This window comes from Muscardinus avellanarius (assembly GCF_963383645.1).
Source record: "Muscardinus avellanarius genome assembly, chromosome: X".
In the NCBI taxonomy this organism is placed as follows: domain Eukaryota; kingdom Metazoa; phylum Chordata; class Mammalia; order Rodentia; family Gliridae; genus Muscardinus; species Muscardinus avellanarius.
This window is the reverse complement of record NC_137792.1, coordinates 113,960,564-114,088,281: the sequence shown is the minus strand read 5'-3', so window position 1 is coordinate 114,088,281 and position 127,718 is coordinate 113,960,564. Positions and strand designations below refer to the sequence as shown.

Here is a 127,718-nt window from a genome sequence, read left to right as displayed (position 1 = left end):
GAGGGCTTCCAGGATGCCAGTCATTTCCTGTATCTTATTCTGGATGGTCGAAGGTAACCGAGCATCTAATTTGCCTAGGACAAGGCTATACCCAGGTGCAAGACATTCAACGCTAAACCCAGGACAGTTTTGGGACAACTGGAAGGGTTGGTTATACTAAGAGCTTTATGGGTGTGTTCATTTTGTGAAAACGTACTGAGCTGTATATTTATGACTCGGGCAGTTTTCTGAGTTCATGTTATAAAATACTGTGCCTTAAACTGGCCCAGATCAGATGTGGTTAGCGCAGAATACTGTGGAACTGTTTCAGCTGTTTGCAGTGACCTAGACTTCTGTTCACTGGGTGAGGCTCCATGATCATATTCCTTGGCCTTATTATAGGGCTGGGCTTTATAGTAAACTAGACCTCTCAGATATTTTTCACCTGGACCACTCTTTAGACATGGTTCTTCTTTCCTTTATACAAATAATTTTTCTCTCTCTCTCTGTGTGTGTGTGTGTGTGTGTGTGTGTGTGTGTGTGTGTGTTACAGGACACCAAGCCCAGGGGCGCACTGCCACCAAGTTACATCCCAAGTCCTTTCTATTCTTCTTTTATTTATTTCTTTTATTCTTTCTCTTTTCTTTTCTTTTTTATTCTTTTTTGGCAGTACTGGAGATGGAACCCAGGGGCATTCTACCTCTGAGGTATACCCCCAGCTCTATTTCTTTCTTTTTTTTTTTTGTGGTACTAAGGATGGAAGCCAGGAATATACTACCTTTGAGCTACACCCCCAGCCCTACTGGTTATTCTTTTTTTTTTTAAACAGAGTCTCACTGAGTTGCAAAGGGCCTCAGTAAGTAGCTGAGACTGGCCTCAAACCGTGATCCCCCGATCTTAGCCTCCTTAGTGCTGGGATTACAAGCATTAACCACCACGCTCAGGCTCCCAGCCCCATTTTCTTTATTTTTGAAACAGGGTCTCACTAGGTTGCAAAGGGCCTCAATAAGTAGCTGAGGCTGTCTGTGAACTGTGATCCTCCTTTCTCAGCCTCCCAAGTGTCTATTTTTCATTTTGAGACAGGTTCTCACTAAACTGCCTCCTGAGTCTCAGGGATTACCGGTGTGTGCCACCACACCTGGCTATACAAGTAATTTCTAAAGTTAGAGAAAGGACTATAGTTTTTTTCCCCTGTTGAAGTTCATCCCTACTTCTGGTTCCATTATATTTTATTGAAGTGTATCCTTGGGTTTGGGGCATTTATTATCTTAGTCTAGAATTCCCATGATCTTTTTTTTGTGTGTGTGTATGGTGCCAGGGATAGAACCCAGGGGCATTCTACACTCCCAGCCCAATTTTTTATTCTTTGTTTTGAAATAGGGTCTCACTAAGTTACAGAGGGCCTCACAAGTAGTTGAGGCTGTCCACGAACCTGGGATCCTCCTGTCTCAGCCTCACAAGTACTGAGACCACAAGCGTACACTACCACGCCTGGCTTTCCCATAATCTTTTACATGCTAAAAAAAAAGGCATTAATTGTCTCGTTATCACCAGTCTTGTTTTTCTTTCTTCTTTGGGAGGGTACTGGAAGTTGAATCCAGGGGTGCTCTACTGAGCTACACAGCAGCCCTCTTTAATTGTGAACAGGGTCTCACTAAGTTCCTAAGACCGACCTCAAACTTGTGATTCTCCCATCTCAGTCTCCCAGGTGCTGGGATTACAGGTGTGCATCACTGTGCCTGGCCCACCATTTCTTTTTCTGAGTAGCCTGCTGTAGTTTGGATTTTTGCCTTCCAAAGGTCTATGTGGTGAAGGCTTGAGCCCCAGCCCATGGCACTACTGGAAAGAAGCAGAACCTTTCAGAGGCAGGGCCTAAACGGGCCAATATATGGAAGGCTGCAGCAGGAGGATCAAAGTTTAAGGTCAGCTTCAACAACTTAGCAAGACCCTGTTTCAAAATAAAAAACAGCTGGCAGTGGTGGTGGTGCACACTTGTAAGCCCGGAACTTGGGAGGCTGAAACAGGAAGATCACAGTTCGAAGTTAGCCTCAACAATTTAGCGAGGCCCTCTGCAACTTAGTAAGACCCAGTTTCCAAAAATAAAAATAAAATAAATTGAGTTAGGGGTATAACTTGGAGGTAGAATGCTTCTGGGTTCAATCCCCAGTACCAATAAAATAAAATAAATAAAAATTTAAAAGGGCTGGGGGTATAGCTTGAAGGTAGACTGTCCCTGCATCAATCCCTAGTACCAAGAAAAGTGGTGGAGCCTAGTGAGAGGGTGTTCAGGTTGTTCAAGGAGGTAGTGGTGGCCCCATACCTTCCTCTTTGTTTCACTTTCAGCCGGGAGATAAGTAGTGGAATAACTGTGCTCCTGCCATGATGTGTCCCCACAACAAAGAAATAGGGCCAACTAGTCATGGACTAAGCCTCTGAACCTGTGAGCCCAAATATCCTATCCTCTCTCTCTCTCTCTCTCTCTCTCTCTCTCTCTCTCTCTCTCTCTCGATGCTGGGGATTGAATCCAGGGATGATCTATCACTGGGCTATATACCCCTAGCACTTTCCCATGTTTAATTTTGAACCAGGTTCTTGATAAATTAATGAGCACTGTCATCGAACCTGAAAACCTCCTGTCTCAGCTGCACAAGTCCTGGGATTACAGGCATGTGCCACCTCCCCTAGCTAATCTTTCCTCTTTTTTTGTAGTACTGGGGATTGAACCCAGGGCATTCTACCTCCAAGCTACACTCTCAGTCCTTTTTTACTTTGAAACAAGTCTTGCTAAGTTACTGAGGCTGGCCCTGAACCCATGATCCTCATATCTCAGCCTCCCAAGCACTGGGATTACATGTGTCTACCACCACACCTGGTACTTTCCTCTTTATAAGTTGATTTACCTCCAGCTATAAGTAATGGAACGCTGACTAACATTTAGCCTATTCATTGACCTGCCAACAAAATCCTATATGATTAGCATGGTTCTACTGTTATAACTTCCAATGACTTTAGTCATAGCGCTGGGAAAATATGTGTACTGATTAAGGAGATACTTTAGTTTCCTAAGTGTGATGATGAGAATAACATGTCACTCACACATTTCTGAACTGAGTAAACTGAGCCAGTCATTCTTGCTGCTGGGAGTATTAATTACAGACAGCTTACAGCTAAATCCCTTCCCCAAAATTGCTCTCTGTTGAAGGGAGCTATTAGGTCTAAGTTTATGCCCCGTTTTCCTGGTGCATCTGTAATGGTTTGGATTTAGAATGTCCCCCTTACTGGGCGTGGTGGCATACACTTGTAATCCCAGTACTCAGGAGGCTGAAACAGGAAGATCACAGGTTCAAAGCCAGACTCGGCAACATAGTGAGGCTCTCAGCAACTGGTGAGACCCTGTTTCCCAGTTAAAAAAATAAATAAAATCAAGTTGGTAGGGAGTGTAGCTTGCAGGTGGAAATCCTCTGGGTTCAATTCCCAGTATTAAAAAATTAAAACTAGAATGTCCCCCTAGCCTTCACAGAAACCAGGCAACCCTGTTGAAGATGCGGCTTGGTTGCCAAGGAGGGGTCCCTGGGGGTGGATTATATATGGGTCCTCTTCCCTCTGCTCTCGCTGGTGTTCTCTCTCTCTCTCTCTCTCTCTCTCTCTCTCTCTCTCTCCCCCCCAAGATGTGAGAGCAAAGCCCTTCCTCTTTCCCTCTCTCTGCTTCCCACCACCATGCCCTGAGGTCTGCAGACCCAGCCTGACATGAGCTGAATCTCTGAAATCTCCAAAAACTGTGAGCAAATACATCTTCCTTCCTCTAAATCATGTGGTCAGTTGTTTTGGATTACAGCCGTAAGATTGCTGACTGAGACAACATCTATTAAATGGTGATTGCTAATGTAGTCACAAAGGCTTCTGTGCTTCATTTCAGTGCCTTTCTTTCTTTCTTTCTTTCTTTCTTTCTTTCTTTCTTTCTTTCTTTCTTTCTATACTGAAAATTGAACCCAGGGGCCTTCTATCTCCAAGCTACACCTCCAGCCCTGTTTCTGTTTTTTATTCTTTATTTTGAAATAGAGTCTCACTAAGTTGTGAAGGGCCTAAGTAGCTGAGGCTGGCTAAAAACCTATGATCCTCCAGTCTCAGCCTCCCAAGTACTGGGATTACAAGTGTATGCCACCATGCCCAGTTCATTTCAGGACATTTCTCAAGTACCACCTCTCCCACAAACTGTCTGCAGGATCTGCTGACACCTCTATTGCAACTTCTACCTCTCCATCCAATCATGATTTCCTCACTCATTCATAACTTTGGTAAGGCATGGTGGTGCACACCTACAACCCCAGTACGTGTTGGAACACTAAAATGGGAGGATCGCAATCCAAGGCAAGCCTCAACAACTTAGTGAGACTCTCAACAACTTAGCAGGACTTTGTTTCAAAATAAAATAATAAAAAGGGCTGGGTATGTAGGTAGAATGCCCCTGGGTTCAACTCCAATACCAAAGAAAAAGATTTTTTTTTTGGTCTGGTGGTACTGGGGATGGAGCCCTCCTACCTCCAGGCTACACTCCCAGACCTATTTTTTATATTTTTATTTGCAAATAGGGTCTCTTAAGCCAGTGAGGCTGGCTTCAAACCTGCGTGATCCTCCTCTCTCCGCCTCCCAAGTGCAGGGATTACAAGCGTGTGCCACCATGCCCAGCAGAATTTTTATTTTGAATTTAGTTCTTAATAAAAAATCTTTTCTTTTTCAGTCCTGGAGATGGAACCCATGGGCATTGTTCTTCCGAGCTACACCCCCAGCCCTATTTTTTTAATCTTTTTATTTTTTATTTTTATTTTTATTTATTTTATTTTATTTTTTTGTGGTACTGAGGATGGAACCCTTTTACCTCCAGGCTACACTCCCAGATGTATTTTATGTTTTTTAAAATTTGGAAATAGGTCTCTTAAGCCAGCACAGCTGGCTTCAAACCTGCGCGATCCTCCTGTCTCCACCTCCCAAGCGCGGGGATTACAAGCGTGCGCCACCACGCCCGGCAGTCTTTTTATTTTTTGAAGCAGGGTCTCACTGATTTGCAAAGGGCTTCACTAAGTAGCTGAGGCTGTCCCCCAACAGCGATCCCTGATCCCTGATCTCAGCCTCCCGAATGCACCACCACACCCGGCCATAAAAATATTTTATAGTTCACCAATATGATAAAACCAATTTGTCGATCAATAGACAAAAATTTCATATATAAAATTCCTTTAGTTCTCTAAACTCTTTGAAGTGCCTCAGTGTAGGTGATAAGATATATGGTCCCCCCCAGGCTATGGGATCTTTCCTCTGTGGCTTTATCCCCACCTACCCTTGAGTTCAGCAGTATCTATAATCCAGATCCACCTGCATACGTAAACAGCCTTCCGCAAATGTCAAACTGTCCATCCTTTACCACATTCAAGTAGGACACCAAGGGCAGGGAGGGAGGAAGTGCAGAGAAATAAACAGCCTTTGAATTTGTTCCCTGGGAGACCTCTTTTGGCCAATTAATTCATTAACAACCCTCTAGAGTTGCCTCCGAAATATATTGATATCTCTAAGGACGTGTGAAGAAAGCAATGAAAAAAAGAACACACAAAAATGCCAATATAGCTAGGCATGGTGATACAACACGTATAATCCCAGTACTTGGGAGATCTATACGGGAAGATCACAGGTTCACGACCAGCTTCAGCAACTTAGTGTGACCCTGTTTCTAAACAAAACATAAAATAGGGCTAGGGCTGTAGCTCAGGTAGAATGCCCCCAGGTTCCATCCCCAGGGTCACAAACAAACAAACAAACAAACAAACAAAAGTGCACTCCTACAGCAACACATGCAGAGGGAAAGAGGGAGGGAGGGAGGGAGGGAGGGAGGGAGAGAGAGAGAGAGAGAGAGAGAGAAAGAGAGAGATATCAATCGAAGAAACAGCAAATACAACTCTGAATAAAGAGAAGCCCAAAATTATAAAGGCAAGAAGGCAAAGCCTAGCCGGGCATGGTGGTGCACGCTTGCAATCCCAGCATTTGGGAGGCTGAGATAGGAGGATAGGGCGTGGTTCTCAGACAGCCTCAGCTACTTAGTGAGGTCCTCTGTAACTCAGGGAGACCTGTTTCAAAAGAAAGAATAAAAAATAGGGCAGAGAGTGTAGCTCAGAGGTAGAATGCCCCTGGGTTCCACCGCCAGTACCGCAAAAAAATATAAATAAATAAATAAATAAATAAATAAATAAATAAAATAAGGTAAAGCCTGTTTGAACCCTCGACTTCACTATTCTTAGAGAGAAGAGCTTATGGTCACATGGTACCACTTCAATCCCTTCTACATTGGGGTCGATAGCATCAGTCTGCCGTGTAGGGAAGATCATTTTACCCTTATTTACTAAGACATAGAACTCTCAAATTTGTGTGTGTGTGTGTGTGTGTGTGTGTGTGTGTGTGTGTGTGTGGTACTGGGGTTCCTGGAAACCCTTCTACCTCCGGACTACACTCCCAGAACTATTTTTATACTTTTTAAAATTTGGAAACAGGGTCTCTTAAGCCAGCACAGCTGGCTTCGAACCTGCAGGATCCTCCTGTCTCCGCCTCCCAAGCGCGGGGATTACAAGCGTGCCCACCATGCCCGGCTAACTCTCAAGTTTTAATGAGGCACATGGCTGTCCAAGAGACTGCATGTCCCCATCTTCCTTATAGCCAGAAGCAGCCATGTGATCAAGTTCTGGAAATCCTCTGGGAGACATTTCCATATTGTAATTCTAACAAGAAAGTTCATACAGCTGGGTATGGTGTTTTATGCTTGTAATCCCAGCATTCAGGAGGCTGAGACTTGAGAATTGTGGTTGGAGGACAGCCTCAGCTACTTAGCAAGGCCCTTTGCAACTCAGTGAGACCCTGTTTCAAAAATTAAAAAAAAAGAGCCGGGCGTGATGGCCCATGCTTGTAATCCCCGCACTTGGGAGGCTGAGACAGGAGGATCACACAGGTTCGAAGCCAGCCTCAGCTACTTAGTGAGGCTCTCAGCAACTTAGTGACACCCTATTTCCAAATAAAGTATAAATAAATAGGTCTGGGAGTATAGCACGGAGATAGAAAAGCACTTGGGTTCCACCCCCAGTACCACAAAAAAAAATTTTTTTAAGAATAAAAAATAGGGCTGGGGGTGTAGCTCGGAGGTAAATGCCCCTGGGTTCCATCCCCAGTACTGTAAAAAAAAATCCAAAATAAAATTTATACATCTTTCCGACCTTTTACCCTGTCATCCTGGCTGGGAGATGGCAAAAGCTAGGTCAGCCATCTTACCATCTTTACCAACCCTGGACCACTCACCTCTGTAACTGTTAACATGGCAAATAAAAAATCGACTTCTTTTTTGTTGAAACAACTCGTGTAAAATCTTGGATCTCTTTGTCACAGTACCTGACCTCTCCTTAGGAAAATCATACTGAGCTGTACTGGGGAATCGATGCCAGGGGTGCTCGACCACTGAACTACACCCAAGTGGCTTTTTTATTTTTATTTTGAAACAGGGTCTCACTAAGTTTCCCAGGCTAGCCTCGAACCTGCGATCCTCCTGCCTCCGCTTCCCAAGTAGTGGAATTACAGGCGTGTGCTACCGTACCTAGATTAGCTCAGCATATTTTGGCCGTTGTCTGGGTACCAAGCCTGCAGACGGTGGAGGGAGACAGTCTACCGAGTGGTACAGAACGCTGCACACCATGAGCACAAGACTCGCACCTCGAATTCCACAGAGCGACGAAGCAAGGTCTGCTTTGCCATTTGGGAATGTCTCCATGATTTTCTTTATTTGTGATCATTTAACCTTTCTTTTGTACTGAGGAGTGAGACCAGGGACATTCTACATCCGAGCTACACTCTCATCCATTTTTATTATTAATATCATTTTTTAATTTTGTAACAAGGTCTCACTAAAGTTGCTGAGGTGGGCCTCAGTGAGACTGTCATCAACCTAGTGAGACCTTATTTCAAGTAAAAATAAAGTGTTCAGTGTGTAGCTTGGAGGTAGAATGTCCCTGGGCTCAATTCCCAGTAACACACACACACACACACACACACACACACACACACACATGCTGTGACAGATTTTTGGTCAAGTTGTTTTCATTTATAAAGTACTGATTTGCTGGGCATGGTGGAGCACCCTTGGAATCCCATAATTTGGGAGGCTGAAACACGAGGATCACAGTTTGAGGGCAGCCTCAGCTACTTAGTGAGGCCCTTTGCAACTCAGTGAGACCCTGTTTCAAAACAAAGAATAAAAAATTGGACCGGGGGGTGTAGCTCAGAGGTAGAATGTCCCTGGGTTCCATCCCCAGTACCGCAAAAAGAAAGTAATGATTTTAAAAATTAATGACTCAAGCCGGGCCTGGTGGCGCATGCGTGTCATCCCGATCCTTGAGAAGCTGAGGTAGGAGGATCACAGGTTAAAGGCCAGTCTGGACAACTTGGCAAGACTCTCATCAACGTAGTGAGAACTTGCTTCTAACCAAAGGTGCTGGGGTGTATCTCAGAGACGGAATGCCACTGGGTTCAATTCTCAGTATAAAAAAAAAAACAGAAACAAAACTATGTATGTACACAACGGAATTGTACTCAGCCATAAAGAAGAACAAAATTACATTGTTTGCCGGGAAATGGATGGAACTGGAGAATATTATGCTAAGTGAGATTAGTCAGTCACAAAAAGTAAAAAAAAAAAAAAAACAACCTCAGATGCTCTCCCTAGTATGTGGAAGCGAGTGAGAAAAAAGGTCACAGGAGGAGCTCTTGATGAAAGAGGAGAAACCGCAGATGAGCAAATAAGGCGAACTAACAGAAGGGGAAGGGAGGGGAAAGAGGGAGATTCCCTAATGTACATGATGTAAATTCACAGACATATCAAAGTCAATCACTAAGACAAACGTGAGAAGGAGGGAGGGGGAGGGAATGGGGTGGGAAGTGGGGAAGGGCTAATTGGGTGATGTGTGCATGTATGCCTCCGCCATTTTGTACTCCATTAAGAGGTATGACTACAGCGCACCCCATACGAAGAAAATAAGTACATATTTTCATTTTATTCGTTTTTTGGGGTACTGGTGTTTGAAACCAGGGGTGCTCAACTGCTGAGCTACACCTTCAGCCCTTTTTAATTTTTTGTTTTGAAACAGTCTTGCTAGGTTGCTAAGGGTCTTGCTGGCCTCAAATTTATTATCCTTTTCTCAGACTCCCAAGTTCTAGGATTATAGGCATGGTGGTGCACACCCAGCTTATGAGAGTTTTTATTGCAAAATAATGCATGCTTACCACACATTCAGACTATAAAACTGAGTAAGCCAGGTGTGGTGGTACAAACTTGTAAATTCCAGTAATCGGGAGGCTGAAACAGGAGGATTGCAGTTTTATGGCTAGATTCAGCTACTTAAGTGAGGCCCTCTGCAACTTAGTGAGACCCTGTTTCCAAATAAAAAATAAAATCTGGCTGGGGGTGTAGCTCAGAGGTAGAATGGCCCTCACTTGTAATCCCAGGACTTGGGAGGTTGAGATAGGAGGATGAAGGCCAGCCTCGGCAAGTAGTGAGACTCTCATCAACCTAAGGAGACCCTGTTTCAAAATAAAAAATCCGGCTGGAGGTATATCTCAGAATGCCCCTGGGATCAATCCCTGGTAACACACACACACACACACACACACACACACACACACACACTCATCATAGAAATTTTAGAAAAAACAAAAAGTAAAATGAAGAAAATTGGCCCCAAGTCCCACCTTACAAAGACTGCCCTATCATTAACATATTCGTGTATTTCTGGTACTTAGGGATTTAAATTTTTTGTTGTCATCTAACCATCCCCATACATATACACATGCACATACACACAAATAACACATAATATCTGAGAAAAATGGAAATACAGATATATTAATGGAAAACAATGTAAACCGACTATTGGTTTAAATTCAACAGCCAATGATAATCACTTTTTTTTTTTTTTGCGGTACTGGGATGGAACCCAAGGGCATTCTACCTCCAAGCTATAGCTCAGCCCTATTTTTTATTCTTTATTTTGAAACAGGGTTTCACTGAGTTGCAGAGGGCCTCACGAAGTAGCTGGGGCTGGCCACGAACCTGTGATCCTCCAGTCTCAGACTCCCAAGTGCTGGGATTACAAGTGTGTACCACGTCCGGCTCAATAATCAGTTTGTGTGTGTGTGTGGTACTGGGGATGGAACGCAGAGGCATTCTATCTCTAAGCTACACTGCCAGTCCTATTTTTTTAATTTTTTTTTTTTTTTTTTTGTGGTACTGGGGTTCCTGGAAGCCCTTCTACCTCCGGGCTACACTCCTAGACCTATTTTTACATTTTTATTTGGAAACAGGGTCTCACTAAGTTGCTGAGAGCCTCACTAAGTACCTGAGGCTGGCTTTGAACCTGCGCAATCCTCCTGTCTCTGCCTCTCAAGCGCGGGGATTACAAGTGTGGGCCACCGCGCCCGGCTTTAAATTTCTATTTGGAAACAGAGTCTCTTTAAGTTGATGAGAGTCTCACTACTTTCTGAGGCTGTCCTAGAACCTGCGATCTTCCTGTCTCAGCCTCCCAAGTACTGGAATTCCAGGCTCGTGCCACCACACCTGGCTCCTGATAATCACTGTTAATGTTGTGGTGTGAGTCCTTATAGGTTTGTGCCCTTACATCTAGACATATAAATGCATATATGTGAATAAATAATCATCCCAACCATAGTTTTCTAATTTACTTTATGCAGTATATAATACTTTGTGACATTTCCATTTGAGTAAATATATAAATTTATATTGTCATAAATGAGGCCTAATACCAGGCATGGTGGTGCACACTTGTAATCCCAGAATTCGGGAGGCTGAGACCGGAGAATTGCAGGTTCAAGGCCAGCCTCAGCTACTTAGTGAGGCCCTGTTTCAAAATAAAGTATAAGAAATAGTAGCCAGGCGTGGTGGCGCACGCTTGTAATCCCCACACTTGGGAGGCTGAGACAGGAGGATCACACGGGTTCGAAGCCAGCCTCAGCTACTTAGTGAGGCTCTCAGCAACTTAGTGAGACCCTGTTTCCAAATAAAATATAAAATGGGTCTGAGAGTATAGCCCGGAGGTAGAAAGCCTCTGGGTTCCACCCCCAGTACCACACACACACACACACACACACACACACACACACACGGCAGGGGTGTAGCTCGGAGGTCAAATGCCACTGGGTTTCATCCCCAGACCCACAAAAACATGAGGCTTATATAGCATTCTACTTTATAATTTATGTTTATCAGGGAACTATTGCTAAACATTATTACGGTTTCCAAGTTTTTGCTATTATAAACACTTCAAAAATAGCGTTGTAAGTCAGGTGTGTGGTGCATGCCTGTAATCTTAGTACTTGAGAGGCTGAGACATAAGGATTAGAAATTCAAGGCCAGCTTCAGCAAGACACGCAGCAACTTACTGCACATGTGTAATCCCAATCACTTGGGAGGCTGAGACAGGAGGATCGCAGGTTCGTGGCCAGCCTCAGCTACATAGGCCCTACGCAACTTAGTGAGACCCTGTTTCAAAATAATTAAAAATAGGACTGAGGGTATAGATCCCTGGGGTTCAAGGCACAGTACCAAAAATAATAATAATGAGTCAGGTGCGGTGGCGCACGCTTGTAATCCCAGTGCTTGGGAGACTGAGATTGGAGTGATCGCCCACCAGCTTGGGAAAGCCAGCAGCCACCCCAAACTGGAAAAGACACGGCACATATTGTCCCCGAGAGCCACTCGAGGCGACACAGCACTGTCGACTCCTTGACTTTGGACTCTGGTCTGTAGAACGGTGAGAGAATGCATTTATGTTATTTGAACCAACCATGCTCGCAGTAATTTGTTGGAAGAGCTCCGGGAAACTGTCACAAGGTTGTGATTCACATTGCCACAAGGTGGCAGTGGTGCGCAGGGGCTGGCTAGGAAATCGGTTCTGCTACTCCGCACTCTGCCGCTCCGCTTCAGATGGTTCGGTTCCTTTCCTCCGGAAGACCCACTGAACCAGAATCTTCTTGCTACTCCGGAAACGCTGTATGCTTGGGCTTTGCACATCTGCAGGTGTGTGTGTGTGTGTGTGTGTGTGTGTGTGTGTGTGTGTGTGTGGTACTGGGATGGAACCCAGGGGCTTTCTACCCTCGTGTTACCCTCCCAGACCTTTTTTGTGTGTGTGTGGTACTGGGGTTCCTGGAAACCTTCTTCCTCCGGGCTGCACTCCCAGACCTATTTTTTTATATTTTTATTTTATTTGGAAACAGGGTCTCTTAAGCCAGAGAGGCTGGCTTCGAACCTGTGCGATCCTCCTGTCTCTGCCTCCCAAGCGTGGGGATTACAAGCGTGCGCCACCACGCCCGGCGTCCCAGACCTATTTTATATTTTATTTGGAAACAGGGTCCCACTAAGTTGCTGAGAGCCTCACTAAGTAGCTGAGGCTGGCTTCGAACCTGCGCAATCCTCCTGTCTCAGCCTCCCAATACTGGGATTACAAGCATGCGCCACCGCGCTCGCTGCAGGTAGTTTTCATTTTAGAAATGAGAGTGGGCCAGGTGTGGTGGCGCATGCTTGTAATCCCCGCGCTTGGGAGGCGGAGACAGGAGGATCGCGCAGGTTCGTCGAAGCCAGACTCTCTGGTTTAAGAGACCCTGTTTCCAAATAATATATATATATATATATATATATATATATATATATATATATATATATATATATATATATATATATATATATATATCTGGGAATGTAGCCCGGAGGAAGAAGGTTTCCAGGAACCCAAGTACCACCAAAAAAAAAAAAAAAAAGTAGCTGAGGCTGTCCGCAAACTGCGATCCTCCTGTCTCAGCCTCCCCAATGCTAGGATTACAAGCCTACGCCACCAAGCCCGGCTTCATTTCTTTTTCTTTTTTTTTTCTTTTGTTTTTTTTTTTTTTTGAGACAGAGTCTTGTTGTAGTGGTCATGCTGGCCTCGAACTTGTGATCTGCCTGCCTCATCTTCCCAAGGATCTGGGACTACAGGTGTACATCACTGTGGCCAGCTGAAAATCTTTTAATATTCTACAAAGCTTTCCGTACTATCAAAATTGTGACCTTAGCTGGGTGTGGTGGTGCACACCTGTAATCCCAGTATTTGGGAGGCTGAGGCAAGAGGATTAAAATTTCAAGGCTGGGCATGTGGAACATGTTTATAATCCCAACACCTGGGAAGCTGAGACAGGAGGATCGCAGGTTTGAGGACAGCCTCAGCAAGTAGTGGGACTCATCAACCTAGCAAGACCCTGTTTCAAAATAAAAATAAAATAAAATATGGCTGAGGGTATAGCTGGGAGGTAGAATGCCCCTGGGTTCAATCCCCAGCAACAACAACAACAACAACAACAACAACAACACACACACACACACACACACACACACACACACACACACACACACACTTTAGAATAACACCAGCACTGTTTTATCTATGATGATGATGTTATTTCTTTTCACACCAACCACAATTTCCCTTCTTTTCTTAGATCACCTCAGAGACTGGAAAGATCATTTTGTTCCAGGAAACAATCATAGCTTTACTGGGTTAGTTGATAATTTGGGGAAATCCCCACTTTTTTCCTATTTGCAGATTGAAGCTATGAGGGGGCAGTGTTGCTATTCCCGTGGTAAGAGTTACAAGGAAGGCCACCTTCCTGGGCGTGTGGCCATAGTACTGCCACACAGGATCCCACCAGCAGGAAGTCCACACACTTGCTTTATTGCTCTGCCATCTCTGTCTTGAAACCCTGAGTCATTTTTGAACAATTGTCCCTGAATTTACATTTCCCACTGGGCCCGTCCTGCAATTTATGTAGCTCATCCAGAGGACTCAGAAGAATGCACTGTTCGTCTGCTTTCCTAGAACATGCAGGGAAAATAGAGCCTCTGTTTCTGGCACAATTGTCTCATCCTTTCAAACACCAAACCAGCTCAAGTAATTATTTACCTTTCTGGCCAAGAACTAGACACAGAGGCACCTGCTCCCGTATACCTTGTATACCTTCTTATTAGGATACAGCCACCACCCTCCTCATAGCTTTGCCCCCTGCTGTCACACACTGTAGTTTCCAGGAATCCTAGACTGCCCTTGATCAGCAGGTTGCCCAGTGATCATAGTCTTTTTCTATTAATTATGTTACATACATTATGTGTGTTATGTTATGTTAGATATGTTAGTTCTATCATATTTTGGTTTATGTTTCATTTCTCCATCCACAGGGAGTGGGGTTTTTTGTTTGTTTGTTTGTTTCTTTGTTTTTGGTGGTACTGGGGGTGGAACCCAGGGGCTTTTTTTTTATCTCCGGGCTATACTCCCATACTTATTTTTATGCTATATTTGGAAACAGGGTCTCACTAAGTTGCTGAGAGCCTCACTAAGTAGCTGAGGCTGGCTTCGAACCTGTGTGATCCTCCTGTCTCAGCCTCCCAAGTGCGGGGATTACAAGCGTGCGCCACCACGCCCGGCTTAGAGAGTATGTTCTTATACCTTCAAAGATGGTTTGAATACAACCTTTCTTCTCCTCTGGTAGGGAAAGCGTTTCTTGAGCACCTGGGGCAGGGCAGGAAGGCAATTAAAACAACTAGAGAAGTGAAAATTAGCCAAGACCCAGAAAGGAACAGAGCTCTATAGTTTCCTTCAGCAGTGGCCCCCCAAGACCCACACCAGCCCCAGGCAGGTGAGAGAATTTCAAGAGGAATGCTTGTGTCCAATTTCAGCAGGGCCCTTAGACTCCAGGGATCCTGTTTAGACAGCACACAGCCAAGTGGTCATCCGTGTGGACCGAGGACTGGAGAAACGGACCCACTTTTCTCCTATGTAAGAATAGTAGAGGCTTGCCAGGCATGGTGGTGCACTTGGGAGGCTGAGACAGGAGAGTCACAGGTTCGAGGTTAGCCTGTGCAACTTAACAAGACCCTGTTTCAAAACTAAAAACTAAAATAGGGCTGAGGGTGTAGCTCAGAGGTAGAATGGCCCTGAATTTAATCCCCGGTGCCATAAAAATAAAGAAATAGAAAATTAAAAGGAGCTAGGTGCCAGTGACACACATCTGTCATCCCAGTACTTGGGAGGCTGACACAGGAGGATCACAGGTTCAAGACCAACCTCAGCAAGTTAGCAAGAACCTGTTTCAAAATTAAAAAATAAACAAAATAGGGCCGGAGCATCCAGCTCTGAGGTAGAATGCCTTTGCGTTCAATCCCCAGTACCAAAATAAAATAAAATGGGAGGAGAATGTAGCACAGAGGTAGAACACCCCTGAGTTCAATCCTAAGTACTACACACACAAGAAAGAAATATTTGAGGCTAATAGGGTTGGGGTGGGGAATCCAATAGTGATATTAAATTTCCCCCAGTCTAGCAAAAACAGGAGCTCAAAATCGTAGTTTGACTTAAAGAAAATTAAGAATTGTGATAGTTCTTACAAGTCACATGTAGCGTTTGCAAATTACTTCTGGAGGCAGTGTGACCCACAAGCGCCAGGTAATAAGCCCCAGTTTCCCCAACAAATGGCCTTGGATTTTGTCACTAACAAGAATCCTGCCCAAAGCCGAGCGTGGTGGTGCACACTTGTAATCCCAACATCCTGGAGGCCGAGACAGGAGGATCCGGGTTCACGGCTAGCCTCAGCTACTGAGTGAGGCCCTTTGCAACTCAGTAAGACCCTGTTTCAGAATAAAGGATTAAAAAATAGGGCAGGAGGTGTAGCCTGGAGGAAGAATGCCCCTGGGTTCCATCCCTAGTACCACACACCAAGAAAGAAAGAAAGAAAGAGAAGAAAAAAGAATCCTGCCCAAAACATGCCCACCTCTCTTTATACAGGAGAGCCATTTGTGTTACAGAGAAGGGTGGCGAGGGCCCATTGACATAGATCTCTGACTACCTCAGTTGGGAAAAATTCTGCCCTTCAGAACCTTTTCCTTAACAAACTTCTTCCAGAATTTTAGGGATAAGAGGAGCCAATATGCTCTCCTGGTCCCCTCAAATTTCAGTCTGATGTTCCAAGCCCTCCCCTTTATAAAATAGATGTTCCTTCCAGATACCTAGTTCCCTAATGTGAGAAGTTCTTCCATCAGTCCCCTTTACTCTTCCAGTGGCCTGATAGACATTTTCCCAATGGTCCTGGGACTTACGGTCATGAGTGACCCGTGTCTGTCTCCCTGGAGACCCGATACACTGAGACACATGTCTCCTACGCGCCACTTGATCTCAGGCAACGGTATACAGTTGAATTCAAGGCTAGAAGACTTGCGGTCACTGGCTCACAATGAGCTGGGCATTATCCTTCTCCACACTTCTGTTGCCCAAGGCATTTCTAATCCGAGCCCAGAAGAGTGGCCTCTCATGAGCACTGTCTGGCCATGTAATAAACGTCTGCCTGTTCACAAGTTTCCTGAGTCGATGATAACTGGATAGCTTATAGTTTGGGATGTCTTCCAAAAAGACCAGGATGATGACATCCTCGTGCTCGTAGAACATCTTGATGCTGGCCAGCTGGACTTCAAGTCGACACCACTCACTACGCAGGTAGTGGTTGCTGACCACACACAAAGTTTTCCGGCTGCTGTTGATGGCATGCTGGATGTTCTCAAAGATGTCCACACCCGGCTCAAAGTCCCGGTGGTGGAGACAGAGCTTAAAGACGTGCGGGCCGCCACCTTCTAGGGCTGGAACTAACTCTTCATAGACCCACTGCTCATCAGTAGCCGTGAAAGAGACGAATGCATCATAGATGAATTCCTTCTCCTCCCTGGGCCATTTAGCTAGGTACCACGCTCTAAGTATGTAGAGCCCATACCACAGAGATGAAATCATCTTGGTGCTGAACCAGGAGAACACCATGGTTAGGAGGACCAGACTGAAGGAACAAAGGAAGTAGACCTTTCCCAGGTCAAAATTACACATAGCATCATCAAAATCTATCAACAAACTCTGGCTGTCTGGCTGCTGACAGGGGTAGCTCCGGAGGTAGGGGACATGGACATGTGCTGTGTTTATGGACCAATTCTTGAACCACATATTGTCACAGTTGCACTGAAGTCGATTCCCATAGAGATCAAAGTACATCAAAGACTTCAGGTTCTCCAAATGGCTCTGATTAATGACTTTCAGGTTGTTGAATCGTAAAGAGAAGACCCGCAGGCTTTCTAAGCCAGAGAACATGCCGGGGGTCAGTGACTCTAAGTTGTTGTTTTCCAGGCGCAGCATTTTTAGGCTTTTGAGTTTTTGGAATAAGGAAGTATTTAAATAGAGACTTCGGTCTCCAGCTTTCGTTCCTGAGATATCCAACTTGGTGAGGTTCATCAGGGGGTCAAACTGCAGGTGGTCCAGGAATATCGAGGGATTTTTCCCCAGGAGTAACTCCTGCAAGCCATTCAGCCCGTAGAAGAAGTTGGTTGGAACGACCTGAATCCCATGTTTTTGACCTTCTAGGTTGAGTTTCTTCAAGGCCTGGAGGTTCATAAATGGAGGAAATGGCAGGGCCCTAGTCGTTTCGTATGTAATTTGGTTAAAAGCAAGATTCAAATCTTCCAGCTTTCCAAGGCCCAAGAAAATGTCTGCATGCAAATGTGACAAGCTATTGTACATCAGATCAAGGTAAGATAGGGAAGCCAGGCCAGCAAATGTATTCTTCTCCAAGATTTCCAGGCGGTTCCGGGAGAGAACTAGAACTCGGAGCTCTTTCAGAAGTTGAAAGGTTCTGCCCTTCAGAGTCCGAATATTGTTGTTTCCAAGATCTAAGCTCTCCAAATTTGGAAACGGAGCAAAGGAGTATCTATCGATTGCTACTATCCAGCAGCCAGCCAAGTTGAGCTCCTTCAATGCATACAGCCCACTGAAGGCTAGATTATTGAGTTCTGTGATGGGGTTCCAAGAGAGAAAGAGGGACTGCAGGCACTTCAAGGGCGAAAATGCAAAATCTGGAAAGCGTTTCAACTTGTTGTGGCTCAGATCGAGGGCTGTCAAGTTCTGGAGAGAACTCCAGGTCCTGTTGTTGACGAAGGAGAGTTGGCACTTGTTTAGATGCAGTCTTTGGAGGCTGGGCATAGTGACAAACTCGCTGTCATTGAGGTAAACCAAACCACTATTCTGGCTCAAATCAAGGGACAAAAGCCTGGTACAGTTGGCAAGGGACTTTATGCCCCCTGCGTCCATGGCGTATCTCTGCAAAACCAAAGCCTCTAGTCTGGGTAAGTTTCTGAGAAGGTGACACACTTTACTAACATGGAAGTAACCGCCTCTAAGCTCCCAGTGGCTGAGGTCCATCTCTCTTAGATTCTGCAGGGGTTTGGCTGGAAGCAGCTCCACTCTCACCTGTGTTCTGCTCAGATTCAGTCTCCTCAGTTGGGGCAGAGTTTCCAGACCCACATTCAGGATGACTTGATGGCTGTTCTGAGAGACATCCAAAGTGGTCAGATTAGGCAGTGACAAAGCAGAGACGTTTATCTTCATTAGTTTGTTATTCCGGAGGCTCAGATGGGTCAGGGAGGCCAATGACCTGGGGCTTCCTTCCAAGGAGATGATGCGGTTAGTCGAAAGATCCAGGTGTTCCAGGCACGGGAGAGGCTGCACCGCTTCGATCACGTTGGAGAAACTGGTGATAAAGTTTCGAGAGAGGCTCAGGTGTTTCAATTTCACAAGAGGTACAAAGGCGTTTTTGTGAATATGGGTAATACGGTTGTAGCTCAGAAGCAAGGTCTCCAAGTTGGACAGGCCCTCGAAAGAGTTATTCACACTTTCAATCTTATTTTCTACTAAATTCAGAAAGGTCAGATTTCTCAGTCCCCTGAAGGCACCAGCCTCGATGTTCCAAATGAAATTCCACTCGAGTCGCAAGTCCACCAGAGCAGACAAATTAGCGAAACCATCGGGAGAAAGGACCTGAATTTGGTTGTGTGTCAGGTTCAGGTGGGTAGTGTATCCAGGGATGTCACTAATGGCTTCCGTTAAGTTGGTGATCTTCTTCCGAATGCAGAACACGTGGCGAGTGTCCAGTTCATACTGCGTGCATTTCTGGAACCCATAGGCCTCTGCCAAAGGCAGCAGAGAAAGCCCCATTAAAATGAGCCAAAGCTTTTGGGAGGGCAGGAGGCTCACCGAGCTTGTCGCGTGGGTCCCTGGCTTCAGAGTGACGGCAGATAAAGAAATCCCTTCACAGGAATGGGATGCTTGTGTTCGAAGGAACAGGCTTTCCATTTTAATTTAGCTGCAAAGAAAAAAGAACTTTAAAAAAATCTTTTTTTGTGTGACCAGGTGCCGCGCCTTCTTCCCAGTCTAAAATTGAGCAAGGCTCATTTTGGCAGAAAAGCCGCACGGCAGACATTCCCAGGAACGGGCGCGCGGCGTCTCCTTCTGGGGAACAGTATTAGGCATGGGGATTTGGGGATTTCTTGAAATTGGCCTTGTTACCAAAAAGGAACTTGAGACTTATGTTATGAATAGCCCCATATTGTTTAAAATAATTTAAGATTTACCCCCTGAAGCTTTAACTGTTATGTATGGGTTGCACTTCAATTTTTAAATGACCGACCTAACAAAAACATTTTATAAAGACTCAGACAATCACAATCAAAACAAGCCTTAAAGGCAACTGATCCTCCCCAGGCTTTTTTTTTCAAGCAAATATTAACAATAAACCTAAAACAAAGCCAAGTCAAGTTGTTCCCACCGTCGTGAGTTCTGGGCGGCCAGCATATGTTATCAGAGGGAGGCTATGGTAGCGTGCCTCCTGACCCCCCACGAACCCTACCCCCTTGGCATTACACTGGGTACGTGGACAGCAGCCGAATAGATGGGTACCAGGCACAGCCTTGGAACATGGGAAAGTTTAAGACATTCCTCTCCTCAGTAGTGCCTATTAATTTAAAAAACAACGATGTATATCAATCAGACAATTAATGCTTATTATAGAATATTGTTATGATATTGCATTCGTAGTTAATAATAAACTTCTGATCTTTTGCTTGGTTTCTTGTAAGAGGAAATGTTCCCTTAAGAAAAGAAACTGGCCGTCTGCCACCTTGCCTTGATGTATTACTTCTGTGTATATGGACTGATATATTAATTCTGAAAAAAAAATTGTAAGAGTAGAATATAACCAAAAAAGAAAGTATAAAACGCTTGCCAAAACCAAAAATAAAGAGAGCAGCTTCACTCTCCATTGAGTCTGTGGTGCCGTTTCTCTGCTGAACTTCGCCGACTTCTCACCCCACTGCTCGCGGACCCCCGACTCCTGCTAGGGCTGGACCCCGGCGACCGGGTGTAGTGGCTTGTAATCCCGGCATTCGGGAGGCTGAGACAGGAGGATCTCGGTTCGCAGACGGCCTCAGCTACTTAGTGAAGCCCTTTGCAACTCAGTGAGACCCTGCTTCAAAAGAAAGAATAAAAATAGGGCTGGAGGTGTAGCTTGTAGGTAGAATGCCCCTGGGATCCATCCCCAGTACCAAAAAAATATTTGCTTTTATTGGTACATTGGAGTCACACATCATAATGTAAGATAATGTTGACAGAGACATCCGTGCACACAGCACTTGGTGCCCCTGCCTCCCAGTCTCCCCGCTTCCCCAGAGTACAGGGACCAGCGCTGGTATATTCACATAGGAACACATTGCCAATGGGAGTCATTCCTTCAGTGAACCTCACTCTTTCCCCTCCCCTCCCCTAGACCACATCCCTGGCTCCCCTGAGGTTTCTCCTCCATTGGCCGGAGTCCCCCTGGTATCCCAATTACGCCCTACGCTTGCGCATATTAGAGAAAACAGATGATCCTTCACTTTCGGTGACTGGCTAAAATCACTTAACATAACGTTCTCCAAGCCCTTCCAAATGATCGCAAATGACAGAATTCTGTTCTTTATTGCTGAGTAGGATCCCATCGTGTAGCTCTCCCTTCTCTCCCTTCATTTTCTAATGTATTCAACTTTCGACGGACACCTAGATTGGTTCCATCATTTGGAAGAGAACATTTTTAGTATAAATTCCTCTGTCCTGCCGGGCGTGGCGGCGCACGCTCATCATCCCAGCCTTCGGGAGGCTGAGACCGGAGGATCGCGGTTCGCGGACAGCCTCGGCTACTTAGTGAGGCCCTCTGCAACTCAGTGAGACGCGGTTTCAAAATAAAGAGTAAAAAAATAGGGTAGGGGGTGTAGCTCAGAGGTCAAATGTCCCTGGGTTCCATCCCCAGACCCGCAAAAAACCCCTATTTATATAACTAACTTATAAATCATTTAAAAAAAAAAACCTCAATATGGCCTCAGGAAATCAAGTTAAACCCAGAAAGGTAAAGCACAAAAAGGTTATGTCATAAATATCATAATGGTAAGGTTACAGTTTACTTTATTCAAAGCTTCTATTTCCTGGAATTTAGTGTGTGTTAGAAGCCAAGTCTGGTGGCACACACCTGTAATCCCAGTACTTGGGAGGCTGAGATAGAAGGATTGCAGGTTTCGGGCCAGCCTCGGCTACTTAGTGTGGTTCTCAGCAACTCAGTGTGACCCTGTTTCAAAATAAAGAGTAAAAAAATAGGGCGGGGGTGGAGCCCGGAGGTCGGATGCCCCTGGGCTCCACCCCCAGACCCGCAAAAAAAAAAAAAAAAAAAACATCCTCTGTCCTTGTAAATATTCCATATCTGCTTCAAGGAAACTAAAAACTCTGTACCAAAGTGAACTTCCCAAACCCCATTTCCAAAGCCTCCTTGGAGCATCAGCAAGGCTACTGTTGTTTTGCCTGTACCCCAAATTGTCAGCACGTGGAGGCCAAGAAGGCGATTATGGGCTTGATTTAACTTTGGCAACTTAAGAAGTTTCCCCCGCTGGGCACAGCAGCGCGCCTGCAATCCCAGTACTTGGAAGGCTGAGATGAGAGGATCAACGGCTCAAGGCCAGCACACGGTGACTGAGACACTTTTTAATCATGGTTTTTTTTTCTAGTTCTACTTTTCTTTTTTTTATTGGTGCAATGGATTCATACATCATATTGGTATAAAGAAAATACTTTTGTAGACACACATGCACACATCGCCCAGTCAGCCCCTACCCGATCCCCACCCCGTTCCCTCCCCATCCCTCCTTCCCATGCTTGGCTTAGTGGTTGACATCTAGTTTTATAGCAATTTATCCAATATTAACGATGATGATCTCACAAAACAGTTTCATTTGTCTGATACCAAGCTTTTGATGACTAAAAGATAATCATGTTTTTTTTTTAAAGGCCTCAGAGTATAACTCAATGGTAGAACACCCCTGGATTCAATCTCTAGTATCACCATCACCAAAAAAATGTTTCCCCAACCCTCCCCTCCTCTCATGCTCTAAAATAAAACATCTCCCTTGATATTTGAGAGGATACCTGAAATTCCACCACTGCAGATGCATTTGGGGGAGTCTACAGATAGACTTCATTCAAGTTAAAAGTTAATTAAGTCACACTAGGTGTGGCGGTGCATGTGTGTAATCTGGTACTTTGGAGGCTAAGACCAGAGGATCGCAGGTTCACGGCCAGCCTCAGCAATCGAGTGAGCCCCTCAGCAATTTAGCAAGACTCTATTTCAAAATAAAACATAAAAAGGGTTGGGGTAGAATGCCCTTACGGTCAATCTCCAGTGCCCTACCCCCTACCCGAAATCAAGAAAATCAAGGGGAAAAGAGAGGAAGAAGAGGGAAAGACGTAGAAATAAATATGTCTTGCTAAGTGTGGGGTGGTGTGGGGAACTTGGTGGAACCGGATGCCACAGCCAGCTTAGTAAACAGCAGCGTGACCACGAGATCTACCCCTTTTCTATAGGAAATTGTGTGTGTGTGTGTGTGTGTGTGTGTGTGTGTGTGTGTGTGGTGCTGGGGTTCCTGGAAACCCTTCTACCTCCGGGCTACACTCCCAGACCTATTTTATATTTTATTTGGAAACAGGGTCTCTTACGCCAGCGCGGCTGGCTTCGAACCTGCGCGATCCTCCTGTCTCCGCCTCCCAAGCGAGGGGATTACTAGCGTGCACCACCACACCCGGCAAGAAATTGTATTTATTTTATTCTGTGGTGCTGGGGATTGAACCCACGGACATTCTACCTATGAGTTTCACTCCCCCAGCCCTATTTTATTTTTGTTTTTGGAGAAGTCTCACTAAGTTGCTGAGGCTGGCCTTGAACCTGCCATCCTCCTGTCTCAGCCTCCCAAGTATTGGGATTACAGGCATGTGCCACCACGCCTGGCTGGAAATGTTAAATAAAGGAAATAGCCATCGAGTGGTTCTCCATGTAACACCTAAGTCATCTACACATCCAAATTTCCTCCTCTACCATGGAACAGAAAGGACACGAGCTTAAGGGTAGAGTTTCCTGGAGATTTCTTTACCTGAAGCTGCTGGTGGGGCTACAATCGCACCAGAGCCCCAGCCAGGGCCAGAACAGGAGGCAGATACTTAGAGGGCAGAGAAGAAGAGTTGTTACAGGGCTTCCGATTGAACCTAGCACACTGCATGGGGCATAGCTCAGAGTTAGAACATCCCTGGGTTCAATCCCCAGCACCATCTAACCTATGTAACCATCTAACCCTATGTAAGTCAAACGCCTTCTAGTATGTCTTGATTTTTTTCCCCAGAAAATACAGTTAAGCAGGTCATGGTGGCATGAGGATTGCAGGTTCACCCCCAGCCCTATTTTTTATTCTTTATTTTGAAACGAGGTCTCACTAAGTTGCAGAGGGTCCCACTAAGTAGCTGAGGCTGTCCGCGAACCTGCGATCCTCCTGTCTCAGCCTCCCAAGCACTAGTGAGACCTTCCATAACTTAGTGAGACCTTGTTTCAAAATAAAGAATAAAAATATAGGGCTGGGGCTATAGCTCTGAAGTAGAATGCCCCTGTGTTCAATCACCAGAACTGCAAAAAAATAAATAAATAAATACAGTCAATGCTGGGTGTGGTGGCGCACACTTGTAGTCCTGATGAAGTAGAATAGGAGAAATCAGATTTTAGGTGGAGAGGAGATATATTGGGAAGAAAAGGCAAATATGGTTTTAAAATCTGAAATCGTAGCCGGGTGTGGTGGCACACGCTTGTAATCCCAGCATTCGGGAGGCTGAGACGGGAGGATCGCGGTTGTGGCCAGCCTCAGCTACTTAGTGAGGCCCTTTGCAACTCAGTGAGACCCTGTTTCAAAATAAAGAATAAAAAATAGGGCTGGGGGTGTTGCTCGGAAGTAGAATGCCCTTGGGTTCCATCCCCTGTACCGCAAAAAATAAAAATAAAAAAAAATAATAATAAAATCTGAAATCTTAGCTGGGCATGGTGGCGCATGCTTGTAATCCCAGCATTTGGGAGACTGAGACTGGAGGACTGTGGTTCGCGGCCAGCCTCAGCTACTTAGTGAGGTCCTTTGCAACTCAGTGAGACCCTGTTTCAAAACAAAGAAAAAATAGGGCTGGAGGTGTCGCTTGGAGGTTGAGTGCCCCTGGGTTCCATCCCCAGTACCGCAAAAATAAATAAATAAGTAAAAATAAAAATAAAATCTGAAATCTTAGCCAGATGTAGTGGCGCACGCTTGTAATCCCAGTATTTGGGAGGCTGAGACAGGAGGATCGCACAGGTTCGAAGCCAGCCTCAGCCACTTAGTGAGACTCTGAGCAACTTAGTGAGACCCTGTCTCCAAATAAAATATAAAAAAATAGGTCTGAGAATATAGCACGGAAGAGGAAAGCTCTCGGGCTCCACCCCAAGTTAAAAAAAAAAAGCTGAAATCTTCAGATTCAGATTAATAACAGAGCTTGGTTATTCTTAAAAAAAAAAAAAGCCAGGCCCATACATTTAAATTATAGTGGGCTGGCTCAGGAAATCCTGAGGCTATTAAATCTGAGAAAGCCTCACCTTTTGTCAAAGTTTCACTTGCCTCCAGAAGGATCCCCAGAAAAGTTACACTTTCGTTAAAGAGCCCTGCACCCAGCAGCCCTAACTTCCTGTCTCCACTCCTGAGGAGTCCTGTCCATAAAAGGAATCCCTACTTTTTTGTGAACCAGAAAGCTTCTAAGAGAAGAGGGCACCATCCTTTTCCCCCTGTGCCCCTTAACCAGCCCCTTTCTTTCTTTCTTTCTTTCCTTCCTTCCTTCCTTCCTTCCTTCCTTCCTTCCTTCCTTCCTTGTACTGGAGATGGGATCCAGGTGCTTTCTAGCTCCGGGCTGTACTCCCAGACCTATTTTATTTAGAAACAGGGTCTCAGTAAGTTGCTGAGAGCCTCACTAAGCAGCTGAGGCTGCCTTCGAACCCGCGCGATCCTCCTGTCTCCACCTCCCAAGCGCGGGGATTACAAGTGTGCGCCACCACGCCCGTCTCTAACCATCCCCTTTCTAGGTACCCTATAAGGAGGGACTGTAGAAGATCCCAGGGCTGCTCTCATGTTCTTCAAGGTGGCCTGCATTTTCCCGGAACCTGTCTCCTTACTTTGCTTGAATTAAAACTCTGCCTTTGCCGGGCGTGGTGGCGCAGGCTTGTAATCCCCGCGCTTGGGAGGCAGAGACAGGAGGATCGCGCAGGTTCGAAGCCAGCCGCGCGCGCTGGCTTAGGAGACCCTGTTTCCAAATAAAAATGTAAAAATAGGTCTGGGAGTGTAGCCCGGAGGTAGAAGGGCTTCCAGGAACCCCAGTACCACCAAAAAAAAGTAGTTAGAAGCAGGCATGGTGGAACACGCTTGTAATCCCAGCACTTGGGAGGCTGAGACAGGAGGATTGGAGGTTCACTGCCAGCCTCAGCTACTTAGTGAGGCTCTCCTCAACTTAGTGAGACCCTGTTTCAAAATAAAGAATAAAAATAGGGCTGAGGGTGTAGCTCAGAGGTAGAATGACCCTGGATTCTCTCCCCCAGTACCACAAAAAAGTGATGAAGGATAGAAGAAATAAGTAGGTAGAAAGGAGACAGAGAGAAAGGAAATGTAAAATATAACTTTAATAGCCAGGCATGGTGGCGCACGCTTGTAATCCCCGCGCTTGGGAGGCTGAGACAGGAGGATTGCACAGGTTCGAAGCCAGCCTCAGCTACTCAGTGAGGCTCTCAGCAACTTAGTGAGACCCTGTTTCCAAATAAAAAAATATAAAACGGATCTGGGGGTACAGCCCGGAAATAGAAAGCCTTTGGGTTCCACCCCTAGTACCACCATGTAATTTAATATAAGAATCTGGAGTTGAAGTGTTTCAGCCACTACTCCACAAACCAATTCTCCTTCCCAGGCCTGACTCTCCCAAGTTCCTGGGAAATCTGTAGATCCTAGAGTTAACTAAAAGAAACTCTAATTGCCCTGTGCATTGCTAACAAGACCTGTAGGATATTTTGAGAAACCTATAATGTAGGACACTCTCCAGCTTATCTGTCCATCAGCTAATGAGGACCTCAATCATCCCGAGGAGCCCAAGGTCGACCAGGAGCCTCCTCGGAGACTACCAGACTGAGATTATGCTCATACACTTCCTCTCGCCACCCCTCAGGAAAGTCCCCTATCAGAAAAGTGCTCTGCACTCCCCAGTGCGCCTTCCTCCTCCTGAGGTGGCCCACACTCGCTCTTGAATGAATTGCTTCCCTTTTCCCCAAATTAACCTCTGTCCATTGTCTCTGACTGGCGCATGCTCAAGATCTTTTCCATCACGTTAGCCAAGGGCTCTGCAGATCCTGAGTTCCTGAGCTGAGGACTCATCCATACAAAAAGGAGACAAACAGGGAAGAGGAGGAAGATTGTAGCTTTAAATATAAAATGTCCATGAGGATCTTTATCTTTACAGGGTCTGTTTTTCCTTAGGCAAACATCCCCCAAAGGTCCTCACTTTTATTTTTGTTATTATTATTATTATTATTATTATTAATTATTATTATTATTTTGGTGGCACTGGGGTTCCTGGAAGTCCTTCTACCTCCGGGCTACCCTCCCAGACCTATTTTATATTTTTTAATTTGGAAACAGGGTCTCTTAAGCCAGCGCGGCTGGCTTCGAACCTGCGCGATCCTCCTGTCTCCGCCTCTCAAGCGCGGGGATTACAAGCGTGCGCCACCACGCCCGGCTAGGTCCTCACCTTTAATCCTACCAAAAGTCCATAAGATGTTTGGCAAAGGATCTATAAGGAAGGTCTGGCCCTTGGTCATCCAGCCGCTGCCCATTGATTGGGTGTCAGGAACTGGAGGATTCTGAGCCGGGCATGGTGGCTCACGCTTGTAATCCCAGCATTTGGGAGGCTGAGATATGAGGATGGCAGGTTGTGGCCAGCCTCAGCTACTTAGTGAGGCCCTCTGCAACTCAGTGAGACCCTGTTTCAAAATAAAGAATAAAAAATAGGGCTGGGGTGTAGCTCGGAGGTAGAATGCCCCTGGGTTCCATCCCCAGTTGCTTTCTTTCATTTTTATTTTATTTTATTTATTTATTTTTTGGTGGTACTGGGGTTCTTGGAAACCCTTCTACCTCCAGGCTACACTCCCAGACCTATTTCTTTTTATATATTTTTATTTGGAAACAGGGCCTCTTAAGCCAGCGCAGCTGGCTTCGAACCTGCACGATCCTCCTGTCTCTGTCTCCCAAGCGCAGGGATTACAAGCGGGCACCACTACACCCGCCCCCCGCCCCAGTTCCTTTTTTTTTTTTTATAAAAACAAAAAAGGAACCAGAGGATTTGGGGAAATCCAGCATTCCATCCCTCCTGTGCGCCCCTACCCACCCCCCATGGTGGTCTTCTATAAAAAGAGAACTGTACACACTTGTAATCCCAGTACTTGGGAGGCTGAGACAGGAGTGTTACGGGTTCGCGGACAGCCTCAGCTTCTTAGTGAGGCCCTCCACAACTCAGTGAGACCCTGTTTCCAAATAAAAAATAAAAAATAGGGCTGGGGGTGTAGCTCCAAGGTTGAATGCCCCAGGGTTCCACCACAGTTCCATACACAAACAAAAAAAAGTTTAAAAAAGAACTCACGCCGGGCGTGGTGGAGCACGCCTGTAATCCCCGCGCTTGGGAGGCGGAGACAGGAGGATCGCGCAGGTTCGAAGCCAGCCGCGCTGGCTTAAGAGACCCTGTTTCCAAATAAAAATGTAAAAATAGGTCTGGGAGTGCAGCCCGGAGGTAGAAGGGCTTCCAGGAACCCCAGTACCACCAAAAAAATAAAATAAAATAAAATTTGTTGGGAACCTAGAATAGAGTCAATGTTGGAATGACGGCTCTTCATTAAAAAATAATAATAATAACATTTTAAAGAATAAAATAAGCCGGGCGTGGTGGCGCACGCTTGTAATCCCTGCGCTTGGGAGGCAGAGACAGGAGGATCGCGCAGGTTCGAAGCCAGCCGCGCGCGCTGGCTTAGGAGACCCTGTTTCCAAATAAAAATGTAAAAATAGGTCTGGGAGTGTAGCCCGGAGGTAGAAGGGCTTCCAGGAAGCCCAGTACCACCAAGATAAATAAATAAATAACTGTAAAGACCCCAGAGGTGCTCTCTCCCTTTTGAGCTGAATCAGTTCTCCCTTGAACGTTTATCTCGAACTTTCCTAAATAAGCCTCTGTCTTTGCCTCTGACTGGCACAAATTTGAAGCCAAGGACCCCAGAGAGGTGAGAAATCCACCTGTCGCCCCCACCGCTGCCCTCGACAGTTCTCATCCAGATCTCCCAGACTTTACTCAGCCATTTGAAGTCACCGCCTTTGAGTTGGCTCCCCACGGCCCACACTGGGGATTGAAGCTAGGAGCATTCTACCTCCGAGCTACACCTCCAACCGCATTTCTTTTCTTTTTTCCCTTTCTTTTCCTTTTATTTTTCCTTTCTTCCTTCCTTTTTTGTGGTACTAGGGATTGAACCCAGGGGCATTCTACCTCCGAGCTACACCCCAACTCTATTTTGTATTTGTTGAAACAGGGTTGCACTAAATTTCTGAGGGCCTTGGTAAGTTGCCGAGGCTGGCCACAGACCTACGATCCTCCTGTCTCAGCCTCCCAAGTACCACCATGCTCAGCTCTTTTCTACCTTTTCTTTTGAAAGAGAGTCTCACTGCATTGCTGAGGTTGGCCTTGAACCTGCAATCCTGTGGTCTCAGGCTGGACGTGGGGGCATGCCTGTAATCCCAGTACTTGACAGGCTAAGACAGGAGGATCACAGGTTCTCGGCCAGCCTCAGCAGCTTAGTGAGGCCCTCCGCAACTTAGTAAGATCCTGTTTCAAAAGAAAAAATAGAGCTAAGCGTGGTGGCGCACGCTTGTAATCCCAGCATTGGGGAGGCTGAGATCGGAGAATCGTGGTTCGTGGACAGCCTCATCTACTTAGTGAGGCCCTCCCCAACTTAGTCAGACCCGGTTTCAAAATAAAGAATAAAAAATAGGGCAGGGGGTGTAGCTCAGAGGTTGAATACCCCTGGGTTCTATCGCCAGACCCGCAAAAAAAAAAAAAAAAGAAAAGTAAAGTAAAAAAGAAAAAAGATAAAGAAAATAGAGCTGAGCGTGTAGCTTGGAGATATAAGACCCAGAGGCTCCCTCTCTACAACCACACACACAAAAAAAGTATTTTCAGCCGGGCGTGGTGGCTCACACTTGTAATCCCCGCTCTTGGGAGGCTGAGACAGGAGGATCACACAGGTTTGAAGCCCCAGCCTCAGCTGCTTAGTGAGGCTGTCAGCAACTTAGTGAGACCCTGTTTCCAAATGAAATATAAAAAAAATCTGGGAGTATAGTAGCCCAGAGGTAGAAAGCCTCTGGGTTCCACCCCCAGTACCACCAAAAAAAAAAGTATTTTCATGATCTGGCAGTTCCTAGCATTGGTACCTACCTCTCGGCACCATTCTGGGAAACCAAGGACCTCTTCCCACATCCGTGTGTTACTGGATGCAGTGAAGAATGAAAACACAACATACCTGTGAGAAGGGCTCGGCACGGACTCCTGCTCCTGACCTTTCTTTAGACTGTGATAAGCACTTGTTGTCTTGGAAATCTTCAGAACCTCGGGATGACTGCCCTCAGCTCTCAGGACGGGTTGCTCCAAGGCCACCGATTCGCTAGGCTTCCTGCTGAAGTAGCTTCAAGTTAAACCCTAGACTTTAGCTTCCCCTTTCTGCTCTCATCTTCTTTTGCAGGCATAGGAGGAAGTTTTTCTGAAATTTCAAAATCTTGCTTTGTGGATGTTGCAAAAGCAAATAGAAATTTCTGCCTGTCCACAGACAAACATTTCCTCAACAAGACCCCAAAGGCACAACAAATTAAAAGGAGAATCAATACATGGGATTGCATGAAACTGAAGAGCTTCTGTTCAGCAAAGGAAACTATCAAGAACCTCAATCGAGAGCCAACAGAATGGGAGAAGATTTTTGCCACCTACACCACCGATAGAGGACTAATATCTAGAATATACAGAGAACTCAAGAAACTCAACACTAAGAAAACAAAGCATCCAATAACAAAATGGGCAAATGAACTAAATAGACACTTCACAAAAGAAGAAATTCAAATGGCCAATAAATGCATGAAAAAATGCTCAACATCACTGGCAATCAGAGAGATGCAAATCAAAACTACCCTGAGATTTCACCTAACTCCAACTAGAATGGCCATCATTCAAAACACAAACAACAACAGATGCTGGTGAGGATGTGGAGAAGTGGGAACTCTAGGACATTGTTGGTGGGATTGCAAATTAGTGCAACCACTCTGGAAAACAGTATGGAGAATCCTCAGAAGAATGGGAACAAATCTTCCATTTGATCCAGCAATACCACTGTTGGGTATCTACCCAAAAGAAAAGAAACCAAACTACCAAACTAATGCATGTGTATCTATGTTCATAGCTGCACAATTCACCATAGCCAAACTATGGAACCAGCCAAGATGTCCATCAACAGATGAATGGATTACAAAACTGTGGGATATATACATAATGGAATTTTACTCAGCCATCAAAAAAACTCAATTACATCATTTTCAGGGAAATGGATGGAACTGGAGGACATTATGCTAAGTGAGATTAGTCAGGCACAAAAAATAAGAAATCAGATGCTTTCCCTAATATGTGAGAGTTAGGGAGAAATGGGTCATAGGAGGAACTCTTGGAAGAGGATCAGTAACTTTTAACTCTGTTTACATTGTCTTTGGATATACAATTTTTTTTTATTTTTTAGGGAGTTTATTTACTCTTTTGTTGCCTGTGCCATTGAAACCATATCCAAGAAATCACTTCCAATTTCAATGTTGTGAGGTTTTATGACCCAGATTTTCTTCTAAAAGCTTATAGTATTAAGATTTATATTTAGGTCTTTTATCTATTTTGAGTTAATATTTGTATATGTGTTAGGTAAGGGTCCAATTTTATTCTTTTTCATTTATTATTATTTTTCAACAATATTTAGTTAAAAGACTAGTATTTCCTCCACCAAAAGTTCATGGAAACCTTGTCAAAAATAACTTGACAATGTATGGAAGAATTTATCTCTAGGCTTTTATTTAGCCCCAATGGTTTATATATCTGCCTTTAGAACAGTACTACACTGTTTCAATTATTGTAGCTTTATATGGTTTGAAATCAGAAAATATACATCTTCTAGCTTTGTTCTTCTTTGAGACTGTTTTGGGTATCTAGAGTCCATATTCCATATCAGGATAGATTTTTTCTGAAAAATAAATAAATAAATGTATGATAGTTTCACCTAAAAAAAAAGAAAAAAATATTCTCTGGTAAGAAAGAAAGCAAAAAGAAATATTGAAATGTTATCTTTAAGTCATCAAAAGTTTGGTACCAGACAAATGAAACTGTTATGTGAGATTATCAATGTTAATATTGTATAAATTGCTATAATACTAGATGTCAACCAGTAAGCCAAGCGTGGGAAGGAGGGATGGGGAGGGAATGGGGTGGGGATCGTGGTAGGGGCTAACTGGGCGAGATGTGCATGTATGTCTACAAAAGTATTTTCTTTATACCACTATGATGTATGAATACATTGCACCAATAAAAAATAAATTAAAAAAAAATTTCTGCCTGTCATCGTAAATCCCTGCAGATTTCTTGCTCCCCAGTAGCTCTCGGGGTCACAGCGTTGGCTCAAGCCCATGTGGGCAGCGTGGAAGTTCATACAAGTGTCGGGTGTAGCAGAGAGCAGCCTGTCTCCTTTTTCCTTCTTGGAACTGGTGTGTTTCTTTTTCATCAAGGTCTTGAGGTCAAATAAAGAAAACTAATGGAAAGGAGACATACAGAGCCGGGCACGGTGGCCCATGTTTGTAATCTCAGTACTTGGGAGGCTGAGACAGGAGGGTCGCACCTTCACGGCCAGCCTCAGCACCTTAGTGAGACCTTGTTTCAAAATAAAAAATAAAGGGCGTGGTGGCGCACGCTTGTAATCCCAGCATTCGGGAGGCTGAGACAGGAGGATCGCGGTTCGCGGACAGCCTCAGCTACTTAGTGAGGCCCTCTGCAACTCAGTGAGACCCGGTTTCAGAATAAAGAATAAAAGCCAGGCGTGGTGGCGCACACTTGTAATCCCCGCGCTTGGGAGGCGGAGACAGGAGGATCGCGCAGGTTCAAAGCCAGCCGCGTTGGCATAAGAGACCCTGTTTCAAAAAAATAGGTCTGGGAGTGTAGCCCAGAGGTAGAAGGGCTTCCAGGAACCCCAGTACCACCACCACCAAAAAAAATAATAATAATAAAATAAAAAAAATAAAGAATAAAAAACAAATAGGGCAGGGGGTGTAGCTCGGAGGTCGAATGCCCCTGGGTTCCACCCCCAGACCCGCAAAAAAATAAATAAATAAAAATAAAAATAAAATAAAAAATAAAAGGGGTGGAGGTATAGCTCAGAGGTAGAATGCCTCTGGGTTCCATCCCTTTGAACAGGCATCCAGTTTGCGGTAGAATGAAGTCAAAGGGGAAGGACACAGAGTCAGTGCCCAGGTCACAAGGCTGAAGCACAGCTGGGCCTGTCACCGGAAGGACGTGAAAACCACTTATAGGGCCAGCCCTGAGATGTTTCTAGGCAGGTGTGTGTGGGGGGGGGGTGCTAAGGATTGAACCCAGGGGCATTTTACCTCTGAGCTATATCTTTAGCCCTGTTTTATTTTAATTTTGAAACAGGGTCTCACTAGGTTGATGACAGTCTCACTACTTCCTGAGGCTGTCCTCGAACTTGTGATCCTCCTGTCTCAGCCTCCGAAGTACTGGGATTACAAGTATGTGCCACCATATCCGGCTTCTAGCAAGGTTTTAAGGATTAAACCTTAGAGGCTAAAGCCGGGCGTGGTGGTGCACACTTGTAATCTCCGCGTTTGGGAGGCTGAGACAGGAGGATCGCACAGGTTCGAAGCCAGCCTCAGCTACTTAGTGAGGCTCTCAGCAACTTAGTGAGACCCTGTTTCCAAATAAAAGAGAAAATAGGTCTGGGAGTATAGCCCGGAGGCTATACTCCCAGTACCACCCCCAATACCACCAAAAAATAAAAATTAAACCTTGGAGGCTCGGTAAGGTGGTGTACAACTGTAATCCCATTATTTAGGAGGCCAAGAGGTGGATTGCAGGTTTGAGGCCAGCCTCAGAAATTTAGAGAGATCCTGTTTCAAAATAACAAAACTAAAATGGTCTGGGAATGTAGCTTGAACATAGAATACACCTGGGTTCAATCCTTAATACTACAAAAAAAAAAGAAAAAATCACACTAATGAGGAATGAGCTGATATTGATTGCTAATAAGGGTAGTATTAGTTGCTAATAAGAATAAGCTAGCCAGGCATGGTGGCACACACCTGTTATTCCAGGACTTGGGAGCCTGAGACGGGAGGATGGCAGGTTCAAGGACGGCCTCAAGAAGTAGTGGACTCTCAACAACCTAACAAGACACTGCTTCCAAATAAGAAATAAGTCAGGATTGGAGTAGAACCTCCAATCTCTCTCTCTCTCTCTCTCTCTCTCTCTCTCTCTCTCTCTCTCTCTCACACACACACACACACACACACACACACGAATAAGATATTAAGCTATACATAGGAAAAACAATAAAATTATTTTTTGATGTTCTAGGCTGTCAGCCAAAAGCTCCAGCCAAGGCTGACTTTGCCTGCTAAAAGATGGCTGTTAGCTGAGGAGGTTGTCATAGAAACTAAGATGCAGAATACTGAAAGCCAAAAATTATGGACACCTGCACTTAGAAGAAAAATGTTATGTAGACCTCACAAATTTTTAGACAAATCAAAAGATGAAAGGGCTTCATCATCATAAGCAATCAGAGAGATGCAAATCAAAGCTACCCTGAATTTTCATCTAACTCCAATTAGAATGGCAGTCATTAAAAGTACAAAAATCAAGCCGGGCATGGTGGCGCACGCTTGTAATCCCAGCATTTGGGAGGCTGAGACAGGAGGATCACGGTTCGCGGACAGCCTCAGCTACTTAGTGAGGCCCTCTGCAACTCAGTGAGACTCGGTTTCAAAATAAAGAATAAAAAATAGGGTTGGGGTTAGAACTCGGAGTTAAAATGCCCCTGGGTTCCATCCCCAGTACCACCAAAAAAAAAAAAATTGTTAGGACTAAATGGCGATATAATAATTGTTATCTCTGTTAACCTTTTATACTTGTAGGTAACAGGAAAACACCATTGAACATACTGATAAAAATGTTCACACCTAAGCTGGGAGTGGTGATGTATGCTTGTAATTCCACCATTTGGGAGGCTGAGACAGGAGGATCGTGGTTAACAGGCTACTTCAGCTACGTAGTGAGGCCCTGTGCAACTTAGTGAGACCCTGTTTCAAAAATAAAGAATTAAAAAATAGGGCTGGGCCAGACATGGTGGCGCACACTTATAGTCCCAGTACTTGAGAAGCTGAGCCAGGAGGATCGCACAGGTTTGAAACCAGCCTCAGCTACTTAGGCTCTTAGCAATCTAGTGAGACCCTGTTTCGAAATAAGGTATAAAATAGGTCGGGCATGTAGCCCGAGGTAGAAAGCCCCTGGATTCCATCCCCAGCACCACAAAAAAAAAAAAATAGGGCTGGGGGTGTAGCTTGGAGGTAGAATGCCCCTGGGTTCCATCACCAGTACTGCAAAAAAAAAATTACAACAGATGCTGGCACGGATGTGGAAAAGTGGAAACTCAAATACATTGCTGGTGGAAATGCAAATTAGTGCAACCACTTTAGGAAAACAGAATGGAGGATTCTTTTTTTTTTTTGGTGGTACTGAAGGCGGAACCCAGGAGCTTTCTACCTCCAGGCTATACTCCCAGACCTATTTTTTATATTTTATTTAGAAACAGGGTCTCACTAAGTTGCTGAGAGCCTCACTAAGTAGCTGAGGCTGGCTTCAAACCTGTGCGATCCTCCTGTCTCAGCCTCCCAAGCGCGGGGATTACAAGCGTGCGCCACCATGCCCGGCAATGGAGGATTCTTAGAAGAATGGGAACGAACTTACCATATGATCCAGCAATACCACATCTGGATATCTACCCCAAAGAATGGAAACCAAACTACCAAACTAGTGCATGCGTATCTGTGTTCATAGCTGCACAATTCACCATTGCCAAACTATGGAAGCAGCCAAGATGTCCATCAACAGATGAGTGGATTACAAAACTGGGATATGTACACAATGGAATTTTACTCAGCCATGAAGAACAAAATTATGTCGTTTGCAGGAAACGATAGAACTGGAGAACATTACGCTAAGTGAGATTAGTCAGTCACAAAAAGTAAGAAATTGGGTGGTCTCCCAGAAGCTACGGAGGAAAAGGAGCACAGGAGGAGCTCTAGATGAAGAGGGAGAAACCATAGATGAGCAAATAAGAGGACCTGAGGGGACAGGAGGAGGGAAGAGGGAAGCTCCCTAATGTATAGGATGTACATTCACAGACATATCAAAGTCAATCGCTAGCCAAACATGAGAAGGAGGGAGGAGGAGGGAATGGGGCGGGAATTGGGAAAGGGCTAATTGGGTGATGTGTGCATGTATGCCTCCGCCATCCTGTACTCCATTAAGATGCATGACTGCAGTGTTACCATGCAGCCCCTGACCTTGCTAACCTAGTGACACGTTTGGATCAGTGATATTCATTCGTTCATTCATTTATTATTATTTATTCATTGTGGCACTGGGGGTTGAGCAGAGGGGCTTTCTACCTCTGTGCTACACCGCCAGCCCTATTTTAATTTGAAACAGGGTCTCACTAAGTTGATAAGCATCTCACTAGTTACTGAGACTGGCTGCGAACCTGCCGTCCTCCTCTCTCAGCCCCCCCCCAAGGACTGGGATTACAAGAAGCCCTGCTTCTTCTAGTATTCTTGTCATTTCTAGCCCCAGATGCTGAACACTCTGGCCAAATAATACCTGATCTGGGCTTCACGCCTTGCACCTTTTACCCTTTTACACTTTACATTACTTGACTTCTTGTTTTGTGTGTGTGGTGCTTGGGATAGAACCCGGGGACATTCTACCTCCAAACTACACCCCCAGCCCTATTTTCTTTCTTTTCTCTTTCTTTCTTTCTTTCTTTCTTTCTTTCTTTCTTTCTTTCTTCTTTCTTTCTTTCTTTCTTTCTTTCTTTCTTTCTTTCTTTCTTTCTTTCTTTCTTGTGGTACTGGGGTTCCTCCTGGAAGCCCTTCTACTTCCGGGCCACATTCCCAGATCTATTTTATTTTATTTTATATTTTATATTTTTTATTTGGAAACAGGGTCTTTTAAGCCAGCTAAGGCTGGCTTCAAACCCTGTCTCAGCCTCCCAAGTGCAGGGATTACAAGCATGTGCCACCACGCCCAGCATTTATTCTTTATTTTGAAACAGGGTTTCACTGAGTTATAGAGAGCCTCACTAAGTAGTAGCTGAGGCTGGCTGCAAACCTGGATCCTCCTGTCTCAGCCTCCCGAATGCTGGGATTGCAAGCGTGTGCCACCATGTCCAGCTCCTATTTTATATTTTGTTTTTGGTTTTTGGTGGTGCTAGGGTTCCTGGAAGCCCTCCTACCTCCGGGCTACACTCCCAGACCTACTTTATACTTTTTATTTGGAAACAGAGTCTCAAGCCAGCACAGCTGGCTTCGAACCTGTGTGATCCTCCTGTCTCCGCCTCCCAAGAGTGGGGATTACAAGAGTGCGCCACCACGCCTGGCATCCTATTTTATATTTTGGAACAGGGTCTTGCTAAGTGGCCATGTGCTGCTGGCCTCATAACTGTGAGCCTCCTGGCACAGCTTCCCGAGTCCTGGCATTACAGGTGCGCCACCGCACTTGGCTAGCACCTTTCATATTTCGATCCACATTATAAAGCACCAGGGGACTCTATTAACAGAAGGTTCTCACTGAGTTATGGCCGGGAATCTGCATTTCTTACAAGCTCCCGGATGGCGCCAGTGCTGGTAGCCGGGGTGGGGCGTCACTGTGCAAGTAGCAAGGCCTTGTGGCATTTCTGAGTGTGATCTCAGACGGCAGAGTTTCAAAGCATGATCAGCTGAGAAAGGGAAGCTGGCTTGACTGAATAAGGAATCATTTCTTTTGAATAGAGGAAGCTACTTGAAACCAGCCCTTTGCCCAACCGCTGGGGTCTTAAGCCTAAGAATGCAGCCAGCTGTGCCTCAGAGCAGGAGGAGTTGAGTTGGACTTGCACAGACATAAAGAACAACAATGAAATAACAATGAAATTAGAAAATCAGGCAGCTCCCAGCCAATAACCCGCCTATACAGTCAGGTAGTCACGATAGCTTGTCTTTCCCTAGGCTCAAGCCAAAACGTCATCATCAACAAACACCCCACAAACTCCCAATACCATGGCCGCCACTTACCGCGGTGTTTTGGGAACAGCACTTCCATTATTGTTAAATGTCACAATTCTACAAGTATTATTTTCCTCATTTTTCACATGAAGAACCTGAGGTTCAGCCAGGTGCAGTAACTCGCCCATGGTCACTACCGTAGGCAGAATAATGGCTCCCAAGCCAGGCGTGGTGGCGCACGCTTGTCATCCCAGTATTCAGGAGGCTGAGACCTGGAGGATCGCGGTTCGCGGACAACCTCAGCTACTTAGTGAGGCCCTCTGCAACTCAGTGAGACCCTGTTTCAAAATAAAGAATAAAAAATAGGGCTGGGGATGTAGCTCAGAGGTAGAATGCTCCTGGGTTCCATCCCCAGTAACACACACACGCACCCTCACAGGAATGAATGAATAATGCTCCCAAAGTTGCCCATGTCCTAATTACCCAAAACCATTAGCAATGTTACCCTTCATGCAAAAAGAACTTAGCATTCGGGAGGCTGAGACCAAAGGATCGCGGTTCGCGGCCAGCCTCAGCTATGTAGTGAGGCCCTCTGCAACTTAGTGAGACCCTGTTTCAAAATAAAGAATAATAATAAAAAAAATAGGGCAGGGGGTGTAGCTCGGAGGTTGAATGCCCCTGAGTTCTATCCCCAGACCCTCCCCACAAAAACAAGGTGTATGACTATAATACACTAATAAAAAATAAAATACGACTGAGAGTATAGCTTGGAGGTGGAACACCCCTGGGTTCAATACCCAGTAGTGTCTCTCTCTCTAACACACACAAACACCCATACACACACACACTCAACAACAAAAACCCCACAAAACCCCACACTGTATCGGTTTTCCCCAAAGCAAGAAAAGCTCTTGTTGTACTTTAGCTCATTTGGGATAGACAGTCTATCAAGAATGCATTAGGGCCGGGCGTGGTGGCGCACGCTTGTAATCCCCGCGCTTGGGAGGCTGAGACAGGAGGATCGCACAGGTTCAAAGCCAGCCTCAGCTACTGAATGAGGCTCTCAGCAACTTAGCGACACACCCTGTTTCTAAGTAAAGTATAAAATAGGAGCCAGACGTGGTGGCACATGCTTGGAATCCCAGCATTTGGGAGGCTGAGACCTGGAGGATAGTGGTTCGCGGACAACCTCAGCTACTTAGTGAGGCCCTCTGCAACTCAGTGAGACCTGGTTTCAAAATAAAGAATAAAAAATAGGGCAGGAGGTGTAGCTCGGAGGTCGAATCTCCCTGGGTTCCACCCCCAGATCCGCAAATAAATAAATAAATAAATAAATAAAGTATAAAATAGGTCAGGGAGTATAGCTCGGAGGTAGAAAGCCCCTGGGTTCCACCCTTAAAACCACACACACACACAAAATGCATTAAGGAGCTGGGTGTGGTCGTGCATGCTTGTAATCCTAGTACTTGGGAGGCTGAGACAGGAGGATCATGAGTTGGCAGCAATTCTCAGCTACTTGGTAGACCCTGTTTCAAGATAAAGAATAAAAATCGGATAGGGGTATAGCTCGGAGGTCGAATGCCCCTGGGTTACATCCCCAGTACTGCAAAAAAATTGAAAAACAAGGCTGGGCGTGGAGGCTCATACCCGTAATCCCAGTACTTGGGAGGCTGAAACTGGAGGATCTGGCTGGTCTAAGGCCAGCCTCTGTGACTTAGGGATATTTGGTTTCAAAATTAAAAATAAAAAGCGCTGGGGATGTAGCTCAGATGTAGAACGCTGCTGGCTTCCATCTTCAACACCACACACACACACACACACACACACACACACCCCAAGGGTAATTTGGAACTCCTGGTAGAGGAGATTGGATGATTGAACAGAAGAGACACTGACAAAATTTGTTTTTACAACACTATAATTATAAAGTTGAAGGCACATCCTCGGCAGAAATATAATCAAGTACATGCTTATGGAAAAATAAACTGCTATCTTGGCTACAGGAGCTGAGCGCTGTGCCTCCCGCACTAGCGGTCAACAAGGTTCAGCGCAACACTCCTTTAAAACAGAAGGTCGAGGCGCCTGGTTTTGGCTACAAAAGGCATTTTTTGACAGTGTCATTAAATGGAGCTCTTTTGACTGAAGTCTACGAATTCCTACTCCGTGTTTTATTTAGTTTCCTCACACCAGATTCCAGGACTAAAGAAAGTTAGGGAATAATTTGGCGTGAATCTGTATTGTAAAATATTTGGTAAAGTGTTTTTTAAATAGAACAAATAAACGAACAAAAAAAAACCTTAAAGGGAGTGATACCAGAAATGTTTTTATTCTTTTTTTAAAATAACCAGTAACCAGATGCCTCACCCAGAGAAAATAACAAAATAGAGTCAAATAAATATTAAGAAAAATCATTTGAAAGCAGGATACACAAATAATGGAAAAAACCTTGTAACAAACATTTTTGATTGTAAGCTATGTACAGAAAAGATACGCGCACCTGAATTTGGGAAATATTTCGCTACAGTATTATTTTAAGCATTCTGTGTATCTGAAGAAACGATGTTTTAAAAAGTTAAAACACGATATAAAATCATTTGTTCACAAAACATCAGATTTGACATTCTAAAATGCTGGTACTAAACTAGGAAAAATAACATTTCTATTTCTACAACTGACGACAAACCTTTTATTTTTTAAACTACAACGCAAACCACTTGAGCTGTGTTTTAATCTTTGAAATTCCAAAGGCATCTTTGGATATTGAAGTTAATGGTGCCCCAGAGTTGAGCGTGCACCAGCACTGGATATCAAAGTGTCCCTGTCCTCCTCAGGCTGAAGGCATGGTTGTTGAGTGAATACAGAAAAGTGATAAATAAAATAGGCAAAAAAGAACTTCGAAACAGTCCAATCGAGAATTGCAATGTAAAGCCATTTTTTTGGATAGTAATATGGGTGTATGTATAGGTGGGTGTGCGTATGTTTTTGTCTATGTATGTGAATAAACACGCATGGGTTCATACTTATAAGATCCGTTCTCACTAGTAGTCGCTTGAAGCTAACTGCGGGCACCCCTCTCCCCTGCAAACACAGCTTCTGTCTGAAACTGAAGGGAGCTCCAGATGGCAGAGACTTGTGACAGAGAATTCGAATGCAGCTGCAGACATTGAAAGCAGGGTGTTTTCAAAACAGCGTGCTTTCTGTTTTGATTATTCCTGTGCAATGGCTGCGACACTCACTGTCATATGACATACACGTGGGACGCTGGAGATCACACACACACACACACACACACACACACACACACACACACACACACACACACACACGGAGTAACTAACTGTGTAGCTGAGGAGAGTCAGGGAGAGAGCGCGCAGGATGCTTCTTTTCTCCACTTGGCTGCAGGGCAGGAGCATCTGTTATACATGTAGCACATCCGCTGCTTCTTGTAGAAGAAATGAGTCATGTTATCATGGGCCACTGGACTGAAAATGGGAAATGAATCTTAGCCGCAAGCTGTAAGCATCGAAGATGGCAGAGGCACGGGTCCCACAGAGACCCGAGGCGCACGAACGCCTTCACACTTGATCTAAAGCGAGCCGGCCTTCCTGTTCCTAGCACCTTCCTCAAAAGTCTCAGTTTTCTCTTCAAGATAGATGAGATCTGGAAAGACAGCATGAGACAGTGTCGTAAACAGTGTGAGTGTGTGTGTGTGTGTGTGTGTGTATAAAAGAGAAAAAGGGAAGATGAACCCATCACCCATCCTCTACTGATTTTAGACTCTGCTCTATAAAAAGGATTTTTTTTTCCTATTTAGCACTGACATTGAAGGGAGAAAAGACCCAACATTTCCTGGACACGCATCCTAGGTGTTCGGTATCGTGCTGGCGATGGAAGCAGAACGCTGGGGATGTACTTATGAGTTCTTTTCACTGACATAGTCTGCATCTGACGTCTACCTTGCACTTAACAGGGAGATTGAAACAGTCATACAAGTACCAGATTGCGGACCCATGTGTATTAGTTCCCATGCACCCGAAGGAGAAGTTTCATGCAGCAATGGGAAAGAGTCATATTTGCCAGCCATACTAAGTAGGCAAATGCAAATAGTACTGGGAATTGAACCCAAGGGCATTCTCCAAGCTATACCCCAACTCTTTTTTATTTTTTGTTTGGAAACGGGGTCTCGCTTAGTGGCTGAGAGTGTTACAACGTGGCTCAGACTGCCCTTGACCCTGCGATCCTCCTGTCTCAGCCTCCCAAGTACTGAGAGTACAGGCGTGTGCCACCACGCCCGCCTCAATGCAACTGTTTTATTTATTTTTTATTTATTTATTTATTTATTTATTTATTTTTGGTGGTACTGGGGATGGAACTCAGGAGCCTTCTACCTCTGGGCTACACTCCCAGACCTATTTTATATTTTATTTGGAAACAGGGCCTCTTAAGCCAGCTGAAGCTGGCTTCGAACCCGCGCGATCCTCCTGTCTCCGCCTCCCAAGCGCGGGGATGACAAGCGTGCGCCACCGCGCCCGGCTCAATGGAACTGTTTTAAACAAGAGAAAAGAATATATTTGGCTAAAAGGTATCGTGACTTAGGAAAACTCTAATTTCCGCATTGCAATTTAGCTCTAATTTTTGGTAAAAGCTGCTTTGTGTAATAGCATTACTCTTTTTGGTATTAGGAACTGAATTCAGGGGTATTCTACCTCTGAGCTGTACCCCAAGCCCTATTTTTTATTTGAAAACAGGGTCTCACTAAGTTGCTGAGGGCCTTGCAACATTGCTGAGGCTGGCCTTGAACCTGTCATCCTCATGTCTCAGTCTCCCAAGTACTGGAATTACAGACATATGCCACCATGTCCGGCTAATTGCACTATTTTATGGCATTTTGACAGGTTATCTGAAATACTAAATGATAATTAAAATCTTTTAAATATATATATCCGCCACGTGATTTCATTCTCATCAAAAAGATCAATTTGGTACATCAGGCAATATTTTTAGGACCTATGTTAAAGATAATAGTGTTAATCTTTGAAAACCTTTTGAATGGAAACCTCTCAAGCTGCGAAGTCTCCAGCTTGTCAGTGATGGACAGACTATACTAAGAGCTATACGCAGGCGTGAACGGAAAGCCAGTACAGAGCGAGGGAGGCTGCAGGAAGAATCTGACATATTTTTATGGTAATCTAAAGATAGGAGGCAGGGAACCTTACAGTAGAGTTAAAAATAAAATGGAAGACGAAATTAAAAACTGTCAGTTATTTTGATCAATAAAACCCCACGTACACTTAGCTCACTGGAAAGCAGATAATGATAGAAGCCATCCTGCAGGAGCTACAGAAGCCAGTGCAAGGATAAGAATGTGGGGAGCAGAAGGAAAGGGCGTACAATAAATAAGGCACGTCTATTTTCAAACAGTTTCAACTGTTTCCCTTGTAAAACTAGATGCTTTGAAAGTCACTGCTCCAGTCGGGTGTGGTAGTGCACACCTGTAATCCCAGTACTTGGGAGGCTGAGACAGGAGGATCTTGGATTTGAGGCCAGCTCACTAAGCAACTTAGTGAGGTTCTCAGAAGCTTCACAAGACCCTTTTTCCAAATAAAAAATAAAATGAAGCTGGGGGTGGAGCTCAGAGGTAGAATGAGCCTGGGTTTAATCTCCAGAACCACACACACACACACACACACACACACACACACACACACACGCACACACAAAATAGAAAGTCATAGCTTCCCAGCCAGGCAGGGATATAGATTCAAGAATCTTCTCAAGGGCACGCAGTCAAAATCTTCAGCTTTCTTGGGGTGCTAGAACTGAAGGCACGCAGGGCCTCACGCATGCCAGACAACTGCTCTAATCCTCACATACACCCCCAGCCCTTTTATTTTGGTGTGTGTCATACTGGGGACTGAACCCAGAAATGCTTTACTCCTGAGCTACACCCCCGGCCCTTTGGGAATGTTCAAAGTCTCACTGAGCTGCAGAGGGCCTCGGCAGGCTGCTGAAGCCTCAAGCTGCAACCTTCCTGTCACGGTCTCCCGCACACCGGGATTGGAGGAGTGCACCACTGTGTCCAACTTTGAGGTTTTTTTTTTAAATTATCTTTTCCTTTTTTATTTGTCAAATAAAAAATATCTATCATTTTAGCAGCAATTTGGCAACGTCTAATTGTAGGGCTTGTTGTGACCCTCACTGTTCTACCTTATCTGTCACTCGTGAAAACTTTAAAATGCTACACAAACATTTGAAGTAAAGCTGAGTTCCGAGCTCATGTTCTGAAAACGACTGTTGTTTTTTTTTTTTTTTGCCATTAGACAAATGCAACTCAAACCGAATCCCTCACACGAGAGCATGGGGCCAACACGCCATCCTTGCATGGCGGTTTGAAGAGCTGAGGCGCCGTCACGACGCCGGTGTGAGTGCCTAACGATTCCATCGGGCGCCGCTCTCCGTGGCCTTTCACAACGTGGTGATCTCATCGTCTTCCCTGAAGTCTCCTACCAGGAGGGAGTGCTTGTCAGGCTCTCCGATGGCAGCACTGTTTAGGGAACGTCTGTCAGACAGCAGCGAGTTAATGGACGCTCTGCTGTAGTTCACGATCCGGTCCAGCAAGCCCAGTTTAGGAGAATTCCGTGCCCTGTCATCTATTCCAACATGAACGCTGATTTCGGAAGGACTCTTCTGTCCTATCTGGCTCCGGGCACGCAGTTCATAACTTTCATACGTTGGTTTCCTATAACTAGACACATGCAAAAGGACACTAGTTTAAGATAACCAAATGTGAAATAAGGTGCTTGTTACTTGTACAAAAGAAAGAAGGTGAGTTAGCCGTGATGGCGCATTCCTGGAATACCAGTATTTGGGAGGCCGAGACAGGAGGATGACAGGTTTGAGGCCAGCCTTAGCAGTTTGGTGAGACCCTGTTTCAAAACAAACAAAACAAAACTCCAAAACAGCCGGGCGTGGTGGCGCACGCTTGTAATCCCCGCGCTTGGGAGGCTGAGACAGGAGGCTCGCGCAGGTTCGAAGCCAGCCTCAGCTACTGAGTGAGGCATCAGCAATTTAGTGAGACCCTGTTTCCAAATAAAATATAAAATGGGTCTGGGAGTGTAACACGAAGGTAGAAAGCCTCTGGGTTCCACCCCAAGTACCACCAAAAAAAAAAAAAAAGGAAGAAAGGAAGGAGGTTGGCTTGCTATGAAATGTACAACAGTGGTCACTGCTGAGAAAGTGTCTTGAAATGGATGGAGTGCAGTGACCCCACGAGAGTCAGCAGACTAGAGATTTTACCCAACGTGAGGCTAGTGGCCGCTCTGCGTAAACTACATGACGTGACAATTACAGTGCTAAATTAACCACTAGGCCCCCAAAATTAATATTTTATATTTGTAAGAATGGCTTGAGCTACTTTTTTTGGTGGTACTGGGGTTCCTGGAAGCCCTTCTACCTCCAGGCTACACTCCTAGACCTATTTTATATTTTATTTGGAAACAGGGTCTCTTAAGCCAGCACGGCTGGCTTCGAACCTGCGCGATCCTCCTGTCTCCGCCTCCCAAGTGCGGGGATTACAAGCGTGTGCCACCACGCCCGGCTTGAGCTCTTACTGATCAAAACAATAATAACATCTACTAAGATTGATCATGGATAAAGTGTTCATATATCACTATTTTATTTCTTTGCCCCGGGGATTGAGCCGAGGGGTATTCTACCTCTAAGTTACACCCTCAGCCCATTTTAGTTATGAAACAGAGTCGCCCTAACCTGTGATCCTCCTGTCTCAGCTTCCCAAGTGCTGGGGTTCCTGGCGCATGTCACTCTGCTCGGCAATAATAGGAAACGGCTATAAAATAGCAGAGGGAACCAGCCATCGTACTTACAGTTTAAGCAAAAGAGAAGAAAGTACCACGGAGACAGATGAAGCGGCCATGGCGGCAGATCCCATCCAGGGTTGCAAGACCAAACCAATGGGCATAAAAACGCCTAGGAAACAATTCTGGATTAGAGGCAGCGGTACTGAACAGAGTATCCGTGTGCTTCCAGCACACACATACAAGTCATTTATGTGCTAATGCGTCAGCCCTTCATCTTCTTGGTGGTGGACATTTACTTGGCTGCCAAGTCTTCGGTAATAGAGTGTTGCTGTGAGCAGCCTCATACCTGTCTCCCTCTGCTCGTGTTTGAGAGTTTCTCCAGGGGCCATCCCTCGGAGCGAAACTGCTAGGTCCTAAGAACGCCCGGCACACCTTTGCTTTGGTGGCTGTCCTTCAGTCCATCTCCGTAGTGCTAGGACCAGTACGCGATCCCACCGTGACAGAGAGTCCGTGTTCTACACTCATCCACGTTTCATTTCAATTCATTCTTTCTTATTTGTTTAATCTATTTATTTGTATTTACTTATCATTTTGCAATACTGAGGATTGAACCCAGGGGCATTCTACCTCCGAGCTCCACCCCCAGCCCTAATTTTTTTTTTTTTGGTGGTACTGGGGTTCTTGGAAGCCCTCCAAACTCCAGGCTACACTACCAGACCTATTTTATACTTTTTTATTTGGAGACAAGGTCTCTTACGCCAGCGTGGCTGGCTTTGAACCTGTGCGATCCTCCTGTCTCCGCCTCCCAAGCGCGGGGATTACAAGCGTGCGCCACCACGCCCAGTTCCTTTTCCTTCCTTCCTTCCTTCCTTCCTTCCTTCCTTCCTTCCTTCTTTCCAGGTCTGGGGATAGAACCCAGGGGCATTCGACCTCTGCGCTACCACCCCTGTCCTATTTTTTTTTATTCTTTATTTTGAAACCAGGTCTCACTGAGTTGCAGGGGGCCTCACTTAGTAGCTGAGGCTGTCCGCGAACCGCGATCCTCCGGTCTGAGTCTCCTGAATGCTGGCATTACAAGCGTGCGCCACCACGCCCGGCCCGATTCTTTATTTTGTATTTGGGGGTCTTACTAAGTTGCAGAGGGAGGGCCTCACTAAGTAGCTGAGGCTGGCTGTGAACCCACAATCCGCCTGTCTCAGCCTCCCAAGTGCGGGGATTACAAGTGTGCGCCACCACGCCCGGCATAAGTTAAGACCCTGTTTTAAAAATTAAAAAATCGAGGCCGGGCACGGTGGAGCACGCTTGTAATCCCAGCTTTTGGGAGGCTCAGATCGGAGGAACGCGGTTCGCGGACACCCTCAGCTACTTACTGAGACCCTCTGCAACTCAGTGAGACCCTGTTTCAAAATAAAGAATAAAAAATAGGGCAGAAGGCATAGCTCAGAAGTCGAATTCCCTGGGTTCCATCCAAGACCCACAAAAATAAATAAATAAATAAATAAATAAATAAATAAATAAAAATAAAAAATTGGGCCAGTTTGGAGATAGAATGCCCCTAAGGTTCAATTCTCAGCAACACACACACACAAAATATCTGTGTGTGTGAGTATATAGAGAAAGAGATAAAAGTCATATGGCAAAATATTCTGCTGAAAGTAGGTGAAGGATACATAGATTTTCACTGTACCCATTTTCTTTTCTTTTTTCTTTTTCTTTCTTTTTTTTTTTGCAGGTTGCAGAGGGATTAGACCTCTGAGCTACACCCTCTACCCTATTTTTTAAATTCTTTCTTTTGAAACAGGGTCTCACTGAGTTGCAGAGGGCCTCACTAAGTAGCTGAGGCTGTCCGCGAACTGTGATCCTCCTGTCTCAGCCTCCCAAATGCTGGGATTACAAGCATGCGCCACCATGCCCAGCTTACCCATTTTCAATATTTACATAGGACTGACACCTTGCAAAATAAAAAGTTGGAGGGAAAAAGAAAAGGAGCTGGGCACGGTAGTACATGGTCATAATCCCGGTACTTGGGAGGCTGAGACAGGAGGCTGGCAGGTTCAAAGCCAGCCTCAGCAACTCAGGGAGGCTTTCCGCAACTTAGTGAGACCCTGCTTCCAAATAAAAAATAAAAATAGGTTTGGGGGTGTAGCCTGGAGATAGAAGGCCCTCGGGTTCCATTGCCAGTATGAAAGAAAGAAAGAAAGAGAGAGAGAGAGAGAGAGAGAGAGAGAGAGAAAGGAAGGAAGGAAGGAAGGAAGGAGGAAGGAGGAAGGAGGGAGGAGGGAGGAGGGAGGAAAGGAAGGAAGGGAACTTGTCAAAATGCTCATACATTTGTAGGCTCTAGTAATCACTACTCAAGTGAAGTCTCGCGTTTAACATTACTTCTCACTGCATCAGCGGATCGTATACAAAAACTAAGCTCAAACGAGTACTACTAGGTCTCAGGCTTCCATTGTGATCGGCCTCTGATGACGTCAGTGGCAAAAGTAATTGTTGAGAGTCACATACCAGCAGCTATGGGGATTCCAACCAGATTATAAATGAGCGCGAAGACAAAATTTATTCGAATCCTCTTGACTGTCTTTCTTGATAAGTCAATACTCGCCACCACATCCAGAAGATCATTCTGAGAACAGAGACATTTGTGATATTAGTGAGAAAGTCTAACTTTTCTATTTGATGCTGTGTGTACTGAAGCTTATGGGTACCATGGGGCAATGGGTGGACTACCTACAGCTCTTCGCCAAAACTTTGAGCCAGCCTCGAGAGATGTTCCCGGAGATTCTTCTCAAGGTTCTGAAGACACTTTTAGGGTCTATGTGCTGGCACAAGGATTAAACCTCATTAAAATAAGCTCCACAAATACTTGCTGGAAATAGTTCTATTTTAAATATATTCCTAAATCTTTTTCTATTTTTTTTGTGGCACCGGACACTGAACCCAGAGGCATTCTACCTCTGACTACACCCCCAGCCATGTTTTATTTTTATTTGGAAACAGGGTCTTACTAGGTTGTTGAGGGTCTCAGTACTTTCTGAAACTGTCATCGAACCTGCGATCCTCCTGTCTCGGTCTCCCAAGAACTGGGATTTACAGGCATGCACCAGCACGCCCGGCTCTAAACCTTTTCTTTTTTTGTGTGTATGATACTGGGGGTTGGAACCCAGGGACTTTTCTACCTCCGGGCTATACTCCCAGACCTATTTTCTATGTTATTTGGAAACAGGGTGTCACTAAGTTGCTGAAAGCCTCACTCAGTAGCTGAGGCTGGCTTCGAACCTGCGCGATCCTCCTGTCTCAGCCTCCCAAGTGCGGGGATTACAAGCGTGCGCCACCACGCCCGGCCTAAACCTTTTTCTTCCCATGAGAAGGTTGTAATTCCCATTTGCATTGCTGCACTAGGAAGGGCAGTAGGTTACTAGGAAGGCTGCCCGTACTCCCACCCCAAACTGTGTTGAGAGACAGGAAGGCGGGAGCTGGGGCGGAATGGTGCTCAGTCCACTCTGCGACGTGACCACTGACTCACCCTGATCAGAACCACGTCGGCTGCTTCAATGGCCACATCTGTGCCTGTGCCAATGGCGATTCCAACACTTGCCATCGCCAGGGCCGGGGAGTCATTGATGCCGTCTCCTACCATCGCCACGCGTCTGCCTTCCTCCTGCAGCTGTTTCACCTTGGCAACTTTGTGGGAAGGCAGAACTTCAGCAAACACCTTAGTGATGCCAACCTGCACGACAAAAGGGAACTCAGTCTGCTCCAGGAAATATGACTGACAACGGCCTGAAGACTGAACGATGAGGCCGGGCGTGGAGGCGCATGCCTGCAATCCCCGCGCTTGGGAGGCTGAGACCGGAGGATCGCGGTTGGCGGCCAGCCTCAGCTACTTAGTGAGGCCCTGTGCAACTCAGTGAGACCCTGTTTCAAAATGAAAAGATAAGTAATAGGGCTGGGGTGGAGCTCGGAGGTAGAATGCCCCTGGGTTCCATCCCCAGTACCTCAAAAAAAAGTAAAGGGGTCTTTTAATATCCAGTAACGTCCTTTTTATTTGTTTATTTATTATTTTCTTTTTTTGCGGGTTTGAGAATGTAACCAGGGGCATTTGACCTTCAAGCTACATCCCCTGCCATATTTTTTATTCTTTATTTTGAAACAGGGTCTCACTGAGTTGCAGAGGGCCTCACTAAGTACCTGAGAGAGAGGGAGAGACAGACAGACAGACAGAGAATCCACAGTTCTCAAACCAATTACCTGAGAAGCAATAGATCTGGCTGTTTTGCTGTTGTCTCCAGTCATGAGGACCACTTCCAAGCCCATGGATTTCAGAGTGTGGACAGCCAGTTCCGCTTCAGGCTTCACCGTGTCCGCGATGGCGATCAAGCCGCACAGCTCATCTAACGCACGAGAAGGGAAGACGTGCGTTTGGAACATGGGACAAGCAGAAGAGTATTCATGTGTAATATTTCAGAAAGAAATGAGTTTTGTTAGGCTGCTAGGACTAGGCTTAATTCGAGACATCTCTGAGTCCACACACACTTTCTACCACAAACCCTCTAACAAAATTCCGTATTGGGTTATGCAAATTTCACAGAATAAGGCAGGGGTAATTAATGAAGGTGGCAATAGCAAAATAAAAAGGAGGAGCCGGGCGTGGTGGCGCACGCTTGTAATCCCAGTACTTGGGAGGCTGAGACGGGAGGATCGCAGGTTGGCGGCCAGCCTCAGCCACTTAGTGAGGCCCTCTGTAACTTAGTGAGATCCTGTTTCCAAATAAAGAATAAAAAAATAGGGCTGGGGGTATAGGTCAGAGGTAGATTGACCCTGGGTTCAATCCCCAGTACTTCAAAATAAATAAATAAATAAATAAATAAATAAATAAATAAATAAATAAATAAATAAATGCCAGGGGTGGTGGCGCATGCTTGTAATCCCAGCATTCGGGAGGCTGAGACCGGAGGATCGCGGTTTGCGGACAGCCTCAGGTACTTAGTGAGGCCCTCTGCAACTCAGTGAGACCCTGTTTCAAAATAAAGAATAAAAAATATGGCAGGGGATGTAGCTTGAAGGTCAAATGCCCCTGGTTACATTCTCAAACCCGCAAAAAAAGAAAATAATAAATAAACAAACAAATAAAAAGGACGTTACTGGATATTAAAAGACCCCTTTACTTTTTTTTGAGGTACTGGGGATGGGACCCAGGGGCATTCGACCTCCGAGCTACACCTCCTGCCCTATTTTTTATTCTTTATTTTGAAATGGGGTCTCACTGAATTGCAGAGGGCCTCACTAAGTAGCTGAGGCTGTCTGCGAATGTCTAGCCTCCTGTCTCAGCCTCCCGAATGCTGGGATTACAAGCTTCTTTAGATAGGTATTTGCTAATAGCCACATTTTTTTAGCTAATTCAAAGGCAAATGAAGGTAAAAAGTAATACTTATTTTCCTTTTAAGGTGAAAGGGGGTGAATAAAGATAAAACTGGTATTTTGTGTATGGAAACGGTTACTATAAAATATTTACTTCATTCTGTTTATAAAACAAAACTAAAATTGTGTTCTCTAGCCTGGCATGGTGGCTCACACTCCTAATCCCAGCATTTAGGAGGCTGAGATGGGAGGATCGTGGTTCGCGGACAGCCTCAGCTACTTAGGCCCTTTGCAACTCAGTGAGACCCTGCTTCAAAAAATAAAAAGATAAAACATAGGCCTGGGGATATAGCTCGGAGAAACAATGCCCCGGGGTTCCATCCCCAGTACTGCAACAACAACAAAAAAAAAATGTGTTCTCTGCTTCTAAAAAGCCATAGTAGCCGGGCGCGGTGGCGCACGCTTGTAATCCCCGCGCTTGGGAGGCTGAGACAGGAGGATCGCGCAGGTTCGAAGCCAGCCTCAGCTACTTAGTGAGGCTCTCAGCAACTTAGTGAGACCCTGTTTCCAAATAAAATATAAAATAGGTCTGGGAGTGTAGCCTGGAGGTAGAAAGCTCTGGGTTCCATCCCCAGTACCACACACACACACAAAAATAAATAAATAAATAAATAAATAAAAATAAAAAGCCATAGTAAGATGCAGGTTTCGTACTCCGCAAGCATTACAAATGTGGAATAAGTAATCTCACAACTAGAACTTTACCCTAAGAAATAATTTAACAAATGAAAGCACCTAAAACCTCGAGGGCGTTTACTACAGTGTGGTTTACAGCAATGAAATCTTAGGAATACTGTACATTTTCAACAACGGGGAGTGATTAATTAGAGTAGTAAGTTTGATAAGTTATGCAGCATTAATCTAAAATTCTAGGGCTAGGGGTGTGGCTCAGGAAGAGTACCTGCCTAGCATGCACAGGCCCTGGGTCCAATCCTCAGCACTGCACAAATAAATAAAAAATAAAAGTATATATATATATATATATATTAACAATGGACAATATTTTATCAAGTAAAATAAGGCATAATGAAATGGTATGTACCAAAGGCATTTTAAATTTGTATCCACCTTTACTGAGGTGAAGTTTACATACAATAAACTGTGCCCATCAAAAAACAGTATGTGCCGGGCGCGGTGGAGCACGCTTGTGATCCCAGTACTCAGGAGGCTCAGACACGAAGCTCACAGTACGGACACAAGCAAGGAGTGAGAATGTCATCAACCTAGCAAGACCCTGTTTCTTCTTCTTCTTCTTCTTTTTTTGTGTGTGTGGTACTGGGGTTCCTGGAAGCCCTTCTACCTCCGGGCTACACTCCCAGACCTATTTTATATTTTTTTATTTGGAAACAGGGTCTCTTAAACCAGCGCGGCTGGCTTCGAACCTGCGCGATCCTCCTGTCTCTGCCTCCCAAGCCCAGGGATTACAAGCGTGCGCCACCACGCCCGGCAAGACCCTGTTTCTTTTTTCTTTTTTCTTTTTTTTTGGTGGTACTGGGGTTCCTGGAAGCCCTTTTACCTTGGGCTACACTCCCAGACCTATTTTTATATATTTTTTTGGAAACAAGGTCTCTTAAGCCAGCGCGGCAGGCTTCGAACCTGCGCGATCCTCCTGTCTCCGCCTCCCAAGCGCGGGGATTACAAGCGTGCGCCACCGCGCCCAGCAAGACCCTGTTTCTAAAGAAGAAATAAAATCAGCTGAGGTGTAGCTTGAAGCAAGAATGCCTCTGGGTTCAATCATCAGACACACACACACACACACACACACACACACACACACACACACACAGAATGGCCCTGGGTTCAATCACCATTTATATCAACAAAATCAGGAATGAAATTAAAACTGATACTGTCTTAAAATGATGGGATTATGAATGTTATTTTACTTTGGTATTATTTTACTCTTATGTTCTTTTATTTAATGTGTGTGTGTGTGTGTGTGTGTGTGTGTGTGTGTGGTACTTGGGATGGAACCCAGGTTGCCTCCTACCTCAGGGATACACATCCAGCCCTATTTTATTTTTTATTTGGAAACAGGGTCTTGCTAAGTCACTGAGAGCTTCACTAAGTTTCTGAGGCTGGTTTCAAACCTGCGATCCTCCTATGTCAACCTCCCAAGTCCTGGGATTACCTGTGTGTTTCACCACGCCTGGCTGTTTTTAGCTATTTTTTTAAATGACATGATTAGCTTTTATTTAAAGCAGGCTAGGGAATAAAATAACAAAGATAGAAAAATGCTAGAAATTTTTAAAGGTTTTTTTTTTTTTTGCCTTCTTGTAATGCTGGGAATCAACCCCAGAGCCCCAGTTCAGGCATTTTAATTAATCAGTAACAATCATATGTTACTAACATTCTCACGTTGTGAATAACCCTCATTGCTCAGAAGGATCTCCAAGACACACAGAAAACCGTAACTGGGATGGCATCCGTGAGTGGCAGCTGCTTAGGGCGAGACTTACCATCAACTGCCACCAGTATAGCGGTCCGACCTTTCCTTTCGTGTTCAATCATGGAATCGTCCACGTCGTTGTTAATGACGAGGCCGTTTCTAATCATCCACTCCCGGTTACCAATGATGACTTTGTACTGCTGAGAATTAAGAGCATCTGAAAGTAAGGACAGAGATAACGTCCGTGAGCTCGCGTGATCTTCGGAACCAGAACTTGAAGCACGTCCTCCTGCCAGCCTCGCGCACGCGGCAGCGCGTGTCTGGTAGAACACGAGCCTCAGCGGCCACTTGCAAATGCTCCAGGAATACACTTCGCTCTTTATGTTTCAGGGTCTCTACATCTGTGCTGCCTTTTCCTCAAATGTTCTTACCCCCACGCTTGGGAAAGCAAACCCTATCACATTCTTGTAATTTATTTTGCGGCTCTGGGGATGGAACCCAGGGGCATCCTATCTCCGAGCTACATCCCAACCCAATTTTTTATTCTTTATTTTGAAACCGGGTCTCACCGAGTTGCAGAGGGCCTCACTAAGTAGCCGAGGCTGTCCGCGAACCGCGATCCTCCGGTCTCAGCCTCCCGAATGCTGGGATTACAAGGGCCGCCGCGCCCGGCTTATCACATTCAAATATTACTTTCTCGATGAGGCTTGCCCTTTGACCTTCCATAGCAACTCACTTAAATTCAGCATACTTATTGTGTACCCATGGCTGAATGTGGCTGGACATGAACGTGACCATTTTTATTTATTTATTTATTTATTTATTTATTTTTGGTGGTACTGGGGGTGGAACTCAGAGGCTTTCTACCTCCAGGCTATACTCCCAGACCTTTTTTATATTTTATTTGGAAACAGGGTCTCACTGAGTTGCTGAGAGCTTCACTAAGTAGCTGAGGCTGGCTTCGAACCCGTGCGATCCTCCTGTCTCAGCCTCCCAAGCAAGGGAATTACAAGTGTGCGCCACCATGCCCGGCCTGAACGTGACCATTTTAAACGTGTGACTAATAACTTTAAGTGCGCTCTCGTGCTGTCTGGCACGTCCACTCCGCTCCCCCAGCTCACACACCCTCCATTTCTTCTAGATGGTGAGTTCACACCACCTCCGCTCTGTCTCTAGCTTCTCTCCCGCTTTGTTTTTATTTTTTTTCCAGAAATGAAGGAGAAGCGACCAGAAGGGCACGTGCACAGCCTCTCGTTGCCACGACTGCCCGGCGCCCCGTGCCTCCCGTGTCCGCGGACGCCTCCTGTCATTCCACCCTGATCCTGCTCCTACGTGTGCACCGCATCGCCCGCCGCTCCCTACCCAGAAACCCTCTCCACGACTCTCCCTCGCCTTTCCTGCAGAATCCACTTTTCTACCTCTGCCGCACATAATCTTTTTACTAACCCTCGCTCTTCTTTACCTCTCTAGCTACCCCATCTCTCTGCTGCTGTACACAACAAAAATTCTTAAAAGTGTTGTCTCTATTGGCTGTTAGCAATTCAACTATTTCCATTCTCTGGCAAACTCACTGTAGCATAGCTTTTGCCTCTACGATTCCAATTAACTATCCACACAGTACCCCGGACCTTTACTTCTTTTGTGTGTGGTACTGGGGATGGACCCCTTCTACCTCCAGGCTACACTCCCAGACCTATTTTATATTTCATTTGGAAACAGGGTCTCTTAAACCAGCTGAGGCTGGCTTCGAACCTGCGCGATCCTCCTGTCTCCGCCTCCCAAGCGCGGAAATTACAAGCGTGCGCCAGCACGCCCGGCTCTCCCTGGCCTCTACATGGGGCTTTGGGCTTCAGTCCTTAGCCCTTCCGTGCTGACAATCTTAGCCAGTTTCAAGGTGTTAAATATAGCCATATCAGCATACCAGATCTGTCCAAGAAAACAACTTTCTATGATGGTGGAAATGTTCTAAATCTGCTTTGTTTTGTTTTGTTTTGTTTTATACAAGAAGCTGAACCCAGCGGTATTCTACCTCTCAGCTACACCTCATCCCTATTTTATTTGTTTTATTTTGGAAGGGAGTCTTGTTAAATTGCTGCGATTAACCTCAAATTTGCAATCCTCCTCTCTCAGACTCCTAAGAACCGGGATTATAAGTGTGCATAAACACACCTGACTTTTACTCTGTTATTTTATTTATTTATTTATTTATTTATTTATTTATTTATTTATTTATTTATTTATTTATGGTGTTGAGGATTGAACCCAGGAAAATTCTACCTCTGAAATCCACCCCCAACCCTATTTTTTATTCTTTATTTTGAAACAGGGTCTCACTGAGTTGCAAAGGGCCTCACTAAGTAGCTGAGGCTGTCTGCGAATTGCAATCCTCCTGTCTCAGCCTTGCACATGCTGGGATTACCAGCATGAGCCACCACACCAGGCTTTCTACTATGTTTTTTTTGTTGTTGTTGTTGGTACTGGGGGTGGCACCCAGAGGCTTTTCTACCTCCGGGCTATACTCCCAGACCTATTTTCTATTTTATTTGGAAACAGGGTCTCACTGAGTTGCTGAGAGCCTCACTCAGTAGCTGAGGCTGGTTTTGAACCCGTGCGATCCTCCTGTCTCAGCCTCCCAAGCGCGGGGATTACAGGTGTGCGCCACCACGCCTGGCTTCTACTCTATTTTTCTTTCATTTTATTTTATTTTCAGGATGGAGAATTAAACCCAGGGGGCACTGTACCACTAACTATGCCCCTACCTCAGACCTTTTTATTTTTCATTTGAAACAGGGTTTTTAACGGGCTCTTCTTTTAAGGGGTTCTTTTTTTTTTGTCTTTTTGGAACCGGGGATTGAACCCAAAGCGCCACACCTGCAAACCAGGCGCTTTGCCACTGAGCTACATCCGGCCCCCGAAACAGGGCTTTGCGAAATTGCTGAGGCTGGACTCAAATCTGTTACTCTCCTGTCTCAGCCTCCCAAGTACTAGGATTACAGGGATGTATTACCATGCCTGGCTTATCTGCTCTGTTTAATACAGTAGCCACTAACACATACCTGTAGCCACTGAGCACTGAGACAGGGCTAGTGATCGAAGAGCTGAATTTTAAATGAATTTTTAACTCATCTAAATTTAAATAGTCTCATTTACTGGTGGCTGCTGTACTCAACACCACAGATGTATAAGCAAACGATTCCCAAATCTGCATCTTCAACTCGGCTTGCTCCCGGATCTCCAGACTCCCATGGCCAACCTTCTATTTGATATTTCCATTCGTGCGACATTTCCACTTGAACATCTAATAGGTACCCGGGCCGGGCGTGGTGGCGCGCGCTTGTCATCCCCGCGCTTGGGAGGCGGAGACAGGAGGATCGCGCAGGTTCGGAGCCAGCCGCGCTGGCTTAGGAGACCCTGTTTCCAAATAAAATATAAAATAGGTCTGGGAGTGTAGCCCGGAGATAGAAGGGCTTCCAGGAACCCCAGTACCACCAAAAATTAAAAAAAATAGGTACCCAGATTTTATATGTATAAAACAGAACTCCTACTTTTGTCTGCAGTACTGCCGCTCTCGTGGCGGCTCTGTTTCCTTTTATGGCATGGTCTCCACTGAACGTATACTTTCTACTCATTGTTCTGTTTTCCCACCCAGAATGCTGAGCTCCAGGAGTCAGAAGTTTGTTGATGGGCTCACTGCTGGTTGTGTCGTGTGTATGCGTGTTTGGAGGGCTGACCCCGGGCCTTGCACACGTGATACATGAGCTCTACTGTTGAACTAACCCTCTCTCCTCGTTCTTTTGTGCCTTGACCAGTGTGTGACACACAGCAGATACTCAATAAGTCACTGGAGCCGGGCGCGGTGGCGCACGCTTGTCATCCCCGCGCTTGGGAGGCGGAGACAGGAGGATCGCGCAGGTTCGGAGTCAGCCGCGCTGGCTTAGGAGACCCTGTTTCAAAAACCTAAAATAGGTCTGGGAGTGTGGCCCAGAGGTAGAAGGGCTTCCAGGAACCCCAGCACCACCAAAAAAAAAGTCACTGGATGATTTCCTAGGTGTCAGTGTACTTGATACTAGAAGTCCACAGGCAAAATAATAAAGTCATGGAGTAGTAGAAACAGCTAGTAAATAAATATCAGGTAGTGTGTCTAGTTCGACAACAAAGATTAAATACAATTTTGGGCCGACCACTGTGGTACATGCCTGTGATCTCAGCACTTGGGTGGCTGAGACAGGAGGATCGCGGGTTCGAGGCCAGCCTCAGCAGCAGACCAAGACTCTCAGTAACCATGGGGAGCTCTGTCCCAAAAAACCGCGACAAAAACTAGCCAGATGTGCTGGCGTCTGCTTGTCATCCCAGCACTTGGGAGGCTGAGACAGGAGAAACACAGGCTTAAGGACAACCTCAGCATGTAGTGACACCCTCATCAACCTCGTGAGATCCTGTTTCAAAATAAAAATAAAATCGGGCTAGGGGTAGAGCATGGAGGTAGAATGCCCTGGCTACAATTCCCAGTACCACGAACATACAAAATAAAATAAAATACAAAGGGCTGGGTATGTAGCTAAGAGTTAGAATACCGCTGGGTTCAACCCCCAGTATTACAAAAAAGAAAAGTAGAGTTATGATTTAAGAAGGAGATGGGAGCCGGGCGTGGTGGCGCACGCCTGTAATCCTAGCATTCAGGAGGCTGAGACCGGAGGATCGCGGTTCGCGGACAGCCTCAGCTACTTAGTGAGATCCGGTTTCAAAATAAAGAATAAAAAATAGGGAAGGGGGTGTAGCTCAGAGGTCGAATGCCCCTGGGTTCCATCCCCAGACCTGCAAAAAAAAAAAAAAAAAAAAAAAGAAAGAAGAAGAAGAAGATGGGCCTGGGGGTGCACACCTGTAATGTCAATAGTTAAGAACCTGGGACAGGAAGATTGTAGGTTCAAGGCCAGCCTCAGCAACTGAGCAAGACTCTGCTTCAAAATAAAGAGAACAAGCTGGGCATGGTGGCGCGTGCTTGTAATCACAGCACTTGGGAGGCTGAGACAGGAGGATTGCAGGTCTGAGGCCAGCCTCAGGAATTCAGTGAAGGTCTCTGCAACTTAAGCCCTGTTTCCAAAAGAAAAAAATAAAATGGGCCTATGGGTGTAGCTCGGAGGTAGAATGCCCCTGGGTTCCATCCCTAGTTCTGCAAAAAAAATTAAAATAAATAAATTAAAATACATAAATAAAATAAAAAATAAAGGGAACAGAAAGGGGGTAGGGTATAGCTTATAGAGAGAATACCCCTGGGTTCAACCCCTAGTAGCACAGAAAAGAAAGGCTCTTTATCTCTGGGCAGTGACTGTCAGTGAAGGTGTCACAGAACAGGGATGGGAGCCTGGTTGCAAAACAGAAGTGTAAGTTGAGGGGCAAGCAGAATTTGTATATAAAGATATTACATAGAGGAAATGGTCACGAAACACTGTAATAAGCAGGAAATAACACACTGTGCAGAGGAAACCACAAAAGTTAAGTACGGATGGAACATGAAGTACACATGGACCAGAGGAAAAGAGAGACAAGAGATGACGGGGGCGGGACATCCATCACAGCCAACAGATGTGGGGCCAGGTGTGGAGAAGAGAAAGAACCATGGAGGAGCCCCCTTCACCGAGGTCCGTCTAAGAACCACGGAGGAGCCCCCTTCACCGAGGTCCGTGAATGGCCTCGAGGACTTATGTGAACTCCTAAAGCACATTCTGAGAAGCACGTCCGCAGCTTTTGGTACATTCCTCCAAGACACCCAGCAGACACAGGTTAGAATCCACTGGGTTACAGGCCTCAGTCCCGACGTGATCGGGTTTGACGTCAGCAAATTCACTCAGGCACCGCGGGCGGGAAGCGCTGAGCTCGCAGGTGGGTAGATCGTGGGGGGGGGGGGGCAGTGCGAAGCGCGGGAGACTGCGCCCGGGATGCAGATTTGAGTGGAAGCTGAAGCCTACAGATGGTAGAATAAGGGACGGGCGTGGACAAGATTGTACGGAGAGAGTATATAAAGTGAGGGGAAAGAGAACAACTCACACCCAGAGGATATCCTATAGCTGAGAGCTCAGGAAAGAGGAATTAAAGGAGGATGGGAAGAAACAGCCAAAGGAGTGAGAGAAGAACGTAGAGAAAGCCCCGTTACAGAATCAGAGGAAGGAGCCGGGCGTGGTGGCGCACGCTTGTAATCCCAGCTTTTGCGAGGCTGAGACAGGAGGATCGCAGTTTGAGGACAGCCTCAGTGACTAGTTAGTGAGGCCCTCTGCAACTTAGTGTTTCAAAATAAAGATAAAAACCGCCGGGCGTGGTGGCGCACGCTTGTAATCCCCGCGCTTGGGAGGCGGAGACAGGAGGATCGCGCTGGTTCGGAGCCAGCCTCGCTGGTTTAAGAGACCCTGTTTCCAAAAATAAAAAGAAAACAGGTCTGGGAGTATAGCCCAGAGAAGGGCTTCCAGGAACCCCAGTACCACCAAAATAAAATAAAATAAAATAAAAATAAAGATAAAAAATAGAGCTGGGGGTGTAGCCCGGAGGCAGAATATCCCTGGGTTCCGTTCCCAGTACCCCCCCCCCCCCACACACACACGCAAGAATCAAAGGAAGAAAGAGTGTACAGTTTTTGTGTGGTACTGGGAATTGAACCCAGGGTGTTTTACCTCTGAGCTACATCCCCAGCCCTTTTTTAAATTTTGAAACAGGGTTTTGCTAAGTTGCTGAAGACCTTACTCTGTTGCCGAGGCTAGCCGCGAACCTGCGTCCTTGTGTTTCAGCCTCTCAGACGCAGGCGTGCGCCGCAAGCGGTTTAGGTGGAAGCATCCTGAAATGTCTTGGGACGTCGTACAGGGTGCAAACTGAAGACGGACCGCTGGAGACAGCAGGGAGGCCCACGCCACGGGGATGTAGAAGGGGCAGTGTCAGTAGTGCGCATGGTCCAGAAATCAGACCGCAATGAACCACGGCGTGACTCTGCACTGAGTCGCTGAATTCAATGAACCTAGACACTTTTTCTCAAAGGTTAGGGATAAAGAGAATAAAGGCAGTAGTGGAGATGGGAACGTAGTGCTTTTGTTAGGAGAAAAGCTTATATGTTTAGGAGGAGACCCTATTACAGAGGAAACGGGAAGAGCTAGGCACAGTGGCTCACGCCTGCAATCCCAGCACTTGGGAGGCTGAGGCAGGAGAATCATAGGTTCCAGGCCAGTGCGAGGCAACTTAAGAGAGATCCTGTTTCCAAAGAAAAGCTTAGCCGGGCATGGTGGCCCACACTCGTAATCCTAATACTCAGGAGGCTAAGACAGAAGGATGACGGTTTCGCGGCCAACCTCAGCTACTGAGGCTCTTTGCAACTCAGTGAGACCCTGTTTCAAAATAAAGAACAAAAAATAGAGCCGGGCGTGGTGGCGCAGGCTTGTAATCCCAGCATTCGGGAGGCTGAGACCGGACGATCGCGGTTGGCAAACAGCCTCCGCTACTTGGTGAGGCCCTCTGCAACTTAGTGAGACCCTGTTTCAAAATAAAGAATAAAAAAGAGGGCAGGGGTTTTGTAGCTCGGAGGTCAAATGCCCCTGGGTTCCATCCCCAGACCTGAAAAAAAATAAAGAATAAAAAATAGGACTGGGGCCAGGCGTGGTGGAGCACGTTTGTAATCCCAGCATTCAGGAGGCTGAGACCTGGAGGATCACGGTTCGTGGACAGCCTCAGCTACTTGGTGAGGCTCTCTGCAACTCAGTGAGACCCCGCTTCAAAATAAAAAATAAAAAATAGGGCAGGGGGTGTAGCTCGGAGGTCAAATTCCCCTGGGTTCCATCCCCAGACCTGCAAAAAAAAAAAAAAAAAAAATAGGACTGGGGGTATAGCTCAGAGGTAGAATGCACCTGGGTTCCATCTCTAGTAACACACACACACACACACACACACACACACACTAAATAAATAAATAAATAAATAAATAAATAAATAAATAAAGCTCAGAGGTAGAACCTGTCTGGGCTCAATCCCCAGTACCACCAAAATGTCAGAAGAAAGGGTGAGAAGGCGAGCTGACCGCTGCAGAGGGAAGGCAGTATGAGAGAGGAAGGCAACGTCCCGGGGATTAAGAGAGGGTGGGGTCGAGAGCAAACAGCAAGATTTCTTGGGCTAGATAAGGGGTCGCTCTTCCCATTAAAAAGGAATAATACTGGACCCCCTGAACTGGAAAGAGTGCACGCCTGGGAGCCAGCACTTTCTACCTGAGGAAGGTGACGAGGTGATGTGGCGGGGTCGGGGCGGGGGGCGGATCAGGGGATCCTGTGAAAGGTACCAAGCGCCGGGAGCGGCCGGGCGTTGGCGGAGGCCGGACCACTGACGACCAGGCGCGGAGTATCCCGAGTCGAGCGATCAGAGGCCCGTGGTACCCCGGTCTGAGAGAATGAAACCACGATGCCAGGTTTTGCCTCTTACATAACATTTCAGGGTTCAGAGGTTAGCCATCGGTTCACAACTACCCCGTAATTGGTACTACAAAGAAAATTCGCTTACTTGAGAGCTGGGCATCAATAATCATGGAAGACGAAGTTGATGACTGTTCGTTACTTGCATGAATTTGAACCAGGGACGCATTTTTAATATTATTTTCCTCTATCTTCCAGTTATTCTTATGGAGCAAGCCTTCGATATTGGTGACTTTACAGCTAATACCACAGCCTGGTACAACCTGGAAATCTAGGCAGGTGCCCAAGGTTTCAGAGTCCAGCTCCTAACAAACAGAAACAGAAGAATTTCCTCCGCTGTTCTAGTCATCCAAGACCATCTCTTAGCAAGAGCATCCCTGACTCCTGGGGAATTCTAAATAATTGGAATAAAAGCGTTACTTTTCATTGCCACTTAACTAAGGTGGATTTTGTAAGAGTAAAGGAACAGAGTGCGGAATATGACATTGAAGGTTGGCAGAGAGTGTCAGAACCCTCTGCGTTGAATCTTACTTTCAAAAATTGATTAAAAAAAAAAAACTGGGAGGGTTACTGACATGCTCTGGCCTTTCCAGGATAGAATTACAAGTTAAATTTTTAATTCATAATCGAGTCGATTTTTGTTTGTCTATTTTTAGTACTGGGGACTGAATCCAGAGGCGTTCTATCTCTAAGTCACATCCCTAGCCCTTTTTTTAATTTTGAAACAGGATCTCGCTAAGTTGCCCAGGCTGGTCTCAAACCTGCAATCCTCCTGTCTCAGCCTCCCAAGTACTGAGATTACAGGCGTGTGCCACCATGCCTTGCTTTAAGTTTTTTTATTTGGTACAGGGCAAAGGCTAACAAAAGCCAGCTCCTTTAGTACCCATGGTGCTACTTAGTCTGATTCTGTGAACTCAGTAAGACAAAGAATTCTGGGGGCCATCACTGTTTCCTGCCTCTTTCTTGCCAACCTCTGGGTTATTTGATTTGGGTGTAAAGAAGCCAAGGTCAGTAAAAGTTAATAAGCATAAAGGAGAGAAGAAACAAAGAAATGGCAACACCAAGAGGAGAAACCGCCACATTTTTAAGTGCAAAATGAATGAGAGATAATTAAGGAAGAACTTACACAAGTCAATGAGACAAAGACAAGCAGCCCTATGGAAAAACAGGCAAAGGAGACAGGCAGACAGGTTTGGGAGAAACAGGTCCGAAGGGCCAGGAGACACGTAAAGAGATGCTCGACCTCACTTCTGATAAAGCCAATGTGAAGCAAACTATCAACAAATATTTTTCGCAATAAATTGTAAAAAAAAATGTGCTGCCAATAACTGGGCAGGTGGGCACTCATAACCTTGGGCGCAGGTGTCAGCTACAACCTCTCGTGTGGACGTTGGTAATATACACTAAAATGTAATTGCAAGTATCCTCTGATCCAGCGATTGCATCGCCAGACCTTTAGATGACAGACTTCAGATGTATGACTGGGATGTCCAATCATACGCCAGAATACAACGGTCATTAAAAAACTCAACGTGGCAGATCTGCATGTGCTGAAGTGGAAAATTCACTGAGCAAAATAAAAAGTAAGGTGCCAGAGTCTGGTCATTATGTGGCCCTTTTAAGCAAAGCTTCTAAAAAGACAGATACAACTCTACTGGTATAAGCATTAAAATGGTAAAGACGGCACACGCAGTAGCGTATTTGCAGAGGCCCTGAGGCAGGAGGGTCGCTTACGCCCAGGAGTTCAGGTCTAGCCTGTGCAACAGGGCGATCCTATTACCTCTTAAAAGAAAGATTGGTTAACAGATGCACACCTTTGTGGCTATACCCCAGATTATTAAATCATATATTTTAAGAGGATGAACCTTAGACGAGCGTGGTGGCGCACGCTTGTAATCTCAGCATTCGGGAGGCTGAGACTGGAGGATTGTGGTCACGGGCACCCTAAGCTACGTAGTGAGGCCCTCTGCAACTTAGTGAGACCCTGTCTCAAAATAAAGAATAAATAATAGGGCTGGGGGTGTAGCTTGGAGGTTGAATGCCCCTGGGTTCATCCCCAGACCCGCAAAAAAAAAAAAAAAAAAAAAAAAAAAAAACCACAAAAAACGATGAACCTTGCCAGGCATGGTGGCACACACTTGTAATCTCAGTACTTAGGAGGCTGAGACAGGAGGATCGCAGGTTCGAGGCCATGTACAGCAACTTAACAAGACCCTCAGCAACCTAGCATGGATCTGTTTCAAAATAAAAAACAGAAAGGGCTAAGCTGTGTGGTAGAATGCCCCTGGGTTCAATCTTCACTACCAAAAAGAGGATAAACTTTATTGTATATGCATTTATCTCAATAAAGTTGTCATTAAAAAGGGCCAGTAGCAGGTTAACGGTTGTTAAATATCGGAGAGAGGAATTATGGAAGGGCAGGGAGCAAGGTTTTCACTCTTCATTATGTAATTCTCTGAACTATGAAAATTTCCACCGCAAAATCTGAATTTCTTCTATTTAAGTTGTTATGTCCAAAGGAATTATCTGTGCAGTGGGATTATATTTAATTCCTATTTTTTATCTCTGGACTTGTCTGTGGGGAGGCATTAAATCATTGAGAAGATACAAGTTTCTTTAGTCTCATGCCGACTTCGTCCGTAAAGTATCATCCAGCACCAGTGTGAATTTGGCCTATGCCATTCCTATAGATGACTATGTTCATGGAAACGAGGAAAAGCCGTACCTGCTTGCAGTATTTGGTTACAGCTGCTCCTAGAGGGTGCTCACTGTGACTCTCGGCAGTTCCCACGATGGCCAGCATCTTGCTGCGTGATATCCCGTTACTTTCCACTAGAATCTTTACTTGATTCACCACTGGGGTTCCATGGGTGATGGTTCCAGTCTTGTCAAACACCACTACCTTCACCTGCAACACAATGAAAATACAATTCGCAGCCCTTAACAGCGTCTTTCCAGAAATGAGCAGAAAGATCTACGTCGGCAAACAGATTCCTATTTGATTTCCTAATAAAATGGCCTCTGACTTAATTTGACTTCCAAAACTGACTGTCTTTGGGAGAACAAAAGAATAAGACAAGAAATACTGCAGCCAGGCGTGGTGGCTCATGCCTGTAAATCCAGTACTTGGGAGGCTGAGACAGGAGAATCACAGGTTCAAGGTCAGCAACTTAGCGAGACTGTTTCCAAGTAAAAAAATGAAATAATGCTGGGGGTGTAGCTTGGAGGTAGAATGGCCCTGAGTTCAATCCCCAGTACACAAAACAAAACAAAACAAAATAAAAAAATCCCAACCAATCAACCAACCAAACAACAACAACAACAAAATACAGGGTTAGTGACCAGGTTTGGGGAGGAAGTGGGTTTTTGGTGGTACTGGGGGTGGAACCCAGGGGCTTTCTACCTCCGGGCTATACTCCCAGACCTACTTTATATCTTATTTGGAAACAGGGTCTCACTAAGTTGCTGAGAGCCTCACTAAGTAGCTGAGGCTGGCTTCGAACCTGTGTGATCCTCGTGTCTCAGCCTCCCAAGTGCGGGGATTACAAGTGCGTGCCACCATGCCCGGCTAGTGACCAGGTTTGGTAGCACACACAATCTTGGTACTTGGGAGGCTGATACAGGAAGATCATAGGTTCAAGACCAGACTCAGCAAGTAGTGAGACTCCCATCAACCTAGTGAAACCCTGTTTCTAAATAAAAATCAAATAGGGCTGGGAGTATAGCTCAGAGGTAGAATGCCCCTGGGTTCAATTCAAGAGAGGGAAGGAGGGAGGGAGAGAGAGACAGAGGGACTGACTGACTCTAGTTGGAAGTCATAGCCCTCCCCTGCAAATGATCAACTATTTAATCCTGCTACCTATCTGTGAGTGTACACTAAATAATCAGAGCTCAATGCTAAGGGTTGACTGTTAAAAGGCAGTTCAGAGATGCCTCTGCTGCCTCAGGGGACTCAAAAAGGCTTTCAATACTAATGAATTCTGGATCCACTTGGGGAAGCCGGTGGAAGGCAGCTGATTATGAGAGGAGTTAAGTCGTTAAGGTGAAGTGAAGCCGGCTGTGGGCGCACGCTTGCGATCCTAGCATTTGGGAGGTTGAGACGGGAGGATCGCGGTTCGCAGACAGCCTCAGCTACTTTAGCGAGGCTCTTTGCAACTCAGTGAGACCCTGTTTCAAAATAAAGGATAAAAAATAGGGCTGGGGGTGTTGCTCAGAGGTAGAATGCCCCTGGGTTCCATCCCCAGTACTACAAAATAATAAAAAGTTGGAGTGAGTACCAGATAAGATCAGCTGGGTTGCTTTGGCTTGATTGGGTCCTGGTTAGAAACTTGGGCTTAGCGGGCGCGGTGGCGCACACTTGTAATCCCCGCGCTTGGGAGGCTGAGACAGGAGGATCGCGCAGGTTCGAAGCCAGCCTCAGCTACTGAGTGAGGCTCTCAGCAACTTAGTGAGACCCTGTTTCCAAATAAAGTATAAAATAGGTCTGGGAGTATAGCCCGGAGGTAGAAAGCCCTGGGCTCCACCCCCAGTGCTATTAAAAATCAAAATGACTGCCTGTATGCAGTGGCTAGGTGAGCGTCCAGATTCGTCCTAAGCGATGCCTTCTATGTAGTACATGCGTCTGCCCATGCTTTATGTCCTCATTCTAGCAGTATTTGGTTTTAGTCGAATTCAAGTAGGCTTATTTGAGACTGTTATCGGAGTCCTAATATGAGAGAGAACAGGGATAGGATTATATTCCTAGCCAGGTGCGATGACACAGACCTGACATCCCAGTATTTTGGAGGCAGAGACGGGAGGATCACAGGTTTGAAACCAGTCTCAGCAATTTAGGCCTTTAGCAACTTAGTAAGACTCAAAATTTCAAAATAAAATAAATCAATGAATAAAAAGGAGCCCGGCGTGATGGCGCACGCTTGTAAGCCCAGCATTTGGGAGGCGGAGACAGGGGGATCACGGTTCGCAGCCAGCGGCAGCTACTTAGCCAGGCCCTTTGCAACTCAGTGAGACCCTGTTTCAAAATAAAGACTAAAAAATAGGGCTGTGGTGTAGATCAGATGTAGAATGCCCCTGGGGTTCCATCCCCAATACTGCAAAAAATAAAGAAAAAAATAAAAATAAAAAGGGCTGGGCGTGTAGCTTAGAGGTGGAATGACCCCGATTAGTCGTGTGTGTGTGTGTGTGTGTGTGTGTGTGTGTGTGTGTGTGTCTCACACTATATTCCTGAAATCATAGCTGAAAACTGCCAGCTGGTGGCAGCAAAGGCAAAGAAACCTCCCTGTAATTGGCAGCGCCATTTCCTGCTGGAGAAGCTAAACACGGATGGAGTCGGACTTGGGCGAATTTTCCCAGATAAGTATCCACTGTATCTTCCTGCCCTGAAGGCCGGTGCAGACTGAGCTGGCTGGGGCTCCGGCTGACCCACAGCAGGGTCTGCTCTCACAGACTAGGCCCGGAGGGCGTTTAGCGGCTGGTCTCCAACACCAAACTGGAGCAGAGGGAAAATAAAACTTCTCAGCCGTCAACCCTCAAGGGAGGCTCAGCTTCTGAACCGTGAGGAAACAAGGCAGGACTCTGGGCAGTGTCCCTTTGTGCGGCGCCTTACCTTATGGGCCATCTCCAGGGGCTCCCCGCCTTTAATAAGTATGCCATTCTGAGCACCGACGCCCGTCCCCACCATCACGGCAGTTGGGGTGGCCAGGCCCAGGGAACAGGGACACGCGATGCACAGAACCGTGATAGAGGCTTGGAACGCAAAGCGGATTATCGTTTCTGGCCGGGAGATACTTCTATTGTAGCCCTTGAGAAGAAAGAAGAAATGATGGCTGTTGATTTCGAGCTATATGAAACAAAAGAAACACCCAGGGCTGTTCTACCCCTGAGCGATACGTATTCCTAGCCCTTTATTTTTATTTTGGAATGGAGTCCTTACCTAGCACTGGCCTTGAACCTGTGATCCTCCTGTCTTGGACTGCCAAGTACTAGGATTATGGGTTTGCACTACTGTGCCAGGCTCTGAACTCCATTTAAATAAAACCTTAAGCCGGGCATGGTGGCGCACGCTTGTAATCCCAGCATTTGGGAGGCTGAGATCAGAGGATCGTGGTTCGTGGCCAGCCTCAGCTACTTAGTGAGGCCCTGTGCAACTTAGTGAGACCTTGTTTCTTTCTTTTTTTTTTTTTGTGTGTGTGTGTGTGTGTGTGTGTGTGTGTGTGTGTGTGTGCTACTGGGGTTCCTGGAAGCCCTTCTACCTCCGGGCTACACTCCCAGACCTATTTTATACTTTATGTTTGAAAACAGGGTCTCAAGACAGAGCTGCTGGCTTCGAACCTGCGTGATCCTCCTGTCTCAGCCTCCCAAGCACGGGGTTACAATCGTGCGTCACCAAGCCCGGCAGTCAAAAACATTTTAAAAAGGTTAAAAAATAGGACTGGGGGTGTAGTTCGGAGGTAGAATGCCTCTGGGTTCCATCCCTAGTACTGCAAAAAAGTTAATTAATTAAAAATAAAATAAGACTTTCAGAATAAGAATGGATGCAAAATGCTAGGTTTTTAGTAAATTCTCAAATACTTAAATATTCATCTAAAAGTGATAGCTCTATATAGAAACTAAGTTGGAAGGGATATATATTATGTTATATTTAATATATATTATGCTTTAATTTATGCTAATTACAATACTGCAAAATAAGTATTATTATTTTTGGTGGTTTTGGGGGTTGGAATCCAGAGGCTTTCTACCTCCGGGCTATACTCCCAGATCTTTTTTATATTTTATTTGGAAACAGGGTTTCACTAAGTTGCTGAGAGCCTCACTAAGTAGCTGAGGCTGGCTTCGAACCCGTGCGATCCTCCTGTCTCAGCCTCCCAAGCGCTGGGATTACAAGCGTGCGCCACCACGCCCGGCTTTAAAATAGGTATTATCTATCAAAAATGGGTAAGAAAACTGAAGATAAGTGACTTAAAGTTTATATTTCACCTTTCTTTTTTGTATACTGGGATTGAATCTAGGGGCGTTATACCTCTGAACTATACCTCTAGCCATTTTATTTTTAAGTTTGAAACAGGGTCTTGCTAAATTGCCACGGCTGTCCTTGAAACTGCGATCCTCTTGTCTTGGCCTCCAAAGTACAGGAATCGCAGATGTGCATCACTGTGCTGGCTAAAGTTCGTATTTCTTGTTTGAGGCACGGCACGGGTCTGCTTCTCCATTTTACCACACCACGCTTTTGAGATCATCAGAGAAAGAAAGGATGCAAGTGCTATCCTGTTGTTTCTTTGAGTTGCTTTTAGTTTTTGATACTAGGGATGAAACCCAGAGGCATTCTACCGTCCAGCTAAATCCCCAGCCTGATTTTATTTCTTATAGGGTCAGCTGGGTGTGGTGGTGCAGGCTTGTAATCCCAGCATGTGGGAGGCTGAGACAGGAGGATCGCGGTTCACAGACAGCCTCAACCACTGAGGGAGGTCCTTTGCAACTCGGTGAGACCCTGTTTCAAAATTAAATAATAGCCGGCCGTGGTGGCGCACGCTTGAAATCCCCACGCCGGACACAGGAGGATCGTGCAGGTTCGAAGCCAGCCTTGCTGGCTTAAGAGACCTGTTTCAAAAAAAAAAAAAATATATATATATATGGAGTGTGGCCCGGAGGTAGAAGGGTTGCATCCCCAGTACCACCCCAGTACCACCAAAATAAATAAATAAATAAATAAATTAATTAATATAAAATAGGGCTGGGGGTGTAGCTCAGAGATAGAATGCTCCTGGGTTCCATCCCCAGTACTGCTAAATAAATAAATAAATAAATAAATAAGAAAGAAAGAAAAGTAAAAAAAAAGAAAATAGTGTCTCACTAGGTTGATGAGTCCCACTACTTGCTGAGGTTGTCCTCGAACCTGTGATCCTCCTGTCTCGGCCTCTCAAGTACTGGGTTACACGCATGCACCACCACGCCCGGCTACCAAAATGCTTTTCTTAAAACTCTCTCACACCCTTGAAGACACAGTAGTTCCCACTTACCTGCAGTTTCATTTACCTACAATTAACTACAGTCTAAAAAATAGTAAATGGAAAATTCCATATATAAAAAATTGGTAAGTTTTCAAGTGCCTGCCAATCTCTGCCACACTTGGAATATGAACCATCCCAGAGTCTGACAATAAAAATGCTGTAACTGCCGGGCGCGGTGGCGCACCTCATAATCCCCGCGCTTGGGAGGCGGAGACAGGAGGATCACGCTGGTTCAGAGTCAGCCTCGCTGGCTTAAGAGACCCTGATTCTAAATAAATAAAATATATAAAATAGGTCTGGGAGTGTAGCCCGGAGATAGAAGGGCTTCCAGGAACCCCAGTACCACCACCAAAAAAAAAAAAAAAAGCTGTAATATACCACCTACCCATCAGTTTTTCAGTCATCAGAACTGTTGAGATACTGCAGGGCTCGTGTTCAAGTCACCCTTATTTTACTTAAAAATGTTCCTAAAGCCGGGCGTGGTGGCGCACACTTGTAATCCCAGCATTTGGGAGGCTGAGACTGGAGGATCGCAGGTTCACGGACAGCCTCGGCTACTTAGTGAGGCCCTCTGCAACTCAGTGAGACCCTGTTTCAAAATAAAAAGAATAAAAAATAGGGCAGGGGGTGGAGCTCGGAGGTCGAATGTCCCTGGGCTCCGTCCTCAGTTCCTAAAGTGATGCTGGCCATTTGAATATGACAAGATGCCACGACGGCTTTCTTTACGTGGAAACGTGAAAGCTCTTAACAGTCAGGGGGGGGAAATCTCTGCTCAGCTTTCAAAGAGCAATGATATGAACAAATTTTCTCTTGGTGAAACCATGAGGGAAGAAAAGGCAATTCATTCTACATTGCTGTCATACCTCAAACTGCAAAAGTTACAGCCTAGGGTCTGAGAGTGCGTAATAAAGATGGAAAAGCCACTGCATCGGCGGGTGTATTTTAGGGGGAAAACACAGCTCGTATGGTGTTGGGTACTTCCAATGAGGGTCCCGGAACACATCCCCGGAGAGGAGGCGCTGCCGTCCCGCCAGCAGGCACTGACCCCAGGGCCTCACCGTGCTAGGCCAGGCCTGTACCACTGAGCCATGCCCCAGCCTCTACTGGTAATTTTGTGTTATTTCCTCTTCTGCAAAAGATTCACAGACTGATGTGCCTGTTATAAAGAGTTGTTGCAAGTCACTTACAGGGAAGTAGGTTTCCACAATTTCAAAGTTCAGAAATCCGATTATGATCCATACCAAGAGGGTCGTGATGGAAACGAAAACAATGAAAGGAACAAAGTAGCCGCTGAGTTTGTCTGCAAACTGCTGGATAGGAGCCTGGAATGAAAGATAAATATAACAATACTACCAGAAAGTCTCCTTTTTTTTTTTTTTTGCAGTACTGGGGACTGAACCCAGGGGCATTCTACCACTGAGCTGCACCCCTAGCACAATTTTATTTTGAAACAGGGTCTCACCAAGCTGCTGAGGCAGGCCTTGAACCTGCGATCCTCCTGACTCAGCCTCCCAAGTACTGGGATTACAGGCCGGTGCCGCCACGCCCAGCTCAGTCTCTTTTTTTGATTTTGAATATAGAGTATATTTGGTAATTGGCACAGATAAATATTTAATAAACTATATTAAGACAAGTAAAATTAAAGGAGAATATAAGATCTATTTTTTTTTTGTGGTACTGGGGGTGAGACCCAGGGGCTTTCTATCTCCGGGCTATACTCCCAGACCTATTTTATATTTTATCTGGAAACAGGGTCTCACTAAGTTGCTGAGAGCCTCACTAAGTAGCTGAGGCTGGCTTCGAACCTGCGCGATCCTCCTGTCTCAGCCTCCCAAGCGCGAGGATGACAAGCATGCGCCACCACGCCCGGCTCAGAATATAAAATCTAGATCAAGGTTTGTACTGAGGAGGCTTTAAACCAAATACTTTCTGCTTCTCCTGGGAGGTTATGTTACCTTTGATGTTTGTGCCTCCTCCACCAATTTGACAATTTGAGAAAGGGTTGTGTCGGCTCCAACGTGGGTTGCTTGGAAAAGTATAGACCCGTTCTGGTTAATGGAACCGGCGATGACTGTGCTGCCGGGTTTTTTAGCCACAGGCATTGCCTCCCCTGTAGGAAGAGCAGAAAGAGATTCAGGGAGCACAGATGATCACTATCTCCAGACCCACCAGGATTTTTGTGTGTGTGTGATACTGGGGATGGAACCCAGGGGCTTTCTACATCCGGGCTACACTCCAAGACCTATATTTTAATATACTTCATGTGAAAACAGGGTCTCACTAAGTTGCTGAGAGCCTCACTCAGTAGCTGAGGCTGGCTTCGAACCTGCGTGATCCTCCTGGCTCAGCCTCCCAAGCGCGGGGATTACAAGCGTGCGCCACCACCCCTGGCTATGACCTCCCATTATTTGTTAACTCTCAAGAAGGTTCTTATTCTATGAAACAGAATTTGGACAAATGCCTACGTGAAGGTAGCCTTCTGTTTATTCCTTACGTCAGTTCTAGATCAAACCAAGGAAGACATGTGTGAACGGCAAATGCGAGTATGTTAGGTCTTGTTGACAGATGTTTCCGGAGCTTCGCCCAATCCCTGATCACTGCTTCTCAAGCACCATTCAAAATGCAGATCTGAGCCGGGCGTGGTGGCGCACGCTTGTAATCCCCGCGCTTGGGAGGCAGAGACAGGAGGATCGCGCAGGTTCGAAGCCAGCCGCGCGGGCTGGCTTAGGAGACCCTGTTTCCAAATAAAAATGTAAAAATAGGTCTGGGAGTGTAGTCCGGAGATAGAAGGGCTTCCAGGAACCCCAGTACCACCAAAAAAAAAAAAAAAATGCAGATCTGAGTCTTGCTCTGTAGTGGTGAGTGGTGTGAAAGGGACAGGGCGCTGCCACTATAGTGGGCCAGGGTCAGGGATACTAGATGGTACCCCAAAACCGAGACTATTCCCATACAAAACGGTAAAGCCTCCCTACGTGTGTGTGTGTGTGTGTGTGTGTGTGTGTGTGTGTGTGTGTTACCAGGAGTGGAACCCATGGGCTTTCTATCTCCGGGTTATACTCCCAGACCTATTTTATATTTTATCTGGAAACAGGGTCTCACTAAGTTGCTGAGAGCCTCACTAAGTAGCTGAGGCTGGCTTTGAACCTGTGCGATCCCCGTCTCAGCCTCCCAAGCGCGGGGATTACAAGCGTGCGCCACCACGCCCGGCTCCAGCATCCGTATTAAGCAGCATGGGAATCCTAAATAATTTCTATGTGGCCCATAACTGGACCTCTCGGAGTGTGGGCAAGGCATTATTTTGATTCTGCTCCAAACTGGCCTTCGTTATCTAATGGCCTCCTTTCTTAGCGCATACCCTGATTTGGAAAACCTATATAGTTCTAGCCCAGCTCAGACCGGACCATTCTTTCGGCCAGGTAGGCAGAATAGCTATCTGCCTGGAAAGACTTGCCAAAGCCTATCTGGCTGTACAGGAGGCCAAGAGGACTTCCTTAGTTAAAGCATTCTAGTAATTAACCATCCCCTCGGAAAAGGGTCCCCAACAGTGTCACTAGACCACAAAGTAGCTTCGAGGAAGTTGGTTTAACACAATCTTATAAAGAACTTGCATTGCCTTTGCTCGTAATTTACTTCCTCACAGTTTCTACAAAAAGTTCTTCGCTTAGTGAGCCTGTTAATTTCGGTCCTAGGGATTGAACCCAGGGGGCATTCTCCATCTGAGCTACACCCCAACCCAGGTTTATTTTTATTTATTTATTTATTTATTTATTTATTTATTTTTGCGGGTCTGGGGATGGAACCCAGGAGCATCTGATCTCCGAGATCCACCCCCTGCCCTATTTTTTATTTTGAAACCGGGTCTCACTGAGTTGCAGAGGGCCTCACTAAGTAGCCGAGGCTGTCTGCGAACCGCGATCCTCCAGGTCTCAGCCTCCCGAATGCTGGGATGACAAGCGTGTGCCACCACGCCCGGTTTATTTTTTGTGTTTGAAACAAGGTCTTGCTAGGTTGATGACAGTCTCGCTAAACTGCTGAGGCGGGTCTTGAACCTGCGATCCTACTGTCTCCACCTCCCAAGTACTGAGATGACAGGCCTGGACCACCATGCCCGGCTTCAGTGTCTATACCAAGACTTTCAGTTTCCTTCACTTTTGTGTCATGATCCTCTGAACAAACATACCGGTTATGAGAGATTCATCTACCATAGAATGGCCTTCGATAACACGACCATCCACCGGAAATTTGCCGCCCGGAACCACCTTGATGATATCGCCGCGTTGTACGAGATCCACGTCGACCTGTTCTTCACTGAGTAGGAGGTAACATCAAAAGTGTCATGAAAGCATGCTCCTCGCCCTCACCTTTCTATGTCAGCTTTTTAGTTCATGTCAAGCTCACGGCTCCATGATTACCACCCATGGAAACTAAGACCAATAGAGTGGGGGGGGGGGAGAGCTCCACCCCCTGCCCTAGTTTGCTTTTTATTTGGAAACAGGGTCTCACTAAGTTGCTGAGATCCTCGCTAAGTAGCTGAGGCTGGCTTCGAACCTGTGCGATCCTCCTGTCTCAGCCTCCCAAGCGCGGGGATTATAAGCCTGTGCCACCACGCCCGGCTTTAACTAATTTTTTTAATAGTCACCGAATAAGTGAAAGCTTTGAAAATAACGTAATGGGTTTGTTTATTGAAACAATTTACTATATAAACAATTGTATGAGTTTATTATTATTATCTTGTGGTATTGGGGGTGGAACCCAGAGGCGTTCTACCTCCGGGCTATACTCCCAGACCTACTTTATACTTTATTTGGAAACAGGGTGTCATTAAGTTGCTGAGAGCCTCACTAAGTAGCTGAGGCTGGCTTCGAACCCGTGGGATCCTCCTGTCTCAGCCTCCCAAGCGCGGGGATTACAAGTGTGCGCCAACATGCCTAGCAGCAAAAACTGTGAGTTTAAAACTGAGAAACATAGGCTGGGCACAGTGGCACAGGCTTGTAATCCCAGCATTACAGGAGGCTGAGATAGGGGTTCACGGCCAGCCTCAGCTCTTAGTGAGGCCCTTTGCAACTCAGTGAGATCCTGTTTCCAAATAAAGGATTAAAAATAGGGCTGGGAGTGGAGCTTGGAGGTAGAATGCCCCGGAGTTCCATCCCCAATACCGAAAAAAAAAAAACCCAGAAAAAAACCGAATGAACACTTTAGCTCCAATTTCTAACTTCTAAGTAACAAGAGTTACAGAATGAATTAAATGACTTCACAGGGAAGCAAGAGGCGAGTGTAGATGGTGAGCTAATCCTCACATTTGATGGACTTTTCTACAAGGGCAATTATATTGGGCAGAGGAGGAGGAAAGGGGAAGGATAGTCTAGATTAAACAAAATATATGATACATATTTATATGTATGAAATGTATACGTGATTCAAAACATCACAATATCTCATAAATATGTACAAATATTATGCGTCAATCAAAAAACTATTTTTTAAAAAATGCAACAATGTGGCACACCCTTGTAATCTCACAACTTGGGAGGTTGAAACAGGAGGATTCCAGGTTCAAGACCACCCTCAGCAACTCAGCAATGCCTCCCGTAACTTAGTGAAACCCTGTTTCAAACTAAAAACATAAAATAAAATCAGGGTAGGGGTGCAGCTCACAGGTAGACCATCTCTTGCTCAACCTCTAGTCTAGTACACTACACACACACACGCGCACGCGCAAACACACACACACACACACACACACACACAATTGCAATGATGCAGTGACCTTGTTTGAACTCTATTTAAAACAAGAAGACTTGCTGTGCGTGGTGACGCACGCTTGTAATCCCCGCGCTTGGGAGGCGGAGACAGGAGGATCGCGCAGGTTCAAAGTCAGCCCCAGATACTCAGAGAGAGGCCCCCAGCAACTTAGTGAGACCCTGTTTCCAAATAAAGTAGAAAATAGGTCTAGGAGTATAGCCCCTGGGTTCCACCCGCAGTACCACACCCCCGAAATTTTTTTTTGTTAAGAAACAAGGACACTTGCCGAGCCGGGTGGCGCATGCTTGTAATCCCAGTACTTGGGAGGCCAAGACAGGAGGATCCCCGGTTCCAAGCCAGCCTCAGCTACTTAATGAGGCTCTCAGCAATTTAGTAAGATCCTGTTTCTAATTTTTTTTTTATTTTTTTTTTTTTTTTTGCGGTACTGGAGATGGAACCCAGGGGCATTTTACTGCCAAGCTATACTTCCAGCTCTATTTTTTATTCTTTTTTTTTTTTTTTTTTGGTGGTACTGGGGTTCCTGGAAGCCCTTCTACCTCCAGGCTACACTCCCAGACCTATTTTATATTTTTATTTGGAAACAGGGTCTCTTAAGCCAGAGTGACTGGCTTCGAACCTGTGGGATCCTCCTGTCTCCGCCTCCCAAGCCCGGGGATTACAAGCGTGCGCCACCACGGCCGGCTTATTCTTTATTTTCAAATAGGGTTTCACGGAGTTGCAAAGGGCCTCACTAAGTAGTAGCTGAGGCTGTCCGTGAGGTGTGATCCTCCTGTCTCAGCCTTCCAAAGGCTGGGATTGCAAGTGTGTGCCACCACACCCAGCTTGTGAGATCGTGTTTCTAAAGAAAATATAAAAAATAGGCCTGGAAGTATGTTCTGGAAGTAGAAAGTACCTGGGTTCTATTACCAGTACCCCCACCAAAAAAAATTAAAATTAAAATAAAAAAGAATAAGCCGGGCATGGTGGCGCACGCTTATAATCCCAGCATTCGGGAGACTGAGACCTGGAGGATCGTGGTTCGCGGACAGCCTCAGCTACTTAGTGAGGCCCTCTGCAACTCAGTGAGACCCAGTTTCAAAATAAAGAATAAAAAAATTGGGCAGGGGGTATAGCTCGGAGGTCAAATGCCCCTGGGTTCCATCCCCGGACCCGCAAATAAAATAAAATAAAATAAAAAAGAATAAAAATTAAAATAAAACCAGGAAGCTTAAAACATTTTGCAGAGAAAAGTGAATTGGGAATTAAGAGACATTAAGAAATTACTATTTATTTTGTTAGGTATGATGTACTATTATACTTAGAAAAGAATATATTCTGTGTATATGTGTGGTTCTAGGATTGAGCCCAGGAACTGACTCTGAGCTACACCCTGACTCTTCTTTTTTGGTGGTACTAGGGGTGGAACCCAGAGGCTTTCTACCTCTGGGCTATACTCCCAGACCCTTCTTTATATATTTTATTTGGAAACAGGGTCTAAGTTTCTGAGAGCCTCACTAAGTAGCTGAGGCTGGCTTCGAACCCGTGCGATCCTCCTGTCTCAGCCTCCTAAATACTGGGATTACAAGCGTGCGCCACCATGCCCGCAACACCCTGACTCTTGTTAATTTTTTTAAACAAAAAAGCCTGTGCCACGACACTTTTCGATTCCTTATTTGGAGTCAGGGTCTAGCTAAGCTGCTCATGGCGGTGTCACATTTATGATCCTCTTTGCGTCAGCCTTCCGTGTCACCGAGATTACATCATGAGCCCACCAGGACCAGTTTGGGATTTATTTAAGGCAACAGAAGAAAGAAGTGAAACGGGGAAAAATGCAGACAACTCTTATATCTAGGAGAGAGATTTGTGGGACTGTGATACTTTGCTCTACTCTGGATATATTTGAAAATTGTCATAAGAAGTTAAAAAAAAACAGAAGGGCGAAGAAAAAGATAAATACCTCAGGATGATGTTCTCAGAGTTGAGAGTTACAATAGTTGCTTCTGTAGCTTGTAGTGAAATGAGCTTTGCAAGAGCCTCTGACGTTTTGCCCTAAAAATTCAAACAAACACATGACAATGCTAAGAAAAAAAGATATAATCTTTAATATTTACCAAAAGGTGAGCTTTTATTTATTTATTGTGTATCTATGGTACAAGGGATTGAACCCAGAACTACACCCCCGGCCCTGTTGAACTTTTTTGTTTGGAAACAGAGTCTCCTTAGATTTCCGAGGGTCTCCTTAAGCTGCTACGGCTGTCCTCGAACCCGGATCCTCCTATCTCAACCTCCCAAGTACTGGGAGATTACAGGCATGCACTAGTATACTCAGCTGAAAGTCAGCTTTAGAAATGTAAATTTGTTCACATCAGAAAAATGTTCAGATTAGAAATAAAGAATATAAAAGTCTTAAAATTATTGGGTGCAATTTATGAAGAAATTTTAAATTAATAAGAAAAACATCAGAAACCCAAAAGGTCCACGGGCAAAGGGCACCAATGGCAAATCATACAAGAGGAAATATAAATATCATGGAAAACTGTTTATCCTTGCTATTAATGGAAGAAATGGAAATGAAAGCCACCCTATCCTACCACTGAATGCCTACAACTTAGCAAGAATTTCGTTGAGAGGCAAAGCTGATGAGTAGTAAAAGTCCTTCACCGACATACCCTTGCTGGCAACAATTGTCAAAACTTGCAGCATGAACAACAGAAAGATCTGTGCTCTTTAACCCAGGAACCATATCATTAAAATTACTCCTAAGACAGCAGTTCACTGGAAAAGACTATTAGACATGGGCATGTTCAATGCAGGATTATCTCAAATAAAAAATGGAAACCTAATTGAAAGCGAAACCAGAATGATTTAATCAATTCAAGCACACTGATCTGACATACTTTTAGTGTGCAGAAGGGTCAAATAATTATCTAGCTATCGGCTCCCAAAGCGGGTAATACTGCCCCTCAGGGACACTGGGACAATACAGACACATCAAAGGCTGCAAAGTTGTCACTGCATCTTTCTGGGTATTCGCTGGAAAGTAGATTTCCAGGTGGGAGCCGAACTATTTTTATTCCGAAAAAGGGGCAGTAAGCCAAGTAAGTTTTGGCACCTCTGACAGATTGCGAAAACAGGAAAAACCTTTGCCGTGGTAAGGATATAAAGTGGTATGTATGCCACGCTGGCAATTCTGTTAAATATAAAGGTACAGCCGAGCACAGTGGCGCACACCTATGGTCCCAGTATTTGGGAGGTGAGACAGGAGGATCACAAGTTTATGGCCAGCCTCAGCCACTTAGGTGAGGCCCTCAGCAACGTAGTGAGGCCTCATTTAAAAAATAAAATAGGGCCAGATGTGGTGGCGCAGACTTGTAATCCCCGTGCTTGGGAGGCTGAGACAGGAGGATCGCATGGGTTCGAAGCCAGCCTCAGCTACTTAGTGAGGCTCTCAGCAACTCAGTGAGACCCTGTTTCCAAATAAAATATAAAAAATAGGTCTGGGAATATTGCCTAGAGGTAGAAAGCTCCTGGGTTCCACCCCCAGTACCATACACACACATACAAAGAAAGGCTGAAGATATATAACTGAGAGGTAGAACATCCCTGGGTTGAATCCTCAGTACCCTCCCCAACACAATGTACTAGTAAAAAAAAAGAAAAAATAAATGAACTAATAATTTCTTTCAAAAATATTTTCTTCAGTAAATAGTTTACTACATAAATCAATGTATATTTCTTGTGTGTAGGAGGGGTACTGGGTATTGAATCCAGGGGCATTCTACCTCTGAGCTACACCCCAGCCCTATTTTTATTTTTATTTTTTTGGTGGTACTGGGTGTGGAACCCAGTAGCTTCTCTACCTCCAGGCTATACTCCCAGACCTATTTTATACTTTATTTGGAAACAGGGTCTCACTAAGTTGCTGAGAGCCTCACTAAGTAGCTGAGGCTGGCTTCGAACCTGTGCGAACTTCCTGTCTCAGCTTCCCAAGTGCTGGGATTATAAATGTGTGCCACCACGCCCGGCTATTTTTTTTTTTTTGCAGGTCTGGGGATGGACCCCAGGGGCATTCAACCTCCGAGCTACACCCCCTGCCCTATTTTTTATTCTTTAACTTGAAACAGGGTCTCACTAAGTTGCAGAGGACCTCACTAAGTGGCTGAGGCTGTTCTCGAAACCGTGATCCTCCAGTCTCAGCCTCCCAAATGCTGGGATCACAAGCGTTCGCCATCACACCCGGCCTATTTTTTATTTTTATTTTGCAACAGGATCTCACTAGGTTGATGAGAGTTTCGCTAAACAGCTGAGGCATCCTCAAACCTGCCGATTCTCCGGTCTCAGCCTCCCCAAGTACTGGGATTATGGGTGTGCACCACCACACCCGGCTCAATGTATATTTCTGATGGTTGATCTTGAGAATATTCTGATCGTGTATCCACCCCAAACTTTGACAAGCATCGCCCTTTCTTACTTTACCTTTGCTATGTGCTCCAGCCACCGGCCCAGTGCAATGAACACAAAGAGCATTGGAGGTGTGTCAAAGAAGGTAATGGGGTTCATTCTGGCTCTCTCATACATTGCAACCAGAAGAATTACCAACGAGTAGGTGAATGCAATTGTGGTCGCCAGCACGATGAGCACGTCCATATTCGCGGTCCTATGCTTCAGTGCTTTATAAGCCTGAATGTAGAAATACCAGCCTCCGACAAACTGCGATACAGGAATGATAAACACTGAATTTGAAAAATATTCAAATTCACATATGTATAGACCTCAATAAGTTAAGGTTGCCGGGCGTGGTGGCGCACGCTTGTCATCCCTGCGCTTGGGAGGCGGGGACAGGAGGATCGCGTTGGTTCGAAGCCAGCCGCGCTGGCTTAAGAGACCCTGTTTCCAAATAAAAAAAATATATAAAATAGGTCTGGGAATGTAGCCTGGAGGGAGAAGGGCTTCCAGGAACCCCAGTACCGCAAAATAAATAAATAAATAAATAAGTTAAGGTTACTTCCTTTGGCTTTCTGTTTGGTGTGTGTGTGTGTGTGTGTGTGTGTGTGTGTGTGTGCGCGCGCACACGAGCGCGCGCGCGCGCTACTGAGGATTGATCCCTGGAATATTTTATCTCTGAGCTACACCCCCAGTCCTATTTTTATTTTTATTTTTACAATTTTTGTGGTATTGAGTATGTAATCCAGGGACATTCTACTTCGAGCTACAGCCCCAGCCCTATTTTTTCTTTTTTGTGTGTGTGGTACTAGGGATGGAACCCAGGGGCTTTTCTACCCTCTGGGCTATACTCCCAGACCTACTTTTTATACTTTATGTGGAAACAGGGTCTCACCGAATTGCTGAGAGCCTCACTAAGTAGCCGAGGCTGGCTTTGAACCTGTGCAATCCTCCTGTCTCAGCCTCCCAAGGGCAAGGATTACAAGTGTGCGCCACCACGCCTGGCCCTATTTTTTATTCTTTTTCCTTTTTTTTTTTTTTTTTGGTGGTACTGGGGGTGGAACCCAGAGGCTTTCTAGCTCCGGGCTATACTCCTAGAGCTATTTTATATTTTATTTGGAAACAGGGTCTCTAAGTTGCTGAGAGCCTCACTAAGTAGCTGAGGCTGGCTTCAAACCTGTGCGATCCTCCTGTCTCAGCCTCCCAAGTGCAGGGATTACAAACATGCACCACCATGCCCGGCTTATTTCTTTTTTATTTTGGAACAGGGCCTCACTAAGTTGCTCAGGCTGGTGTTAAACCCGGAATCCTCCTGTCTCAGCTTCCCGAGCGCTGGGATCGCTGGTGTGCACCCCCGTGCTCGGGTCTTTTCCATTCTCATCAAATACGCTTGCCAGCATTTCACTTGCCTGTACAGGTAAACACAGCAGAAAGGACAGCAAGTTCATGATGGACAATCCCGGCAGGATCTGTCGCTCCAGGAACATAGAATTATGGATGTTAATCATTTCCTCATTACTTATGTTCTGATTGTGGTGAAGAGCAGCGAGGTGGTGGTCCATAAGCATCATATATATCATGAGCCCCATTACAGGAATACAGAAAAACAGGCTCACCAGGAAGGACCGTTTCCATCTTACACAGAAAAAAATAAGAAAAGCATTTTCGTCAGAGGTTAATGGTTAAAGAGCTACGTAGCAGAGAAGTATGATGCAAGCCTATTTGCAGCAGGTGGCAGCCATTCTATCCACTATGAGGACGGTACTGGAAAACTGACATGCCAGCAATATGCTACATTTGCAACGAGAAGTCAGACATGTTTGGACCGATACTCCCAAAGTACTTACTGTCTGATTTCTCGTTTATGGTCCAGGTGACTTGCTGATCGGTCCTTCTTGACCAAAGAAGCTTCAAAGCCTAAAATCTAAGGAAATGAATGAGAAAAATTATTCCACTCCATGTATATATAGTTATTAAACAGAGAAACAGTGAGCCATGGGCGTGCCCTTTAGGACAATTCGGTTCAACTGCTGAGCGCAAGCCACTTTGGAGAATACAGATGGCATGCTTCCTGTTCTTCATTACCTTTTCTTGTTGCTGTTGGAACTGGGGTTTGAACACAGGAGCATTCTACCTCCAAGCTACACTCCCAGCTTGCTTATTTTTTGTTTTGAAACAGGGTTAGGTTGCTAAGAGTTTCACTAAATTGTTGAGGCTGGTATTAAACCTGTGATCCTTCGTGTGTGTGTGTGTGTGTGTGTGTGTGTGTGTGTGTGTGTGTGTGGTACTTGGGGTGGAACCCAGAGGCTTTCTACCTCCGGACTATAGTCTCAGACCTATTTTATACTTTATTTGAAAACAGGGTCTCAAGCCATGCGTGGTGGCGCACACTTGCAATCCCCGCACTTGGGAGGTTGAGACAGGAGGATCACACGGGTTCGAAGCCAGCCTCAGCTACTTAGTGAGGCTTTCAGCAACTTACTGAGACCCTGTTTCCAGATAAAATATAAAAAAGGTCTGGGAGTATAGCCCGGAGGTAGAAAGCCTCTGGGTTCCACCCCCAGTACCACCAAAAAAAAAAAAAAAAAGAAAACAGGGTCTCACTAAGTTGCTGAGAGCCACACCCAGTAGCTGAGGCTGGCTTCTAATCTGTGCAATCCTCCTGTCTCGGCCTCCCAAGCGCTGGGATTACAAGCGTGCGCCATCACACCCAACCTAACCTGCGATCCTTCTGTCTCAGCCTCCAAAGTCCTGGGATGAGAGGTGTGTACCATCATACCCCGCTTCCTCATTACTTTTTGAAAGAAATGAATATTCCCTTAATTCTACTTAATGTTTATCCTAGTGCTTTCCAACTATCAATTTAACTCAAGTACATCTGTACTGAAGTAGAGCTTGTCCTGAATAGTTCACAAGAGTCAGCACCATACGACATATTTTTCAAGGTTGTGCATATGCAGGCCCGAGTCTTGTTCCATCAGAAAAAAAAAACCATGAACAGAAGTCATTTTTCCCAATAAAATGAAATACAAAAATAAAACTATAAGGCTAGGCACAGTGGCACACACGTATAAATCACGTACTTGGGAGCTGGAGAAAGGAGGATCACACATTCAAGGCTGACCTCAGGAACTTAGTGGGACCTTCAGCAACTCAGTGAGACCCTGTTTCACATTTGAAACATACCGGCGGGGCATGGTGATGCATGCTTGTAATCTCAGTACTTGGAGGCTGAGATCGGAGGATTAGAGGTTCACGGCTACTTAGTAAGGCCCTCTGCAACTTAATGAGGCCCTGTTTCAAATACAGAATTAAAAAATCGGGCTGAGTTGTAGCTTGGAAGTAGAATGCCCCTGAGTTCAATACCTAGCACCGCAAAAAAACTAAACACTACACTTAAGTGAGACTCACTCACATGGCACAGACAGTAACATGCGTTATGTTTCCGACTGCAATAAATACTGTGTCAATCTTAAATTTCTTGGCAGTTTAGCACAGCGAAGAGAACAACTTAAGCCCAGTGTGGTGGTGTATACCAGTGCTTGGGAGGCTGAGACAGGAGGGTTGCAGGTTTGAGGACAGCTACAGCAATTTAGTGAGACTCTCAACAACACAGCAAGATCCTGTTTCAAAATGAAAATAGAAAAAGGGATCGGAGGTAGAATGACTCTAGGTTCAATACTTAGTACCACAACAGAATAGATATTAGTGATATTATTATTCATACTAATAGGGTCTTATTTGTTTTTGTTTTTGTTTTTTGTGGTACTGGGGGTGGAACCCAGGGGCTTTCTTCCTCCGGGCTATACTCCCAGACCTTTTATATATTTTATTTGGAAACAGGGTCTCACTAAGTAGCTGAGGCTGGCTTCGAACCCGTGCGATCCTCCTGTCTGAGCCTCCCAAGCGCAGGGATTACAAGCATGCGCCACCACGCCCGGCCTCTAATAGGGTCTTATTTGAACCATTAATATAATTTGGATCATCAGAACATCAATTTAGAGCATACTGGCTGGGAGTGGTAGCGCACCCTTGTAATCAAAGCATTTGGGAGGCTGAGGCCAGAGGATCGTGGTTCGCGGGTAGCCTCAGCTATTTAGTGAGGCCCTCCACAACTTAGACTGTGTTTCAAAATAAAGAATAAAAAATAGGGCTGGGGGTGTAACTCAGAGGTTGAATGACCCTGGGTTCCATCCCCAGGCCCGCAAAAAAAAAAAAAAAAAAAAAATTAGAGGATACTGAAATTTCATGTGTGTGTGTGTGTGTGTGTGTGTGTGTGTGTGTGTGTGACTAGGGATTAAATCTAGGGGCTTTCTGCCTTTAAACTACACTCCCAACCCTATAATATTCTTTATTTTGAAACAGGGTCTCACTAAGTTGCAGAGGGCCTCTCTAAATTGCTGAGGCTGAGTGGGCATGGTGGCGCGCGCTTGTAATCCCAGCATTTGGGAGGCTGAGACTGGAGGATCGCAGTTTAAGGCCAGCTTCAGCTGCGTAGTGCAACTTAGTGAGACCCTGTTTCAAAATAAAGAATAAAAAATAGGGCTAGGGGTATAACTCGGAAGTTGAGTGCCCCTGGGTTTCATTCCTAAACCCGCAAAAAGAGACAGGCCAAGTATTTTTACTTGAGTCTTACTTACTTCAATGGTGTGAATAATGTCTCGGGGGCCAATAATTTCTGGATCATACTTAATATGTGCTTTGTTGGTTGCCAGGGCCACAGAGCAATAGAAGACCCCTCTGTGTTTGGTGAGCGTGGACTCTATTTTGTGTACACAGGAGGCACACGTCATTCCTCTCACCTGTGAAAACCAAAGCCTTTGTTATTCAGGAATATTATTTTCCTCCAAAATAAAGTGAGTTAATTCTTTCAACCAAAAGGACTAGTATATATGACAACACAGGACTGCCACAAAAGATCTTATCTGTACCACTGTTATGTTTTAAATATGACCATTAGAATACCATTGTTATATCACATTGAACAAAGTCCCAGTTCTAACAGGTTACATAGGAGAACATTTCGTTAAAAGTCTCCTTCCTGGGGAGTGGTGAGTTGGCCCGGGCCACCCTCCCCCCCATGCCATTTTGGCATGGGGCTGTAACTATTTTTTGTATTTCTATTTTCTGTATTTCTATCTTTTTAATAAACTTCTTTCACACACAAAAAAGTCTCCTGCCAGGCGTGGTGGCGCACACTTGTAATCTCAGCATTCGGGAGGCTGAGACCTGGAGGATCGCGGTTCGCGGACAGCCTCAGCTACTTAGTGAGACCCTCTGCAACTCAGTGAGACCCGATTTCAAAATAAAGAATAAAAAATAGGGCAGAGGGTGTAGCACGGAGGTCGGATGCCCCTGGGTTCCATCCCCAGACCCGCAAAAAAAAAAAAAAAAGTCTCCTTCCTGTCACCACGCCTCAGTGCTAGAAGACTCACTCCACCTCTACTCTTGCTTCTTGTCTCCAATGCCCTACTGCCTTCTAGATTACTTCCTCCTGTATTGCTCTTTAGTGATGGCTACTGGGTGACGAAAGTATTTCAACTTTGTATGTATCAGTATGTATTTTTCTCCATGCCAGAGTGGGGTGATTGCTTAGCTGAGTATTATATTCTGAAATGGATGGGTAGGGCTTCCAGAGGGACTGTGCAAGGATCTCAGCGAGTCCTTTCCTCCAAAAGCAACCTGAAGCCAGGTGAGATAGTGCATACTTGTCATCCCAGTACTTGGGAGGCTGAGATTGGAGGATCGCGGGTCGCGGCCAGCCTCAGCTACTGCTTAGTGAGGCCCTTTGCAACTCAGTGAAACCCTGTTTCCAAATAAAGAATAAAAAAATAGGGCTGGGGTGTAGCTCAGAGGTAGAATGCCCCTGAGTTCAGGCCCTAGTGCCACAAAACAAGAACAAAAAAAAACCTGATGACTTATGATTAGTAAATATATAATGTCCTGAAAACTTCATAATTCTGTAATCAAGGGTTCTTACAATGAAGTTTTATTCTCCTAATCAATATTAAAATGTACAATTATGGGGTGCCAATTCGATCAAGAGTCAATATCATAAAAATGTAGAGAAGAAGCCGGGCGTGGTGGCGCACGCTTGTAATCCCAGCATTTGGGAGGCTGAGACCTGGAGGATCACGGTTCGCAGACAGCCTCAGCTACTTAGTGAGGCCCTCTGCAACTCAGTGAGACCCGGTTTCAAAGTAAAGAATAAAAAATAGGGCAGGGGGTGTAGCTTGGAGGTCAAATGCCCCTGAGTTCCATCCCCAGACCCGCAAAAAAAAAAAAAAAATGTAAAGAAGAGTATTTTGGAAGAGGAGGAGTGAAAGAATCTTTTAAATTTTGAAACAGGGTCTCACTGAGTTGTGGAGGGTCTCACTAAATTACTGAGGCTGCCTTCAACCTTGCACTCTTCCTGTCTCAGCCTCCCAAGTACTAGGATTACTGGTGTGTGCCACCACGCCCAGCTGAAATCATAGTACATTTTATTTTATTTTTTGTGGTTTGGGATGGGCCCCAGGGGCATTCGACAACCAAGCTACACCCCCTGCCCTATTTTTATTCTTTATTTTGAAACAGGGTCTCACTGAGTTGCAAAGGGCCTCACTAAGTAGCGAAGGCTGTCCTCAAACCACGATCCTCCTGTCTCAGCCTCTCAAATGCTAGGATTACAAGCGTGCGCCACCATGCCCAGCAATTCTTTATTTTAAAACAGGATCTCACTAAGTTGCAGAGGGCCTCACTAAGTAGCTGAGGCTAGCTGCGAACCGTAATCCTCCCGTCTCAATCTCCCAAGTGCTGGGATTACAAGCGTGTGCCACCTTGCCCGGCTTCATACTACATTTTAAAAGTTGATTTTCATTTATTAAACCAAACTAAATTCTTACTTTTTTCTTCTTAATAGAGATATAATGCCAGGCATGGTGGCGCACACTTGTAATTCCAGCGCTTGGGAGGCTGAGACAGGAGGATCGTGCAGGTTCGAAGTCAGCCTCAGCTACTGAGTGAGGCTCTCAGCAACTTAGTGAGACCCTGTTTCCAAATAAAATATAAAAAAGGTCTGGGAGTATAGCCCGGAGGTAGAAAGCCCCTGGGTTCCACCCTCAGTACCACCAAAAAAAAGAGAGATGACAATTATATTCCATGCACAAGGACCATGAATAAGTCATGTTCATCCTTCAATCATTTTGATTATCTTATTTTCCCAGCATTTAATTATCTTCAGAACTCTTCCATGAACCCACAGCAATTTTTCCTCCAAAATTAATCGCACAAAGTCTTACTTACCACAAGTTCTAAAACGCCATCCCCTTCATCAGCGTTTTCTATCAAAGTGGCCCCAAATCCAAGCTCTTGGATAAACTCCGCTATGGATGGAGGCTGTGTAACAGTAGGATTATACCTTACTTCTGCCTTGCCAGCCATCAAGGCTACAAGCACAGAATATATTCCTAGAGACAATAAGAAAAACGAGACAGTTCTTATTAAAAGAGTAATGTTATAATTGTTATTTTTTGACGATACAGTCCTCACTAAAAGAGTAATGTTATAATTACTTGTTAGTTTTGTTTTCATTTAACTGTGACAGGATTAAAGTGAATCTGGAGAAATTGTTTAACTTTTGTACAAATCTTGTCCCCCAAACAAATGAAACTATTAGGAAAGGTGGCCTTGTTTTCTTAAAGGTATTATGGAAAATTTAAATGACATATATATGTAAAAGAGAGAACATAACAAACACGATGTATTTATTACATGGCTTCAACCATTATCTAGAATATCTGGCTAGCCGGGCGTGGTGGCGCGCGCTTGTAATCCCCGTGCTTGGGAGGCTGAGACAGGAGGATCGCACGGGTTCAAAGCCAGCCTCAGCTGCTTAGTGAGGCTCTCAGCAACTTAGTGAGACCCTGTTTCCAGATAAAATATAAAATAGGTCTGGGAGCATAGCCTGGAGGTAGAAAGCCTCTGGGTTCCACCCCCCAGTACCACCAAAAAAAAAAAAAAAATAGAATATCTGGCTAGTTTAAGAGACAGGGTCAAAGTATGTTGTCCAGGCTGGGCTCAAACTGCTGGGAACAAATAATCTTCATTGCCTCCTGAGTAGCTAGGGCTCCAGCTGTGCGCACCAAGCTCTTGTTTACCTATGTTTTTTTTTTTTGTTTTTTTTTTTTTGCGGGTCTGGGGATGGAACCCAGGGGCATTTGACCTCCGGGCTACACCCCCTGCCCTATTTTTTTATTCTTGATTTTGAAACCGGGTCTCACTGAGTTGCAGAGGGCCTCACTAAGTAGCTGAGGCTGTCCGCGAACCGCGATCCTCCTGTCTCAGCCTCCCGAATGCTGGGATTCCAAGCGTGCGCCACCGCGCCCGGCTCTGTTTACCTATGTCGATATCCACTCTACTCACTGCCTGCTACCTGGATTGTGATGACGCAAAGTCCAAACATAATATGACGTAGTTTAACTATGTATCTGGAGGCAAGTAGAGTGGTGTATGCCTGTAATTCCAGTACTTGGGAGGTCAAGATAGTAGGATCACAGTTCGCGGGCCAGTACACAAAAATGTAATGAAAACTGCTTGCAAAATAAGAAAAATAAAATAGGGTTGGGGGTATACTTCAGAGATAGAATACCCTGAACTTAATCCTCAGTACCACAAATATAAATAAATAAATAAATAAATAAATAAATAAATAACCTTGGCTACTTAGGCTCTCCTGCAACTTTAATGAGATACTGCTTCAAAATAAAGAATTTAAAAAAATAGGGCTGGGGGTGTAGCTCAGCCCCTGTGTTCAACCCCCAGTACCACCAATAAATAAATACATAAATAAAAAATAAATAGCCAGGCATGGTGGCGCACGCTTGTTATCCCCGCGCTTAGGAGGCGGAGACAGGAGGATCGCGTAGGTTCGAAGCCAGCCTCGCTGGCTTAAGAGACCCTGTTTCCAAATAAAAAAATATTAAAAAATACGTCTGGGAGTGTAGCCTGGAGGTAGAAGGGCTTCCAGGAACCCCAGTACCACCAATAATAATAATAATAATAATAATAATAATAATAATAATAATAAATATCTTGACAAGATAGTCTTTAAAAATAACCATAGTAAAGCTGAGCATGGTGACAAACGCTTGTAATCCCATTACTTGAGAGGCTGAGACAGAAGGATCACAGGTTAGTAGCCAGCCTCAGACACTTAGGCCCTCTGTAAGTTAGTGAGACCCTGTTTCAAAATAAAGAATAAAAAATAGGGCTGAGGGTATAGCTCGGATATAGACTGTCCCTGGGTTCAACCCCCAGTTCCACAAAAAATAATAACAATAATAACCTTAGTAGTCGGGATTGGTGGTAAGTGCTTGTAATCCCAGTCCTTGCGAGGATAAGATAGGATCGCAGGTTCGAGGCCAGCATCAGTTACTTAGGCCCTCTGCAACTTAGTGAGTCCCTGTTTCAAAAGGAAGAATGAAAAACAGACATGGGGATGGAGCAAGGAGGTAGGATGTCCTTGGGTTCAACCCCTAGTACCACAAAAATATAAATAAATAAAAAGTAACAAAAATAAAAATAATAATAGGGCTGGGGGGTAGAGGTCAGTAATAAAAGCCCACTGAGTTCAATCCCTAGGACCACCAAAAACACAATCATCCCACTTATCTAGGCTCGCTATTTGTGTTACTGCCAGGAAGATAACCAATCGCATGTTGCAGCCCTTTCTAGGAATCTCTGGTACTTGGTGGCTACCTGAGGGAGCAGAGGTCAACAGTCCAGAGGTTAGCTCTCAGTGTTGAGAGAAAGGAAAAATGATCACATTTTATTTTAATAATGGTTTTAAATTCGAAATTACCTAATATAGTCAATGTTTTTCTATATAAAGTGCTTACATTTTGGGTTTTGTGAGTACCAAATATACCAGATGATCAATTCACAGGAAAGTGTCAATAATAAATGAAGGGGATAGAGAAAGTGAGGAAAAAATCTTCTTTTTTTTTTTTTTTTTTTTTTTGGTGGTACTGGGGTTCCTGGAAACCCTTCTCTGGGCTACACTCCCAGACACCTATTTTTTATATATTTTTATTTGAAAACAGGGTCTCCTAAGCCAGCGCGGCTGCCTTCGAATCTGCGCAATTCTCCTGTCTCCGCCTCCCAAGTGTGGGGATTACAAGCGTGCGCCACCACGCCCGGCTTGAAAAAAATCATTTTGCTTAAGCTGAATTTAATCTATAGCCAAGCCGAAATAGGCAGAAAATATGATTCTTCAAATCTCAAAAATATAAATCTAGAGCCAGGCATGGTGGCGCACACTTGTAATCCCAGCATTCGGGCGGCGGAGACAGGAGGATTGTGATTTCGTGGACAGCCTCAGCTCCTACTTAGTGAGGTCCTCCACAACTTAGTGAGACCCTGTTTAAAAAATAAAGAATAAAAAAAATAGGGCAGGGGGTATAGCTCACAGGTTGAATGCCCCTGGGTTCTATCCCCAAACCCACAAAAAAAAGAAAAAAAGAAATATAATCATTTATGCAAATTTTAATATTTAAACTCTCTTTTTTTGTGGTACTAGGGGTGGAACCCAGGGGTTTTCTACCTCCGTACTATCCTCCTAAACCTATTTTATTCATTTTATTTGGAAACAGGGTCTCACTAAGTTGCCTAGAGCCTCACTAAGTAGCTGAGGCTGGCTTCGAACCTGTGCAATCCTCCTGTCTCAGCCTCCCAAGTGCTGGGATTATAAGCATGCGCCACTACTCCTAGCTCTCTATATTCTTTTCACAATAATTGGAACTCTTCCTATTCTTTTTTTCTTCCATTTGGCACCAGGGATTGAACCCAGCACATACTAATCACGTGCTCTACCACTGAGCTACATTCTCAGTGCCTCTATTGATTCTTAGAAATATAATGGAGAAGCTGGCTGTGGTGGCGCACGCTTGTCATCCCAGTACATGGGAGTCTGAGACAAGAGGATCGCAGCTTCACAGCCAGCCTCACCTGCTTAGTGAGGCCCTCTGCAACTTAGTGAGACCCTGTTTCAAAATAAAGAATAAAAAATAGGGCTGGGGGTATAGCTTGGAGGTAGAATGCCCCTGGGTTTAACCTCCAGTTCCCCCAAAAAAGAAAGAAAAGAAAAGAAATATAATGGAGACTTAATTAAGAAAATATCAGTCCCATTTAGTTTTTAAAAAGTGAAGACAGTGAACCCCAGCAAGGCTAACATTATTCCTAAGTGGGCCTTATAAGAGGTAGTAAAGGGGACAGTGCTAAATAAATGGAAGAATCAGTTGGATATATATAAATATTTTTTTTTTTTGGTGGTACTGGAGGTGGAACCCAGAGGCTTTCTACTTCCGGGCTACACTCCCAGACCCATTTTATATTTTATTTGGAAACAGGGTCTCACTAAGTTGCTGAGAGCCTCACTAAGTAGCTGAGGCTGGCTTCGAACCTGTGCGATCCTCCTGTCTGAGCCTCCCAAGCGCGGGGATTACAAGCGTGCGCCACCATGCCCGGCCAGTTGGATATATTAAAAATAAATTTGTAGCCGGGCGTGCTGGCGCACGCTTGTAATCCCAACATTTGGGAGGCTGAGACCTGAGGAGCGCCGTTCCAGGACAGCCTCAGCTACTTAGTGAGACCCTCTGCAACTTAGTGAGACCCTGTTTCAAAATAAAGAATAAAAATTAGGGCCGGGGGTATAGCTTGGAGTTTAAATGGCCCTGGTTCCATCCCCAGACCCACAAAAAAATAAAAATATTAAAAATAAATTTGTAAACCAGGTGCAGGCTTGTAATCCCGGTATTTGGGAGGCTGAGACAGGAGGATTGTTTCTTGGACAGCCTCATCTACTTAGTGCGGCCCTTTGCAACTCAGTGAGACCCTGTTGCAAAATGAAGACTAAAAACTAGGCCTGGGGGTGTCACTCGGAGGTAGAATGCCCCTCGGTTCCATCCCCAGTACCACAGAAAAAGAAAAAAAAATGTGATTGGCATACACGTGCTTGTCTCATGAAAAGGTGACTTCTGAATTGCCTGCAAACTGTTGTCAAATTAAGCAAGAGCACTGCAAGCTTCTGTTGTATTTTGTTTGCTTGGCAAGCTCCCTGCTTATTTAGTTAATCAAACAAGCTTAAGCCTTGACAGCATTCCAGTTAGAAGTAAGGGAGGGTTGTAGTGACGTATGCTGAAATAACAGAGCGGACACGGTAAGACTGATGGAAATACGGCTTTGTATATGATACAGATTTTTACAGTAATGTTCTCCTTGGTACATAAGGTGATGTGGTTATTACATAAACTTGGAGTTATTTCTCCAGTGGTGGAGATAAGCTTCCACTAATCCTTACTTCCTTATTCTACCCTTGTGAACGTATCACTAAGATACGTAGTAGGTTATGCCTACTCAACTTAAGACTTTAGGTTGGTCCTTTTGGTCTCATTAAGCAAATATATAACCAATGATGGGGATTTGGCCTGTACTGATTGCTAATAAGGGCAATATTAATTGCTAATACGAACAATCTTTCATCCTTAAGCAGAACAATAAAATCCTTTTTTCTGTCTCTAAGCTGTCAGCCAAGAGCTGCAGCCAAGGTTGACCTTGGTCAGCTAAATGTTGGCTTGTTAGCACAGTTGAACGCTGAATGTTAAAACACAGGCATCAGGCCAGGCGTGGTGGCGCACACTTGTAATCCCCGCGCTTGGGAGGCCAAGACAGGAGGATCACACGGGTTCGAAGCCAGTCTCAGCTACTTAGTGAGGCTCTCAGCAACTTAATGAGACCCTGCTTCCAAATAAAATTTTAAAAAAGGTCTGGGAGTATAGCCCGGAGGTAGAAAGCCTCTGGGTTCCACCCCCAGTACCACCAAAAAAAAAAAAAAAAAACCACAGGCATCTACACTTAGAAAAAATTATACAGTTTAGACTAGAGTTAAAAGAGGAAAAATCAAGCTATATTAACCCAATATTAATTACCAATAACACAAAATAGGCCAGGCATGGTAGCGCACACTTATAATCCCTGCCCTTGGGAGGCTGAGACAGGAGGATTGCACAGGTTCGAAGCCAGCCTCAGCTACTGAGTGAGGCCCTCAGCAACTTAGTGAGACCCTGTTTCCAGATAAAATATAAAATAGGTCTGGGAGTATAGCCCGGAGGTAGAAATCCTCAGGGTTCCACCCCCAGTACCATAAAAAACCCACAAATAGTTATAATAGCTATAATAACTCCAATAATAGTCTTACTTTGAAAGACTATATTCCTGTGTCTTTCTTTTCTTTATTATAAAACAAGTTTTCAACATAATAAGTAACTTCTCATAGATACAGATAAGGAAAAACTGAGAGTTCAACATGTACATAATCATACAATACATGGCTTCTACCATACAGCCCTCAGAACTTGCCAACCAAGTAACACACTTATTTATTTCTTTGTTTATTTATTTATTTATTTATTTATTGCCACATTGAGGATTGAACCCAGGGACATTCTGACTTCAAGCTACAACCCTAGCCCTATTTTTTATTCATTTTGAAAAAAGGTCTCACTAAGTTGTGGTGATAGGGGGACTCACTAAGTAGCTGAGACTGGCCACGAACCTGCAATCCTCCTGTCTCAGTCTCCCAAGTACTGGAATTACAAGTGTGCACCACCACACCGGCTCAAGTAACACGTTTTTTATTTTTATTTTTGGTTACACTAGGGATGGAACCTAGGGGCATTCTACCTCTGAGCTACACTCCCAGCCCTATTTTTAATTCTTTATTTTGAAACAGGGTCTCACTGAGTTGCAAAGGGCCTCACTAAGTAGCTGAGGCTGTCCGCGAACCTACGATCCTTCCAAACGCTGGGATTACAAGCGTGCGCCACCACGCCCGGCTCAAGAAACACAATTTGATCAGTGATGTCAAGCATGTCTGTCCCCGTGAGGATGAACAAAGAAGGCTAACAGAAAAGGCTCACACAGCAGAGATAACTAATGGGCTAGAACCTGCTCTTTGGTGGGAAAAGAAGACTATTGGCTAAGGGAGATGGGAGAAAGAAGATAATGAATTCTTATAAAAAAATGTATGTGTTCAGAGACCTCCGTATCTTCCTTTCAAGGCACTCCACTGCATCGCTTCCGATGCAGTGCTTTGATTTTTCTGTCCTCTTTTTCTACCTTGTAATAATAAAACCTTCCTTAGGCTTGCAGCAGTGCAGTACTGGCTATTTATTTTCTAAAGTAGCTAAGCACAAGAACCCACAGCGACATCCCAAACTCTTACAACCAACGGATAATCATCATAACGTATCTGTGTGGTTAACAGATCTGCTATGCTAAGCTGGGAAGTCTATAAGCTAAAATATTTGTGTATGAGAGAATGAAAACCCGAGTCGTAAATGTTCTAAGAATCGGTAACTTAAGGCACGCCTGTAATCCCAATACTTAGGAGACTGAGACAGGAGGATTGCAGGTTTGAGGACAGCCTCAGCAACATAGCAAGACTTGCAGCAACCTGGCAAGACCCTGTTTCCAAACAAAAACTGAAAAGAAGCTGAGCATGGTGATACACATCCATACTCCCAGGACTTGGGAGGCTGAGATGGGAGGATCACAGGTTCAAGGACAGCCTCAGCAAGTAGTGAGACTCTCATCTACTAGCAAAACCCTTTCAATTATAAAAATAAAATAGGGCTGGGGATGTAGCTCAGAGGTAGAATGCCCCTTAGTTCAATACCCAGTACCACAAAAAACAAATAAAATAAAATATCAAAAAAGGCTAGGGATGTAACTTGGAGGTAGAATGTATACTCCCTGGGTTCAATCCCCAGTACTACTATAAAAAAATTGATAACTTAAAATTAAAATTTATGCTTGTAATCCCCGCACTTGGGAGGCTGAGACAGGAGGATCGCACAGGTTCGAAGCCAGCCTCAGCTACTTAGTGAGGCTCTCAGCAACTCAGTGAGACCCTGTTTCCAAATAAAGTATAAAATAGGTCTGGGAGTATAGCCCGGAGGTAGAAAGCTCCTGGGTCCCACCCCCAATACCACAAAAAATAAAATTAAAATTTGTACACAATATTAAGAAAACAAACATTTTTGATCCATGACCCAGGAATCAGGGATCAAAATGTCTGATCCTTGGTCCAATAATACAGAAACTCTGACAGATTACAGTTTTCAGTTTTAAGTGTAGCTTTCAAATTTACATTTTTTAAAAAAATCCATTCCAGTCACGAGCCATAGAAAATAATAAACTTGAACACTGTCTTCTGCTGTGTTTTCTGTAAGTTTCACTGAGTTTACAATGTGATCACGAGGTAAACGGGGTTAGCAATACCGCACGCTGGCTATCAGGAGACCGGGACCCATTTGCTCGTCACTAGTCGTCTTTGGGAAGTCTTGGCAAGAATCCTAAACATAGGCACAACACATACAAGAGAATAAAAAGGGACCAAGTCTTCACACGACTAAGCAAAATAGCGAGCTTTTCCATGTCTTACCATCTTCCCGTCTTAAGTTCCGCTCGATGTTCGCTACACAGGAAGCACAGGTCATGCCGGTGACCTGGATGGAACACTTCGATGACGTCCTCGCCTCTTCCTTGTTATGAGCCGGGGTCGTCGCTTTCTGGACTTCATTAGTTGAGGGCAAAAGTGGCATTTCTGATGACGGCTGAGCGATCACTACCAATGGCTCACTCGTGTCTGGCGAGAAGGAAAAGTTTCTTTTCATCTATGGTGTTATTCTCCGGCCGCCGCCTTGTACCATAGCACACTCCTCACTCCAAGCACTGCCAACCCATTACCGTGTGTGTGTGTGTGTGTGTGTGTGTGTGTGTGTGTGTGTGTGTATTACTGGGGATCAAAGCCCAGGGCATTCGACTCTGAGTTACACAGCCTTTTTTTTTTAACAGTAGTGGGGATGGAATCCAGAGGCATTCTACCTCTGAGCTGCACCCCCAGCCCTATTTTTATTTGTGTGTGTGTTTGTGGGTCTGGGGATGGAACTCAGGGGCATTTGACCTCCAAGCTACACCCCCTGCCCTCTTTTTTATTCTTTATTTTGAACCAGGGTCTAAGTTGTGGAAGGCCTCCATCCTCCAGTCTCAGCCTCCCGAATGCTGGGACTACAAGCATGCGCCACCACCTCCGGCTCCCAGCCCTATTTTTTATTATTTATTTTGAAACAGGGTCTTAGTAGCTGAGGCTGTCCATGAACTCTGATCCTCCTGTGTCAGCCTCTCAAATGCTGGGATTACGAGCGTGAGAAACCATGCCCAGTTTACACAGCCCTTTTTTTTTTTTTACTATTTTAAATTTGATACAGGGTCTTGTTAAGTTGCTGAGGGTCTTGGTAAATTGCTAAGGATGACTTTAAACTTGCAAACCTTCTGTTTCAGCCTCTCAAGTACTGGGATTGCAAGTGTGTGCCACAAAACCCAGCTACTGCCAGCCGATTTCTTTAAGACCAGGAAGGGCCAAGCATGGGGGCAAACACTTGTAATCCCAGTACTTAGGAGGCTGAGACAAGAGGATTACAGGTTCGAAGTCAGCCTCACCAACTTACTGAGGCTTTCAGCAATTTAGGGGGACCCTATTTCCAAATAGAAAATAAAAGAGAACTGAGTGTATAGCCTGAAGGTAGAACACCCCTATGTTCCTCCTCCAGTACCACAGTCGATCAATCAATAAAATCAATCAAATCAGAAAGGGACGGGCATGGTGGTACACACTTGTAATCCCAGTACTTGGAAGGCTGAGACAGGAGGAATGCAGGTTCAAAGCCAGCCTCAGCAACTTAGTGAGGCTCTTAGCAAGACCCTGTTTCAAAAGAAAATATAAAAATAGTGTTGTTGGGGTGTAGCCCAGAGGTAGAAGGCCCTGGGATCCATCCTCTATATCACAAAACAACAACAACAACAACAACAACAACAACAACAACAACAACAACAAAATTCCCAGAAAGATCATACCAGCCCTTCACAAACAAGTTATCTTTATATTTTTCCAGCATTAACTTCTAGTTACAATACTACCCACCCTAGTTCCCAGAAAACGAAGAGCTAACTGAATAAACAAAACTTTAGTTTTATCAAGTTCTTCCAGCCATTCCCTCCACCCCCAAAACAAGGTAAAAAGTAGTATGTTAATGAATAGCACTTATTCTTTTATATTTTTTGATACTGGGGATTGAACCCAGAGGCATTCTAACACTGAGCTGGACCCTCAACCTATTTTCATATTTATTTATTTATTTTTATTATTTTTTGTGGTACTGGGGTTCCTGGAAGCCCTTCTACCTCCGGGCTACACTCCCAGACCTATTTTTACATTTTCATTTGGAAACAGGGTCTCCTAAGCCAGCACACGCGGCTGGCTTCGAATCTGCGCGATCCTCCTGTCTCCGCCTCCCAAGCGCGGGGATTACAAGCGTGCGCCACCACGCCCAGCCCTCATATTTATTTTTAAAAAGGTTTTCCTAGCCGGGCGTGGTGGCGCACGCTTGTAATCCCAGCATTCGGGAGGCTGAGATTTGGAGGATCGCGGTTCGCGGACAGCCTCAGCTACTCAGTGAGGCCCTCTGCAACTCAGTGAGACCCAGTTTCAAAATAAATAATAAAAACTAGGGTAGGGGGTATAGCTTGGAGGTCAAATGCCCCTGGGTTCCATCCCTAGACCCGCAAAAAATAATAATAATAAATAAATAAAAATAAAAAAAGGTTTTCCTAAGTGTCTGAGGATCTTGGTAAGTTGCTGAGGCTGACCTTGAACCTATGCTACTCCTGTCTCAGCCTCCCAAGTACTGGGATCACAAGTATGCATCACTAAGCACAGTTCTTTTATTCTGTGTGTGTGTGTGTGTGTGTGTGTGTGTGTGTGTGTGTGTGTGTGTGTAGAGTGGGGAGCACTGCAGATTGAATCCAAAGGCATTCTACCTCTGAGTTATCCCCAGCTCTATTTTTTTTTCTTTTTGGTGTGTACTGGGGGTGGAACCCAGGGGCTTTCTACCTTCGGGCTATACTCTCAGACCTATTTTATATTTTATTTGGAAATAGGGTCTCACTAAGTTGCTGAGAGCCTCGCTAAGTAGCTGAGGTGGGCTGGGGTTTGCGCCACCATGCCTGGCTGTGCTCCATATTTTTAACAAGTGATGTGTGCATGTATGCCTCTACCAATTTGTACTCCATTAAGATGTATGATTACAATGCAACAATAAAATAATATAGAGAGATATATAAAAAAAGAATGAGAGTGCCAGTGGGAGGCTGAGACCAGAGGATGGCAGGTTGCAGCCAGCCTCAGCAACTTAGTGAGGCTCTTAGCAACGTAGCATAACCTGTTTCAAAAATAAAACATAAAATAGAACTGGGGATGCCAGGCGTGGTGGCGCACACTTGTAATCCCAGCGCTTGGGAGGCTAGGACGGGAGGATCACACAGGTTCGAGGCCAGCCTCAGCTACTTAGTGAGGCTCTCAGCAACTTAGTGAGAGCCTGTTTCCAAAGAAAGTATAAAATAGGTCTGGGAGCATAGCCCAGAGGTAGAAAAGCCCCTGGGTTCCACCTCAAGTACCACAATAAACAAACAAATAAATAAATAAATAAATAAATAAATAAATAAAATAAATAAATAAATAGACTTAAAAAAAGCTGGGCATGGTGGCGCACGCTTGTAATCCCCGCGCTTGGGAGGCTGAGACAGGAGGATGACACAGGCTCGAAGCCAGCCTCAGCTACTGAGTGAGGCTCTCAGCAACTTAGTGAGACCCTGTTTCCAGATAAAATAGAAAAAAAATAGGTCTGGGAGTATAGCCCGGAGGTAGAAAGCCTCTGGGTTCCAACCCCAGGACCACAAAAATAATACATGGAACGCTTCCTGAACTTGCATGTCACCCCAGCATAGGGGCCATGCTCATCTTCTCTGTATCGTTCCAATTTTAGTGTATGTGCTGCCAAAGCGAGCATGGTATTCTTACTCTTGTGATAAACTTTTATCACCATGACAGTGATCTGCATACTGGCATTAAAGCAATCCGTGATGTGCAGCCCTCCTCCCTTATCCATAGGAGATACATTCCAAGACCCCAGTGGTTCTGAAGATAGTACAGAACATTCCAGTAGAACCACAGAACGCAGATAGCAAACTTTTTTTGTGATACTGGGGAGTGAACCAAGAGGGCATTCTTCCTCTGAGGTTCATACCCAGCTTTACTTATTTACTTATTATTAATTAATTAATTTATTTATTTATTTTGCAGTACTAGGGATTGAACCCAGGAACACACTACCTCTGAGCCACACCTCCAGCCCTATTTTTATTCTTCATTTGGAAACAGGGTCTCACTGAGTTGCTGAGAGCCTCGCTAAGTAGCTGAGGCTGGCTTCGAACCCGTGCGATCCTCCTGTCTCGGCCTCCCAAGTACTGGGATTGCAAGTGTGCGCCACTATGTCCGGCTTTATTTTCATTTTGAAATAGGATCATGCTAGGTTGCTGAGAGTCTCACTAGGTGCTGAGGCTGTCCTTGAACCTGTTATCCTCCTGTCTCAGCCTCCTCTATACCGGGATTGTAGGCCTGTGCCACACACCCAGCTGATAATCAATCTTTTATCAATAATAGGGGTTACTGTTGTCACAGCTCTATCAAGACTTTGATGGTGATATTCATTGTGCCAAGGTTTTTAACCTATCCATAGTATCCATTTAAGTGTTTGTTATGAGCCCTAACAGATGCAGGCTACATGACAGTTTTTCTGATCATTACTTGTTGAGTAATTGATTCATAGGACCCTTAATAAAAGTGGTTGAGGTAAAAGATATTGGTAAAAGGAGCTGAGCATGATGGCATACACTTGTAATCCCGGCATTTGGGGGGCTGAGGCCGGAGGATGTAGGTTTGCGGCCAGGCTCAGCTACTCACTGAAGCCATTTGCAACTCAGACCCTGAGATCCTATTTCAAAATAAAGAATAAAATATAGGGCTGGGAGTGTAGCTCAGAGGTAGAAGGCCCCTGAGTTCCAAACCCAGTACGGAAAAAAAAAAGGATATTAGTAAAAGTTCCTGGGCGTGGTGGCTCATTCTTGTAATCCCAGTACTTGGGAGGCTGAGACAGGAGGATCGCACAACGTCGAATCCAGCCTCAGCAACTTAGTGAGACCCTGTTTCCAAATAAAAGAGAAAATAGGCCTGGGAGTATAGCCTAGAGGTAGAAAACCCCTGAGTCCATTCCCAGTACCACATACACCAAAAAAAATCAAAGTTACTGACTGCGCTGTACTCACGGTTCCTGAGCCCTAGGCAGAGGCTGCATATGGTGCCAAAGACGGATCAAGGGCTCGTGCAATGCACTCATCTTACTGAAATGTCTCCTACTGGGCTGAGGGAGTGGCTTGGTGATGGAGCGCTTGCCTAGCATGCATGATGCCTCAGGTTCGACCTCCAGAATTCCAAAAAATGTTCTCTCTCTCTTTGTTTGCCATGTTGGGGATTGAACTCAGGGGCATTCTACCTCGGAGTTACATCCCCAGCCCCATTTTTTTTTAAAAAGGGTCTCACAAGTCGAGGGCCTCACTAAGTAGCTGAGGCTAGCCGCGAACCTGCGATCCTTCCTGTCTCAGGCTCCCAAGTACTGGGATATAAACGTGCACCACCACGCCGGGCTCAAAGACATCTTTGAAGCCACCTAATGTAAGCGGAAAGTTGCTTTTGCTCTACTTACATTTGTTATATTATATGAGAGCTCATAAAGTGCTGGCCAGTTTAAATTGTATTACTTAATATTATTGTGGCATTAAATCAAGCTTCTGGATTTGTTTGTACAGACAAAGCTAATATAAATTTAAGTCAGAGATTGCATTCACAGAGGTCAATGCAGGAAATTATTTGGACCAGTGTTCTCAAATTTAATGTGCTTATGAATCACCTAGCGAACTCATTAAAATGGCAATGCAAATTTCTGTTCAATGAGTCTGCAATGGGCCAGAGTCTATAGTTCTAACGAGCCGCCAAGTGATGCTGACAGTGCTGGCCTCTGAACCAAAAATGCAGACCCAACCATAAGCAGTGGTGCACGACTGTATTCCTGGCACTTGGGAGGCTGAGACAAGGATCAAAGGTTCGAGACCAGCCTCAGCAACTTAGCAAGACCCTGATCTCTAATACCAAATAAGGCCAGGTGTGGTGGCACACCCTTGTAAGCCCAGTCCTTGAGAGGTTGAGACAGGAGGATTGCAGGTTTTCAGTCAGCCTCAGCGACATAGTGAGGCCCTCCGCAACTTAGTGAGACCTTGTTTCAAAATCAAGAAAGAACGAAACAGGGCTGGGGTATATCTTGGAGGCAGAATACCCCTCTGTTCCATCCCTAGTACCATAAACTTTTTGGGGGTGGTACTGGGGGCGGGAACCGGGGACTTTCTACCTCCGGGCTATACTCCCAGACCTATCTTTTATGTTTTATTTGGAAACAGGGTCTCACTAAGTTGCTGAGGGCCTCACTAACTAAGTAGCTGAGGCTAGCTTGGAACCTGTGCGATCCTCCTGTCTCAGCCTCCCAAGCACGGGGATTACAAGCGTGCGCCACCATGCCCAGCCCATAAATGTTTTTTTGTTTTAATTTAAAAGTAAAAGGCCTGTGGCTATAGCTAGGTTCAAACCCCAGGACCAAGGTGGGGGAAATGAACTGAATGGAAAAAAATTCATTTTTGAGTCTAGTCTCAAATTTCTGAGGCCATTACTTACTGTAATGACAGATACCAGATCCAAATGTGGAAAATATTTCAGTCCCAGAAAAAACAAAAAATGGAAATAAAAAGGGCTGGGGGTGGAGCACAGAGGCAGAACATCTCTGGGTTCAATTCCCAATACCACAAAAAAAAATTTTTTAAAGGACATTAAGGAAATCAAAGAAAAGGTCATAATTACCTGACAAGGTGGCATCAAATCCCATGTCTTCTATTGCTTCTCTTAAGGACTCTGGAGAGGTCAGCAGAGGATCATACTCTACCGTCCCGTTGCTCTCTGCAAGGGAGACTCGGATGGATTTTACCCCTGCCTTCTTTGCTATGACCCCCTCGATGGACTGCACGCAAGAATTGCAGGTCATGCCGTGAATGTTTATCACCGTTTCCTGAGTCAGAGGCTGGCTAACTTTCTTCAGAGGAACCTTGTGCAGGGAGGAGCTGGAGGGAGATTTGGAGGTGCTCTCGGCTTCACTTAGGAGGCTGACTCTGTACTGTCCGGGTGAGACGGCCTCTATCACTTTGCTCAGCATTTCCGCAGTAGCCGAGCTGGCATTAAACGTCACAGTGGCAGACCTGCTCTCTAAAGAGACCGTGATGCTGCTTACGTACTGGAGTGCGGATAAAGTGCTTTCGATGTTGGATACGCACGACTGACAGTGCATGCCGTCGACGATGAAAGTGGCCGTGGCGTCAATGCCAAACGGTGGGCTTCTTTGCTGCGATCCTTCTGGGGATTTGACGGGTGTGTTCTTGAGACGTTCTACATCAATAGCTCCCAATGTGAGGCATTTGGGCTGTTTTTTTATGTGAGCTGGAAAGCCCATCGCTTCCATCTGCTTCTTGATCTCCTCTACCGTGATAACGTGAGGTTGATAAACAATAGTAGCTTCTTGGTTGTCTAGTGAGACTAGTTAATGAGAAAAGTATGCACGTTTAACTCGGTTATTCCTGGGCCACTTCGAAATCAATAATTACTTCTCATTCTTCTCATTCATTCTCTCTCTCTCTCTCTCTCTCTCTCTCTCTCTCTCTCTCTTTCCTCTCTCCTTTTTTTTTGTGGTACTAGGGGTGGAACCCAGAGGCTTTTCTACCTCCGGGCTATACTCCCAGACCTATTTTCTATTTCATTTGGAAACAGGGTCTCACTAAGTTGCTGAGAGCCTCACTCAGTAGCTGAGGCTGGCTTCGAACCCGTGCGATCCTCCTGTCTGAGCCTCCCAAGCGCGGGGATGACAAGTGTGCGCCACCACGCCCGGCTCATTATCTTTTCTTAAAATAATTTTGTGCCGGGTGTCGTGGCATACACCTGCAAACCGAGTACTTGGAAGGCTGAGAAAGGAGGATCACAGTTCACAGACAGCCTCAGCTACTTAGTGAGGCCCTTTGCAACCTAGTGAGACCCTGTTTCAAAAACAGAGAATAAACCGGGAGTGGTTGCGCACACTTGTAATCCCAGCATTTGGGAGGCTGAGATGGGAGGATCGTGGTTCACAGACAGCCTCAGCTACTTAGTGAGGCCCTTTGTAACTCAGTTACCCTGTTTCAAAATAAAAAATGAAAAATAGAGCTGGAGATATAGCTCGGAGGTAGAATGCCCCTGGGTTCCATCCTCAGCACCACAAAAAAAAAGAATAAAAAATAGGGCTGGGGGTGTAGCTTGGAGGTAGAATGCCCCTGGGTTCAATCCCTAGTACACTATAATAATTAATAATAATAATAATAATAATAATAATAATAATAATTTTATGCTGTTCAGAAAACATGATCAACATAGGGTAGAAATAAGTAAAAGTTATGGTCACTATTGCTGTGGTCTCCACGTTTCTGCATGGCTGAGTAGAAACATGTTAGCAGTAAGGGGGACCCCAGGCATGCTCTGTGAAGAACTCTTAGCTCCGGGAATCACGATCCCAGCTGCCTTTTCTACTCAAGATTCACATAGCCTTTCATTATAATTATTAGCTTCACTGACATGAAACCTGGGTATAGGCCACGCCGCAGACTTCCATGAAGCTGTAGGCCCTCTAATCCCACCGATTCCAACCCCGCGCTTGGGAGAAAGTACCACAGCAAGAGATCAAGCCAGAAAATGAATTTGTACAAATCTCCGTGAGACAGAACGACAGGGGCATTACCTTTAATTCGCTGCACGCCTTGTAGTTTGCCAATTTTCCCTTCAATTGTGCTCGTGCAGGAATGGCAGGTCATCCCTTCCACCTTCATCTTCAGCATGATTGCACCTGCCTGAGCCACGCTGGGATCGTCACAAGTTCCTGACTTTTTCTCCTGCGCTCCCGAATCTAAACTGAGGTCGGGAACCAGCTCTATTATCTGGCTAGCACTCACCAGAGAAGGGATTATTGTCACTCCTGCAGTTCTTTGCTGAGGGGAAATTTTAATGTCGGTCACACCCTTAGTCTTGAGCAATGTGCTTTGGATATGGTCCCAGGAGGGAGCGAGCGAAGCAGTAACAGTCAGAAACACGGTATCAGTTAAAACAGGGGCAGGGGTAGAATTATGGAGAAACGCATCAAAGCCCATGTCGTTGATGGCTTCCTGTAGAGTCTTTGGAGTCTGCAGTCTAGGGTCATAAATAATAATTGCATTCTTTTCTTCCAGTGAAACCTTTGGGAGGGAAATTTTAAAAGTCAGTTGAATTCAACTCTATGACATGAGATTTTAAAAGATCTATGATCACCTTGGGCATGGTGTTGTATGCCTGTAATCCCAACATTTGGGAGGCAGGGACAGGAGGATCGCAGGCTTAAGACCAGCCTCAGCAACTTGGCAAGACCTTGTTTCAAAAGAAAATATAAAATAGGAGCCAGGCAAGGTGGCGCACACCTGTAATTCCAGTACTTGAGAGGCTGAGACAGGAGAATCGCAGGTTTAATACTGGCCTCAGTAACCGAATGCGACTCTCAGCAACCTAAGAAGATTCTGTTTCAAAATAAACAGAATGCTGGGGGTGTGGCTCAGAAGTAGAACACCCCTCGATTACCTCCCCATTGCCAATAAAAAAAGTAGAGCTGAGGCCGTAGCTCAGAGGAAGAATACCCCTGGGTTCAATCTGCAGTACCTTAAAAAGTACATCAATCATCATACCACATTCATAAAATGAAATAAATGGATTTCATGAAGTTTCTCTATCAGTTTTCGTCTTTACTATTCTCACTGGAAAGAAACACAAAATGTTTCATCTATAAGAAAGATAAAAGCAATGTGTAGGCCTACGTGACTGTGGTACCAATCAGGTAGGTATTTAAAACACGTCCTAGACAAACACACCCTAGAATTTCACAACAGAGTGCAAGCTGCTCTTTCCTACCACATGATTTCACAAATTACTCCAGTACTCTGCACAGTACCAAGTCAAAAATTATATAGAAAATAGGATTCGTTATAAAAATGTAACATCAAAGTTACTCTACAAAATGCTCATTTGTGATAAGTGTAGGCAGGAACAACGTTCAATCTCTCGCATCGCGAAAAAATAATAGTCATAAATAAAATGCCAGTAAAAGAGCCGGGCGTGGTGACGCGCACTTAAAATTCCCCGCGCTTGGGAGGCTGAGACAGGAGGATCGCTGGCTTAAGAGACCCTGTTTCCAAATAAAATATAAAATAGATCTGGTGCGCCGGGCGTGGTGGCGCGCACTTGTAATCCCCGCGCTTGGGAGGCAGAGACAGGCGGATCGCGCAGGTTCGAAGCCAGCAGTGCGAGCTGGCTTAGGAGACCCTGTTTCCAAATAAAAATGTAAAAATAGGTCTGGGAGTGTAGCCCAGAGGTAGAAGGGCTTCCAGGAACCCCAGAACCACCAAAAAAATAAAAAATAAAAAAATAAAATAGGTCTGGGAGTGTAGCCCGGAGGTAGACGGCCCCTGGGTTCCATCCCCAGTACCACCAAAATAATAATAATAATAATAATAATAATAATAATAATAATAAATTAAAAATAAAAAATAAAAATGCCAGTAAAAGTAAAGGTATAAACAGGCCAATCTGAGTGAAGGCAGTATTCATGGGGTTTGGTCACTACAGCATACTATTAATATTGCTCAAAGCCGGGACATCTTTATGAACTGTTGTGGTTCATAAGCATAATGACTTGGTTTTGGGCTTTTGTGTAAGATGTGTCTCCAACAAATCCTGTTAGGACATAAGCACACGATCTGTGTGACGTGAAAAGAAAGGAGCACTTTTAATGTCTCATCTGATATGATTATAAAACGTTGATTGTATTCTTAAAGCCCAGCTACTGCACGTGCATTTAACTACTAAAATCAATGCATTTCTTTGACTAACATATCACAAAGATTTATGAAGCAAAGACACACACACACACATACACACACACACACACACACACACACACAAATATTAGGTTAAGAGTCGGAGTCAGAAGATTTGAGTTTCAAGTACAATTCTCCACTTACTAGCCAACCATGCTTATTAATTTCACCATTTAGAAATTGGGGAAATATGCCCTCTTATCTTCCAGGGCTTTTACAGCTGTCATATAAATAGATAGGAAAAAGTTTTTCTGTAGCAGTAACAAATAATATAAAAGAACCGGGCATGGTGGTGCACGCTTGTAATCCCCGCGCTTGGGAGGCTGAGACAGGAGGATCGCACAGGTTCGAAGCCAGCCTCAGCTACTTAGTGAGGCTCTCAGCAACTTAATGAGACCCTGTTTCCAAATAAGAATATAAAATAGGCCTGGGAGTATAGCCTGGAGGTAGAAAAGCCCCTGGGTTCCACCCCCAGTACCAATAAATTAATTAATTAATTAATAAAAGTAAATAATGAGCAACGAATATTCATCTAGCACTTATTATGGGTGCCAAGAAATGGGATTCTCAGGATACTAAGATGAACATGACATAATTACATATTGAGACAGAAACTACAAAAAACAGACACTCGGCCGGGTGTGGTGGCGCACGCTTGTAATCCCCGCGCTTGGGAGGCTGAGACAGGAGGATCGCACGGGTTCGAAGCCAGCCTCAGCTACTTAGTGAGGCTCTCAGCAACTTAGTGAGACTCTGTTTCCAAATAAAATATAAAATAGGTCTGGGAATATAGCCTGGAGGTAGAAAGCCTCTGGGTTCCACCCCCAGTACCACCAAAACAAACAAAAAGCCAAACAGACACTCATTGATCCCAGGGAATATGAGTTCACAAATGTCTCTGAATGGAGTTAATACCTGAGTGTTACAGGGCAGAGAGGACTCAGCAAGGATATAGGAGGCAGAGAAGTACAGACGACTGGAAGTGCAAAAGTAAAGCAAGAGGGGAGGCCGGAGAGTTCGGCCAGCACTCCGTTGTTGGCTGTTACAGGCCAATAAGGATTCGGAATTTCTCTTACAGGTGCCGTGAAGGCAGAGAAGTGACGCAGGGAATGGAATCGCTGGGTCGGCAGTTTAGAGAAGCGTATTTTTGGAAGCGGTATGGAAGTTGATGCAGTGTGGGGAAGTAATGCTGGAGGAAGGAAGATCGGCCCGAGGCCATTACAATCCCAACAGTGATACAATTGAGGGTCTGAATTAAGACATGAGCACTGGGGGTTGAGAAGAGAGACAGTTCCGAGATACATTTAGAGTGGCCAGGCCTACTAACGAGATAGAGAGGGTAAGGGAACTGACTAGGATGACTTACAGATTTAAGGCTCAAACCACTGGACAGATGGTGGTGCCATTAAACAGTATTAGAAAAAGAGGAAGAAAACAGAAGGAAGGTTAAGAGGCTGGAAAAGAGGGAAAGGAGAGATTACAGACAGTTCTAGACCTGTTGATTTTGAGACTGTCAAATATTAACATTCAAAAAGCAGTTAAAAAGCTGGATGTTACACACTTGTCATCTCAGTACTTGGGCGACTTAGAGAAGAGGATTGCAGGTTCACAGACAGCCTCAGCTACTTAGGCCCTCGGCAACTTAGTGAGACCCTGTTTCCAAATAAAGAATAAGCCGGGCGTGGCGATGCATGCTTGTAATCCCAGTACTTGGGAGGCTGAGACAGGAGGATTGCATAGGTTCGAAGCCAGCCTCAGCTACTTAGTGAGGCTCTCAGCAACTTAGTGAGACCCTGTTTCCAAATAAAATATAAAAAAAAAATAGGTCTGGGAGAATAGCCAAACTACATATAGTCGAGACACATTCTGAAAGAAATGCAATACAAACTGGGGATGGTGGTGCATGCCTGTAATCCTAATACTTGGGAGCAGCTCTTTCTAAATTTTCTTTTTTTTTTTTTTCATATTTATTTTTATTGGTGCACTGTATTCATACATCATAGTGGGATACATACTTTTGTAGACATACATGCACACAATGCCCAGTCAGCCCCCACCCGATCCCCACCCCGTTCTCTCCCTATCCCCCCCTCCTATGCTTGGCTTAGTAGTTGACATCTAGTATTATAGCAATTGATCCAAAATTAAAAATGATAATCTCACATAACAGTTTCATTTGTCTGATACCAAGCTTTTGATGACTTAAAGATAACATTTCAATATTTCTTTTTGCTTTCTTTCTTACCAGAGAATATTTTTTTCTTTTTTTTAGGTGAAACTATCATATATTTATTTTTCAGAAAAAAAATCTATCCTGATATGGAATATGGATTCTAGATACCCAAAACAATCTCGAAGCAAAAACAAAGCTAGAAGATGTATATTTTCTGATTTCAAACCATATAAAGCTACAATAATTGAAACAGTGTAGTACTGTTCTAAAGGCAGATATATAGACCATTGGAGTTAAATACAAGCCTAGAGCTAACTTCTTCCCTATATTGTCAAGTTATTTTTGACAAGGTTTCCACGAAGATTTGGTGGTGGGAATAATAATCTTTTAACTAAGTATTGTTGAAAAATAATAATTACATGGAAAAGAATAAAATTGGACCCTTACCTAATCCCACATACAAGTATTAACTCAAAATAGATAAAAGACCTAAATATAAATCTTAAGACTATAAACTTTTAGGAGAAAATCTGGGTCATAAAACCTCACAACATTGAAATTGGCAGTGATTTCTTGGATATGATTTCAATGGCACAGGCAACAGAAGAATATACAAACTCCCTAAAAAATAAAAGAAAATATTGTATATCCAAAGACAATGTAAACAGAGTTAAAAGTTACTAATAGAATTGGATAAAATATTTCCAAATGCTATATCTGAAGGTATATTAATATTCCAACTAGAAATCCTAAAAATTAACAACAATAAAGGCAAACAATACAATTTAGAGATAGGTAAAAGACTAACATAAATAATGAATCTCCACAGATAACCAATCTTAGTTGTCTGTTGGATGGAAACTCTTGTTTCTCTGGTTCTGGTGAGTGTTACCTATTTCTTCTTTGTAGTTAATCTCTTTGAGTATTTTCTCTAGCGCTGGTTTTGAAGACATAAATTCCTTCAGTTTCTGTTTGTCATGGAAGCTTCTTATTTCTCCATCTAATTTGATAGAAAGTTTTGCTGGATAGGAAATTTTTGGCTGGAAGTTGTTTTCTTTCAGAGTTTGGAATATGTTACTCCAAGCCCTTCTGGCTCTCATGACTTGGTTTGGGAAGTCTGGAGTGATTCTAATTGGTTTGCCTCTGAATGTCAGTTGGCCCTTTGTTTTTGTTGCCTTTAAGATTCTCTGCTTGGCTTCCACATTGGTCATTTTGACAATTATATGGCGTGGGGATCCTCTTCTCGGATCCTGTCTAAAGGGAGTTCTATAAGTTTCCTGGATCTGTGTATCAACCTCTTGCTCTATATTTGGAAAATTTTCTGCTATTACTTCCTTGAAGAGATTGTTGATCCCTTTGGTATCACTTTCTTTTCCCTCCTCTATTCCAATTATTCTTAGGTTAGCTCTCTTAAGATGGGCCCATATTTCTTCAATGTCAGATTCCTGCTGTTGGATATCTTTTTCTAGATTAGAAACTATGCCTTCATTTTTGGATTGCTCATCTTCTAAGAGCGAGATTCTGTTCTCCATGTGGTCTAATCGGTTGTTTGTGCTTTGAATTGAGGCCTTTACTTCATTAATTGCATCCTTTATCTCTTTTTGGCTCTCTCTGAGTTCTTTTCGAAGCACCTCTATTATTTCTACAGTTATTTTCCTGATTTGATCTTCTAGAAATCTCTGATTTTCTGTTTTATCAGGTTCTGATGTTGTGGGGTTGTGCACATTCATTACTTCAGTGTTATTCCTCTTTCCCATGATTTCGGAGGTTTGTGCCTTCTCTGGGTTCTTCCCTTGGGTCACTATGGCTTCACTTAAGGTGCTCTGGATCTCGAGTCTGTATTATCTCAGACCCTACTACTCCTTTACTGGGTTGTATCACAGAGTCTCCGACCCAGGGAGTTGATAGAGGCTGCTTTAAACTATGGGGGGTGCCAGGTTGCACGCTCTCCTATGGTGTGATATCTCTGCCACCACCACTCCCTCACTGGGTCAAGTCCCAGGAGGCACAATACTGGGATTTCTCCTCTGTGGCCCGCAATTTGACTCACTGTTCTTGAGTACGTAGATGTAGCTGTACTGGACTCGGTGAATTCACTGCTGCTGCCGCCGCCGGTGGCAATATGGCGCCTCTGCCACGCCCTCGGCCATGAGGCTGGCGTATTTTTTCTTCTCTGGTTTTGGTTTCCACTCTGAATCCCTGCAGCGTGTGCTGAGCTCAGCCACTGGGAGCTTTAAATGCTGTCTGCGCCGAAAGATCCCGCCTGGCTGTTCCGCATCGGCTCACCTCGGCTTGCTGTAGCCGTCCGCTGAGTTCGCCGCTGCCGCCGGCAGTATGGCGCTGCTGCCGCGTCCTGGGGCGCGTGTGTCTCCTCTGTGGCCCTGAGCTCTGTTCTCAATCTGCTTTCTCTCTGGAGCCTGGTGGTTTTTTTGTTTTTCTGGTGATGGTGTTTTCTGGCTATGAAAGGCGCTCTTTTTGTGGTAATGGAGATTGGTTGTTAGGGGGACTCTTAAGCCCCGCTCTTCTCGGTCGCCATCTTCCCGGAAGTCCTAAATTTTCTTTTTTTAAATAAGGTCTCATTGCCGGGCGTGGTGGCGCGCGCTTGTAATCCCCGCATTTGTGAGGCAGAGACAGGAGGATCGCGCAGGTTCGAAGCCCCTCACTGGCTTAAGAGACCCTGTTTCCAAATAAAAATATAAAAAATAGGTCTGGGAATGTAGCCCGGAGGTAGAAGGGTTCCATCCCCAGTACCACCAAAAAATAGTAATAATAATAATAATAATAATAATAATAATAATAATAAAATAGGGTCTCATTATGATGGGCGTGGTGGCACACGCTTGTAATCCCAGCATTTGGGAGATGGACACAGGAGAATTGCAGTTCACTGACAGCCTCAGCTACTTAGTGAGACCCTGTTTCAAAATAAAAATAAAAAATAGGGGTAGAGGTATAGCTCAGAGGTAGAATGCACCTAGGCTCCATCTCCAGTACAGAAAAGAAAAAGAAAACAAACAACAGTAATAAATAGGGTCTTGCTAGGTTGCTGAGTTGTGCTAAATTGCTGAGGCTGGCCTTGAACCTGAGATCCTCCCTCCAAGTACTGAGATCAGCCTTCCAAGTACTGGGATTATAGACAGGAGGCACCACGCCCAGCTAAAAGACAGTCTTTCTAAAGAGAATGGACTTCAGTGTTTATCTGAGTACAGGGGAAAAGCACTAAAAGTTTAGTATTGTAAGTTTCAAGAACAAAGTAATTTGTTAATAAGGCATTAACCTTTGAAATCATTCAGTATTTATATCTGATTCAATTTGTTTTACCATTGCGCATCCAAAGGACCAACCAGGCCCAGGGAAAGACATTCACATTATCTCCCCGTCTTGTTTCCTTGGAACAGATGGCTGCCGTGATTCAATTAAAGTTCAGGTTAATCCCTTCAGAGTGGCCTTTAGAGTGGACAGCAGTGAGGCGGCTAAGACAGGAGTATAATATTCATGTACAAGATCATTGAGACGCAATCCCTAAGATATACTCAAACGCCACACCTACACAGAGAAAACACAATATTCCTTCTATTCCAGAAATTAGACTTCTTGCCTTTTCACTCTCCTTGAATTCCGTTCATCTTTAATCTGTTTTATCCATCCATCCATCCGTCTGTCTGTCTGTCTTTCTGCCAGGAATTGAACCCAGGGGCATTCTACCTCAGCCCTGTTTTTTCTATTCATTTTTAACTTTTTTTAGGTACTGGGAATGAAACCCAGGGGCATTCTACCTCTGAGCTACACCCTCAGCCCTATTTTTTTTTTTTTGTGGTACTGGGGGTGGAACCTAGAGGCTTTCTACCTCCGGGCTACACTCCCAGACCTGTTTTATATTTTATTTGGAAAGAGGGTCTCACTAAGTTGCTGAGAGCCTCACTCAGTAGCTGAGGCTGACTTCGAACCTGTGCGATCCTCCTGTCTCAGCCTCCCAAGCGCGGGGATTACAAGCGCGCACCACCACGCCCGGCGAGCAAAATCCTTTTAAAGGAAGAGAAAAAAGCCAGGCGTGGTGGCGCAGGCTTGTAATCCCAGAATTTGGGAGGCTGAGACAGGAGTATCGTGCAGGTTCGAAGCCAGCCTCAGCTACTTAGTGAGGCTCTCAGCAACTTCGTGAGACCCTGTTTCAAAATAAAATATAAAAAAGGTCTGGGAGTATAGCCCGGAGGTAGAAAGCCTCTGGGTTCCACCCCCAGTACCACAAAAAAAAAAGTTTGTGAGACAGGGAGTTGAGTGTTTCAGAATATATGTCAGTTGTCAGTGGGTATTGTGGGCCTAAATCACTTGAAAGGCAACTATGTGAACTAGCTTCTAGATGGTTAAAATAGCTTTCGAATTAGGAAGATTAGGCTTCTACTTTGGCCTCTAGCACCAGCCCCACCTTAAACCAAGTGGAGGAGGTTTAATTGGTTTCATTAGAGGGGAAATCAAGAACAGGCGTCATAGCTATTACTCACCGAAATGAAACACCTCATTTTAAAGCTTTAAGACTGAAGGTTGCAGACCTACTTTTGTTATCTTCCTAATCAACAAACTGGAACACATTAATCAAATTTTTTCATAGCTATGATTAGTGAAAAAAATTACGGGATTTTTTTTTTTGTGTGTGTGTAGTACTGGGGTTCCTGGAAGCCCTTCTACCTCCAAGATACACTCCCAGACCTATTTTATACTTTTTATTTGGAAACAGGGTCTCTTAAGCCAGCGCGGCTGGCTTCGAACCTGCGCGATCCTCCTGTCTCCGCCTCCCAAGGGCGGGGATTACAAGCGTGTGTGTGTGTGTGTGTGTGTGTGTGTGTGTGTGTGTGTGTGTGTGTGTGTGTGTGCCACCACGCCCAGCCAAGGGACTTTCTACTTTTGAGCTACAGCCCTAGCCCTTTTTTATTTTTTTGTTTTGAAACAGGGTCTAATAAGTTTCTGAGAGGCTTTGTAAGTGCTGAGGCTGGTTTTTGAACCTTCCATCCTCTTGCAATCCTCAGAATCACAAGTACTGGGATTACAGGCGTGTGCCACCACACCTGGAAATATTTCACATCACCATAAAATACTGGAGAAAACCTTCAGTATTGTAAAGAAAGTAATGACCTGTTAACCTCCTAGCTTTCCAACTTGGCTCTCTCCCAAAAGACAATGAAAGGCAACTGTACCATTGTTGGAAAATACGGGGGAAGAAGGGAAGCAATGACGGAGAATCTACGGCAGAGCTACACCAAGGTACATGGTATGTACAAAAGAAACTACTTTGGGAGCAGGGGAAAATGGAAAGTTTATATCTAAATGTTCCCACTGATGCTTCTGGGACAAAAAAAATTAGGAGAAGGCACATTGTACTATGTAAATACAGCTTTCTATAACTACAAATATCAACACACTCTTAATAATCAGAGTCACCAAATATTTATAGTCAAAAAATAAATGCTGCTTTGCCTTCCCCTTTACAAATAATAAAATGGATCCAGTATTTATTTTGCTCTCTCTGGCCAAGAGGAATATGAAACTCGGGCCCAGAAAAAAATCCACTACACCTAAGATATAAAAAAGAAGAGCCGGGTGTGGTGGCAAACGCTTGTAATCCCCCCCCCCCTGGCTTGGGAGGCTGAGACAGGAGGATCATGCAGGTTCGAAGTAGCCTCAGCTACTTAGTGAGGCTTTTCCAAATAAAGTATAAAATAGGTCTGGGAGTATAGCCCGGAGGTAGAAAGCCTCTGGGTTCCACCCCCAGTACCACAAAAAAAAAAAGAAGAGCTGCCCATATATAATAATCACACTTCACATGACTCTGGAATTAAGGAAATGTATCAGACTTCAAAAAGAATCGTGATATGCCAAGCCAGGTGGGGCAGGCCTGTGATCCCAGAACTTGGGAGGCTAAGACAGGACAATTGCAGGTTCAACGGCAGCCTCAGCAACTTAAGAGCCTGTTTCAAAATAAAAAAATAAAATAAGACTAGAGATGAAGCTCAGCGGTAGAGTACCCCTGAATTCAATCCCCAGTCCTGAAACACAGAAAAAAAGAGTAACGATGGGCCAGTTATTCCATGTTTTGTAAAACAAGGCGAACGGGGGCCAGTGTACTCAAGCTCTTGTAAGAAGTCACAATCACATACAAAAATGCCATAGGGACAACAAAATAAAATCACTTTGAAATCTTAAAGACTAAATGGGTAAGAATGAATGCTTAGATTACAAATTTCAAAGCAGAACTCCCCCTATTTCAAAATAAACGAATAAAAAATAGGGCTGGGGTAGTGTGGCTCGGAAGTAGAATGCCCCTGGGTTCCATCCCAAGTACTGCAAAAATAAAATAAAATAAAAGCAGAGCTCCCTAAGTATCTGATCTAGAGACACACAAAATGTTCCAGTTCTGACATTATGATACATACAAGCAAAAATATAATGAGCTTCTGGTAATTAGGAACAACCCATTAGTTCCCTAATGTTAAACCTTGTGCTAAATCTGATGTTCATGTGGACAAAGCTCGCTTTAAAATATTAACATCTAGCTGGGCGTGGTGGCGCACACTTGTAATCCCAGCGCTTGGGAGGATCGCACAGGTTCAAAGCCAGCCTCAGCTACTTAGTGAGGCTCTCTGCAATTTAGTGAGACTCAGTTTCCAAACAAAATATAAAATAGGTCTGGGAGTATAGCCCGGAGGTAGAAAAGCCTCTGGGTTCCACCGCCAGTACCATAAAAAAAATATTAACATATAGCTGGGCGTGGTGATGCACGCTTATAATCCCAGTACTTGAGAGGCTGAGACAGGAGGATCACAGGTTCGCGGCCAGCCTCAGCTACTTAGTGAGGCCCTCTGCAACTTAGTGAGATTCTGTTTCAAAATAAAAAAATAAAAAATAGGGCGGGGGATGTAATTCAGAAGTAGAATGCCTGTGGGTTCAATTTCCAATACCACAAAATGTACAAATAAAAAATAAACAATTAACTAAAATAGGGCTGAGGATGTGGCTCAGAGGCAGAATGCCCCTGAGTTCAACCCTCAGAACCACATCCACACACATAAAAAAGATGTTAACTCTACTCAAATGCATCTATAAAGTCAACATAATCCAAATCTAAATCCCAGCAGACATTTTTATGCAAACCTATAGAGTAATTCTAAAATTAATATGCAAAGGCAAAAAAGCTAGACTACCTACAATTTTGAGAATAAATAAAAAAGTAAGAAATCACATTACCTGACTTTAATATTTATTAGAAAGCATATTTTTGTGCTGAGGTAACTCAGCTGCAGAAACAACTTTCCTTTACCACATCAAAAGTGAAAAAAACTTTTACCTAAATGAATTAATTTGTATATATGGTTTAATACAGGTGAAAGATTACTTTCCTTATGGATACAGGGGTCTAGTTTTTCCAGCACCATTTCTTTTTTTTTTTTTTTTTTTTTTTTTTTTTTTTTTTGGTGGTGATGGGGATGGAACCCAGGGACTTTCTACCTCTAGGCTACACTCCCAGACCTATTTTCATATTTTTATTTGGAAACAGGGTCTCCTAAGCCAGCACACGCTGCTGGCTTCAAACCTGCGCGATCCTCCTGTCTCTGCCTCCCAAGCGCGGGGATTACAAGCGTGCGCCACCACGCCCGGCGATGAGTTTATTTTTCATTGAATTGACTGCACTTTTGTTGAAAATTATCTTTGAAGCTGGGCGTGGTGGCGCCCGCTTGTAATCCCAGCATTTGGGAGGCTGAGATGGGAGGATCGTGGTTCAAAGACAGCCTCAGCTACTACTTAGTGAAGCCCTTTGCAACTCAGTGAGACCCTGTTTCCAAATAAAGAATAAAAAATGGGGCTGAGGCTGTAGCTCGGAGATAGAATGCCCCTGGGTTCCATCCTTGGTACCACACACAAAAAAGAAAATGAACTCTGTACACTCAGATGGGCATGGTGGTACACACCTATAATACTAGCTACTTGGGAGGTTGAGGCAAGAGGATCATGAGTTCGAGACCAGTCTGGGCAACAGAGTGGGACTCTGTCTCAAAAAATTGCTATAATAGCTAGGTGTGGTGGTACAAGCCTATAACACCAGTTCTTGGAAAGCTGAGTCAAGGAGATCACAGGTTCAAGGACAGCCCCAGCAACTAGTGAGACTCAGCATCCTTGGAAGACCCAGTTTCAAAAATAAAAATAGCCGGGCATGGTAATCCCTGAGCTTGTAATCCCCGCGCTTGGTAGGCAGAGAAATAGAGGATCGCTCTGGTTCGAAGCCAGCCTCGCTGGTTTAAGAGACCCTGTTTCCAAATAATAAAAATATTTTAAAAAATAGGTCTGGGAGTGTAGCCCGGAGGTAGAAGGGTTTCCAGGAACCCCAGTGCCACCAAAAATAATTAATTAATTAATTAACTAATTAAATACATATAAAAATAAAAGCTGGGCATGGTGGTGCACACTTGTAATCCCAACATCCCGGAAGCTGAGACTGGAGGATCGTGGTTTGCAGACAGCCTCAGCTACTTAGCGAAGCCCTTCGCAACTCAGACCCTGTTTCACAATAAGGCTAAAAAAAGGGCTGGGGGTGTCGCTTGGAGATAGATGCCCCTGGGTTTCATCCCCAGTACCACAAAAAATAAAAATAAAAGGATACAAATAAAAAAATAGGGCTGGGGTGGAGTTCAGAAAAAGGATACCCCTGGGTTCCATTCCTAGTACTGCAAAAAAAAAAAGTATTGCTTACAATAGTTCTGTGTAAGATGTGGAACACTGAACTCAGGTTTACAGCTCAGAACTAGGTGTGCCTGGAAAAGTGGCTCACAATATGGCCACTCATTCCTTGGTCATTCTAGTGTGGAAATTCTACTGTGGAAATTCTGCTGTGTCATATGAGATAGATAAAATTGTCAAATAGTTTTTTCTGACTCCTGCTTTCCTGAGTGCTGGGGAGACGTCATGAGTGCTTACACTGATAACATTGACATTTAGTGTACTCTTCTGCTCCAGCTCTGTTGACACCAAACAATCCAGGCTAGGGCCACCTAATCCAGCGAGATAATCTCAACTCCATTGTGCTTTAAAAGCACGACATTCCAGCGCCAGGCGTGGCGGTGCACCCTTGTAATCTTGTAAACCTCAGCATTCAGGAGCCTGAGACAGGAGGATCACGGTTCGCGGACAGCCTCAGCTACTTACTGAGGCCCTCAGCAACTCAGTGAGACCCTGTTTCAAAATAAAGAATAAAAATAGGGCATGGGGTGTAGCTTGGAGGTAGAATGCCCCTGGGTTCCATCCCCAGACCCACAAAAAAAGGAACACTGTATGATGTTTGTACAATGACAACATTACTTAGCTCTTCCTATCACTGAGTGAGGACCGACTTGGATATATGTGTGTGTCCATTATCCAACCTACCAGCCGTTTCCCTGTCTTGGCTACCGTGAATAACGCTGCTCTGGACACTGTTGTACAAGTATCTGTCCAGCTCCTGCTACCAGTGTTTTTGGATGCACCCTTAAAGTAAAATCCGTAAACCAAGTGTTAAGTAACTGTTAAGTTGGGTCCTGCACGCATGTGACTTTGTGTCACATGACCTCTGCAGGGCAAGGGAGGGGCTGAAACCCCCGCGAGAATTGGGCGTTCCCGCGAGTAAACCCCCATCTCGCGAGATGCATGCCTTTAAAAGGAGAGCCCGCGTCCTCAAGCTTCGGACAGGCGCGCAGGCCCCACGGTGCCTCGCCCTGATCCCCGGGAGAGCCGTGCCATTAAAACTTTACATGCCACGTGTACCGGACCTCTCTCGTGTTTTTCACACTCCGCCGTACGCACATTATTTTTATTTTACTCACATTTAATTTTTTATTTTACTTATCAGTAACTTTGTCCGCTCTGGCACAGACCCTTTTATTTCATTTCATTTTTCTACAGTTTCCTGGGGTATATTTCAGATCCGGTGCACATTAAAAGTATATACACTTAAAAAGATAAAAAGAAAGTCCAGGGGGTCATAGTTTCTTTCGTATGTGGAAGCTAGAGAGAAGAAAAGAAAAGAAAGGGAACTTATGAATGCAGGAGACAGATCTGTAGAATACTGGAAGGGTATCAGTAGAGGAGGAGGAAAAGGAGAGGACAGGAAAAGAAACACCAAGGCAGATCATAGACGGTTTCTAGATGCATATATCACCAAAGATGCGTATAGAGATGCGCACATGAATATATCACTGTGACCCTCACTAATACGTACAATTATAATCACAAATAAAAATGCAAAACCTTTTATGATTCTTCTTTGCCAACTACCCATCTGACAGAAGATTAATATCTAGAATATTAAGGAACTCAAAAAAGCCGGGCGTGGTGGCGCACGCTTGTAATCCCCGCGCTTGGGAGGCTGAGACAGGAGGATCGCACGGGTTCGAAGCCAGCCTCAGCTACTTAGTGAGGCTCTCAGCAACTTAGTAAGACCCTGTTTCCAAATAAAATATAAAATAGGTCTGGGAGTGTAGCCAGGAGGTAGAAAAGCCCCGTAGTTCTACCTCCAAGCTACACCCCCTACCACAAAAAAAAGAACTAAAAAAATCTTTTTTTTCATCCTGGGGACTGAACCCAAGGGAACCTGGGATCTGGGAATTCTACGTCTGGGTTACACTCCCAATTCTTTTTATTTTGAAACAGGATCTCACTAATTTACCACATGCTGGCCTCAAAACTGTAATCCTCTGGTCTCAGCCTCCCAAGTACTGGGATTACAGACATGCACCACTGTGCTCGAACAAAATCTTAACAGCCTCCAACCCCCCCCCCAACCAGTCAATAAATGGGAACTGAACTAAATAGACATTTTTCAAAAGAAGAAATACAAATGGCCAACAAATATATGAAAAAAGTTCAACATCCTTTAGCCATCAGAGAAATACAAATCAAAGCTACATTGAGATCTCATCTCAATCCAGTTAAAATGGAAACCATTAAGAATACAAATAATAGACAGGTGTGGTGATACACGTTTGTAATCCCAGAACTTGGGAGGCTGAGACAGGAGGATCCAGGGTTTTGTGTGTGTGTGGTACTGGGGTTCCTGGAAGCCCTTCTACCTCCGGGCTATACTCCCAGACCAACTATTTTATTTTTGGAAACAGGGTCTCTTAAGCCAGCATGGCTGGCTTCAAACCTGTGAGATCCTCCTGTCTCTGCCTCCCAAGCACGGGGATAACAAGCGTGCGCCACCACGCCTGGCGCAGGATCCAGGTTTGAGGCTAGCCTCAGCTACTTAGGCCACAGCAACTTAGTGAGACTCTTTCAAAATAAAGAATAAAGCCGAACGTGATGGTACACACTTATAATCCTGGAATTTGGGCTGAGACTGGAGGATCGCGGTTCTTGGACAGCCTCAGCTACTTATGCCCTTTGCAACTCAGTGAGACCCTGTTTCATCTTTTTGTGTGTGTGTGTGGTACTGAGGATGGAACCCAGGGGCATTCTGCCTCTGGGCTATACTCCCAGACCTATTTTATATTTTATTTGGAAACAAGGACTCTTAAACCAGCTGAGGCTGGCTTTGAACCTGCGTGATCCTCCTGTCTCAGCCTCCCAAGAGCAGGGATTACAAGCATGTACCACCACGCCCAGCTTGAGACCTTGTTTAAAAAAAATAGCTGGGCGTGGTGGCACACACGCTTGTAATCCCAGCATTTGGGAGGCTAAGACAGGAGGATCTGGGTTAGCGAACAGAACAGCCTCAGCTACTTAGTGAGGCCCTCCACCACTCAGTGAGACCCAGTTTCAAAATAAAGATTAAAAAATTGAGCAGGGGGTATAGCTCGGAGGTCAAATGCCTCTGGGTTCCATCCCCAGACCCGCAAAAAAAAAAAAAAAATTAGGGCAGGGGGTGTAGCTTGGAGGTCAAATGCCTCTGGGTTCCATCCCCAGACCGCAAAAAAAAAAAAAAAAAAAAAATAGCGCAGGGGGTTTAGCTTGGAGGTCGAATACCCCTGGGTTCCATCCCCAGACAGAAAGAAAGAAAGAAAGAAAGAAAGAGAGGAAGGAAGGAAGGAAGGAAGGAAGAAGGAAGCCGGGCGTGGTGGCGCATGCTTGTAATCCCCGCACTTGGGAGGCTGAGACAGGAGGATCGGGCAGGTTCAAAGCCAGCCTCAGCTGGCTTAAGAGACCCTGTTTCCAAATAAAATATAAAATAGATCTGGGAGTGTAACCCAGAGGTAGAGGGCCCCTGGGTTCCATCCCTAATACCACCAAAAAAGCAAAGAAAGGAAGGAAGGAAGGAAAGAAAGAAAGAAGAAAGGAAGGAAAGAAAGAAAAGAAAAAATCGGGCTGAGGGCATAGCTTGGAGGTAAAATGCCCATGGGTTTCATCCCCAGTGCCATACAAATATTAATAAATACCGTGAAAGTATGGGGGAAATGAACATATATACTGTGGGGACTGTAAACTGGTCCAGCTACTATATGGAGATCAGTGTGGAGTTTCCTCAAGGACTGGGAATGGAACCATCATTTGAATGAGCTGTCACACTCCTCAGTATCTTTCCAAAAGAATTTGCAGTCAGAACACCGTAGTAAGACGTGCAGACCCAGGTTCACAGCAGCACAATTCACAGGAGCCAGACTCCGGGACTCGCCTGGGTGTCCCTGATGAATGCCGAAAGGAACTGTGGTAGACCAGCAGTGCGGCTTTGTATAGACGTGAAAATGCAGGGGATCCTGGCATTTGCAGGAAAATGGGTGGGAGTAGAAAACCGCATGCTAAGTGAAGTCGGCCACACTGAGAACATCAAGGCTCACGTGCTTTCACATGGGGAAGCCAGGGGGGAAATGGGTAGGAAAAGGGACCTCACAAAAGTGAGGAGAGACGTCAGGAGAGAAGTGTAGGGGGATGGGCAAGAAGAGGGGACCAAAGAGGAAGTATGGGGAAGGAAAAAGGCCGAGTGGCGTTATATGCACGTGTCAATGTATCACTATGAATCTCAGTATCCTGTCCGATTACAACGAACCAATAGCCGGGCGTGGTGGCGCGCGCTTGTGAGCTGAGACAGGAGGATCGCGCCAATCTCAGCTACTTAGTGAGGTTCTCAGCAACTTAGTGAGACCCTGTTTCCAAATAAAATATAAAATAGGTCTGGGAGTATAGCCTGGAGGTAGAAGAGACCCCAGGTTCCATTCCCAGCACCGATAAAAATTTAAAAAGAAATAAGTAGAAATAAGAAACCAGGTATAGTGGTATATGCCTGTAATCCCAGTACTTGGGAGGCTGAGACAGGAGGATCACAGGTTTATGGCCAACCTCAGCAACTTAGAGAGGCCCGTTGTAACTTAGTGAGACCATGTTTCAAAATAAAGAATAAGCCGGACGTGGTGGCGCGCGCTTGTAATCCCAGCATTTGGGAGGCTGAGACCGGAGGATCGCGGTTGGCAGACAGCCTCAGCTACTTAAGTAGTGAGGCCCTCTGCAACTCAGTGAGACCCTGTTTCCAAATAAAGAATAAAAAAAAATTGGTCAGGGGGTGTAGCTCGAAGGTCAAATGCCTCTGGGTTCCATCCCCAGACCCGCCAAAAAAAATAATAATAATAAAATAAAATAAAAAAAGAATAAAAAGTAGGACTGAGAGTGTAGCTTGGAGGTAGAATTCCATGGGTCCAATTCCCAGTACCACACACAAAAAGAAGATTCTTAAGATAACTACAAGTGCCTGGTGTGGTGGCACATGCTTGTAATCTCAAAACTTGGGAGGCTGAGACGGGAGAATAACGAGAATAACGGTTCAGGAACAGCCTCAGCTACTTAGTGAGGCCTTCTGCAACTTAATGAGACCTTGTTTCAAAATAAAGAATAATAATGCCGGGCTTGGTGGCACACGCTTGTAATCCCCGCGCTTGGGAGGCTGAGACAGGAGGATCACGCAGGTTCGAAGCCAGCCCCGCGCGCTGGCTTAAGAGACCCTGTTTCAAAAAAAAAATTGGTCTGGGAGTGTAGCCCAGAGGTAGAAGGGCTTCCAGGAACCCCAGTACTGCAAATTAATAATAATAATAAAATGAATAAAATAAAGAATAATAAAATAGGGCTGGGGGTGTAGCTGGGAGTTAGAATGCCCCTGGGCTCCATTCCCAGTACCACACACACACTAAAGGAAGAATTAACAGGAAAAAAAGAAAAGTTATTTAGAGTCAGGCTTAGAAGTGCAATAGTTTTTTTATGTCAAATGTGTCTGTGCTTCTATCTCAGTGTTAAAAGTAATTTCCTTGCCGGGCATGGTGGCGCACGCTTGTAATCCCCGAGCTTGGGAGGCTGAGACAGGAGGATCCCACAGGTTCAAAGCCAGCCTCAGCTACTTAGTGAGGCTCTCAGCAACTTAGTGAGACCCTGTTTCAAAATAAAATATAAAAAAGGTCTGGGAGTATAGCCCGGAGGTAGAAAGCCTCTGGGTTCCACCCCTAGTACCACAAAAAAAATAAAAAAATAAAAAATAAAAAATAAAAAGTAATTTCCTAACCGAATTCTAATCAACAGCAAATGACTTCACTAATTTCCCAAGAATAATTTACCTTTTTGTGTATGTGTGGTACTGGGGGTGGACCCCAGAGGCTTTCTACCCCTGGGCTATACTCCCAGACCTATTTTATAGTTTATTTGGAAACAGGGTCTCACTAAGTTGCTGAGAGCCTCACTAAGTAGCTGAGGCTGGCTTCGAACCTGCGCGATCCTCCTGTCTCAGCCTCCCAAGTGCGGGGATTACAAGGGTGTGCCACCATGCCCGGTTTAATTTACCTTTTTTTATTGGTACTAGAGATTAAAGGAAGTAGTGCTGTGCCACTGAGCAACATCCCCAGTCCTTTTTATCTCATTTTGAGAAAGAATCTCGCTAAGTATCTGAGGCTAGCCTCAAGCTTGCCATCCTCCTGCTTCAGCCTCCGGAGTAGCAGAAGAGAAGGCATGCACCACCATGCCTGGCAAGAGTAAACATATTTATTTGTGTGTGTGTGTGGGGGGGGGTGTTACTGGGGATCGAATCCAGAAGGATTATGCCTCTGAGCTCCATCCCCACCCCTATCTTATTTGTGGGGGACCATAGCTGTGTGCCACCCCACCAAGCTAGGAGAAACTTACTTTAATGTGATGTACACCTTTCACTTTTCCAATCTGCTGTTCAATGGTCCAAACACAGGAATTGCATGTCATCCCTTCAACAGAGATGGTAACAGAATTCACGCCCATACCTGGCTCCATTTTGATTGCTTCTTTACATTCCTGGCAGAAACAATAAACACATTAATTTCAGCAACAGGACAATATTTGCTCAACTTCCCTTACCTCCCCAATTGGAAATGTGCTAGTAATAAAATACGGTCAGTAAAAAAAAATACAGTCAACACTATTTTCTACTTGCTTAGGAAAACATTTTCTTCATCTTTTGGGTTTGGGTACTCGAGATTGAACGCAGAGGCATTCTACCTCTGACCTTCGCCCCCAACTCTTTTTTATTTTGAAACCAGGTTTTGATAAGTCGGGTCCCTCCCCTCCCCTACATGATCTCAGCAATGGAAACAGGAGACAGAACCCCGGAAGCCAGAAGTGGAGATATCGCGAGACTCCAGGTGCCTCGAGACTCCAAACATCGCGAGACTACAGATGCCGCGAGAGAATCGGCATGCCTATAAAACAGCGGTGACTCCGATCTGCCACGTGACTCAGCCGGCCAGCCGATCAGGTCTATGTGCAACTCTCCAGACGTGTGGTCTGTAGGTCCCTTCCCCCATGGCCGCTGACTCCCCGGAGGGTACCGGGGTTGGGGCCGAATAAAGCAGTGGTCTCTGATAACCCATTTGGTGTTTTTACCTCCCTCCTAAACTCCTGAACTCTGTTTTCAACCTTTCAGGTCTCACTAGGTTGCCGAGGCTGGCCTCAAACTGGTGATCCTCTTGTCTCAGTCTTCAAAGCGCTGGGATGACTGGCGCGTGCCATCATGCCTGGCCATTTTTTTCAACATTAATAAGGTAAAGGAACGTTGTTTCCAAGGCTGAGCTAACTAAACACAAAAATGTAATATACTCAAATAAAAGTAATTCACCTGCAAGGAGAACTTTCCATTTTCTCATACCTAGTCTCAACTAATATTGGAAGGAGCCAGGCGTGGTGGCACACACTTGCAATCCCAGCATTCGGGAGGCAGAGACAGGAGGACCGCGGTTTGCGACCAGCCTCAGCTGCTACATACTGAGGCCCTTTGCAACTCAATGAGACTCTTTCAAAATAAAGAATAAAAAATAGGGCTGGGGGTGTAGCTCAGAGGCAAAATGCCCCTGGGTTCCATCCCCAGTACTGCAAAAAAAAAAAAAAAAAAAAAATATATATATATATATATATATATATATATATATTAAAGAGAATGATGAACCCAGACTTCCCAAATTCCTTTTGAACAGGCAATGAAGTCCTACGTGATTTTCCATACCTGTCCATCTCTAACTGACCTCTCTGACCTCCTCTCCATTTGGCAAACCTTTCTCTCTTCCAGTCACCCTGTCCCCATGGCTGTGCCCCATGCCAGGATGTCTCCCACCTCGTGGCCTTTGCTTTAGCTATTCCTTTGGCCCAGGGCTTTCTCCTGGAAGAGATCTGCTTGGCTGATTTCCTAATTTTCTTCAGGTCTCTCCTCTAATCTAACCTTTTTGTATTTTTAATTTATTTTAATTATTTTATTTATTTGGTGGTACTGGGGGTGGAACCCAGGGTCTTTTCTACCTCTGAGCTATACTCCCAGACCTATTTTATACTTTATTTAGAAACAGGACCTCACTACTAAGTTGCTAAGAGCCTCACTAAGTAGCTGAGGCTGGCTTCGAACCTGTGCGATCCTCCTGTCTCAGCCTCCCAAGCGCTGGGATTACAAGTGTGCGCCACCACGCCCGGTGTTATTTTTTTTATTTTTGTACTGGAGGTTGAACCCTGAAGTATTCTACTTCTGAGCCAGACCTTCAGCCTTACTTTGTTTTATTTTCTTTTGTTTTTGCAGTACTAGGGATGGAACTCAGGGGCATTCTACATCCAAGCTACATCCCAGCCCTATTTTTTATTCTTTATTTTGAAACAGGGTCTCACTGAGTTGCAAAGAACCTCACTAAGTAGCTGAGGCTGTCCACGAACTGAGATCTTCCTGTTGATGGGAAGTGAGCCTGTATTGATTGTTAATAAGAGCTGTATTAGCTGGGTGTGGTGGCACAAGCTTGTAATCCCAGCATTAGGGAGGCTGAGACCGGAGGATTGTGGTTTGCAGACAGCCTCAGCTACTTAGTGAGACTCTGCAACTCAGTGAGACCTGGTTTCAAAATAAAGAATAAAAGATAAGGCAGGGGCTGTAGCTCAGAGGTAGAATGCCCCTGGGTTCCATCCCCAGACCCACAAAATTAATTAATTAATTAATTAGTTTATTAATTAATAAAAATAAGAGCTGTATTAATTGCTAATAAGAATAAGCTTTCATACTTAGGCAAAACAATAAAATACTTTTCTTTGCCTCTAAGCTGTCAACCAAGAGTTGTAGCCAATATTGACCTCAGTCAACTAAAAGTTAGCTGTTAGCCATTTTTTTTATTTTTTTGTTGGTACTGGGGGTGGAACCCAGAGGCTTTCTACCTCCGGGCTATACTCCCAGACCTTTTTTTATATTTTATTTGGAAACAGGGTCTCACTAAGTTGCCGAGAGCCTCACTAAGTAGCTGAGGCTGGCTTCGAACCCATGCGATCCTCCAGTCTCAGCCTCCCAAGCGCGGGGATGACAAGCGTGCGCCACCACGCCCGGCACCTGTTAGCCCTTTTAAACATGGAATGTTAAACACAATTCTCACAGTAGTTTAGGTTAGGATTAAGAGAACCCTATATTAATTACCAAGTACACAAAAGAATTATAGCCCAAAGCCTGCATACTTTAAAGACAAGTTTTCACCATAATAAATAAATTTCTAGCAGACAGAGATAGAAAAAGGCTAAAAACTCCCCAAGGACGTGGGATGATGGTACAGGCCTTCTCCACAGCGGGCACACCACGTAACCCCTGACCTCGTTAACCAAGCAACACATCTTGGTCATAAATCTAACAAGAAAGGCTTGCGCCACGGAGATAATTGGTGGGCCTGCGCCTGCGTTGGGTCGGGGGAGATAAAGAGACCCCTAGCTAAGCAGGATGGGAAGAATGAGATCGTGAATCCTTCTGAAAACTGCTATGTTCAAAACCTCAGTGTCTTACTTTCAAGGCCTCCGCTGCATCCTCTCTGGCGCAGCGCTTTACTGTCCTTTCCCTCCTACCTTTGTAATAATTAAATCGCTTATGCTCGCAACAATATAGTTCTGGTTATTTTTCTTAAACTAGCTAAGGAAAAATACCCCACAACATCTCAAAGCGTCACACTGTCTCAGCCTCCCAAATATTGGGATTAAAAGTGTGCGCCACCACACCCAGCTCCTACTTTTTTATTTTTAATTTTGAAACAGGGTTTCACCAACTTACTGAAGGACCTCACTAAGTTGCTTTTGCTGACCCTGAATCTGGGATCCTCCTATCTCAGCCTCAGTACTAAGATTGCAGGTTTATACCACCACACCTGGCTTTCTGCTTTTTTTTTTTTTTTTCAGGTCTGGGGATGGAACCCAGAGGCATTCGACCGCCAAGCTACACCCCCTGCCCTATTTTTTATTCTTTATTTCGAAGCAGGGTCTCACTGAGTTGCAGAGGGCCTCACTGAGTAGGTGAGGCTGTCCGGGAACCGCGATCCTCCGGTCTCAGCCTCCCGAATGCTGGGATTACAAGCGTGCGCCATCACCCCGGCTTCTGCTTTGCTTTTTAATTTATTTTTGTGGTACTGGCGATTGAATCCAGGGGCATGCTACCACTGAGATATACCACCACAGTAGTGTGTGTGTGTGTGTGTGTGTGTTACTGGGGACTGAACCCAGAGGCATTCTACCTCCAAGCAACACTCCCAGCCCTTTTTATTTTTGACTTGGAATCAGGTTCTCGCTAGGTTGCTGCGAGTATTGCTAAAATACCGAAGCTGGCAGCGGACCCGTGATCCTTCTGTCTCAGCCTCCAAGTACTGGGATTACAGGAGTGTGCCGCCACACCTGGCTCATTTATCATTTCTGTGTGTGCTGAGGACATTCAAAATCCTTTCATCTAGATTTCTTTGAAACACACAGTATTTCCCCCATAATCCTCCTATTGTGCAATACAACAAATCTTCTTTCCAGTGCGGGGCTGATGGAATTATGCATTCCCATACCCTGCGAGGCTAGTTACTACAGGAGAATGAAAAGCCCAGAGCGGGCAGGAAGGACAAGTCATTGTGAACAAAAGCTAGCTGGAAGGAAGGCACTAGGATAAGCTCTGTGGAGAATTCCCGAGGGGCTGTTTAAGGCACATGTGAGGGAGGGGGTGTCTAGGGAGCAGTACAAGGCTATGAAGAGAAAGGGCGTAGTGGCGCATGCTTATAAATCCCAGTACTTGGGAGGCCGGGACAGGAGGATCCGGGTTCGCAGGCAGCCTCAGCTACTTAAGT

General features: G+C 44.9%; 2 protein-coding genes across 2 annotated transcripts; both read right to left on the bottom strand.

Moving 5' to 3' along the window:
- Positions 1 to 16,313: 16,313 nt before the first annotated feature.
- LOC308279040 (toll-like receptor 13) lies at positions 16,314 to 19,256 on the bottom strand (the record flags this gene model as incomplete). Its single annotated transcript, XM_080719006.1, has 1 exon — positions 16,314 to 19,256. The coding sequence occupies one exon, from the start codon at positions 19,254 to 19,256 to the stop codon at positions 16,314 to 16,316; it is 2,943 nt and encodes a 980-aa protein (XP_080575132.1).
- A 24,935-nt stretch (positions 19,257 to 44,191) lies between these two features.
- ATP7A (ATPase copper transporting alpha) lies at positions 44,192 to 123,408 on the bottom strand (the record flags this gene model as incomplete). Its single annotated transcript, XM_080719356.1, has 22 exons — positions 123,274 to 123,408; positions 103,832 to 104,321; positions 101,878 to 102,603; positions 95,461 to 95,664; positions 87,264 to 87,427; positions 84,620 to 84,781; positions 81,827 to 81,903; positions 81,389 to 81,614; positions 80,013 to 80,246; positions 77,494 to 77,585; positions 73,975 to 74,102; positions 71,750 to 71,904; positions 70,982 to 71,116; positions 67,391 to 67,585; positions 64,511 to 64,693; positions 61,874 to 62,090; positions 53,421 to 53,567; positions 49,792 to 49,934; positions 49,067 to 49,270; positions 48,049 to 48,166; positions 45,610 to 45,712; positions 44,192 to 44,471 (listed from the first exon to the last, which is right to left on the bottom strand). Exons 1-22 carry the CDS (start codon positions 123,391 to 123,393, stop codon positions 44,192 to 44,194), a joined length of 4,503 nt encoding a protein of 1,500 aa, XP_080575482.1. The 5' UTR covers positions 123,394 to 123,408.
- Positions 123,409 to 127,718: the final 4,310 nt, after the last annotated feature.